The sequence below is a fragment of the Oncorhynchus nerka genome, linkage group LG18 (assembly GCF_034236695.1).
Source record: "Oncorhynchus nerka isolate Pitt River linkage group LG18, Oner_Uvic_2.0, whole genome shotgun sequence".
NCBI lineage: Eukaryota > Metazoa > Chordata > Actinopteri > Salmoniformes > Salmonidae > Oncorhynchus > Oncorhynchus nerka.
The window spans coordinates 74002763-74146941 of NC_088413.1; the positions used below are offsets into that span (position 1 = coordinate 74002763).

At 43.8% G+C, this 144179-nt stretch overlaps 2 protein-coding genes across 4 annotated transcripts; both read left to right on the top strand.

Moving 5' to 3' along the window:
- Positions 1-2405: 2405 nt before the first annotated feature.
- On the top strand, positions 2406-13200 carry nipal3 (NIPA like domain containing 3). Of its 2 annotated transcripts, none has more exons than XM_029688500.2 (11): positions 2406-2633; positions 3037-3105; positions 3236-3407; positions 3813-3872; positions 4357-4502; positions 4747-4843; positions 5145-5280; positions 7655-7743; positions 7835-7898; positions 10658-10761; positions 11122-13200. In XM_029688500.2, the coding sequence occupies exons 1-11, from the start codon at positions 2589-2591 to the stop codon at positions 11313-11315; spliced, it is 1176 nt and encodes a 391-aa protein (XP_029544360.1). In that variant the 5' UTR covers positions 2406-2588; the 3' UTR covers positions 11316-13200. The 2 variants fall into 2 exon arrangements, with proteins under 2 accessions (XP_029544360.1, XP_029544361.1); XM_029688501.2 differs by having other exon boundaries at positions 2407-2633; positions 10658-10752.
- Positions 13201-13670: 470 nt separating this feature from the next.
- On the top strand, positions 13671-121514 carry LOC115146435 (calcipressin-3). 2 transcript variants are annotated; one of them, XM_029688503.2, is made up of 5 exons: positions 13671-13828; positions 16533-16833; positions 89785-89958; positions 102573-102744; positions 117329-121514. In XM_029688503.2, exons 2-5 carry the CDS (start codon positions 16633-16635, stop codon positions 117490-117492), a joined length of 711 nt encoding a protein of 236 aa, XP_029544363.1. In that variant the 5' UTR covers positions 13671-13828; positions 16533-16632; the 3' UTR covers positions 117493-121514. The 2 variants fall into 2 exon arrangements, with proteins under 2 accessions (XP_029544363.1, XP_064860409.1); XM_065004337.1 differs by lacking the exons at positions 13671-13828; positions 16533-16833 and adding an exon at positions 50708-51506.
- The last annotated feature ends 22665 nt before the right edge of the window (positions 121515-144179 follow it).

Below are 144179 nucleotides of genomic sequence, written 5' to 3' on the forward strand. Positions count from 1 at the left end.
TCGAGAGACATTTTTAAGTAATCAAGGTGACAGACAGTGACACATTCAATACCGCCTTGCACACTTGCCTGCATCTAGCTGTTCTAAGGTGTAATCATTAAAACCAACAGTTGCAAATGAGAGTTTCTATTGGACAAATTCAGGTATGATCATCCCTGTTTCGTTCCGTTTGTTTCCGTTTGAGAATGAACACACCCCTGATCACACACAAACACAGTTCACTTTCATAGCAGCCACATACGAACAGCATGATACATTTTCTTATTGTATAATTCCTTCTGGCATCTATGCGCTCTCCTCCTTTTCCCTTCGCTTTCATCCATGTCAATGTGCCAATTTGAGTTTGTTATTCACTGTGTCTCATAGCATCATTGCCATGGGCTTTGTCAGTTATTGTCAACACTGGCTACATGTCCCCAATGATTGAGTGAGTCTATTGGCAATTTCCCGTCTGACTAAAAACTCTGCTCTCTATGCAAAGTGATAGTACACTTCCAACTGCAAATTGACAACGTATCACATCAATTCCCTCAGTTTGTGTGGTTGTGTCCCCATGTGAGGGAATATCCAAGAGGCAGAGTTGTTCTGGTTATTAGTATAAAAAAAAATGGTTTGCTTCAGGGCTGTAAGTATCACTTATACAAATCATATATATATATATATATATATATATAGTTTTATTTGTCTGCGTTTATAATGGAGTTCACCTACTCAAGGTAAGGAGGACACTTTCCATGATCAAAGTCTACAAAATTAAGCCCAGGAAAGGTACTCCCCCTACTGGACATATTGCATGTTTTTCCCAACAAACTAAATACAAAATATAGACTGCATGTAATCGATTTGCTTATTCACCACAAATAACAAATAGTAATGCATCCTCACAGACTCTCTGTCTGACATATTTAATCTTATCATAAATGTGACATAGCCTACTTAATCTTATCATACATGTGACATAGCCTACTTAATCTTATCATAAATGTGACATAGCCTACTTAATCTTATCATAAATGTGGCATAGCCTACTTAATCTTATCATAAATGTGACATAGCCTACTTAATCTTATCATAAATGTGACATAGCCTACTTAATCTTATCATAAATGTGACATAGCCTACTTAATCTTATCATAAATGTGACATAGCCTACTTAATCTTATCATAAATGTGACATAGCTAGCCTATTGTATCCATATCCATCATTCACCTTTGTTTTATTATTTATATTTGACCATGGCTTTTCTCCAGTCCCGTAGGCAAATCCTCGGAATGTAATTTCATTTAACAAATGAGTTAGTCATGATTCATCTAGAACAGGTGTACAGGCGTGATCCCCGTGTGTAAAATTGGTGGGCACAAATATTTTCATCCCGTCTTTCACAGGCACAATACACCCTCCCTCTGTTGACCTTGCCTAAAGCTACAATTGCAGGGAATGCGTATGGAACCAGTGACTGTGACGCAGTGCAGGGCCTGTCAAATGCCCGTAGGACTGTATGGCACAATAGCCAAGCTTGCGTTTCATTAATCAATGTCAAAAATGACTGAATGGCATCAGATTATGGTGATCTGTCTCCAGGGTGGCCCGGTTACCACCCAGTTTTAATAATAACACCATAGAAAGTACAACGCACAGGCCGATCCCAAATGTAACACATTGCTGTATCCTACCATTACACATGTCACAGGTATGTTGTGGTGGATAGACGAACAGTCATTGGAAGAAAACTTTATGAACCTCTGGTTTGCAAGCGTATAGCTTTAATGTAGTGGTTATTTATCCGAATTTGTTCTCCCATTATGATAAAATAAGTTTTTATTGAGGTAAAAAAAAAAAAATACTGTAAATAATAAACGCAAAAACCTAGAATTCTTCATACTGTAAATAATAAACGCACGTGTTGACCCCATACATAGGAAGTTACCTCCCTTTTCCTTGCCTATTTGAAGAAATGGCTCGTTGGCGCGGCCTACTGTACTGATGTGACAGTGCGACAGCTGAATGAAGAAATGGCTCGTTGGCGCGGCCTACTGTACTGATGTGACAGTGCGACAGCTGAATGGAGCATATAATGCTAAATAAACAACATTGGCAAGAAAACAACTCTTGTTAAATTCGTGGCAATAATTTCCATTAGCAACAGGCCTACACACCAAATAAATCACATTAATTGTTTTTTGTTGTTGTGAATTTGTCATCTTTATTTGCAAGATGAACAAACCATTTTGGCATGCAAATTCAATCTGCTAAATTACTGTCATAGTCCCCCATCACCGCGCAAGTCATCCAAAGGATGGTAGTTGGAAAGTTTCTCTCGCATTTCTATCACAGCATCCGTGTCCGTTTTTGGTCTTTCTTCCAGCGGCATTCAAATTAATCTCGCTGTGCGTCATGCGTAACAGCTGTGTGTAAAATAGAATCCGGAAATACAAGCATCCAAAGATGGCGTTCTTCTCGTAGAAGAGTCTTACTGGGAAATGAACTATTGCTATTGTTTATTGATTGAAGTTGCATTTTAACAGATACATGATGTCTCTGGAAATGTTCGCCTGCTGTTGATGAATAGACATTTCCCTCAACCAGAATGGCAGGGGTAGAATATACTGCAGTCGGCGGCGATTCCTATACGGTGAGAATATGATGCGTCGTGGCGAGTGTTACATCCTGTTATGAACCGCAAATAGCAGTTTAAAAAAAGAAATAGTCAAATGTAGCCAAAGAGCGATGCATTAAGATACATTTTGTCAAATGTTCAGTCTGTAACTTGAAACAGCTGGATGAGTATGTCCAACATGTTTATTAGATCAACTGCCTGTTTTATTAGTTACGTTAAGGCGTTTAAAGTTTTGTGCTTAGTCTTATTCATTCGTCATTTGAAGATATCACATTCCATTAATACACTCGTGTGTCCATGCAATAACAACATGTGGGTGTGGCCTACATGTCACCTGTGTCACTGCCCACATATTTGAAGTGTCTCTTGAAATATTTATGACCCCTAAGTGAATGGATTTGTTTGTTTGCATTTACAGGAAAACCTAATTGGAACCTTGCTGGCCATTTTTGGTAATTTGCTTGTCAGCATCTCTGTAAGCATTCAGGTAAGCTCAGGCAACTGCCAACCCTCATGTTGTATGTTTTGGATATAACAAGGAGTGGGTGTCCGAAGAGACACAATATTTGTACAACGGTGGTTCTATTTAATTGTCTTTATTTTCCTGAATTCTCCAGAAATACAGCCATGTAACATTAGCGGGGACCAAGGACCCCCGTGCCTTCTACCGAACCAAAACATGGTGGTGTGGCCTGGTACTTACCGTTCTAGGAGAAGCAGCCAACTTTGTCTCCTATGCCTTTGCACCTTTATCTCTAATAGCTCCATTGAATGCAGTGTCTGTCATAGGTAAGCAAATTCCACTTCACTCTCATTGCTCAGGAGCTTGGCCTATCATAGCCTGGGGTGTATTCACTAGATACCGAAGAGAAGCGAACGGATTGGGGAGCGACCTACCTGAATTTGTCCAATAGAAACTCTTGTTTTCATTGCAAAACTTTTCTCGTTTGGACAAAATGGTTTCCGATGCTAATGTTTTTTCTACGGTGCAAAACGTTTTGCCAACAGTGTCAATTTATGAATACAACCCTGAACTTGGAATTTAATGTTGACATGAAATAAAAGGAAATGTGTACCAGATTGAAGTTGTTTATAACTATATTATCGACATTTCGGAAAAGCAAACCATGCCTAAATGTCATGTGGCATTTTTTTAATCATGTTTAATGAACATTTGTTTTTTCTTCTTTTCAGCAAGTTCAATCTTAGGTTTCATTTTCCTGAGAGAGAAATGGAAGCCAAAGGAATTTTTAAGTAAGTTCAATGGGTATTTTACATTTTATGATTCAGTTTTGGAACTGACATTCTGCTTTAGGCAAATTGTATGGAAATTATGCTGAGACAATGCAAATACTGGTCCCACTGCACACGCTGCTATTTGCTATGGATTTTCTTTTCCTCATAAAATAACCTGAATAATAAAGTGTTTTGGGGAAATGGGTGAAAAGTCTCTGAATATTTGTTTGGATGGTTATTCAAAAACATTTTTTTTAAATGTAGTGTATATGCAGCCATTTACTTTTAGCATTTTAGAAATACAAAACCCATATTTGGAAAGTTTGTGTACCAAAAGCATTTCTATACAATGCATGTTAATGCTAACATGATGCTAACATGCTAACGTGAATGCTAACATGCTAACGTGAATGCTAACATGCTAACGTGAATGCTAACATGCTAACATGAATGCTAACATGCTAACATGAATGCTAACATGAATGCTTGTCTTTGACTCTAGAGCGATACGTTTTGTCTTTCCTTGGATGTATCTTGACGGTAGCCGGGACCTACCTCTTTGCCACGTTCGGACCCAACTATCACCAGAAACTTACTGCAGAGAACATAGTGAAACAGGTCGTAGGGTGGCCCTTCCTCTTGTATGTGGTAAGAAATTTGATTCTGTATAGGAGAATGGGGATTGAGGTATTTCATAAATACTCTTTTTAAGTCTACATACTTCACCTTTCTGTGCATAATTAGAATGTATCAGCATAACTTTTTTTTCTTCACCAGGTTGTTGTTTTCTGTGGCAACCCGATTTCCCCCGCCTCTATGTTAGTTATGATAAATGGGCTATTTATAAGAGCTGTAATATCTCCTGTTGTTGTTTGGGTTTTCTACGGGACAGTTCCTGGAGATTATTGCCTTCTGTCTTCTGCTGTACTTCTACAAGCAGCGCAACGCTAATCACCTTGTTGTCATTCTCCTGCTGGTGGCGCTGCTCGGTAAGTTGGACGACGGCAAAATGTTAATGTTCAATATTTAGCAACAACAAACTATTTTCTAGACATCAGCAACAGAGAACAGCAGATGTGTGTGTGTGTGTGTGTGTGTGAGAAGACCTCAACCCACTGATAGGTAGAGCTGTGATAAACAGTCCAATATTAGCTTGATAGGAATTGAACTCAGGTCTAAATAATAGAATTTCATGAAAGTTGCTCTTTACTGAAAATGTCTCTTTTTCACTAACGTTTCTGTTTTTAGAGGGCTTGTTAACCACCTTACTGCATGGTGCTTCTTCCCCAGGTTCTGTGACTGTGATCACAGTGAAAGCAGTGGCAGGCATGCTGGTCCTCAGCGTCCAGGGCACCATGCAGCTCAACTACCCCATCTTCTACGTCATGTTTGTCTGCATGGTTACCACTGTGGTCTTCCAGGCTACGTGAGTGCACAGGCAGTTAGCAATAGCTAACCCTTCATTCCATTTTGCAAAAAAAATACAAATATTTGAGCATATACAGTCCCAGTGGAATGAATGCGTCCAAACTTTTGACTGGTACTGTATGTGGTAAGGACTGTATGTGGTAAGTATTCCATTAGTAGCCTACAGGGTAACTACTAGAGGTCGACCAATTAATCGGAATGGGCGATTTAATTAGGGCCGATTTCAAGTTTTCATAACAATCGGAAATTGGTATTTTTGGACGCAGATTAAAAATATATATATATATATATTTTTTTTTCCACCTTTATTTAACTAGGCAAGTCAGTTAAGAACACATTCTTATTTTCAATGACGGCCTAGGAACAGTGGGTTAACTGCCTTGTTCAGGGGCAGAACGACAGATTTTTACTTTGTCAGCTCTGGGATTCAATCTTGCAACCTTACAGTTAACTAGTCCAACGCTCTAACCACCTGCCTCTCATTGCACTCCACGAGGAGCCTGCCTGTTACGCGAAATGCAGTAAGAAGCCAAGGTAAGTTGCTAGCTAGCATTAAACTTATCTTATAAAAAACAATCCATCAATCATAATCACTAGTTAACTACACATGGTTGATGATATTACTAGTTTATCTAGCGTGTCCTGTGCTGCATTTAATCGATGCGGTGCGCATTCGTGGAAAAAGGACTGTCGTTGCTCCAATGTGTACCTAACCATAAACATCAATGCCTTTCTTAAAATCAATACACAAGTATATATTTTTAAACCTGCATATTTAGTTAATATTGCCTGCTAACACTAATTTATTTTAACTAGGTAAATTGTGTCACTTCTCTTGCAACAGAGTCAGGGTATATGCAGCAGTTTGGGCCGCCTGGCTCGTTGCGAACTGTGTGAAGACTATTTCTTCCTAACAAAGACAGCCAACTTCGCCAAACGGGATGATTTAACAAAATCGCATTTGCGAAAAAAGCACAATCATTGGACGACTGTACCCAAACATAAACACCAATGCCTTTCTTAAAATCAATACACATAAGTATATATTTTTAAACCTGTATATTTTGCTAAAAGAAATTCAGGTTAGCAGGCAGGTGAAATTAGCAGCCAGGTGAAATTGTTTCACTTCTCTTGCGTTCATTGCATGCAGAGTCAGGGTATATGCAACAATTTGGGCCGCCTGGCTCGTTGCGAACTAATTTGAGTTTTACGTAATTATGACATAACATTGAAGGTTGTACAATGTAACAGGAATATTTAGACTTCGGGATGCCACCCGCTAGATAAAATACGGAACGGTTCCGTATTTCACTGAAATAATAAACGTTTTGTTTTCGAAATGATAGTTTCTGGATTCGACCATATTAATCTCTGTGTGTTGTTATGTTATAATTAAGTCTATGATTTGATATTTGATAGAGCAGTCTGACTGAGCAATGGTAGGCAGCAGCAGGCTCGTAAGCATTCATTCAAACAGCCCTTTCGTGCGTTTTTCCAGCAGCTCGTCGCTGTGCTTCAAGCATTGAGCTGTTTATGACTTCAAGCCTATCAACTCCCGAGATGAGGCTGGTGTAACCGATGTGAAATGGCTAGCTAGTTAGCGGGGTGCGCGTTAATAGCGTTTCAAACATCACTCGCTCTGAGACTTGGAGTAGTTATTCCCATTGCTCTGCAAGGGCCGCGGCTTTTGTGGAGCGATGTGTAAAGATGCTTCGAGGGTGGCTTGTCGATGTGTTCCTGGTTCGAGCCCAGGTAGGGGCAAGGAGAGGGATGGAAGCTATACTGTTACACTGGCAATACTAAAGTGCCTATAAGAACATCCAATAGTCAAAGGTATATGAAATACAAATGGTATAGAGAGAAATAGTCCTATAAATACTATATTAACTACAACATAAAACCTCTTACCTTGGAATATGGAAGTCTCATGTTAAAATGAATCACCAGCTTTCATATGTTCTCTGTTCTGAGCAAGGAACTTAAACGTTAGCTTTTTTACTTTTTACATGGCACATATTGCACTTTTACTTTCTTCTCCAACACTTTGTTTTTGCATTATATAAACCAAATTGAACACGTTTCTATTTATTTGAGGCTAAATAGATTTTTATTGATGTATTATATTAAGTTAAAATAAGTGTTCATTCAGTATTGTTGTAATTATAATTTTTTACAAATAAAAAACATTTAAATCGGCCGATTTTAATCGGCATCGGCTTTTTTTGGGGGGTCCTCCAATAATCTGTATCGGCGTTGAAAAATCATAATCGGTCGACCTCTAGTAACTACATGTGTTGTTTATATATAAGGTCTACTGCTATGTAAGACACTTGTATTGTGTTTGACTGACACCTCATTGTGAACCCTCTCAGGTTTCTCTCCCAGGCTACTCACCTGTACGACTCCTCCATGATAGCCTGTGTGAACTACATCCTATCCACATCCTTTGCGATTGTCGCAGGTAAGAGAGCTGCTGACATTGTCAATTTAATCTCTGTGGAATCACAGCTCAAGAAGGTGTGAACATCAGTCTTTTCTTTTCACATCTACAGGAGCCATATTTTACCTGGAGTTTAATCACGAAGACATTCTTCACATCTGCATGTTTTTGTTGGGGTGAGTAGGCGGTTCTATAATAGTCCACATGTGTCAGACTGGACATATGGTGATATGGCCCCAAAACTAGAGCTATCAGACAATTAAACAAATGAGATGTTTTTTTTCTATTAGTTAATGAATCTACAGATTAATCAGTTGTGTCATAAGTGCTATGTGATTGATAGTTTGAGTTTATTTTATTTTTACAGGGACAGTGCACATTAATCAACGTTTCAGTAAAAGTGCCGGTTTTAGCCAGCCGGCTAATTTTCAACCGCAGTCCCTGGGCAGGTTATTAAAAACAATTACAATATAGACAATAGCAACATAGGACAAGCAAGACATAGCATATAGACAGAGCAACATTGGACAAGCAAGATGTAGCATACAGACAGAGCAACATTGGACAAGCAAGACATAGCATACAGACAGAGCAACATTGAACAAGCAAGACATAGCATACAGACAGAGCAACATAGGACAAGCAAGACATAGCATACAGACAGAGCAACATTGAACAAGCAAGACATAGCATACAGACAGAGCAACAGAACAAAAAGCAGCAAAACAAAATTAATAAAAGCAACAAAGTGTTTCCACACCTCACAAGCTACAGACAACATGGAAAGCGGCAACACACAGCTAGGGACCATGTTCACAAATTTACATTTACATTTTACATTTAAGTCATTTAGCAGACGCTCTTATCCAGAGCGACTTACAAATTGGTGCATTCACCTTATGACATCCAGTGGAACAGCCACTTTACAATAGTGCATCTAAATCTTTTAGGGGGGGGGGGGTGAGAAGGATTACTTTATCCTATCCTAGGTATTCCTTAAAGAGGTGGGGTTTCAGGTGTCTCCGGAAGGTGGTGATTCACTCCGCTGTCCTGGCGTCGTGAGGGAGTTTGTTCCACCATTGGGGGGCCAGAGCAGCGAACAGTTTTGACTGGGCTGAGTGGGAACTGTACTTCCTCAGTGGTAGGGAGGCGAGCAGGCCAGAGGTGGATGAACGCAGTGCCCTTGTTTGGGTGTAGGGCCTGATCAGAGCCTGGAGGTACTGAGGTGCCGTTCCCCTCACAGCTCCGTAGGCAAGCACCATGGTCTTGTAACGGATGCGAGCTTCAACTGGAAGCCAGTGGAGAGAGCGGAGGAGCGGGGTGACGTGAGAGAACTTGGGAAGGTTGAACACCAGACGGGCTGCGGCGTTCTGGATGAGTTGTAGGGGTTTAATGGCACAGACAGGGAGCCCAGCCAACAGCGAGTTGCAGTAATCCAGACGGGAGATGACAAGTGCCTGGATTAGGACCTGCGCCGCTTCCTGTGTGAGGCAGGGTCGTACTCTGCGGATGTTGTAGAGCATGAACCTACAGGGCCACCGCCTTGATGTTAGTTGAGAACGACAGGGTGTTGTCCAGGATCACGCCAAGGTTCTTAGCGCTCTGGGAGGAGGACACAATGGAGTTGTCAACCGTGATGGCGAGATCATGGAACGGGCAGTCCTTCCCCGGGAGGAAGAGCAGCTCCGTCTTGCCGAGGTTCAGCTTGAGGTGGTGATCCGTCATCCACACTGATATGTCTGCCAGACATGCAGAGATGCGATTCGCCACCTGGTCATCAGAAGGGGGAAAGGAGAAGATTAATTGTGTGTCGTCTGCATAGCAATGATAGGAGAGACCATGTGAGGTTATGACAGAGCCAAGTGACTTGGTGTATAGCGAGAATAGGAGAGGGCCTAGAACAGAGCCCTGGGGGACACCAGTGGTGAGAGCACGTGGTGAGGAGACAGATTCTCGCCACGCCACCTGGTAGGAGCGACCTGTCAGGTAGGACGCTATCCAAGCGTGGGCCGCGCCGGAGATGCCCAACTCGGAGAGGGTGGAGAGGAGGATCTGATGGTTCACAGTATCGAAGGCAGCCGATAGGTCTAGAAGGATGAGAGCAGAGGAGAGAGAGTTAGCTTTAGCAGTGCGGAGCGCCTCCGTGATACAGAGAAGAGCAGTCTCAGTTGAATGACTAGTCTTGAAACCTGACTGATTTGGATCAAGAAGGTCATTCTGAGAGAGATAGCGGGAGAGCTGGCCAAGGACGGCACGTTCAAGAGTTTTGGAGAGAAAAGAAAGAAGGGATACTGGTCTGTAGTTGTTGACATCGGAGGGATCGAGTGTAGGTTTTTTCAGAAGGGGTGCAACTCTCGCTCTCTTGAAGACGGAAGGGACGTAGCCAGCGGTCAGGGATGGGTTGATGAGCGAGGTGAGGTAAGGGAGAAGGTCTCCGGAAATGGTCTGGAGAAGAGAGGAGGGGATAGGGTCAAGCGGGCAGGTTGTTGGGCGGCCGGCCGTCACAAGACGCGAGATTTCATCTGGAGAGAGAGGGGAGAAAGAGGTCAGAGCACAGGGTAGGGCAGTTTGGGAACCACTGTCAATCTGATTGACCTTTAGCCATGTCTTCAAGCATTTTGTGAAAGTGTGATATGTGGTGCAGTTATGTGTGTCTGATGGCATTGTATTCCAGACATGGGAAGCTCTCACAGAGAAAATGGATTTACTAAAGGTGCTTTTCCTTAAGGGAACTATACAGTCACCTCTCATGCAGACCTTTAAACTACTGAGTGGAGGGGGAGCCAGGCCATTTAGGATCTTGAATACAAGACATGCGTCGGTGTATTGCACAAGATTTTCCCAACTCAGGAGCTCATGCTTTCTGAGGATGTAACAGTGATGATGGCTATTGGGCTTCCTATCCATGTAATGTCTTATCTCTGTCCTTCATTAGATGTTTCTCTTGTTTCCTGGGAGTCTTCCTGATTACCAAGAACAGGAAAAGGCTAAAGGCCTTTGAACCCTATGTGACAATGGACATGTCGCAAGGTAATGAAGGTACAGTTCCCTTTGCTGTGACGCATGCCCCCCCTCCAATGTCCCCAATACGAATTCAATAGCTTGCTGACGTTGTACGGTAAATTCCTTGCATCTTCTGACTTTGATATCAAAACTCGCTTGACTGTCTTGCAACATTAACCAAAAAAAAGCTACCTGTGAATTATGATTGATTGCCACCATGGTGCTCTCCACGCGACACAGGAAATCTAACGGGAATTAAAGACAATAGGTCAATTGGTTTCTCTGCCCCATTGCCATGAATTCAAACTCACATTGAGTTAATGACATATGCCTTGTGTTACAGATTCACCTTGTGTTATGAATTCATGTCATTCTCACCCCTTTTCCTAAACACAGGTATTCCCACCATTCACGACAAGGGCTGGCGAGCAGTGCAGCCGGACTATAACGGTTCCTTTTCCTACGGTGCCCTGGTTAACAATGACAGCGTGGCGCCCGCCACTCTACCAGAGCTGGATCATGACCAGCTGGCAGTCACACCCAGTCCCACCGCCGCCCCCTATAGTTCGGCTGACCTGAAGAACGACTGAGGCACCTTTCAGACGTGCTTCAACCCCCACCCCACCCGTAGGCTGCGTCTCAATCCTCCACCCTTCTCCTGAAGTGGTGCACACGTCTGGAAAAGGGTTCAGAATAGGGATGTAACCATAGACTCAGTGTAGGATGATGTCATCATTACTATGTTACCCCCATCTGGCCATGTCTAACAATAAGGAAGTGTTTTGTGGGTTGTCAGAATCATGCTGTACAGCGGTGGTTCCCAAACTGTGGGGTACCCCCCCCCCCCAAAATAAACATTTATGATTGTTATTTTTTTTGGGGGGGGGGGGCACCCAGTCCAACTTTCAACTTACTCTTGAAAAGTTTTAGTAGTAGAATGCAGAAAGTGCAACTTCTAAATTGGGTAGTACATCATCAGTTCCTCTTGTCATGTCAGTCATTGCCTTCCTTAGTGAGCTATGTATAACCTGTCAGAAATGTCCCGATCAACTATCCCATGTTGGCTAACATTTTCTAGATAGGTTTTTTTAGCCCTTGGATTTTATGTTTGAGTCTTCCAGCATTGTTCCTCAATGCTGGAAGGGGGGTCTGGGTAGTTCCCAAAACTGGAAGGGGTGTCTGAGTGAAAGTTTGGGAACCCCTACTCTACAGTAATTCAACTGAGCTGTACACTCTTCTTTTAATGTCTTCCTATCCACGGACTGCAATGAGGGGCATTTCAACCATGTGACATTAGCTTTATTCCTGCAAATCATTCCAAGAAAGTTACTGAAGTATCCTGACGTTGTCACTGACCACGGACAAACATCGACCTGGATCCACGCAATCCACGCCCATAGACATGTCATACCTTTGGACATTAATGTGCCTTAGACTAAAGCACCCTGCCTGTTTCTCCCTGCTGCTGTGTGTTCGCCACATAAGATTGAGTGACTTATTCCATGTTAATGCATTTCTGCAGGATTTCTTTCAATAGACTTGCCAATGAATACTGTCTGCAGTTTTCCTTGTATGTTTTGCTTGAGCAGTTGAAGTCACCCTACAATTCTGCCTCTGACGAGTAAGACGGTGTACGACTGCTTAGTCCAAAAATGACCAAAATGCTTATAAACTGTTATTGTTTTAAGTTATTTTAGTTGCATTTGAATCATCAAGTTGTAGTTGGGACTATGGTCTTAAATGCACAATGATTGTGTGAATTTCATGTAAAACTGAAAGAAATGGTGATTTAAAAAAAAAAAGTACCATATTTATTGTGTTTGAAGCATAATGTGATAAAAGTTGGACGGCTTTATTCAAGTGGTCTTCTTGTGTTAGGAATGGATTTGACGCTCGGGCTTCGAATCTACATAGCGTCTGACTAGGAGTGCTGATCTAGGATCAGGTCCACCCTGTCCATGTAATCCTGGATCAGCACTCTTTAACTCTTGAGACGCTTTGTGGCTACGGGCTGTGCTCTGCTCACCACACTATCCATTTATAACAATGTCAATGAGTGTGATGCCACTTTTCTGCTCTTTAAAAAAAAAAAAAACATGTTTTTAAGTTGGGATCTACCTTTAGTTTAGCTGCGTTTATTATGTGGACTAAATGGGATTCTCAATGTCTTAAGTTATATAGATGTTATGACAATTTCCTTGTATCACTGTGCAAGCTAAACCAATATGAAGAAATGTCCAATGAGTGACTGAGCTGATTTAGAATAGACTACTGACGTCTCTGGTCAACACTTGTTGTTTGTCATTCTGCCAGTCTTTTCAGTGAATAGGAAATCCAGAGGTACTGACACGACCAATGAGCTCACAGTATACTATTGTTTTCTTCCTGTAACGAATGATTTGTAACCCTTAACCTCATTGCCACCACTGTTGCTGTATTATGAACTAGGTAAGCAAATAAATAATATACTACTGACGTTCATGCAAAAGATTCATGTATAGATATGACTATATGAAACATTAAATTGAGAGGATATCCAAATATAATTTAGGTGATGACAGAACGTCGTTTTTCCACTAGGGTGGATGAGCTGCAACAAGTCAATTTGGAATCTCGCACTCTGAGGTGAGCTGAAATTGAGGAAATATTAGTTTCAGACCTGTTATTTTCTTAGTCATGCAGTTTTTGTGGTATGTTAAATATCTCAAAAGATTTTACAACCCCATTGTCACTGTCGCAATATATCACCGAAGAGCTTCAGCATAGGGCTTCAGTAAAGTCCAGTGTGCGGTGTGTTTACTGCGTGCTTGCCACCAATCTTGAACACGAACATCCTCCCCTTGCTCAATTACCATTGGTAGAAAAGCGCATCAACTGGGTTATCATTGGTCTCACCTGGCAGTGACCGGTGCTGGTGTAGGCTGCATCAGATATTGTACAATAATCTAATGTAAAGAAACACTGCGTCAGAGAGATACATCAACAACTGTTACCAACTGTTTTTCTTCAGGCGACAGTGAATGTTGATATTTCCGGCTGGACTGTCTTGACCAGAAATCATATTGACATTCTGGAATATTTTTTTTCTTTCTCAATGATAGTGGTAAGTCGTTTCAAGAGACCACTATTCCCTCTGTTGTCACTATAAAAAAAAATCTAAATATATGCGCGATTTTGATTCGTTGACATGTCGCTGTGTGTCACTTTGACATTGATGGGGTTTCGCCCTTAGTGACAGCTCAGCCGGCGCTAAGCTTTTATCTGGCAGCTCTTATGTAACAAGTTTTGAAACAAATCGGTAGCTTTTAAAGAGAGGCAAGTAAATATTACGTTAGGCTACAATGTTACAGGCTTGCGTTGTTGACATGCTGTGCAGTTTTGGCTACATCATTTGCTGTAGTCTGTAGGCTATTCTGCGGGTTGGAAAGAAAAGTATGGCAGTTACGTTACCAGTCAGAAGTTTGGACACCTACTCATTCAAGGGTTTTTCTTTCTTTGTACTATTTTCTACATTGTAGAATAATAGTGAATACATCAAAACTATGAAATAACACATATGGAATCATGTTGTAAGCAAAAAAAAGTATTTTATATTTGAGATTCTTCAAAGTAGCCACCCTTTGCCTTGATGACAGCTTTGCACACTCTTGGCATTCTCTCAACCAGCACCTGAAATGCTTTTCCAACAGCCTTGAAGGAGTTCCCACATATGCTGAGCACTTGTTGGCTACTTTTCCATCACTCTGCTATCCAACTCATCCCAAACCATCTCAATTGGGTTGAGGTCGGTTGATTGTCGAAGCCAGGTCATCTGATGCAGCACTCCATCACTCTCCTTTTTTTTGGTTAGCCCTTACACAGCCTGGAGGTGTGTTGGGTCATTGTTCTGTTGAAAAACAAATGATAGTCCCACTAAGTGCAAACCAGATGGGATGGTGAATCGCAACAGAATGCTGTGGTAGCCATGCTGGTTAAGTATGCTTTACATTTTAAATAAATCACTGACAGTGTCACCAGCAAAGCACCATCACACCTCCTCCTCCATGCTTCATGGTGGGAACCACACATGCGGAGATCATCCATTCACCTACTCTGCATCTCACTAATACACAATTTGGACAGATTTTCACCGGTCTAATGTCCATTCCTCGTGTTTCTTGGCCCAAACAAGTCTCTTCTTCTTATTGGTGTCTTTTAGTAGTGGTTTCTTTGCAGCAATTTGACCACGAAGGCCTGATTCACGCAGTCTCCTCTGAACAGTTGATGTTGAGATGTGCCTGTTACTTCTCGGACTGCAATTTCTGAGGCTTATTCTCTGCAGCAGAGGTAACTCTGGGTCTTCCTTCCCTGTGGCAGTCCTCATGAGAGCCAGTTTCATCATAGCACTTGATGGTTTTTGCAACTGCACTTTAAGAAACTTTAAAAGTTCTTGACATTTTCTGGATTCAAGTCTTAAAGTATTGATGGACTGTCATTTCTCTTTTCTTATTTGAACTGTTCTTGCCATAATATGGACTTGGTCTTTTACCAAATAGGGCTATCTTCTGTATAACACCCCTACCTTGTCACAACACAACTAATTGGCTCAAACGCATTAAGAAGGAAAGAAATCCCACAGATTAACTTAGTACAACAGTGTACTACTGATAATTGAAATGCATTCCTGGTGACTACCTCATGAAGCTGGTTGAGAGAATGTCAAGAGTGTGCAAAGCTGTCATCAAGGCAACGGGTGGCTACTTTGAAGAATCTCAAATATAAAATATGTTTTGATTTGTTTAACACTTTTTTTGGTTAATACATGATTCCATATGTGTTATTTCATAGTTGTGATGTCTTCACTATTATTCTACAATGTAGAAAATAGTAAAAATAAAGAAAACCCCTTGAATGAGTAGGTGTGTCCAAACTTTTGACTGGTACTCTACATCATTGTATTTCAGCTTGACAGCGTACAGCATTCTTCTTCTATGATTATGAACGACATAGTAAGTTCTTACTACATAGTATTAATTTATAATTCAGGTTAGGTAGTGCTTCAATTATCCTTCTATTGGCCGCCAGATGTCACCCTATCCCACAACAGCGTTAGAAATTATCCTCAATTGATGTATTTGTTCAGGGCCCTGGTTCACCAATCTACTTGCCAAATTCGGCCAGCTGTTGATTTTATTCCCCCCCTTCATGTTTTCTGAACACTTGTATTTATGTTGGACATAAAATACTATGAAATTTAAATGAGGAAATCTGTTCCCAAGTATTCCCACGCATAAATAGGGAGACACCTCCTCCTCCTAGAGAGACACGTGATTGTATCCCAATGTGATCAAGGTTTGAAATTATTTTTTCGTTGTTGTCAAGTATTATATCTGGTTGGGATTCTTGCAGTCAATTTGCAGTGTACAAATGATTTATAACTATGTCTCCCCCCCCACTCGCTACCATCTGCTCAAGGAAAAATCTGCCCACTGCTGAATGTAATTGGGGACCTCTGGTGTAGGGTATAAATGCTTGTGTTGCGGTCTTATAATGGGAAACACCCATAGACTTATAAGGACAAATAGGAATATCTGCAGTGTTTTGGTTTGTTCAATATTCTCATCAATTTGTTGACTAGAACTGTCTGTCTGTCATAAGATTGTGAGACCATGCAAGGAGCAGGGAATTGCACCATCAATGTATACAATAGATATATTACTTGAGACAAGTAAATACTAAATTCTCTCTCTCTCTCTCTTTCCCTCTCTCTCTCTCTCTCTCTCTCTCTCTCTCTCTCTTTCTCTCTCTTTCTCTCTCCCCCCCTCCAGTCTTGTCCCTGCTAGAAGCCCCAGAAAAGTTCCACCCCCCCTAGCGGCTCACCTCTCCATCCTCTGTTCCCTGCCTCTGTGTCTTTGGACCTGGGTAGCCATGCTGCGGGAGGGGGCCAAGGCCTGGAGCAACGTCTCGGAGGCCTACAGCAGCGACCCTGAAGAGGAGGAGGAGGATGAGGACATGGTATGTGAGGAAGACGAGGACAGAGAGGAAGAGATGATGGACCTGAGTGAGCTGCCCACCGCCCTGTTCGCCTGCAGCGTCCACGAGGCCGTGTTCGAGGAGGACCGCCACCGGGTGAGACACTAGTGATGCTATCACTTCCTAGTTTGGTTTCACCACACCCTCTTGTTGGGAGCAATTCACTTTTTTAAAATCTGACTATCCATCAGAGGAGGCTGGTGGGAGGAGCTATAGGAGGACAGGTTCAATGTAATGGCTGGAATGGAATAAATGGAACTGTATCAAACACATCAAATATATAGACTCCGTTCCATTAATTCCATTCCAGCCATTACAATGAGCCCGTCCTCCTATAGCTCCTCCTACCAGCCGCTGCTATCCATGCACCTTACATTAGTTCTGGATTAAGTTCCAAAAATAGCATGATGTCATTATCAGCGAGAATTTGCACCTCACACAGCCTCAGCCTGGCCAAATTCAGTCATCTCTCCCACAGTGGCTGCCAATGGCCCAGGAAGCACACCTGCTGCCACAGGGTTCATTGGGGACATCAATGCCTGGAAACATCCCATGCTGGGGTCTGATATGATGACTCACACATCACACACTGTCCCTAGCTGAGCCACTTGCCATGTTACCTCACTCTCTCTGTTCCCTCTCTCGTTACCTCACTCTCTCTGTTCCCTCCCTATTTACCTCATTACCTCTGTTCCTCCCTAGTTACCTCACTCTCTCTGTTCCCTCTTTGTTCCCTCTCTAGTTCCCTCACTTTCTCTGTTCCCTCTCTAGTTACCTCACTCTCTCTGTTCCCTCTTTCGTTACCTCACTCTCTCTGTTCCCTCCCTATTTACCTCATTACCTCTGTTCCTCCCTAGTTACCTCACTCTCTCTGTTCCCTGTTTCGTTACCTCACTCTCTCTGTTCCCTCTTTCGTTACCTCACTCCCTCTGTTCCCTCCCTAGTTACCTCATTCTCTCTGTTCCCTCTCAAGTTACCTCACTCTCTCTGTTCCCTCTTTCGTTACCTCACTCCCTCTTTTCTCTCTCATTTTCTCTCTCTTTCCCTCCCTCTGTCTCTTCAGGCAAGTGATAAACAACACACAATCATGCAACTAAAATTGGCACCAAATGCCCCTTTAAATGAATCACTCTCCCTTTTAATGCCCCTTTAAATGAATCACTCTCACTTTGAATGCCCCTTTAAATTAATCACTCTCACTTTGAATCCCCCTTTAAATTAATCACTCTCACTTTTAATCCCCCTTTAAATGAATCACTCTCACTTTGAATGCCCCTTTAAATTAATCACTCTCCCTTTTAATCCCCCTTTAAATGAATCACTCTCCCTTTTAATGCCCCTTTAAATGAATCACTCTCCCTTTTAATGCCCCTTTAAATGAATCACTCTTTAATGCCCCTTTAAATGAATCACTCTCCCTTTTAATGCCCCTTTAAATGAATCACTCTCCCTTTTAATGCCCCTTTAAATGAATCACTCTCCCTTTTAATGCCCCTTTAAATGAATCACTCTCCCTTTTAATCCCCTTTAAATGAATCACTCTCCCTTTTAATGCCCCTTTAAATGAATCACTCTCCTTTGAATGCCCCTTTTTAATCACCCTTTGAAAAATGAATCACTCACTTTTAATCCCCCTTTAAATGAATCCCCTTTAAAAATGAATCACTCTCCCTTTTAATCCCCTTTAAATGAATCACTCTCCTTTAAAAATGAATCACTCTCCTTTTAATGCCCCTTTAAATGAATCACTCTTCCTTTAAATGCCCCTTTAAAAATGAATCACTCCCCTCCCCTTTTAATCCCCCTTTAAATGAATCACTCTCCCTTTTAATCCCCTTTAAATGAATCACTCTCCCTTTTAATGCCCCTTTAAATGAATCACTCTCCCTTTTAATCCCCCTTTAAATGAATCACTCTCCCTTTTAATGCCCCTTTAAATGAATCACTCTCCCTTTTAATGCCCCTTTAAATGAATCACTCTCACTTTGAATGAACCTTTAAATTAATCACTCTCACTTTGAATGCCCCTTTAAATTAATCACTCCACTTTGAATGACCCTTTAAATTAATCACTCCACTTTGTGAACTTGGTTGTTTGTACATCCTTCCCTCCCCATCATTTTATTCCTGACATTATATAGATTCCCAATTGCCTTTTTCAAGCTTTAATATTGCAGATAAAGGCACAATCTATCAATGTAATTTTCTGCATCAAAGTTCTTGACATACTGACCTTCATGTCTTAAAGTAATGATGGACTGTTGTTTCTCTTTGCTTATTTGAGCTGTTCTTGCGATAAGATGGACTTGGTATTTTACCAAATAGGGCTATCTTCTGTACACCAACCCTAACCTTGTCACAACACAACTGATTGGCTCAAATGCATTAAGAAGGAAAGAAATTCCACAAATGAACTTTTAACAAGGCACACCTGTTAATGGAAATGCATTCCAGGTGACTACCTCATGAAGCTGGTTGAGAGAATGCTAAGAGTGTGCAAAGCTGTCATCAAGGCAAAGGGTGGCTACTTTGAAGGATCTTAAATATTAAATATATTTTGATTTGTTTAACACTTTTTTGGTTACTACATGATTCCATATGTGTTATTTCCTAGTTTTGAGCCAATCAGTCTTCACTATTATTCTACACTGTAGAATATAGTAAAAATAAAGTCAAACCCTTGAATGAGTAGGTGTGTCCAAACTTTTGACTGGTACTCTATATCTTACTAGATTCAGGATATTTAAGCCTCTATACAGCCCAGGCTGTGTAGTGAAGGAGGGAACGCAAAACAAACAATACTTTTAAAATGTTCTGCCACTCTATTCCAATTTGGCTGTCACAGCATCCATTCCTCCAGCTGGCATGTTTCACATCCCACTCTCTCTCTATTCCCTTCGCTTTCACTCTCTCTGTTCCCTTTCTTGTTACCTCACTCTCTCTGTTCCCTCTCTCGTTCCCTCACTCTCTCTGTTCCCTTTCTCGTTACATACAAATTCAAATGTGCAACAGTTGTTCCATCCCCGACCCCAACTCAAGAGAAGACTTGATGTGTGAATGTGTTTAAGAAGGCATGCAAAATTGATTAACCAATATCTAGTCCCGTTGTGACCCATCTTCACAAGCACCTCTGTGCAGTCAGACCATTTGATTATTCTGTGCCGCCAGGGCCACAATAATATACCTCCTCTTTAATTGTCCGAGTGCGACTCCCTTCTTATGGGTTACTGCAGCCAGTGTTTGCCGGCACTGCCACTACCTGGGTGGGTGTACTCCACTGGAATTCCTACCGGCCAGGTACGAGGACGTCAAGGTTCTCATTAGCAGCTTTGAAAAATCCTTGTATATTATGTTCACCCTTCCGGGGGCTTTGGCTTTTAGACAAACCCTGCCAGGCAGGCTCAGAATCTTGAGGGGGCGGTTCTGATCTCATTTAAATTGCACAACAAATCTGATAACTATAATGTGGACTTTCCAAGATACAGTTTATGTCATCCTATCATCAGTAATAATGTCTCAGATGGCAACTGATCTGACATCATATTCTTTAAGTATGAACACATATTTTCAACTGGTTGGATTACCGAAATAGGGTTCTGGTCCCCACCCTTTTGATGTTTTCAGACTCTCTCTATGTTAACAAAGGACTTTCTAAGAGTCACTCTGTTGAGTAGAGAGAGAGGAAAGGAGGAAAGGTATTTATGGGGGTCATAAACCTCAACAGGCCAACGGCATGACAACATCATGGGAAAATCCAAAGAAATCAGCCAAGAACTCGGGAAAAAAATTGTAGACAAGTCAGTTTCATCCTCCAGAGCAAACACCTGATTTCCAAACGCCTGAAGGTACCACGTTCATCTGTACAAACAATAGTACGCAAGTATAAACACCATGGGACCACGCAGCCGTCATACCGCTCAGGAAGGAGACGCGTTTTGTCTTCTAAAGATGAACGTGCTTTGGTGCGAAAAGTGCAAATCAATCCCAGAACAACAGCAAAGGACTTTGTGAAGATGCTGGAGGAAACAGGTACAAAGGTATCTATATCCACAGTAAAATGAGTCCGTCCAAACCGTGAAGCACGGGGGTAGCAGCATCATGTTGTGGGGAGCTTTGCTGCAGGAGGGGCTGGTGCACTTCACAAAATAGATGGTTTCATGAGGATGGACAATTATGTGGATATATTGAAGCAACATCTCAAGACATCAGTCAGGAAGTTAAAGCTTGGTTGCAAATGGGTCTTCCAAATGGACAATGACCCCAAGCATACTTCCAAAGTTGTGACAAAATTGCTTAAGGACAACAAAGTCAAGGTATTGGCGTGGCCATCACAAAGCCCTGACCTCAATCCCATAGAACATTTGTGGGCAGAACTGAAAAAGTGTGTGCGAGCAAGGAGGCCTACAAACCTGACTCAGTTACACCAGCTCTGTCAGGAGGAATGGGCCAAAATTCACCCAACTTATTGTGGGAAGCTTATGGAAGGCTACCCGAAACGTTTGACTCAAGTTAAACAATTTGAAGGCAATGCTACCAAATACTAGTTGAGTGTATGTAAACTTCTGACCCACTGGGAATGTGATGAAAGAAATAAAAGCTGAAATAAATCATTCTCTCTACTATTATTCTGACATTTCACATTCTTAAAATAAACTGGTAATCCTAACTAACCTAAAACAGAGAATTTGCACTAGGATTAAATGTCAGGAATTGTGAAAAACTGAGTGTAATCAGTTGAGTGTAACCGGGTCTCTAATCCGGACGCTTATAAGAAATCCCGCTATTTCCTCAGACGAACCATCAAACAAGCAAAGCATCAATACAGAATTAAGATTGAATCCTACTACACAGGCTCTGATGCTCGCCAGTTGTGGCAGGGCTTGAAAGCTATGAAGGACTACAAAGGGAAGCCCAGACGCGAGCTGCCCAGCAACACGAGCCTAACAGACCAGCTAAATGCCTTTTATGCTCACTTCGAGGAAAGCAACACTGAAGCATGCACAAGAGCACCAGCTGTTCTGGATGACTGTGTGATACTGCTCTCGGTAACCGATGTGAGCAAGTCCTTTAAACAGGTCAACATTCACGAAGCCGTGGGGCCAGATGGATTACTAGGATGTGTACTCAAAGCATGCAAGGACCAACTGGAAAGTGTCTTCACTGACATTTTAAACCTCTCCCTGACTGAGTCTGTAATACTTACATGTTTCAAGCAGACACCATAGTCCCTGTGCCCTAGGAAGTGAAGGTAACCTGCCTAAATGATTACCGACCCGTAGCACTAACATCAGTAGCCATGATGTGCTTTGAAAGGCTGGTCATGGCTCACATCAACAGCATCCTCCAGGATACCCTAGACCCACTCCAATTCGCATACCGCCCCAACAGTTCCACAGATGACGCGATCTAAATCGCACTCCACACTGCCTTTTCCAACCTGGACAAAAGGAACACCTATGTGAGAATGCTGTTCATTGACTACAGCTCAGCGTTCAACACCATAGTGCCCACAAAGCTCATCACTAAGCTAAGGACCCTGGGACTAAACACCTACCTCGGCAACTGGATCCTGGACTTCCTGACGGGCCTCCCCCAGGTGGTAAGGGTAGGCAACAACATGTCTGCCACGCTGATCCTCAACACCGAGGCCCCTCAGGGGTGAGTCCCCTCCTGTACTCCCTGTTCACCCACGACTGTGTGGCCAAACACAACTCCAACACTATCATTAAGTTTACTGATGACACAACAGTGGTAGGCCTGATGAGACAGCATATAGGGAGTAGGTCAGTGAACTGGCAGTGGTGCCAGGACAACAACCTCTCCCTCAATGTGAGCAAGGCAAAGGAGCTGATCGTGGACTACAGGAAAAGGCGGGCCGAACAGGCCCCATTAACATCAGCGGGGCTGTAGTGGAGCGGGTCGAGAGTTTCAAGTCCCTTGGTGTCCACATCACCAACGAACAATCATGGTCCAAACACACCAAGACAGTCGTGAATAGGGCACGACAAAACCTATTCCCCCTCAGGAGACCGAAAAGATTTGGCATGGGTCCCCAGATCCTCAAAAAGTTCTACAGCTGCATAAACGCCTGGTATGGAAACTTCTCGGAATCTGACCGCAAGGGGCTACAGAGGGTAGTGCGTACGGCCCAGTACATCACTTGGGCCAAGCTTCCTGCCATCCAGGACCTATATAATAGGCGGTGTTGGAGGAAAACTCATAAAATTGTCAGAGATTCCAGTCACCCAAGTCATTGACTGTTTTCTTTGCTACCGCACGGCAAGCGGTACCGGAGCTCCAAGTGTAGGACCAAAAGGCTCCTTAACAGCTTCTACCCTCAAGCCATAAGACTGCTGAACATTACATTGACATCATCAGCATTTGTGGGTTCGATTACATTCTCAAAATGGACAGAAACACATAACTTTCTTCTGAAACTCTTCAGTCTATTCTTGTTTTGAGAAATTAAGGCTATTCCAAGTGAGAAATTGCCAAGAAAGATCTCGTACATCGCTCTGTACTACTCCCTCACAGAACAGCGCAAACTGGCTCTAACCAGAATATAAAGAGGAGTGGGAGGCCCCGGTGCACAACTGAGCAAGAGGACAAGTACTTTAGAGTGTCTAGTTTGAGAAACAGTCCTCAACTGGCAGTTTCATTGAATAGTACCAGCAAAACACCAGTCTCAACTTCAACTGTGAAGAGGCAACTCCGGACTGCTGGCCTTCTAGGCAGAGTTTCAAAGAAAAAGCCAAAATCTCAGACTGGCCAATAAAAAGAAAAGATTAAGATAGGCAAAGAACACAGACAATAGACAGAGGAACTCAGCCTAGATGGCCCAGCATTGTTGAGCCTGGTGTTTTGCGGGTACTATTTAATGAAGCTGCCAGTTGAGGACCAGTCTTTCATCCCGTCGTTATGGAGCAACGGCCTTGTGCTAATACTTCATTTTTGCTATCTGGTACTTACCTGAAAGGATTCAACATTATTTGGAAGTACCATTTGGTATCAGAATAGTAACTACCGGGACCTCCCGAGTGGCGCATCGGTCTAAGGCACTGCAGTGCTTGAGGCGTCACTACAGATCCGGGTTCGATCCAATGTCGTATCAGAATATGAGGGGTGTGTGAGGGAGTATTCAGTTAGTAACGAGAGAGAAGGAAGGGTGGCGGCGGAGTGGTTTAGGGAAAGGTCAGGATGGCTATTAAGACCGCCCGATTCAGAGACTTTCAGAGATGCTTTCAGTGCTGCTGGCAGGAGCAATACTTTTAGGCTACTTTCACTGTCTATGGTGATTCAGGAAGACCCCCTATCACAAAACAATAGCACAATGCTTTTTGTGGTGCAGACATGCAGCACTACCATGGAACAGAAGTGAAGCATCGGTAGTGCAGGGAAAAGTCCATTCTTAGTATCCCCGCAATATGTAAAGTGCTTTGAACACCAGGAAAATCCTAATCTAAAGTAATTATATGAAGTTTAAAGGGACACTTCGGGATTTTGGCAAGATTAACTCCCCAGAGACAGATGAACATGTGGATACCATTTTTATCTCTCTGTGTCCATTATAAAGGAAGTTAGAGGTAGTTTCACAAGCCAATGCTAACTAGCGTTAGTGCAATGACTGAAAGTCTACGGGTATCTGCTAGCATGCTCATTGCCAAAATCTTGAAGTATCCCTTTAACTATAATCAGAGAACATCATTACCATGATGGCATTGTATTGCCATTGTGCACTGTGGAATGTAAACATCAGCTCATTACATCAGTGTTGGGATCAGCTACTCACTACGTCAGGGTTGGGGTCAGCTCCTCACTAGGTCAGGGTTGGGGTCAGCTCACTATGTCAGGGTTGGAGTGAGCTACTCACTACATCAGTGTTGGGGTCAGCTACTCACTACATCAGGGTTGGGGTCAGCTCACTACGTCAGGGTTGGGGTCAGCTCCTCATTACGTCAGGGTTGGGGTCAGCTCATTACGTCAGGGTTGGGGTCAGCTCCTCATTACATCAGGGTTGGGGTCAGCTACTCATTACGTCAGGGTTGGGGTCAGCTACTCATTATGTCAGGGTTGGGGTCAACTACTCACTACAACAGGGTTGGGGTCAGCTACTCACTACATCAGGGTTGGGGTCAGCTACTCACTACGTCAGGGTTGGGGTCAGCTACTTACTACGTCAGGGTTGGGGTCAGCTACTCACTACATCAGGGTTGGGGTCAGCTACTCACTACGTCAGGGTTGGGGTCAGCTACTCACTACGTCAGGGTTGGGGTCAGCTACTCACTACGTCAGGGTTGGGGTCAGCTACTCACTACGTCAGGGTTGGGGTCAGCTATTCACTACGTCAGGGTTGGGGTCAGCTACTCACTACGTCAGGGTTGGGGTCAGCTACTCACTACGTCAGGGTTGGGGTCAGCTACTCACTACGTCAGGGTTGGGGTCAGCTACTCATTACGTCAGGGTTGGGGTCAGCTACTCATCATGTCAGGGTTGGGGTCAACTACTAACTACAACAGGGTTGGGGTCAGCTACTCACTACATCAGGGTTGGGGTCAGCTACTCACTACGTCAGGGTTGGGGTCAGCTACTTACTACGTCAGGGTTGGGGTCAGCTACTCACTACATCAGGGTTGGGGTCAGCTACTCACTACGTCAGGGTTGGGGTCAGCTACTCACTACGTCAGGGTTGGGGTCAGCTACTCACTACGTCAGGGTTGGGGTCAGCTATTCACTACGTCAGGGTTGGGGTCAGCTACTCACTACGTCAGGGTTGGGGTCAGCTACTCACTACGTCAGGGTTGGGGTCAGCTACTCACTACGTCAGGGTTGGGGTCAGCTACTCATTACGTCAGGGTTGGGGTCAGCTATTCACTACATCAAATCAAAATCAAATCACATTTATTTATATAGCCCTTCGTACATCAGCTGATATCTCAAAGTGCTGTACAGAAACCCAGCCTAAAACCCCAAACAGCAAGCAATGCAGGTGTAGAAGCACGGTGGCTAGAAAAAACTCCCTAGAAAGGCCAAAACCTAGGAAGAAACCTAGAGAGGAACCAGGCTATGTGGGGTGGCCAGTCCTCTTCTGGCTGTGCCAGGTGGAGATTATAACAGAACATGGCCAAGATGTTCAAATGTTCATAAATGACCAGCATGGTCCAATAATAATAAGGCAGAACAGTTGAAACTGGAGCAGCAGCACGGCCAGGTGGACTGGGGACAGCAAGTAGTCATCATGTCAGGTAGTCCTGAGGCATGGTCCTCACTACGTCAGGGTTGGGGTCAGCTCACTACGTAAGGGTTGGGGTCAGCTCACTACGTCAGGGTTGGGGTCAGCTACTCATTACGTCAGGGTTGGGGTCAACTACTCACTACGTCAGGGTTGGGGTCAGCTACTCACTACGTCAGGGTCAGCTCACTACATCAAGGTTGGGGTCAGCTACTCACTACGTCAGGGTTGGGGTCAGCTCACTTCATCAGGGTTGGGGTCAGCTCCTCATTACATCCGTGTTGGGATCAGCTCCTCATTACATCAGGGTTGGGGTCAGCTCCTCCTTATATCAGTGTTGGGATCAGCTCCTCATTCCGTCAGGCTTGAGGTCAGCTCCTCATTATATCAGTGTTGGGATCAGCTCCTCACTACGTTAGGGTTGGGGTCAGCTCACTAATTCAGGGTTGGGGTCAGCTCACTAATTCAGGGTTGGGGTCAGCTCCTCACTACGTCAGGGTTGGGGTCAGCTCCTCATTACATCAGGGTTGGGGTCAGCTCCTCCTTATATCAGTGTTGGGATCAGCTCCTCATTCCGTCAGGCTTGAGGTCAGCTCCTCATTATATCAGTGTTGGGATCAGCTCCTCATTACATCAGGGTTGGGGTCAGCTCCTCACTACGTCAGGGTTGGGGTCAGCTCCTCATTACATCCGTGTTGGGATCAGCTCCTCATTACATCAGGGTTGGGGTCAGCTCCTCCTTATATCAGTGTTGGGATCAGCTCCTCATTGTTGGGAGGTCAGCTCCTCATTATATCAGTGTTGGGATCAGCTCCTCACTACGTTAGGGTTGGGGTCAGCTCACTAATTCAGGGTTGGGGTCAGCTACATTCAGGGTTGGGGTCCGCTCCTCACTACGTTTGGGATCAGCTCCTCATTACATCAGGGTTGGGGTCAGCTCCTCCTTATATCAGTGTTGGGATCAGCTCCTCATTCCGTCAGGCTTGAGGTCAGCTCCTCATTATATCAGTGTTGGGATCAGCTCTCAGCTCCTCATTCCGCCAGGGTTGGGGTCAGCTCCTCATTACATCAGGGTTGGGGTCAGCTCCTCATTACATCAGGGTTGGGGTCAGCTCCTCATTACATCAGGGTTGGGGTCAGCTCCTCATTACATCAGGGTTGGGGTCAGCTCCTCATTACATCAGGGTTGGGGTCAGCTCCTCATTACATCAGGGTTGGGGTCAGCTCCTCATTACATCAGGGTTGGGGTCAGCTCCTCCTTATATCAGTGTTGGGATCAGCTCCTCATTCCGTCAGGCTTGAGGTCAGCTCCTCATTATATCAGTGTTGGGATCAGCTCCTCACTACGTCAGGGTTGGGGTCAGCTCCTCATTATATCAGTGTTGGGATCAGCTCCTCATTCCGCCAGGGTTGGGGTCAGCTCCTCATTACATCAGGGTTGGGGTCAGCTCCTCATTACATCAGGGTTGGGGTCAGCTCCTCATTACATCAGGGTTGGGGTCAGCTCCTCATTACATCAGGGTTGGGGTCAGCTCCTCATTACATCAGGGTTGGGGTCAGCTCCTCATTACATCAGGGTTGGGGTCAGCTCCTCATTACATCAGGGTTGGGGTCAGCTCCTCATTACATCAGGGTTGGGGTCAGCTCCTCATTACATCCGTGTTGGGAGGGTCAGGGTTGGGGTCAGCTCCTCATTATATCAGGGTTGGGGTCAGCTCCTCATTACATCCGTGTTGGGATCAGCTCCTCATTACATCAGGGTTGGGGTCAGCTCCTCCTTATATCAGTGTTGGGATCAGCTCCTCATTCCGTCAGGCTTGAGGTCAGCTCCTCATTATATCAGTGTTGGGATCAGCTCCTCATTCCGCCAGGGTTGGGGTCAGCTCCTCATTACATCAGGGTTGGGGTCAGCTCCTCATTACATCAGGGTTGGGGTCAGCTCCTCCTTATATCAGTGTTGGGATCAGCTCCTCATTCCGTCAGGCTTGAGGTCAGCTCCTCATTATATCAGTGTTGGGATCAGCTCCTCACTACATCAGGGTTGGGGTCAGCTCCTCATTACATCTAGGTTGGTGTCAACTCACTACGTCAGAGTTGGGGTCAGCTCCTCATTACATCAGGGTTGGGGTCAGCTACTCACTACGTCAGAGTTGGGGTCAGCTCCTCATTCCGCCAGGGTTGGGGTCAGCTCCTCATTACATCAGGGTTGGGGTCAGCTCACTACATCAGGGTTGGGGTCAGCTCCTCATTACGTCAGGGTTGGGGTCAGCTCACTACATCAGGGTTGGGGTCAGCTCCTCATTACATCAGGGTTGGGGTCAGCTCACTACATCAGGTTGGGGTCAGCTCACTACATCAGGTTTGGGGTCAGCTCCTCACTACGTCAGGGTTGGAGTCAGCTACTCACTACATCAGGGTTGGGGTCAGCTCACTACATCAGGTTGGGGTCAGCTCACTACATCAGGTTTGGGGTCAGCTCCTCACTACGTCAGGGTTGGAGTCAGCTACTCACTACGTCAGGGTTGGAGTCAGCTACTCACTACATCAGGGTTGGGGTCAGCTCGTCACTACGTCAGGGTTGGGGTCAGCTACTCACTACGTCAGGGTTGGGGTCAGCTACTCACTACGTCAGGGTTGGGGTCAGCTACTCACTACGTCAGGGTTGGGGTCAGCTACTCACTACGTCAGGGTTGGGGTCAGCTACTCACTACGTCAGGGTTGGGGTCAGCTACCTCACTACATCAGGGTTGGGGTCAGCTACTCACTACGTCAGGGTTGGGGTCAGCTACTCACTACGTCAGGGTTGGGGTCAGCTACTCACTACGTCAGGGTTGGGGTCAGCTCCTCACTACGTCAGGGTTGGGGTCAGCTACTCACTACGTCAGGGTTGGGGTCAGCTACTCACTACGTCAGGGTTGGGGTCAGCTACTCACTACGTCAGGGTTGGGGTCAGCTCCTCACTACGTCAGGGTTGGGGTCAGCTACTCACTACGTCAGGGTTGGGGTCAGCTACTCACTACGTCAGGGTTGGGGTCAGCTATTCACTACGTCAGGGTTGGGGTCAGCTCACTACATCAAATCAAAATCAAATCACATTTATTTATATAGCCCTTCGTACATCAGCTGATATTTTATTTTATTTATTTCACCTTTATTTAACCAGGTAGGCAAGTTGAGAACAAGTTCTCATTTACAATTGCGACCTGGCCAATATAAAGCAAAGCAGTTCGACAGATACAACGACACAGAGTTACACATGGAGTAAAACAAACATACAGTCAATAATACAGTATAAACAAGTCTATATACAATGTGAGCAAATGCGGTGAGAAGGGAGGTAAAGGCAAAAAAGGCCATGGTGGCAAAGTAAATACAATATAGCAAGTAAAACACTGGAATGGTAGTTTTGCAATGGAAAAATGTGCAAAGTAGAAATAAAAATAATGGGGTGCAAAGGAGCAAAATAAATAAATAAATTAAATACAGTTGGGAAAGAGGTAGTTGTTTGGGCTAAATTATAGGTGGGCTATGTACAGGTGCAGTAATCTGTGAGCTGCTCTGACAGTTGGTGCTTAAAGCTAGTGAGGGAGATAAGTGTTTCCAGTTTCAGAGATTTTTGTAGTTTGTTCCAGTCATTGGCAGCAGAGAACTGGAAGGAGAGGCGGCCAAAGAAAGAATTGGTTTTGGGGGTGACTAGAGAGATATACCTGCTGGAGCGTGTGCTACAGGTGGGAGATGCTATGGTGACCAGCGAGCTGAGATAAGGGGGGACTTTGCCTAGCAGGGTCTTGTAGATGACATGGAGCCAGTGGGTTTGGCGACGAGTATGAAGTGAGGGCCAGCCAACAAGAGCGTACAGGTCGCAATGGTGGGTAGTATATGGGGCTTTGGTGACAAAACGGATTGCACTGTGATAGACTGCATCCAATTTGTTGAGTAGGGTATTGGAGGCTATTTTGTAAATGACATCGCCAAAGTCGAGGATTGGTAGGATGGTCAGTTTTACAAGGGTATGTTTGGCAGCATGAGTGAAGGATGCTTTGTTGCGAAATAGGAAGCCAATTCTAGATTTAACTTTGGATTGGAGATGTTTGATATGGGTCTGGAAGGAGAGTTTACAGTCTAACCAGACACCTAAGTATTTGTAGTTGTCCACGTATTCTAAGTCAGAGCCGTCCAGAGTAGTGATGTTGGACAGGCGGGTAGGTGCAGGTAGCGATCGGTTGAAGAGCATGCATTTAGTTTTACTTGTATTTAAGAGCAATTGGAGGCCACGGAAGGAGAGTTGTATGGCATTGAAGCTTGCCTGGAGGGTTGTTAACACAGTGTCCAAAGAAGGGCCGGAAGTATACAGAATGGTGTCGTCTGCGTAGAGGTGGATCAGAGACTCACCAGCAGCAAGAGCGACCTCATTGATGTATACAGAGAAGAGAGTCGGTCCAAGAATTGAACCCTGTGGCACCCCCATAGAGACTGCCAGAGGTCCGGACAGCAGACCCTCCGATTTGACACACTGAACTCTATCAGAGAAGTAGTTGGTGAACCAGGCGAGGCAATCATTTGAGAAACCAAGGCTGTCGAGTCTGCCGATGAGGATGTGGTGATTGACAGAGTCGAAAGCCTTGGCCAGATCAATTAATACGGCTGCACAGTAATGTTTCTTATCGATGGCGGTTAAGATATCATTTAGGACCTTGAGCGTGGCTGAGGTGCACCCATGACCAGCTCTGAAACCAGATTGCATAGCAGAGAAGGTATGGTGAGATTCGAAATGGTCGGTAATCTGTTTGTTGACTTGGCTTTCGAAGACCTTAGAAAGGCATGGTAGGATAGATATAGGTCTGTAGCAGTTTGGGTCAAGAGTATCTCAAAGTGCTGTACAGAAACCCAGCCTAAAACCCCAAACTGCAAGCAATGCAGGTGTAGAAGCACGGTGGCTAGGAAAAACTCCCTAGAAAGGCCAAAACCTAGGAAGAAACCTAGAGAGGAACCAGGCTATGTGGGGTGGCCAGTCCTCTTCTGGCTGTGCCAGGTGGAGATTATAACAGAACATGGCCAAGATGTTCAAATGTTCATAAATGACTAGCATGGTCCAATAATAATAAGGCAGAACAGCTGAAACTGGAGCAGCAGATCGGCCAGGTGGACTGGGGACAGCAAGTAGTCATCATGTCAGGTAGTCCTGAGGCATGGTCCTCACTACGTCAGGGTTGGGGTCAGCTCACTACGTAAGGGTTGGGGTCAGCTCACTACGTCAGGGTTGGGGTCAGCTACTCATTACGTCAGGGTTGGGGTCAGCTACTCACTACGTCAGGGTCAGCTCACTACATCAAGGTTGGGGTCAGCTACTCACTACGTCAGGGTTGGGGTCAGCTACTCACTACGTCAGGGTCAGCTCACTACATCAGGGTTGGGATCAGCTCCTCACTACGTCAGGGTTGGGGTCAGCTCACTTCGTCAGGGTTGGGGTCAGCTCACTACGTCAGGGTTGGGGTCAGCTCCTCATTACGTTAGGGTTGGGGTCAGCTCACTACATCAGGGTTGGGGTCAGCTCAGTACGTCAGGGTTGGGGTCAGCACCTCATTACGTCAGGGTGTGGGTCAGCTCACTACATCAGGGTTGGGGTCAGCACACTACGTCAGGGTTGGGGTCAGCTCACTACGTCAGGGTTTGGGTCAGCTCACTACGTCAGGGTTGGGGTCAGCTACTCACTATGTCAGGGTTGGGGTCAGCTACTCACTATGTCAGGGTTGGGGTCAGCTCATTACGTCAGGGTTGGTGCCAGCTCACTGCGTCAGGGTTGGGGTCAGCTCCTCATTACGTCAGGGTTGGGGTCTATTCGAAGTAAAGTCAGTCAATTCAGGGAGTAAACTGAAATTCCAATACAATATTTGAAAAAGGTGATTTTATTTTCAATGTCTTCTCAATAAAACAAAAAGGATCAACTATTCATTTTAATTTGTAGAAAGAGGAGGAAGGGACATGCTACTAAGGTACACAATAGTACATTTTGGTAGACAGAAGGGGCTCTTTAGTAAAAGGGGTGAATTGGTCATCAAAAAGAAAGGAGGACCAAGGCACTCTTCATAAAATTAATTAAAATGCCTTTATTTGTATGGCATGTTCAATAGAAACAAAGTTTTAAAAATCTGACGCGTTTTGGTTGCATTGCCTTCGTCAGGGAGTACAAAGAAATAATACAATGTCCTCTTTTGAACAGCTTTTCCAATTAGCCCTAATTGGAAGAGGGAGTGGTTACAAAATTGATTGGACACACCTAGTAAGCAATAATATACACATTAAAAGGTGAAATACTGTAGCTATGTTATCATAGAAATACAACTCCAAGCTAGAAGTATCAGAAGACTTAGAAAGGTAGTTCTAACCTTAAATATGACTGGGAGAAGTGTCAAGAATAAGAAAGCAATATATTCCATAGTATACTAGAAAACAGCAAAACATGAACAACAGTCTAAACATAACTGAGGGCAATTGAGCAAAATGTCCACTAGATGACAGCAAATAGACCCATCACGACCTTACAGGAAGGGTGAGAAATCCATATCTTCATTTAAACCAGGGTATTTAGTGGTCTGTAGTTTGTATATCCAAAGACTTTCCCTTTGGTATAGCTGTTTCAGATGGTCCCCTTTTCTAATACAGGCTGGAATATGATCAATACCCATAGCTTGTAGGGAGGCAGGTTTGCCATGGTGTAAGGACTTGTAGTGCCTTGCCATGGGGTAGTCTTCATTGCCTAAGCTGTTCAAAAGAGGACATTGTATTATTTCTTTGTACTCCCTGACGAAGGCCATGCAGCCGAAATGCGTCGGATTTTAAAAACGTTGTTTCTATTGAACATGTCATACAAATAAAGACATTTTAATTAATTAAATGAAGAGTGCCTTGGTCCTCCTTTCTATTAATTTTTAAGTTGTTTTAATTTTTTGGAATTGACCCGAACCCTGCAATCTGTGCTATAGTAGGCCATAGTGATGTAGTGGTAAAAGGTAAAAGGTCAACTCTGACTGGCGGTCAATAGTGAAAAAAATAGTTAAAATGTCTTGGGGGAAAAAAGTGGGTGAACTTTGTTTACGTGCATTTACCCTCGACTGCACCACTGGTAGGCTACAGTGAAAGCACCCCATTGACTGTTTGAGAGCATCCATAACCACAGGAATTAGGGGTGCTGAGCGTGCTGCAACACCCCCCTGAAAAAGCAGAAAAAAATATATATATACAGTATATACATTTATTTCTATTTTTTTTATTTTTAAATATACACGTACAGTATATATATTTATTATTTTTATTTTTTTATTTTTTTTTTTATTCACAAAAGTAGTGCCTTTAATAGTGCTGCATTAACGGACCGGTATAGCATCTGTAGCGCGGGCAAGAATATTTTTTCAGCACCCCCATTGAAGATACAGTTTAAAAATATATAAATGTTTACAAAATCTACGCAGCACCCCCACCCCCAAACTACTTCCCGCAGCTATGTGAGCAGCAGAGCCATATAGAGCAGAGACTAGTGTCGTGGCCCGTGTGTTTGTTTGTATCGAGAACAGTGAGGTGACACCAGACAGAAGGATAGAGGGGATTGTGGAGAGAGAGAGCTACTGTGCTGCATGTGTTCAGTTGTTCTTCTATTTTTGGGACTCTGTCCCAGAGGAGGGGAACGTGCGCAGTTGGCTGAAGGTCATCTAGGGCTGGGCGATATAGACAAATATCATATCACAATATGTTTTTTTTTAAATTAGGTGGTATTTGAGAGTATTTTATGTTTTTGAATAATAAAGGTTATAAATGTGTTTTATGAGTAGTTCATGACCCTAGGGTGGCAACACATACATTATAAGTGATTTCAATGGGTCTTTTTCCATTCTGATTGTTTTATACTGTTCAATTCAACTTCAACCCACATTTTTTTTCATAATTTTCAAGAATATCTGCATTTCCTGCACTAATTTGAGATAATTTCCACACTGCCACGCAGGGCGGCACGATATGGGCAAACCTTATTTTTAACCAATATTGCAATTTCTATTTGACTTGTGATTTAGAGCAAAACACTTAGGTGAACTATTGAAATCATGGAAATAGAACGATTATTCTAATTCTACAGTTAGAACATAATAGTGGGCACTTTGAATACAGTGTTGTTTGACATGACAACAAATTAAAATGCCAGAGAGGAGTTATTGTGACAGGGTAGGAACCAACGTGTTGATAAGTGTTTCCTAGGGGACCTTATAATCTTTAGCTACAGTGAATGTGTTCTCTTAGCAACTTCATGTAGCTAACATATTCTTGGTTTGGGTATTCCTCTTTGATTTATTAGATACTTTTGCACAAACAAAATGTCAATGTACACTACCGGTCAAAGTTTTAGAACACCTACTAATTCAAGGGTTTTTCTTTATTTTTACTATTTTCTACATTGTAGAATAATAGTGAAGACATCAAAACTATGAAATAATACATATGGAATCATGTATTAACCAAAAAAGTGTTAAACAAATTAAAATATATGTTATATTTGAGATTCTTCAAAGAGCCACCCTTTGCCTTGATGACAGCTTTGCAAACTCTTGCCATTCTCTCAACCAGCTTCATGAGGTAGTCACCCTTTTCCTGAAATTTTCCATGGGAAGTTAAGCCTGGGAATTTGGGGAATTTTGCTTAAATTAATTTTAAAAAGTTAGCTTATAAAATTTAAGCTTTTTTGTGGAATACACATAAGCTAATTCTAGGTCTTATGTCATATTTTGGTTAAACTATCCCCAATTCAATGGAATTGCGACCCTCTGCATGCGCAGTGCATTCTTCCATCACATGTGCAGTGCACTCTTCCATCACATGTACAGCTGATTCTCAAGATCTTGCACACTAATGAGATGCTATTGAGCCCTCACTACTACACTCTCTGAGCCAAGGACTACATGCTTTCTGGTAAGTTTTGATTACAATACTGGCTGGGGTGAATATATTTTAAATTACATACATGATTTTATGTTAACTAGTAAATAGTAGCCTACAACAAAATGTGTATAAATAATTTTTACTTGTTAACAATTTCTGCTAGTTCTTTTTTGCTACCATGTAGGTTTTAGCTAGCTTGAGCCTGCTAACCAAGGAGTGTTAATTCACATGTTTCCAAACATGTTTCATTTTAAAACATTTATCTTACAAAGGATCTGTTTAATCTAACTGCTTAATTATTTATCTATGCATGGAATTGTATTAAATCAAAGTTTTTTTTTGACTCAATGGAGGAACGTAGTCAGAGAAATGCTCTTGCTCGAGATGTGTATGCAACTGGTCCACCTCTGATGCTCACAGACAATATGTATTGGAAGAGATTTCTGAATGTTCTTAGCCCAGCATACACCCCTCCAACCAGACATGCTTTATCTACTCATTTGCTGGATGCAGAGTTCAACAGAGTTCAAGTGAAGGTCAAGCAAGTCATAGAGAAAACAGACTGTATTGCAATCATCTTTGATGGGTGGTTGAAGTTTGTGGGCAAGGAATAATTAACTACATCATCTCCACCCCTCAAACAGTATTCTACAAGAGCACAGACACAAGGGATAACAGACACACCTGTCTCTACATTGCAGATGAGCAGAAAGCAGTCATCAATGACCTTGGACCACAGAAGGTATTTGCACTGGTGACAGACAATGCTGCGAACATGAAGGCTGCTTGGTCTAAAGTGGAGGAGTCCTACCCTCACATCACACCCATTGGCTTTGCTGCTCTTTCATTGAATCTGCTCCTCAATGACATCATGGCACTGAAAACAATGGATACACTCTACAAGAGAGCCAAGGAAATGGTTAGGTATGTGAAGGGTCCAAGTTATAGCAGCAATCTACCTCACCAAGCAAAGTGAGAAGAATAAGAGCACCACATTGAAGCTGCCCAGCAACACCCGTTGGGGTGGTGTTGTCATCATGTTTGACAGTCTCCTGGAGGGGAACGAGTCTCTCTAAGAAATGACCATATCACAGTCTGCCGATATGGACAGCCCCATCAAGAGGATCCTCCTGGATAATGTATTTTGGGAGAGAGTGGTAAGCAGCTTGAAACTCCTGAAACCTATAGCAGTAGCCATTGCATGGATTGAGGGAGACAATGCCTTCCTGTCTGCTGTTCAGACTCTGCTTGCAGATGTAAGAGAAGAAATCCGTACTGCCCTGCCCACTTCACTGTTGCTCCAAGCAGAAGAAACTGCAGTTCTGAAATAAATCAAAAAGCGTGAAAACTTCTGCCTGAAGCCCATACATACCACAGCATACATGCTGGACCCTAAGTATGCTGGCAAGAGCATCCTGTCTGGTGCAGAGATCAACAAGGCCTATGGTGTCATCACTACCATGTCTCGCCACCTTGGCCTGGACGAGGGCAAGGTTCTTGGCAGTCTGGTAAAGTACACTTCCATGCAAGGGCTTTGGGATGGAGATGCAATATGGCAGTCGTGCCAACATATCTCATCAGCCACCTGGTGGAAGGGACTTTGTGGATCTGAGGCTCTTTCCCCTGTTGCCTCCATCGTCCTCCGCATCAGAGCGCAACTGGTCCTTGTTTGGGAACACACACACCAAAGCAAACAACAGGCTGACCAATACAAGGGTTGAAAAATGTGTGGCCATCTGGACAAATTTTAAGCTTTTGAGCCTGACAACGAGCTATCCTCAACAAGGTTGGAAAGTGACAGTGAAAATGAGGCCTCAGAGTGTGATGTTCTAGAGGTGGACATTGAGGAAGTCCAAGGAGAAGATATGGAAGCCTGAGAGAGGAAGACAACCAAAGCTTTAGTTTCTAGACTATTATTTTCCAGATGTATGTTGAAAACGTTTTTGGGAGATGCGATGGATCATCGGGGATCTTTTGATATTCCCTTTCTTTTGTTGTTCAGTGAAATCATCCCATGTGAAGACTCAACTCACCGCCACAGGAATGGAAGACCCAGAGTTACCTCTGCTGCAGAGGATAAGTTCATTAGAGTTACCAGCCTCAGAAATTGCAGCCCAAATAAATTCTTCACAGAGTTCAAGTAACAGACACAGCTCAACATCAACTGTTCAGAGGAGACTGCGTGAATCAGGCCTTCATGGTTGAATTGCTGCATAGAAAACACTACTAAAGGACATCAATAATAAGAAGAGACTTTCTTGAGCCAAGGAACACGAGCAGCGGACATTCGGTCTGGAGTCCAAATTGGAGATTTTTGGTTCCAACCTCTGTGTCTTTGTGAGACTCGGTGTGGGTGAACGGATGATCTCCACATGTGTATTTCCCACCGTGAAGGAAAGAGGAGGAGGTGATATGGTGTGGGGGTGCTTTGCTGGTGACACTGTCTGTGATTTATTTAGAATTCTCCATCCCATGTGGTTTAGTGGGACTATCATTTGTTTTTCAACAGGACAATGATCCAACACACCTCCGGGCTGTTTAAGGGCTATTTTTTACCAAGAAGGAGAATGATGGATGGAGAGCTTCATCAGATGACCTGGCCTCCGCAATCCCCCAACCTCAACCAAATTGACATGGTTTGGGATGACTTGGACCATAGAGTGAAAGAAAAGCAGCCAACAAGTGCTCAGCATATGTGGGAACTCCTTCAAGACTGTTGGAAAAGCATTACAGGTGAAGCTGGTTGAGAGAATGCCAAGAGTGTGCAAAGCTGTCATCAAGGCAAAGGGTGGCTGTTTGAAGAATCTCAAATAAATTTTGATTTGTTTAACACTTTTTGGTTACTACATGATTCCATATGTGTTATATATTAAAGCATAGCAGCTAACTGCTATGCTTTATCTTGGTCAAGTCGCAGTTGTAAATGAGAACTTCTTCTCAACTGGCCCACCTGGTTAAATAAAGTTGAAATAAAAATAATAAAACATTTCATAGTTTTGATGTCTTCACTATTATTCTACAATGTAGAAAATAGTTTTTAAAAATACAGAAAAACCCTTGAATGATTAGATGTTCTAAAACTTTTGACCGGTAGTGTAGGTCTACACCATCACTGGTATTATCAGGCTCTTTGGCTAATTATGTTTGTGCTGATTCAGTACATTTATTAGTGAGCTAGCAATTAGCATTAGCAGCTAACAAGATTTATGCCCAAGTTGCTATAAAAATACAAACCAGCTGTTTGCAGATGTAACAAACAACAATCTAATAGTGTAATTATAGAACACTAGTGTATTTACAGATCATTAGGTAAGTATTGAGACTCCTTTACCTTTTCCACATTGTTACATTATAGCCTTATTCTAAAATGTATTAAATTAAACATTTTGCTCACCAATCTAAACACAATTCCCCATAATGACAAAGTGAAAACATGTTTTTAGATTTTTTTGCAAATGTATTAAATATTTTTTTAAACAGAAATACCATATTTACATAAGTATTCGGACTTTTACTATGAGACTCGAAGTTGAGCTCAGGTGCATCCTGTTTCCATTTGATTGGAGTCATCCTGTGGTAAATTCAATTAATTGGACATTTTGTGGAAAGGCACACACCTGTCTGTATAAGTTCCCACAGTTGACAGTTCTGTCAGAGCAAAAACCAAGCCATGAGGTCAAAAGAATTGTCTGTAGAGGTCCGAGACAGGATTGTGTTGAGGAACAGATCTGAGGAAGGGTACCGAAAATGTTCTGCATCATTGAAGGTCCCCAGGAAGATAGTGGCCTCCATCATTCTTAAATGGAAGAAGTTTGCAACCACCAAGACTCTTCCTAGAGCTTGCTGCACAAACTGAGCAAACGGGGGAGAAGGACCTTGGTCAAGGAGGTGGCCGAGAACCCGATTGTTTGGAGTTTGCCAAATTTGGCAAATGGCACCTAAAGAACTCTCAGACCATGAGGAACAAGATTATTTGGCCTGAATGCCAATTGTCACATCTGGAGGAAACCTGGCACAATCCCTACGGTGAAGCATGGTGGTGGCAGCATCATGTTGTGGGAATGTTTTTCAGCTCCAAAAACTAGTCACGATTGAGTGAAAGAGGAAGGGAGCAAAGTACAGAGAGATCATTGATGAAAACCTGCTCCAGAGCGCTCAGGATCTCAGACTGGGGCGAAGGTTCACCTTGCAACAGGACAACAACTCTAAGCACACAGCCAAGACAACGCAGGAATGGCTTCGGAAAAAGTCTCTGAATGTCCTTGAGTGGCCCAGAATACTTATTTAAATGTGATTTTTAAGGTTTTTTATATTGAACAAATTAGCAAAAACGTCTAAAAACCTGTTTTTGCTTTGTTATTATGGGGTAATGTGTGTCCATTTTTTTAAATTCATTTTAGAATAAAGCTGTAACGTAACAAAATGTGGAAAAAGTCAAGGGGTCTGAATACTTTCTGAATGCACTGTATATTAAGAAGCAAAGTGAAAACTGCATCGTTGTCATTAACATGTTGCATGTGCTGCATTGATCATGCAGACTGAACGCAAGTGTCTCGTGGTCAAGGAACAACAAATGTGCTACTTGAGTGTCAGGGGGTGGGGCTAAATCTTTGGAAAGCGGCATGGAGAGAGAGTGAGACAGAGATGACTCAAGTAGCAAAGTAAACTATAAAAATGGACGTTAGTCATGGCATATCACATTTAAAAAACCAAACGTTCAAATACCATTATAGGAGGTAAAGTAAAATCCTAAACCGGTCCGTACATCAATACAGGTATATCGTAAAATACAGTATACCGCCCAGCCCTAAGGTTACCCATGATGCAGCGCAGATTGCATCCATCTTCCATCCCTCCTGCGGTCTTCTGTAAGCCTTTGGTGAGGTGAGCCTGCCTCTGGGTCAAGTCCATGGTTATGTAATGGCTAATCTCTTTGGTGAGGTGAGCCTGCCTCAGTCAAGCCCATGGTTATGTAATGGGTAATCTCTTTGGTGAGGTGAGCCTGCCTCAGTCAAGTTCATGGTTATATAATGGGTAATCTCTTTTGTGAGGTGAGCCTGCCTCTGGGTCAAGTCCATGGTTATGTAATGGGTAATCTCTTTGGTGAGGTGAGCCTGCCTCTGGGTCAAGTCCATGGTTATGTAATGGGTAATCTCTTTGGTGAGGTGAGCCTGCCTCAGTTTCAAGTCCATGGTTATGTAATGGTTAATCTCTTTGGTGAGGTGAGCCTGCCTGTGGGTCAAGTCCATGGTTATGTAATGGGTAATCTCTTTGGTGAGGTGAGCCTGCCTCTGGGTCAAGTCCATGGTTATGTAATGGGTAATCTCTTTGGTGAGGTGAGCCTGCCTCTGTTTCAAGTCCATGGTTATGTAATGGGTAATCTCTTTGGTGAGGTGAGCCTGCCTGTGGGTCAAGTCCATGGTTATGTAATGGGTAATCTCTTTGGTGAGGTGAGCCTGCCTCTGGGTCAAGTCCATGGTTATGTAATGGGTAATCTCTTTGGTGAGGTGAGCCTGCCTCTGTTTCAAGTCCATGGTTATGTAATGGGTAATCTCTTTGGTGAGGTGAGCCTGCCTCTGGGTCAAGTCCATGGTTATGTAATGGGTAATCTCTTTGGTGAGGTGAGCCTGCCTCAGTCAAGCCCATGGTTATGTAATGGGTAATCTCTTTGGTGAGGTGAGCCTGCCTCAGTCAAGCCCATGGTTATGTAATGGGTAATCTCTTTGGTGAGGTGAGCCTGCCTCAGTCAAGCACATGGTTATGTAATGGCTAATATCTAATCTCGACATCCAGAAGCAAATCTTCTGCAGGTCTGTCAGGAGACACTAGGTGATGGCTGACACTACACTGCTATCAAAATGAAGTATATAGCAACCCAAGTGCTTTTCCCCCATCAGACCTTTTCAATTTAAGCACCGTAATGATTATTGATGTCACAAATGAAATATCATGGATTGCCTTGATCGATAATAATCATCATAATCTAGTAATAAATCAGGGAGGCCAGATGACATCGTTCCTATTATCTAGTGTTATAATATGTTGTAGTTAGTTACATTACTGTACGCCATTCAGTTAAAACAGGCAACATTCTATGTTTGTTGTACTGTGCTATTTTTGGCATTTGTGATCTGCAGCAGATGAATGTACTTCAATATGTAGGGCAAAGGAGGATGTCTAGTCAGTTGTAAAGGAGGATACCTAGTCAGTTGTAAAGGAGGATGCCTAGTCAGTTGTAAAGGGGAGATGCCTAGTCAGTTGTAAAGGAGGATACCTAGTCAGTTGTAAAGGAGGATGTCTAGTCAGTTGTAAAGGGGGATACCTAGTCAGTTGTAAAGGAGGATGCCTAGTCAGTTGTAAAGGAGGATGCCTAGTCAGTTGTAAAGGGGGATACCTAGTCAGTTGTAAAGGAGGATGCCTAGTCAGTTGTAAAGGAGGATGTCTAGTCAGTTGTAAAGGGGGATACCTAGTCAGTTGTAAAGGAGGATGCCTAGTCAGTTGTAAAGGAGGATACCTAGTCAGTTGTAAATGAGGATGCCTAGTCAGTTTTAAAGGAGGATGCCTAGTCAGTTTTAAAGGGGGATACCTAGTCAGTTTTAAAGGGGGATACCTAGTCAGTTGTAAAGGAGGATGCCTAGTCAGTTGTAAAGGAGGATGTCTAGTCAGTTGTAAAGGAGGATACCTAGTCAGTTGTAAAGGAGGATACCTAGTCAGTTGTAAAGGGGGATACCTAGTCAGTTGTAAAGGAGGATGCCTAGTCAGTTGTAAAGGAGGATACCTAGTCAGTTGTAAAGGAGGATGCCTAGTCAGTTGTAAAGGGGGATACCTAGTCAGTTGTAAAGGAGGATGCCTAGTCAGTTGTAAAGGGGGATACCTAGTCAGTTGTAAAGGGGGATACCTAGTCAGTTGTAAAGGGGGATACCTAGTCAGTTGTAAAGGGGGATACCTAGTCAGTTGTAAAGGAGGATGCCTAGTCAGTTGTAAAGGAGGATGCCTAGTCAGTTGTAAAGGAGGATGCCTAGTCAGTTGTAAAGGAGGATGCCTAGTCAGTTGTAAAGGAGGATACCTAGTCAGTTGTAAAGGAGGATGCCTAGTCAGTTGTAAAGGAGGATACCTAGTCAGTTGTAAAGGAGGATACCTAGTCAGTTGTAAAGGAGGATGCCTAGTCAGTTGTAAAGGAGGATACCTAGTCAGTTGTAAAGGAGGATACCTAGTCAGTTGTAAAGGAGGATACCTAGTCAGTTGTAAAGGAGGATACCTAGTCAGTTGTAAAGGGGGATACCTAGTCAGTTGTAAAGGAGGATGCCTAGTCAGTTGTAAAGGAGGATGCCTAGTCAGTTTTAAAGGGGGATGCCTAGTCAGTTGTAAAGGGGGATGCCTAGTCAGTTGTAAAGGAGGATGCCTAGTCAGTTGTAAAGGGGGATACCTAGTCAGTTGTAAAGGGGGATACCTAGTCAGTTGTAAAGGAGGATACCTAGTCAGTTGTAAAGGGGGATACCTAGTCAGTTGTAAAGGAGGATACCTAGTCAGTTGTAAAGGAGGATACCTAGTCAGTTGTAAAGGAGGATGCCTAGTCAGTTGTAAAGGGGGATACCTAGTCAGTTGTAAAGGGGGATACCTAGTCAGTTGTAAAGGAGGATGCCTAGTCAGTTGTAAAGGAGGATACCTAGTCAGTTGTAAAGGGGGATACCTAGTCAGTTGTAAAGGGGGATGCCTAGTCAGTTGTAAAGGAGGATGCCTAGTCAGTTGTAAAGGGGATACCTAGTCAGTTGTAAAGGAGGATACCTAGTCAGTTGTAAAGGGGGATACCTAGTCAGTTGTAAAGGGGATACCTAGTCAGTTGTAAAGGAGGATACCTAGTCAGTTGTAAAGGAGGATGCCTAGTCAGTTGTAAAGGGGGATACCTAGTCAGTTGTAAAGGGGATACCTAGTCAGTTGTAAAGGAGGATACCTAGTCAGTTGTAAAGGAGGATACCTAGTCAGTTGTAAAGGAGGATACCTAGTCAGTTGTAAAGGAGGATACCTAGTCAGTTGTAAAGGAGGATACCTAGTCAGTTGTAAAGGAGGATACCTAGTCAGTTGTAAAGGGGGATACCTAGTCAGTTTTAAAGGAGGATGCCTAGTCAGTTGTAAAGGAGGATGCCTAGTCAGTTTTAAAGGGGATGCCTAGTCAGTTGTAAAGGGGGATACCTAGTCAGTTGTAAAGGAGGATGCCTAGTCAGTTGTAAAGGAGGATACCTAGTCAGTTGTAAAGGGGATACCTAGTCAGTTGTAAAGGAGGATACCTAGTCAGTTGTAAAGGAGGATACCTAGTCAGTTGTAAAGGAGGATACCTAGTCAGTTGTAAAGGAGGATACCTAGTCAGTTGTAAAGGAGGATGCCTAGTCAGTTGTAAAGGGGGATACCTAGTCAGTTGTAGAGGAGGATACCTAGTCAGTTGTAAAGGAGGATACCTAGTCAGTTGTAAAGGGGGATACCTAGTCAGTTGTAAAGGGGGATGCCTAGTCAGTTGTAAAGGAGGATGCCTAGTCAGTTGTAAAGGGGGATACCTAGTCAGTTGTAAAGGAGGATACCTAGTCAGTTGTAAAGGGGGATACCTAGTCAGTTGTAAAGGGGGATACCTAGTCAGCTGTAAAGGGGGATACCTAGTCAGTTGTAAAGGAGGATGCCTAGTCAGTTGTAAAGGGGGATACCTAGTCAGTTGTAAAGGGGGATACCTAGTCAGTTGTAAAGGAGGATGCCTAGTCAGTTGTAAAGGAGGATGCCTAGTCAGTTGTAAAGGAGAATGCCTAGTCAGTTGTAAAGAAGGATGCCTAGTCAGTTGCACAACTGAATGCAATCAACCTAAATGTGTCTTCCACATTTAACCCAAGCCCTCTGAATCAGAGAGGTGTGGCCTTAATTGACATCATCGGAACCCTGGGAGCAGTTGTGGTTGGGGGTTAACTGATTTGCTCAAGGGCAGAACAGCAGAATTGTCCACCGTTCTGGCTCAGGGATTCGAACCAGCAACCTTTCGGTTACTGGCCCAACGCTCTTAACCGCTAGGCTACCTGCTGAATGGTGTGTATCTCGGCTGAGCATGAGTAATGAAAAGAATCAACACAGGGTGCATCTTCAGTGTCAATAGCTTGTAGTTTACTTGCATCGTAAATTTGTCTGGCAGTGGTTAGAAGTATTGTGTTGGGAAGTCTGCCATGGTTTGACCTCCAAAGTGTTGTGCAGGTTGTTGTTATTGAAGAAGGAGCGTGTGACATTTAAAGTACACTTCTCTTGTGCCCTTTGGAGAAAGGATATATCGACAACAGGCTTATGCTTTTGAGGGTGCTTGCAATTTGTCAGGTGGGAGTCTTGCTTGAGGATAACAAGTCAATGTATTACTCTCTCTCTTTCCATCTCTTTTTCTACACATATCACGGTCTGTATCCCCCCCTCTTGTCCTTACTTGCTCTCCATCTCTTAAAAAATATATATATTTTATGTACTTTTACCCAATTGGTAGTTACAGTCTTGTCCCATCGCTGCAACTCCCCTATGGACTCGGGGGAGAGCCGTGCGTCCTCCGAAACACAACCCCGCCAAACCGCATTGCTTCTTGATACACTGCTCGCTTAACCCGGAAGTCAGCCGCACCAACGTGTCGGAGGAAATACTGTACAGCATGGAGACCGGCCCGTCACAAGGAGTCGCTAGAGCGCGGCGGTACAAGGAAATCCCGGCCGGCCAAACCCTCCCCTAATCCGGACGACGCTGGGCCAATTGTGCGCCGCCTCATGGGTCTCCCAGTCACAGCCGGCTGTGACACAGCCTAGGATCGAACCCGGATCTGTAGTGATGCCTCAAGCAACGCGCCACTCGGGAGGCTCTCCATCTCTTTTTCATCCGTTCTCTTGCTCGCCCTCTATTTCGTCCTAGTCATTTCTAACTCTCTCGCATGTTTTCTTTAAAGGTACAGTCTATTTTTATTCCCATGGCTTGTTATCTAGATATTGTATCTCTTAATGGCATTGTTAAAAACAGCGAGAGAGAGAGAGAGAGAGAGAGATGAAGAAATTGGAACACTTTCTATCCTTGAGCAAAGTTCCATCCCTTCATTCAGTCTGTGATTTCCGTAAACAACAATAACGCTCCTTCTCTCTCTGTTTCTTTGCCTGATGAAAATGGCACACTTAATCTCGGAACACTGTGCTGTCTTCAATTCTGTGTGGTCTTCAACGCTGTGCTGTCTTCAACGCTGTGCTGTCTTCAACGCTGTGCTGACTTCAACGCTGTGCTGACTTCAAAGCTGTGCTGACTTCAAAGCTGTGCTGACGTCAATGCTGTGCTGTCTTTCTCTACACATGCATTTGAGCTGTGTTGTGTTGCTGTGTTGTGACAAGGTAGGTGTGGTATACAGATGATTGCCCTATTATTAAAAGACCAAGTCTATATTATGGCAAGAACAGCTTAAATGAGCAAAGAGAAACGACAGTCCAATCACTACTTTAAGACATGAAGGTCAGTCAATCCGGAAAATTTCAAGAACTTATAAAGTCTCTTCAAGTGCAGTCGGACAACCCATTAAGTGCTATGATAGAGCTGGCTCTCATGAGGACCGCCACAGGAAACGAAGACCCAGAGTTACCTCTGCTGCAGAGGATAAGTTAATTAGAGTTACCAGCCTCAGAAATTGCAGCCCAAATAAATGCTTCACAGAGTTCAAGTAACAGACATCAACATTAACTGTTCTGACTGTGTGAATCACGCCTTCATGGTCGAATTGCTGCAAAGAAACCACTATTAAAGTACACCAATAAGAAGAAGAGACTTGTTTGGGCCAAAGACAATGGACATTAGACTGGTGGAAATCTGTCCTTTGGTCTGAGGAGTCCAAATTTGAGATTTGTGGTTCCAACTGCCATGTCTTTGTGAGACGCAGAGTAGGTGAACGGATGATCTCCGCATTTGTGGTTCCCACCGTGAAGCATGGTGTCACGACTTCCGCCGAAGTCAGTCCTTCTCCTTGTTCAGGCGGTGTTCGGCGGTCGACACTACCGGCCTTCTAGCCATCGCCGATCCATGTTTCATTTTCCATTTGTTTTGTCTCTGTTTTACAAACCTGGTTTCAATTCCCCAATTACATGTTCATTATTTAACCCTCTGTTTTCCCCATGGTTTTTGTGCATGTTTGTTTTATGTATTTCAGTCCTATTGTGTGGGCTTGCTATTACTACATGTATTTGGTAATTTTGAGTTAAGTTACTTTTATTACTCATCTCTGCTGTCCTGTGCCTGACTCCTCTGCACCAGCTACACCCAGACCTGTTACACATGGAGGAGAAGGTGTGATGGTGTGGGGGTGCATTGCTGATGACAAGGTCTGTGATTTATTTAGAATTCAAGGCACACTTAACCAGCACGGCTACCACTGCATTCTGCAGCGATACTCCATCCCATCTGATTTGCGCTTAGCGGGACTATCATTTGTTTTTCAACAGGACAATTGCACAACAGGACAATTGCACAACACCTCAGTCTGTGCAAGAGTTATTTGACCAGTAAGGAAAGTGATGGAGTGATGCATCAGATGACCTGGCCTCCACAATCCCCCGACCTCAACTGAATTGAGATGGTTTGAGATGAGTTGGACCGCAGAGTGAAGGAAAAGCACCCAACAAGTGCTCAGAATATGTGGGAACTCTTTCAAGACTGTTGGAAAAGCATTAGAAGTGAAGTGTACGAAGCTGTCATCAAGGCAAAGGGTGGCTACTTTGAAGAATCTCAAATCTAAAATATATTTTGATTCGTTTAATACTTTTTGGGGTTACTTCATGATTCCAAATGTGTTATTTCATAGTTTTGATGTCTTCACTATTATTCTACAATGTAGAAAATAGTAAAAGCTAAGAAAAACCCTTGGATAAGTAGGTCCAAACTTTTGACCGGTTGATAAGAGAATTATGTTCTCCAGGTACATCACCCAATTTAATTATATTATTTAGTCTGCAAACCAGAATGTGTAAGATCCTGGTCGAATGAAACAGACGGAGGCCCAGCTAAATAGTCAAAAAGGTTTATTCACAGAACGTTCTACCGTCAAGAATACAAAACAATTCATTTTATACTGTCTTCACACAGCCACACGCACACACATACAAACAGACGCACACACATGTCCTGCTACCCTGCCGCCAGAGCTTTGTGACCTTGTTCTTGACACGTACTCCCTGTTCTCTCCCAATCTCCAGTCAGGTCGGCACCAAGCTCAGACAGTCTGTGTTTAAAATACCATAAAGACATATTGTTTTACCCTAATTCTGACTAGGACTACACATTTATTGATTATGATTTTATACATTCTAATCAATTCCATACAATTATATGTTTCAGGGCGGAATATTCTAATCATTCAATTAACAGACAATTCTCACCTATCACCGGTACATTACAATAAAACAATATTATACTATTGATTAAATATGCTCCTCATTCAACATAATAACTGGTATCAACGAGAAGAACAGAGTCCTATTGTACCATAACCAAAATCTTTCCAACGACACGTACGCTAGTGCATTTTAAAGTATTTTCCTTGGTCTCTTCCTATCATTTGGTCAGAGTCTTTCTGGGCTCTGCTCTCGTCCAGGTCTCTTCCTGGTCAGAGTCTTTCTGGGCTCTGCTCTCGTCCAGGTCTCGTCCAGGTCAGAGTCTTTCTGGGCTGTGCTCTCGTCTAGGTCTCTTCTGGGTCAGTCTTTCTGGGCTGTGCTCTCGTCTAGGTCTCTTCCTGGTCAGAGTCTTTCTGGGCTGTGCTCTCGTCCAGGTCTCTTCCTGGTCAGAGTCTTTCTGGGCTGTGCTCTCGTCCAGGTCTCTTCCTGGTCAGAGTGTTTCTGGGCTGTGCTCTCGTCCAGGTCTCTTCTGGGTCAGAGTCTTTCTGGGCTGTGCTCTCGTCCAGGTCTCTTCCTGGTCAGAGTCTTTCTGGGCTGTGCTCTCGTCTAGGTCTCTTCCTGGTCAGAGTCTTTCTGGGCTGTGCTCTCGTCTAGGTCTCTTCTGGGTCAGAGTCTTTCTGGGCTCTGCTCTCGTCTAGGTCTCTTCCTGGTCAGAGTCTTTCTGGGCTGTGCTCTCGTCTAGGTCTCTTCCTGGTCAGAGTCTTTCTGGGCTCTGCTCTCGTCTAGGTCTCTTCCTGGTCAGAGTCTTTCTGGGCTGTGCTCTCGTCTAGGTCTCTTCTGGGTCAGAGTCTTTCTGGGCTGTGCTCTCGTCTAGGTCTCTTCTGGGTCAGAGTCTTTCTGGGCTCTGCTCTCGTCTAGGTCTCTTCCTGGTCAGAGTCTTTCTGGGCTGTGCTCTCGTCTAGGTCTCTTCCTGGTCAGAGTCTTTCTGGGCTCTGCTCTCGTCTAGGTCTCTTCCTGGTCAGAGTCTTTCTGGGCTGTGCTCTCGTCTAGGTCTCTGCCTAGTCAGAGTCTTTCTGGGCTGTGCTCTCGTCTAGGTCTCTTCCTGGTCAGAGTCTTTCTGGGCTGTGCTCTCGTCTAGGTCTCTTCCTGGTCAGAGTCTTTCTGGGCTGTGCTCTCGTCTAGGTCTCTTCCTGGTCAGAGTCTTTCTGGGCTGTGCTCTCGTCCAGGTCTCTTCCTGGTCAGAGTCTTTCTGGGCTGTGCTCTCGTCTAGGTCTCTTCCTGGTCAGAGTCTTTCTGGGCTGTGCTCTCGTCTAGGTCTCTTCCTGGTCAGAGTCTTTCTGGGCTGTGCTCTCGTCTAGGTCTCTTCCTGGTCAGAGTCTTTCTGGGCTGTGCTCTCGTCTAGGTCTCTTCCTGGTCAGAGTCTTTCTGGGCTGTGCTCTCGTCTAGGTCTCTTCCTGGTCAGAGTCTTTCTGGGCTGTGCTCTCGTCTAGGTCTCTTCCTGGTCAGAGTCTTTCTGGGCTGTGCTCTCGTCCAGGTCTCCTCCTGCACTGCGTTATCAATCTCTATACCTGCTGTCCTCCACCTGGCTTCTCTTGTTCTCGCTCTCTCTTTCTCATTTTTGCCTTCTCCCCCTTCTGTCTCTTTCTCCCCCCCCCACACCCTCTCTCTCTCTCTCTCTTCTCTCTCTCCATCATTCTCTTCTCCTTCGCTCTGTGTTCTTTCTCTCTGTCACTCTTCTCTCTCTCTACTCTCTCTGTCACTCTCTTCTCTCTCTTTCACTCTCGTTCCTCATTCTCTCTCTGTCTCTTCTCTATTGCTCTGTGTTTTTTCTCTCACTCCTCTCTTCATAATTGTTCTCTCATTTCCTTTCCCTCGCTCCCCACACTCTCTCCTCTCTCTCGGTTTTCCCTGGCTCCATTCGCCTGTACATGGCCGATTTGCTTTATAAATAGCTTGGCCTAGATTACGGCAGCTGCAGTGGCGCCAGGGGGTGGCTGGGCATGGGCCGAGTGAGGTGGTGGGGCACTGGCAGCCTCCATCGCTGGGAAGGAGCAGGAATAGTGTGTGTGTGGAGGGGGGGTGTATGTGTGTGTGTGACTATGTTTGTGTATGCATATGTGTGTGAGTGTATTGTGTGTGTGTGTTTTGATGCTGCTACTGCCTGCATGCCTGCTGTGTACACATGCACGATGCCCAGGGCTTATACTGACTCCTATTCCCTCCCCCCTAGAGCCCTTGCCCCTTGCAGCTCGACAACCAAAACGACACATGACTGTTATGTCTCGTGTCAGATGTGGAGAGGTTTGTTTTCTGGTGTGTATCCTGAATGTTTGACGGTGTTGTTGCGTGTCATTGTGGGTTAGTGGGTCTCCCCTCTGCATGTGCAGGCTCAAACCAGATCAAATCGATGGTCTACTACCCTGGTTTCATGTTCCCACACACAACCATGACTTTGGGATTGCAAATGTGCATTATGTTTTACATAAAGTGGATTTTTGTGATGGTACAGTCAATTTAGCAACAGTTCTTTAATATCTGTGTACTTCTGTGGTCTGAAATAACATGTTATGAGTCAATCATATAGTAATGTCCCCATTTTAGATTCCCTATCAATTATTTTTTATTTTTACCTTTATTTAACTAGGCAAGTCAGTTAAGAACATGTTCTTATTTTCAACGACAGCCTAGGAACAGTGGGTTAACTGCCTTGTTCAGGGGCAGAACGACAGATTTTTACCTTGTCGGTTCGGGGATTCGATCTTCTAACCTTTCGTTACCAGTCCAACACTCTAACCACTAGGCTACCTGCCATCAATCAGGGATCTGGTGAGGGGGAAGGAAGTTTGAATATCCAGGACACCCAGAATATTCACATTCACAGATTTGCAAGGAGCATATATACCTCTGAAAGATCACATGATTAAAGGGGGTAGATGATGGGTTTTTATTCCAATTAAATTGTAAGATGGGTTTTGAAAATGCTGACTAACTGAGAGAATTTGAAATGAGGAAGAAAACTCTAGAGGAGTGCACAGAAAATGCCTCTTAGTCTATTCACACCCTAACAGAGACCCCCCATTGCCTCAGGCCTGTCAGAACCAGATTGAGCCACCCTATAGTTACAGAGCATCATATCTGGCTCATGTGGTTGTCTATCTGACTGTCTGTCTCTCTGGACAATGTACCCTGTGATGAATGACATGACACACAGACAGAAATAGCCCGCTGCTTCGTCCAGCCTATTGCCTACTCATCGTGGCTTATTGTCTTAGCTAGTGAATGATGAAACTGAGAGCTTGTGCCAGAGTTGATGAGTGTGAGGTTATGCAATGCTGAAGCCTGTTGGAAGTTTGGACCAATCGGATAAGGCTGAACTAGTAAGGGAGATATGACAACTGTGTTTACTGTAGATACTACACTACAGGCTGCTTCTGCAATGTCCACTACGTTATACAGTAAATTAGCAGGTTATACTGGATTTGTCTGGATTGTTTTTACTTATTGAAGTAACTCTGATATTTCAATAACAGAATAGTCCTACATGGAAAAGTATTTAAATGGAACAGACTCAAACTTACTAGCATAGAGTAAAACATTAGATGGTGCATTCCGTTTCTGAAGAAAGAAAGAAAGCTGCATTTATGAAACCAATAGTGAAACAATAGTGAAATTATATTCCAGGATATTTTTTTGTGGACTTCATTATAGGCAGTTCTGATTATTGTTACTGGGTTAGAAGTAGGCCTAGAATACATAATTTCAGAGCTATTGTCGCAGTTATGTTCATGGGCTAAATGAGAAGAAAAAATAAATAACAGAACCGAAGTGTAGCTCTACAAGCTGCAGTGCTCCGACTAACAGCATCGCAAATTAACAAACGAGGCTGATAATGACGTCAATGTTGTGCCCGAACGCGCGCTGGTTGGTGCACTCGCGAATGTTTCTGACCGCCGCTCTGTGTTGGAGCGGGGAGAGCGAGTTTTCTACTGCAGCATCACTCACTTCAAATAGCGCACCCAAACTGTGAGGATACCACCTCATCCGAAGCGAACCCATTGGAGTTACAATCACCTGCGAGGCTGCGACTGCGCTTTCTCTGAAGCAGACAACGACCGAACGAAATAATTTATTTTATTTATCTTTTCTCTCAGCTACGAAAGGGAATGCCATCAATAAATATGAAACTGGAGATGGTGACCATCATCGCCTGCGAGGTAGACACAGAGGTGTTTACGTCCGACAAGCTGCAGGTAGGCCTATGACGTTACAGTTTCATAAAACCGCACGTTGAATATTTCAGAATTTTTGTCTGTTTGTGAAAAAACTTTGAATATTTCTTCATTTTTTGTCTGTTCATACTCAAAGACCCGTTGTTTCTGCATGTCCCAAAGTGCCTGTCTTGCTTACGTTCACCCTTGCGTTTTTTTTTTATCAATGAAACCTCAGCTCATCAAAATGCACGCCCTGAATGCGCATGGATGCCCTCGGTGCCATTGATTGGCGTGTGTGGGTTTGCTGAAGTGCGGACGAGAGGGGGAGATGGGGGGCAGACTTTTGTTTTTACTGTATGCGCTATAGACTACATCTCGCTGTCGCATCACTGATCCATTTTAGTAGGCCTATGCAAGTTACATTCTTAAAAGCAGGGGGTTTATAGGAGGGGGGTTGTTGAATTGAACATGTGGAAGAGCACAGAACAGAAGCGAGGAGCAGTTTACACGCAGTGTCAGAGTCTGACCTCCCTTTCAGCATTGCCGGTGTGCCAGATACATAAGAGCGCATGCATCGAATACAACAGTCATGGAGGCAGATGGTACTGAGATGCCTAAAGCCTTGACATTAGAAAGTGCCAGTGTTTACTTTAAATGCCACACAGATGGCGGTCAAAGCCATGGCTTACCCACTGAACCCTTTCAGATTCCTTAGCCACGTGTTTCCTATCCACAGACTGTCATTGTGGATTGAGGCCATTTGCCATCCATTGTAGCCTGTTGTACAGCACAGAGCCCAGCACATACCGTACCAGAACAATAAGTTATTAAGATTCCTTTATCCTACGTCTTTCCTTAGTACAGTTAATCAGTCTGAACAGAGATCCTATACTATGAGTCAAAGTACAAGGTAATGCTGCCATGTTCTCAGAAAACATCAACATTGTGCACATGTCTGCACACCAGGGGTCAGAAAACCAAAATTATTTTCCAATAATTTAATTCTGAACAGAAGCATTTTATTTTTTCCATTCAGTTCCACTGTTGCGACCAGCAACATAAAGTTCCAAACTGGTTGGAATCCCACAAAAGTAATGGCTAATATCATTCATTTCTTTCCCTTTTTAAACCTCTGAAATATATATATATATATATATATGTCCTATACCTGACTCTTATGCAGGTCATGTTCTTCACATTACCGTCTCTGGTAAAAATAAACACACGATATCAAATCAAATCTAAGTTTATTTGTCACATGCACAAGATACAGAAGGTGTAACCGCTACAGTGAAATGGTTTCTTGCATAACAGCAATATCAAAAACCAGAAAGTGTCCAGATGAAAATATTTCATAATTATGAGATGACGTATACAGTACCTGCCACACTGGTCTAAATTGATGGGTCATGTGAAGGAAATGCTATAACCAAGCCCAGATAGATCTAGATAAGTGGTTGGATCACTACTGTCCAGACATGTACACATTTTCATGAAATACAATAGATGGCTGTAATCACCCCCAGACACACCTGGCTAATTTGACGGGTCACATACAGTGCATTTTGGAAAGTTTTCAGACCTCTTCAGACCTTTTTCCACATTTTGTTACGTTGCAGCATTATTCTAAAATTGTCTACACACAATCTACACACAATAGCCCTTAATGACAAAGCAAAAACAGGTTTTTAGAACATTTTGCAAATGTATTAAAAACAAAAAACTTAAATATCACATTTACATAAATATTCAGACCCTTTACTCAGTACTTTGTTGAAGCACCTTTGGCAGCGATTACAGCCTCGAGTCTTGGGGAGTTTCTCACATTCTTCTCTGTAGATCCTCTCAAGCTCTGTCAGGTTGAATGGAGAGCATCGCTGCACAGCTATTTTTAGGTCTCTCCAGAGATGTTAGATCGGGTTCAAGTCCAGGCTCTGGCTGGGCCACTCAAGGACATTTGGAGACATGTCAGAAGAGGACTGGCCACCCCTCAGAGCCTGTTTCCTCTCTAGGTTTCCTCCTAGGTTCCTGCCTTTGTAGGGAGTTTTTCCTAGCCACAGTGCTTCTACACCTTCATTGCTTGCTGTTTGGGGTTTTAGGCTGGGTTTCTGTATAGCACTTTAAGACATCGGCTGATGTAATAAGGGCTTTATAAATACATTTGATTGATTGATTGATGTCCCGAAGCCACTCCTGCATTGTCTTGGCTGTGTAATTAGGGTCATTGTCCTGTTGGAAGGTGAACCTTCGATCCATTCTGAGGTCCTATGTGCTCTGGAGCAGGTTTTCATCAAGGATCTCTCTGTACTTTGCTCTGTTCATCTTTCCTTCGATCTTGACTAGTCTCCCAGTCCCTGCCACTGAAAAACATCCCCACAGCATGATGCTGCCACCACCATGCTTCATCGTAGGGATGGTGCTAGGTTTCCTCCAGACGAGACACTTGACATTCAGGCCAAAGAGTTCAATCTTGGTTTCATCAGACCAGAAAATCTTGTTTCTGATGGTCTAAGAATCTTTAGGTGCGTTTTGGCAAACTCCAAGCGGGCTGTCATGCGCCTTTTACTGAGGAGTGACTTCTTTCTGGCCACTCTAACATAAAGGCCTGGTGGAGTGCTGCAGAGATGGTTGTCCTTCTGGAAGGTTCTCCCCATCTCCACAGAGGAACTCTGGAGCTCTGTCAGAGTGACCATCGGGTACTTGGTCACCTCCCTGACCAAGGCTCTTCTCCCTCGATTGCAAAGTTTGGCTGGGCGGCCATCTCTAGGAAGAGTCTTGGTGATTCCAAACTTATTCAATTGAATTTACCACAGTTGGACTCCAATGAAGTTATAGAAACATCTCAAGTATGATCAATGGAAACAGGATGCACCTGAGCTCGATTTCCAGTCTCATAGCAAAGGGTCTGAATAATAATGTAAATGAGGTATTTCTGTTTTACATTTTTTATACATTTGCTAAAGTGGGGTACTATGTGTAGATTGATAAAGATTTGTATTTATTTAATCACTTTTCGAATAAGGCTGTAATGTAAGAAAATGCGGAAAAAGAGAAGGGGTCTGAATCCTTTCTTAATGCACTGTTGTCATCTGGCAAAGTGGAGTCTTTTGTTTAGCTCGCTAAACAATGAACCAGCATAATCCCAAATCATACCACTACCAATACAAACATTGTCATAGGTTTAGGATGAATGTGCAATACATTTCTGAGTGACAGAGTGAGGGCTTTGCATAGGCACGTTGTTGTGTGTGTTTTTTTTGTTGTTTTTTTGTTTTTTCTGTTCCCTGGATTGGTTCCAATCCCTGCCACACACGCACGCACGCACGCACGCACGCACGCACGCACGCACGCGCGCAGAGAGAGAAAGAGTATAGACAAGCACCCAAAGGTATTTGACCTAAGGGGAAAGGTAAGGTAAACAGAACAGACAGGCTCATACCACCTTGTCTTGATAAACAGCAGCTCATCTCCAAGTCCACGTTCTCCCCTGCAGCACCTGAGCTCTGCATATAACTCTTTACCACAGACTCCCAAAACCCTACTAGCACATCTTGCCTGAGGATGAGCGTAAAACCATGCAACGCAGACGTCCCACTTCTTGGCAGAGTAGCCTATGTTTATGCTTGCCTTGTTTGTTGTGCATGTTATGCAAGTGCACATTTTTTATGTCATCGGAAAAACCACAACCCCTCATCCTACTACCCCGATCGGTCTAATCTGTACTGAGACTGATCTGAGTGCAGCCTTCAAAAACATCTGTGGGGGGAGAGAGAGAAAGGGGAGCGAATGGGCTGACTTTGGGGGAGGATGGCAGATAGATCTGAACTAATCCTGGTTTCTGGCACGTCCTGGGGACAAGAGGACATTAGGTGAGGGGGGGGGGGGAGATTAGTGGGGAAAGAACGGGGTTAGGGAAGGCTCTGATTGAGCTCATCTCTCCCAGGCAGCTTGCCGTTGGTTCATCTCATCTGTTCCCTGTGTGTCTCTATTTACTGTTCCTAGGCCGTCATTGAAAATAAGAATTTGTTCTTAACTGACTTGCCTAGTTAAATGAAGGTAAAATAAAAATTACCGTTTTTTTTCAATTGCTAACAAGCATCGGTCAATACTGAAGCCACTTTTTCAAAACTCTCCACACAGTCTGCATTACCAACAAACCACTTCACACAGTCTGCATTACCAACAAAACACTTCACCGCATTACTGCATTACCAACAAACCACTTCACACAGTCTGCATTATCAACAAAACACTTCACACAGTCTGCATTATCAACAAAACTCTTCACACAGTCTGCATTACCAACAAAACACTTCACCGCATTACTGCATTACCAACAAAACACTTCACACAGTCTGCATTACCAACAAAACACTTCACACAGTCTGCATTATCAACAAAACTCTTCACACAGTCTGCATTATCAACAAAACTCTTCACACAGTCTGCATTATCAACAAAACACTTCACAGTCTGAATTACCAACCTGCATCTTGGACAAACAGTTAATCTCACCTCTAAAACTCACTCAAACCACCAAAACATGTCATACATGTCTCAAAATTACCTTGTTCAACCATAACATTGGCAACAATTCTCATTCAGAAAGCATGCATAACACACTGACCTAAAAACACTAACAATAGGGAGCATTACATAAATGATAAATGTTTTTCTTTGAGGTTTGAATGCTTTTCACATAAATCAGTATTTCATTGTTGAAAAAGAATAACACCTTTTCACTTTATTGACTTGTACTGAAGTATATGTAACAAGAATGAATCAGAAATGCAGCAGTTTGCTTCAATAGCCTTGATTTTTTTATATCACTTTGCAGATAGTAATTTACATGTGAAAAATAAAAAGTTGAAACAAAAAACGAATTCTTAAAATTCCAGGGCTGCAATAATAATAAAATAAAACCATCAACATGTATAGTATAATCACTCACACTGTACAGTACTGTGAGGGTTCTAGTTCTCATCAACATGTATAGTATAATCACTCACACTGTACAGTACTGTGAGGGTTATAGTTCTCATCAACATGTATAGTATAATCACTCACACTGTACAGTACTGTGAGGGTTATAGTGCTCATCAACATGTATAGTATAATCACTCACACTGTACAGTACTGTGAGGGTTATAGTTCTCATCAACATGTATAGTATAATCACTCACACTGTACAGTACTGTGAGGGTTATAGTTCTCATCAACATGTATAGTATAATCACTCATACTGTACAGTACTGTGAGGGTTCTAGTTCTCATCAACATGTATAGTATAATCACTCACACTGTACAGTACTGTGAGGGTTCTAGTTCTCATCAACATGTATAGTATAATCACTCACACTGTACAGTACTGTGAGGGTTCTAGTTCTCATCAACATGTATAGTATAATCACTCACACTGTACAGTACTGTGAGGGTTATAGTTCTCATCAACATGTATAGTATTATCACTCACACTGTACAGTACTGTGAGGGTTCTAGTTCTCATCAACATGTATAGTATAATCGCTCATACTGTACAGTACTGTGAGGGTTCTAGTTCTCATCAACATGTATAGTATAATCACTCACACTGTACAGTACTGTGAGGGTTATAGTTCTCATCAACATGTATAGTATAATCACTCATACTGTACAGTACTGTGAGGGTTCTAGTTCTCATCAACATGTATAGTATAATCACTCACACTGTACAGTACTGTGAGGGTTCTAGTTCTCATCAACATGTATAGTATAATCACTCATACTGTACAGTACTGTGAGGGTTCTAGTTCTCATCAACATGTATAGTATAATCACTCACACTGTACAGTACTGTGAGGGTTATAGTTCTCATCAACATGTATAGTATATCACTCACACTGTACAGTACTGTGAGGGTTCTAGTTCTCATCAACATGTATAGTATATCACTCACACTGTACAGTACTGTGAGGGTTCTAGTTCTCATCAACATGTATAGTATAATCACTCACACTGTACAGTACTGTGAGGGTTATAGTTCTCATCAACATGTATAGTATAATCACTCATACTGTACAGTACTGTGAGGGTTATAGTTCTCATCAACATGTATAGTATAATCACTCACACTGTACAGTACTGTGAGGGTTATAGTTCTTATCAACATGTATAGTATAATCACTCACACTGTACAGTACTGTGAGGGTTCTAGTTCTCATCAACATGTATAGTATAATCACTCACACTGTACAGTACTGTGAGGGTTATAGTTCTCATCAACATGTATAGTATAATCACTCGTACTGTACAGTACTGTGAGGGTTCTAGTTCTCATCAACATGTATAGTATTATCACTCGTACTGTACAGTACTGTGAGGGTTCTAGTTCTCATCAACATGTATAGTATAATCACTCACACTGTACAGTACTGTGAGGGTTATAGTTCTCATCAACATGTATAGTATAATCACTCACACTGTACAGTACTGTGAGGGTTCTAGTTCTCATCAACATGTATAGTATAATCACTCACACTGTACAGTACTGTGAGGGTTATAGTTCTCATCAACATGTATAGTATAATCACTCACACTGTACAGTACTGTGAGGGTTATAGTTCTCATCAACTTGTATAGTATAATCACTCACACTGTACAGTACTGTGAGGGTTATAGTTCTCATCAACATGTATAGTATTATCACTCATACTGTACAGTACTGTGAGGGTTATAGTTCTCATCAACATGTATAGTATTATCACTCATACTGTACAGTACTGTGAGGGTTCTAGTTCTCATCAACATGTATAGTATAATCACTCACACTGTACAGTACTGTGAGGGTTATAGTTCTCATCAACATGTATAGTATAATCACTCATACTGTACAGTACTGTGAGGGTTCTAGTTCTCATCAACATGTATAGTATTATCACTCGTACTGTGAGGGTTCTAGTTCACATCAACATGTATAGTATAATCACTCACACTGTACTGTACTGTGAGGTTTCTAGTTCTCATCAACATGTATAGTATAATCACTCATACTGTACAGTACTGTGAGGGTTCTAGTTCTCATCAACATGTATAGTATAATCACTCATACTGTACAGTACTGTGAGGGTTCTAGTTCTCATCAACATGTATAGTATAATCACTCATACTGTACAGTACTGTGAGGGTTCTAGTTCTCATCAACATGTATAGTATATCACTCATACTGTACAGTACTGTGAGGGTTCTAGTTCTCATCAACATGTATAGTATAATCACTCACACTGTACAGTACTGTGAGGGTTCTAGTTCTCATCAACATGTATAATATAATCACTCATACTGTACAGTACTGTGAGGGTTCTAGTTCTCATCAACATGTATAATATAATCACTCATACTGTACAGTACTGTGAGGGTTCTATATACAGTACTGTACTGTGAGGGTGGATATATAATGATTAAATATTCTGCTGAGATGTTCGATATGTTTCAGTCTGGTTACTGCAGAAATGCACAACTTTTGCCATCATTCTGTTTTGAATGTGTTAACAGTTTTGGAAACCGTGTGTTAGCATTTGAAAACATGCTTCAAATATATAGTTTTGCAGGTGGTGGAGTATGAATGAGAAAAGAGTTCATGGATTTTGGAGAATGTGATCATTGAATGCATTTTGTGTGAAAACAATGAAAAATGATTCACAGTTTGGTCCACATACACTTCTGCAAAGCAGAGCAGTGCGACACAAACAACAACACAGAGTTACACATGGAAGAAAACAAGCGTACAGTCAATAACACACTAGAAAAAAATAAGTAATTACAATTTAGCAAATTAACACTGGTGTGATAGATGTGCAGATGATGATGTATATTGATGTATGATGATATTCTTGTGCAAAAGAGCAGAAAAGTAAATAAAAACAATATGGGGATGAGGTAGGTAGATTGGATGGGCTATTGACAGATGGGCTGTGTACAGCTGCAGCGATCGGTTAGCTGCTCAGATAGCTGATGTTTAAAGTTAGTGAGGGAGATATAAGTCTCCAGCTTCAGAGATTTTTGCAATTCGTTCCAATCATTGGCAGCAGAGAACTTGAAGGAACGGCTGCCAAAGGAGGTGTTAGCTTTGGGGATGACCAGTGAGATATACCTGCTGGAGCGTGTGCTACGGGTGGGTGTTGTTATCGTGACCAGTGAGCTGAGATAAGGCGGAGCTTTATCTAGCAAAGATTTATAGATGACCTGGAGCCAGTGGGTCTTTGAGAAACAACTTTCCCATTTACATTTCTATGAACAAACATTTGTGAGCTTGTTGAGGTGGTAGGAATTGAGGGGAAATGTGCGATGCTATTGTTGGTTATAGTGATACAGTGTCTGCTTGTGAAGGATACTCTGTCCATCTTGTGGTGGTTCATGGCCAACCTGCAACTGATACGGGTACTGTTCTGATTCTGCCATATTGAGGAATTGCCACCAACAATATCATACTTGACCTCTGTCTCGCTCATGTGCAGGGTGTTACTATGCATTCCTCTACTAACACCCTGTATCGGCATTGGTAGAGGAACCTTAGTAACCCAAACCTTGCTGCCTGTTTGGATAGGATCAGACTTGGGCAGGGAAGTGAGATACCTGGTCAATTGCACAACTGAAAGCATTCAATCAAAATGTGTTTTCCGCATTTAACCCAGCCCCTCTGAATCAGAGCAGTGCGGGGCTGCCTTAATCAACGTCCACATCGTCGGGGCCCAGGGAGCAGTTGTTGTTGGGGGTTAACTGCCTTGCTCAAGGGCAGAACGGCAGCTTTTCCCACCTTGCCAGCTTGGGGATTCAAACCAGCAACCTTTTTGGTTACTCACCCAACGCTGTTAACCGCTAGGCTACCACCACCAACTACCATACTATGTTTTTTCAGATAGCCTCTGGTTTTTGCGTCTCATATGAGTTATGTTATACTCACAGACATCATTCAAACAGTTTCAGAAACTTCAGAGTGTTTTCTATCCAAATCTACTAATGATATGCATATATTAGCAACTGGGCCTGAGTAGCAGGTAGTTTACTCTGGGCATCTTATTCATCCAAGCTACTCAATACTGCCCCCAGCCATAACAAGTCAAGTTGATTGCTGGCCTAGTCCTTAGCAGTTGCTATAGGACCGGAGATAGCTGATGCTAACAGGGTTAGTTTAAGTGGATGGCTGGCAGTTGCAATAGGACCTGAGATAGCTGATGCTAACAGGGTTAGTTTAAGTCGATTGCTGGCCTAGACCTTAGCAGTTGCTATAGTACCGGAGATAGCTGATGTGTTAATCTGTGTGGTGGTGTGTTATTACCTGGAGAATATAGAGCAGCATCAGCAGATTAACATGCGTAAGGAATTAAATAGATGAACAGGCTCTCTAATTGGTACACGTCAAACATACAGTATACACGCACATACATGCAAACACACATGCGCATGAACATACACATTACACACACACACACCACAGAGAAAAAATACACACATGCATATGACTATCACACACACACCAATACATTCTGTTTTACTACTAAGATGTATAAATATATATATGTGTGTATATATATATATATATAGATATAGATATATAACTTCCCCTTAGTGTAAGGGACCAGGTAAGTCGATAAATGCATTAGGTGTGTGAAGTTCACTGATGGATTGTAAACTGGGCACGTTTAAGCATTAGAGGACAACCAAACGTGAGGGCTGTTTAAGACATGACCTCTTCCTAAAACACTGGAACCCAGTGGTGGAACAAACTCCCTCACGACGCCAGGACAGCGGAGTCAATCACCACCTTCCGGAGACACCTGAAACCCCACCTCTTTAAGGAATACCTAGGATAGGATAAAGTAATCCTTCTCACCCCCCCCCCTTAAAAGATTTAGATGCACTATTGTAAAGTGGCTGTTCCACTGGATGTCATAAGGTGAATGCACCAATTTGTAAGTCGCTCTGGATAAGAGCGTCTGCTAAATGACTTAAATGTAAATGTAACCCATTATTAGGAAACTACAGATAGGAGAGAAACAACATATTCTGTGAGCTACACACTAGATACTAGACATCCTATACACACACACACACACACACACTCTCTCAGTGACTCAGCAAGATGGAATAAGGTAGCTGTTGTTAATTCCATCTCTGATAATGTTGTGTCAGCAAACCTCCATCCATCCAAACTAAATCCCAGGACTGTAGAACCCTACTTTCTTTCCATCAGCAGTTGAGGCCTGCTGGTCTGTTCCCAAGCCTACCATCATAACAATGGCAGTTGTCTGTGTCACCTCTGACTGTCGTCCTGGAAACTCAGCATAGAGCTTTGAGAAGTCACACCTGTTTTGATGCCTGGCCAGCTCACTTCGACTCCTGTATGGTCTATGTTTTTGCTGAGATCTGTGTTTTGGTCTCTTGACTATTTATCAAGCATATACTAATGGTACAGTATAGAGCTGGGTGATATGACCAAAATATCATCTGATATCTTTCAAATTTGGAGCGGTATTTTTATGGTTTTTAATAATAAAAGTTATAAATGTGTTTTATGAGTAGTTCATGGCCCTAGGGTGGCAACACATACATTATAAGTGATTTCAATGGGGCTTTCTCCATTATGGTTGTTTTATATTGTTCAATTCAACTATAATTAATTCTTTATTTGGTGATGTGAATATATTTAATGTAGTTTTATTTAAAAATGATAACTTTATTAATGTTTCACTATTTTTATGAAATTCACTGAGGAGAATGGTCCTCCCCTTGCTAATTTCTCCGCCTTAACAATAGGAGTTGTTGTCCCAAAGGCGGGAAGGCAGGCAACACGCTTTGGTTCAACCTCTCACATCACATGTAGCTAGCTAACATATTCATTTTACCTTTACTTATCTAGGCATGTCAGTTAAGAAATTCTTATTTTCAATGACAGCCTAGGAACAGTGGGTTAACTGCCTTGTTCAGGGGCAGAATGACAGATTTGTACCTTGTCAGCTCAGGGATTCGATCTTGCAACCTTTCGGTTACTAGTCCACCGCTCTAACAACTAGGCTACCTGCCACCCCATTCATGCTTCACCTATTGCTCTCTGATTTAGACGACACAGTTGCACAAACAAAATGCGTATCTAGGCAAGAAAGTGTTTGTGACTCCGTGGTCAAGCAACAGCTCTCTCTTTGAGTGACAGGGGGTAGGGCCTGGTGTGGAACTCGACATGCAGCAGAAGGGAGAAAAACGACTCAAGTAGAAAATGGAGAAACTAAAAAAAACTGACATTACACGCGCCAAGTGAAGTACCGTTATAGAAGGTAAAGTAAAAACCCAAACCGGTCAGTGCATCCATACCGGTAGTAAAATACGGTATACCGCCCAGCCCTAGTACAGTACATCAGCTAAAATGAAATGTGTCAAAACGTCATGTTTGAGATTATGAAATTACATTTGATTGAAAACATGGAACATTTGGATTGCTGTTTGGCTTGCAAGGTCATCATATCATATAAAACAACCTGCAGTGATAAAAGTCTATACATATTTCAAACAATCAGCAAATAACCTGCAAGGTTGCACTCAGCAAGCCGTCACAGAGGGCAGCACTTGCTCGATGATATAACCACTCCAAAACAGCTGTGTAGATGTTTACATAGTAGAGATTTAGACAAACAGCGTGTGTCAGACGGACCGGTAAAGGAGAGGGGGAAGAGTGGCGGACGATGCGGACGGCTGTACTATGTTCTGTCCAGGTGGGAAACCAGATCTGGCCCTGGCAGGTGGACCAGGCCGGGGAGCATGGGGCTCAGGTTTTTACTTCTCCCAGTCTGGGGACATGTCGAATTGGGCCACGGTCGGCTCACATTCTCCCAAAACCATAGAGAGGCTCTGGGTCTCGGGTGTCACGTTGGAAAGGTTAGAACTATGTCCGCTGGAGTGACGTAGAATAATGACTCTGGCTTCTATCATTGCCGGGGTGTCGGGTTACGGGAGCCAGGGTGACAGGGTTGTGAGACGATAAGGTGAAGTCTAAAGGAAAAACCTTCAGCTATAAGCAAATGGAATGTGGGTGTCACGTTCTGACCTTTATTTCCTTTGTTTTGTCATTATTTAGCCTGGTCAGGGCGTGAGTTGGGGTGGGCAGTCTATGTTTGTTTTTATATGATTTGGGGATTTCTATGTTTCGGCCTAGTATGGTTCTCAATCAGAGGCAGGTGTCATTAGTTGTCTCTGATTGAGAATCATACTTAGGTAGCCTGGGTTTCACTGTGTGTTTGTGGGTGTTTGTTTCCGTGTCTATGTTTTTCACCACACGGTACTGTTTTGGGTTTCGTTCATTCCACGTTTATTGTTTTTGTATTCAGTTGTTCATGTGTACAATTTCTTATTAAAAGAACCATGGACACTTACCACGCCGCATATTGGTCCTCCGATCCTTTTCGCCTCTCCTCTTCGGAAGAAGAGGAGGAAATCCCTTACACTGGGGCAAAGCTTTTTATTCATTGATGTGGACGTCAATTCAACATCTATTCCATGTTAGTTCAACGTAATTTCATTGAAATGATGTGAAAACAACGTTGCATCAAACAGTGTGTTTAGGGATGACTTGATGAAATTGCTTCTTCCAATTATTGATAAAGAAACTGTTAAGAAACTGACTGTTAGAGCTGTTCAGTCTCCATGCATTGATGAGGAATTTAAAAATGGTTGAAAGAGATTGGGCAAAAGGAGTGGCTAATAAGTCCTGTTGCACATCTGACTGGCTGACTTACTGCAAATTGAGAAATTAAATAAAAAATAAATATTAATAAACTATATTATGAAGCCAATATCATTGATACAAAGAATGATGGAAAAACAATTTGGAGTACTTTAAATGAAATTATTGGCAGAAAGACATTCAACTCCATCATTCATCGAATCAGATGGCTTAGTCATCGCCTTTAATTGTTAACATGTATTTTAATGATTACTTCATTTTAATGATTACTTCAAAGGGGAAAACTTAGGCAGGAAATGCCAACAAGGAACAGTGAGCCATCATACTCATGCATAAAAAATAAATATTAATGAAAGAAAATCATTTTAAGTTAGAATTTTGTAAAACCTCCTGACATTGACAACTTAGATGGAAAGCTACTGAGGATGGTAGCTGACTCTATAGCCACTCCTGTCTGTCATATCTTTAATCTGAGCCTAGAGGAAAGTGTTTGTCCTCAGGCCTGGAGGGAAGCCAAAGTCATTCTGCCACCCAAGCAAACTGTTGGAAAAAATAGTGTTTGACCAAATACAATGGTATTTCTCTGTAAGCAAATTAACAAAATACTTTCAGCATGCTTATAGAGAAGGGCACTCTCTAAATTGATAATATATCTAATAGAACTCAGAGGGTTTTCTTTAATGGAAGCTTCTTTAATGTCAAACATGTAAAGTGTGGTGTACCGCAGGGCAGCTCTCTAGGCCCTCTACTCTTTTCTAATTTTACCATTAAACAAAGAATGTGTGTCCATGTATGCTGATGATTCAACCATATATGCATCAGCAACCACAGCTAATGAATTCACTGAAACCCTTAACAAAGAGTTGCAGTCAGTTTTGGAATGGGTGGCCAGTAATAATAGACAAAGGAATTCCACTATCGTGTATACAGCTGATAACTATGCTCATGGAAATGTGAATACTTTGCAAATGAATGGCCGCTCATTCGAAAGAATTGCAATGTACCTATTGCTGTCTCTCTGTTGAAAACACTCGATCCATCTACGGGGAGTAATTCAACACAACGTCTCTGGTTGTGTAAGTCTCTAGTTGTCCACCAGAGGTCACCATGTCCTTTGTAGCTGCAGAATGGTTCTTTCAGAGTACCACCCGGTGGTTCTCGGTCGAGTTTTACTAGACTAAAGTACTTAAACAGCTTCAGACTGAATGTTACTGTGTAGTCTTTTTTCTTCTTCTTCTTCTTCTTCGAGAGAGTTTGAGTTTCTAACCATTTCGTACCTTTCAGCTCATGCTGTCTCATTTAAATTCCAACCATTTCAACGTGCAACCACGCTCCACGTTTTTCTGGTCCCGTAGATTGTAACCATTCGTGACGTCCGGTTCAACACCGTCCGCCTGCTTGGTCTAGTGTAAATTTCATTAGGAGGGGTTTTATGCACTCTGGCAAAAGGGGGCGTTCCATGACGCCGACATAATGTCTTGCGTGGGTGTGGTCACTGACTGGGTAGTACTTTTATATGAAAACCAATTCTCATTTAGAAGGCTAACATCACATGTCATCTTCTCACAAATAGTTTCATATTTAATCTTATAAGCTCCACAACATTTGGATGTAAACCTGACAACTGGGAAGTATACACATTCAGAGATACAGTTATGTTGTTACACCGTCCTTAATGAGATCCCAAAACAACAACTGATCTGACACAGTTGTTCTTCAAGTACCCACGGACCATTCCAACTGATTGGATTACAGAAATATTCTTTCATTATTCAACCTTTTGATGTTACTGTACTGCAAAGTCTCTCTCTGTGGTAACAAAGGGATTTTTAACTTCCATTTCTGCAGAGTGGGAGAGAGGGTTGTAGGTATTTACGACCGTCATAAAACTGTGGTGAGAGAGAGGGGGGGAATCTGGCGCCTATGATCCTCACCCAAGAGGGCAAATCATGACACCATATAACCAACTCCTTGGCATTAGGCGTATTTGTGACTCTGATTTATCATTTGATGTACATGCCAAAGATTTATGTGAGTGATTCAAAACAAGAGGGTATAAAGAAGAATTATTGGGCAATTATCTTAATAGAGTAAGACAAACTGAGCAGAATGCATTATTGCAACCACGTCAAAGGAATCCCTCTCCTCCCTCAGAAACGTAGGTGTCCACATACAGTCCCATTTCAAGGTCGATCAAGGAAGTGGTTAATAGGCATTGGCACATATTACACAAATGTCCCCAGCTTTGGTAATGCATTAGTAGGTTCTAAATAGGCAGAACATTTAGGTAAGGACATCATAATGTATTGGAATTGTGTGTCTATCTTTATTTGTTGGTCATGTTTCCCCTACAGCGCCCTCTGCTGGGATCTCTTGATTGGGTCAATACTAACTGGGAATGTAAAATGATGCCCAACCTGTGAGATCTTGTTGTTTTGACATTGATTGTCATCGCCTTTCACGCTGAAGAAGGGCTCATACCCCCAAAATGTTTGTGCGGCAATAAAAATATGTCAATTTAAGTTTATTTACAGGAGGGCTGTCCTAATTCTGTTCTTTGGATTATATATATGAGGATCCAGCACCCGATTTGAAGTTTATATAAGGTGGAGACGAGGACGTTGTTTATCTTTTCATGTGTGTATGTACTGACATGTATAGCTGAAGTCGGAAGTTTACATACACTTAGGTTTGAGTCATTAAAACTTGTTTTTCAACCGATCCACAAATTTCATTTTAACAAACTATAGTTTTGGCAAGTTGGTTAAGACATCTACTGTGTGTATGACACAAGTAATTTTTCCACCAATTGTTTACAGACAGATAATTCACTGCATCACAATTCCAGTGGGTCAGAAGTTTACATACACTAAGTTGACTGTGCCTTTAAACAGCTTGGAAAATTCCAAAAATTGATGTCATGGCTTTAGAAGCTTCTGATGGGCTAATTGACATAATTTGAGTCAATTGGAGGTGTACCTGTGGATGTATTTCAAGGCCTACCTTCAAACTCAGTGCCTCTTTGCTTGATATCATGAGAAAATCAAAACAAATGAGCCAAGACCTCAGAAAAAAAATTGGAGACCTCCACAAGTCTGGTTCATCCTTGGGAGCAATTTCCAAACACCTGACGGTGCCACGTTCATCTGTACAAACAATAGTATGCAAGTATAAACACCATGGGACCACGCAGCGTCATACCGCTCAGGAAGGAGACGCTTTCTGTCTCCTAGAGATGAGCGTACTTTGGTGCGAAAAGTGCAAGTCAATCCCAGAACAACAGCAAAGGACCTAGTGAAGATGCTGGAGGAAACAGGTACAAAAGTATCTATATCCACAGTAGAACGAGTCCTATATCGACATAACCTGAAAGGCTGCTAAGCAAGGAAGAAGCCACTGCTCCAAAACCGCCATAACAATGCCAGAGTACGGTTTGCAACTGCACATGGGGACAAAGATGGTACTTTTTGGAGAAATGTCACCTGGTCTGATGAAACAAAAATTTGGCCATAATGACCATCATTATGTTTGGAGGAAAAAGGGGAAGGCTTGCACGCCGAAGAACACCATCCCAGCCATGAAGCACGGGGGTGGCAGCATCATGTTGTGGGGGTACTTTGCTGCAGGAGGGACATCTCAAGACGCTCGTCAGGAAATTAAGCTTGGTCGCAAATGGGTCTTACAAATGGACAATGACCCCAAGCATACTTCTAAAGTAGTGGCAAAATGGCTTAAGGACAATAAAGTCAAGGTATTGGAGTGGTCATCACAAAGCCCTGACCTCAATCCTATAGAAAATTTGTGGGCACAACTGAAAAAGTGTGTGCGAGCAAGGAGGGCTGCAAACCTGACTCAGTTGCACCAGCTCTGTCAGGAGGAATGGGCCGAAATTAACCCAATTTATTGTGGGAAGCTTGTGGAAGGCTAGCCAAAACATTTGATCCAAGTTAAACAATTTAAAGGCAATGCTACCAAATACTAGTTGAGTATATGTAAACTTCTGATCCACTGGGAATGTGATGAAAGAAATAACAGCTGAAATAAATCATTCTCTCTACTATTATTCTGACATTTAACATTCTTAATTTAAGTGGTGATCCTAACTGAACTAAGACAGGGAATTTTACTAGGATTTAATGTCAGGAATTGTGAAAAACTGAGTTTAAATGTATTTGGCTAAGGTGTTTGTGAACTTCCAACTTCAGCTGTATATCCATCCTACCCTGCCTATCTAAAATCTTCAAAAGCCAAGTTAACAAACAGATCCCCGACCATTTTGAACCCCACCGTACCTTCTCCACTATACAATCTGGTTACCAAGCTGGTCATGGGTGCACCTCAGCCACACTCAAAGTCCTAAATTATATCATAACCGCCATCATTTAAAAAACAGTACTGTGCAGCCGTCTTCATCGACCTGGCCAAGGCTTTCGACTCTGTCAATCACCGCATTCTTATCGGCAGACTCAATAGTTTTGGTTTCTAAAATGACTGCCTCGCCTGGTTCACCAACTGCTTCTCAGATAGAGTTCAGTGTGTCAAATCGGAGGGCCTGTTGTCCGGACCTCTGGCAGTCTCTACGGGGGTGCCACAGGGTTCAATTCTCGGGCCGACTCTTTTCTCTGTATATATCAGTGATGTCGCTCTTGCTGCTGGTGATTCTCTGATCCACCTCTACGCAGACGACACCATTCTGTATACATTTGGCCCTTAGTTGGACACTTGTGTTATTAACAAACTTCCAAACGAGCTTCAAAGCCGTACAACACTCCTTCCGTGGCCTCTAAATGCCGAACTAAATGCTCTTCAACCGATTGTTGCATCTCTAATTGCATATCATAATCTGCACATCTATCACTCCAGTGTTAATGCTAAATTGTAATTATTTCGCCTCTATGGCCTATTTATTGCCTTACCTCCTTAATCTTCTACATTTGCACACACTGTACATAGATTTTTCTATTGTGTTATTGACTGTACGTTTGTTATGTGTAACTCTGTGTTGTTGTTTTTGTCGCACTGCTTTGCTTTATCTTGGCCAGGTCGCAGTTGTAAATGGGAACTTGTTCTCAGCTGGCCTACCTGGTTAAATAAAGGTGAAATACATTTATTTTTAATTACTATATGCAACGATATAGAATAGTATCAAGGCTATTGAAGCAAATTGCTGCATTTCTGATTCATTCTTGTTGCATATACTTTAGTACAAGTCAATAAAGTGAAAAGGTGTTATTCTTTTTCTATAATGAAATACTGATTTATGTGAAAAATCATTCAAACCTCAAAGAAAAATGTTTATCATTTATGTAATTCCATATGTATATTGGTGTTTGATTCAACATTTTGAACATTGAGATATTAAATAAATGATAGAGAAGAAGCATAGAATATCTATAGAAAGACAGATAGCTGTGGAATGTGTTGGGGGGACGGGAGCAGAGCACTGTGTTGATACAGGGGAGACAGATGGACATCTGTGGATTAGGTGAAGGAGGGGTTGAGGTCAGGAGGTGAGGACAGCGATGTGTTGATACAGGGGAGACAGATGGACATCTGTGGATTAGGTGAAGGAGGGGTTGAGGTCAGGAGGTGAGGACAGCGATGCGTTGATACAGGGGAGACAGATGGACATCTGTGGATTAGGTGAAGGAGGGGTTGAGGTCAGGAGGTGAGGACAGCGATGTGTTGATACAGGGGAGACAGATGGACATCTGTGGATTAGGTGAAGGAGGGGTTGAGGTCAGGAGGTGAGGACAGGTCACCTGAAGGGAGTAGTAAGGGTTTGGGATCTTGTTACTCTTTTCCTGTTAAACCATACATGTAAGGATTGGAGAGAGGGAGTGTCTTAAGTAGGATCTATATAACTGTGATGGAGAGAAATGTTGGGTTGTCTGAATACAGCTGTACAGAACCTTTGGGAAGAATTACACTTAGTTAAATCTTCTCTAGGGTCAGTGGGTTATTTACTCTGAAAAATAAGAACCTAACACCTCAAAGGGTAAAGTTCATTTATGTAATGCTCCCTGCTGTTAGTGTTTTTTGGGTCAGTGTGTTATGAGTGACAATGTATGCTTTCTGAGTGAGAATTGTTGCCAGTGTTATGGTCGAACAAGCTTAGTTAAACACAAGTTGTCACGATTTACTAGGAGTGGTGGGTGGAATCAGGCGCAGAGAGCAGGGTTCAGTAGATTGTCAATTTATTCTCCGGTGCACAAAAACGGTCACGCCAACACACAGGGCGCATACAATTGACCAGCCCAAACACAGGACCAAAATAGTCCGGAGAATAACCACACGAAAACCACCATACAACAGAGTAACCAAAAACAATCCCGCACAAAACAAGGGCGGGACAACCTACTATATATAAGGACGCTAATTAAACTAAAATACACACAGGTGAAACTAATAAGACAAAATCAACAGACAAACGAAAAAGGGATCGGTAGTGACTAGTAGGACGGTGACGACGACCGCCGAGCACCACCCGAACAGACAGGGGAGCCAACTTCGGCGGAAGTCGTGACACAAGTATTAAGGGTTTTGGTGGTTTTAGATTCTGGGTTCTGACTTCTCAAACTTGAAACATTGTTATACTAGAGACATGATACATCAGAAGGAATACTATAGTATCTGAGGGGTGATAGAACCTGGTTTTTACATCAGAAGTTAATGGTTATCTGTAGGAGCCAGATGGCTTTGGAATGTGCTGACAAGAGGGGAGGCAGTTATATGATTGCTATAAGTGATACGGGTGGAAGAGCTTTGGATTAGGCATCAAGGGGGTTGAGGTCAGGTCACCTTAAGGGAGGAGGACCGGTTTATTACCCCATCACGTTGTCTTCCTGTCGAACCATAAAAGATGTAAGGGTTGGAGAGAAGGAGGAGTGCATCTAAATTGGAGTATATTTACTTGTGTTGGTGGATACATGTCTTGGCTGAGCTTTAATAGTGTCTGTTGAGTTTTTGACTCTGAGAATAAGAACCTAAGAGTGGTTTGAGTGAGATTTAGAGGTGAGATTAACTGTTTGTCCAAGATACATGTGAAGTGTTTTGTTGGTAATGCAGACTGTGAAGTGTTTTGTTGGTAATGCAGACTGTGAAGTGTTTTGTTGGTAATGCAGACTGTGAAGTGTTTTGTTGGTAATGCAGACTGTGAAGTGGTTTGTTGGTAATGCAGACTGTGAAGTGTTTTGTTGGTAATGCAGACTGTGAAGTGTTTTGTTGGTAATGCAGACTGTGAAGTGTTTTGTTGGTAATGCAGACTGTGAAGTGGTTTGTTGGTAATGCAGACTGTGTGAAGTGTTTTGTTGGTAATGCAGACTGTGTGAAATGTTTTGAAAAAGTGGCTTCAGTATTGACCGATGCGTGTTAGCAATTTTTAAAAACATGGTAATGAATAATTTGGTATTGGAGATGAATGAGGTGGCAACCCTTGGTAATGGAAGGAGCAGTTTGTTTTTAACCCATAGATTGTGTGTGTGTGTGTGTGTGTGTGTGTGTGTGTGTGTGTGTGTGTGTGTGTGTGTGTGTGTGTGCGCGTGCATGCATGCGTGTGTGCGCGTGTGTTCTGTGTTGTGAAACCCAAGCGGACGTGGGGATAACTAATTCATGGGCACACACACAAAAACACACACCTATACACCCACCTATACATTCACAAACACACACCTATACAGTACATTGTGTGTGTGTGTGTTTGTGAATGTATATGTGTGTATACAGTATGTCTGTTAATGTAGAGGTGTGTCAAATTAAATCAAACTTTATCGGTCACATACACATGGTTAGCAGATGTTAATGCGAGTGTAGCGAAGTGTGTGTGTGTGTGTGTGTACATGAGAAATGGGATAACATGGTGGAACATTGTGGTCCGGTGACCCACTTGTAGAAGATTAAATGAAGCTCTACAGATGAGATCCAGTCGTATACTGTAGTACTACTACTACTACCCAACCAATGTCGTAGGGTTCCTCAAGCCTTTTATCTTAAGTACAGTATGTAGTAATACATTGTTAACTGTGGAAAGCCTGAGTAAACTGTTCCCAGATCTGTTTGTGCTCTTGGTCCCAGATCCGTTTGCACTCTTGCCAATATACACTCAGTGGCCATTTTAGTGAACCCCATTCGCTAAAATGGTTCGCTCCTACAGACAGTGAGTCACGTGGCCGTAGCTTGCTTTATAAAGCAGGCAGACAGGCATCGAGGCATTCAGTTACTGTTCGATTGAACGTTAGAATGGGCAAAACTAGTGATCTAAGCGACTTTGAGCGTGGTATGATCCTCAGTGCCAGGCACGACAGTTCCAGTATCGCAGAAACAGCCGGCCTCCTGGGCTTTTCACGTACGACAGTGTCTAAGGGTTTACAGAGAATGGTGCGACAAACAAAAAACATCCAGTCAGCTGCAGTCCTGTGGGCAAAAACAGCTTGAAGGAGAAGGAGAATGGCACGAATCGTGCCAGCTAATAGGCGGGCCACAAACAGGCAAATAACGGAGCTTATGAACAAAACTACTCAGTAATCTCCGTAAAGACCGGGGGTCAAGCTGATGAACCAAACTACTCTGTAATCTCCTCCGTAAAGACCGGGGGTCAGCCTGATGAACCAAACTACTCTGTAATCTCCTCCGTAAAGACCGGGGGTCAGCCTGATGAACCAAACTACTCTGTAATCTCCTCCGTAAAGACCGGGGGTCAGCCTGATGAACCAAACTACTCAGTAGTCTCCTCCTTATAGCCTAACTCTCACACACTCACATAAACACACACATTTCAACAAAACAAATATATATATATTTTTTTTGTGTGATTACTGATCAATTCAAATGTACATTTCATTTTCTGTTTTAACAAAGCTTTTTATTTGGGTACTTATGTCTTGTAAATAATTTGTTTGTTTGCTGTGGTTTTTATATCAGCTCTTGTGCTTTCAACCTGCACACCGTTTTTATATCAGCTCTTGTGCTTTCAACCACACCTGCACACCGTTTTTATATCAGCTCTTGTGCTTTCAACCACACCTGCACACCGTTTTTATATCAGCTCTTGTGCTTTCAACCACACCTGCACACCGTTTTTATATCAGCTCTTGTGCTTTCAACCACACCAGCTCTTGTGCTGCACACCTGCACACCGTTTTTATATCAGCTCTTGTGCTTTCAACCACACCTGCACACCGTTTTTATATCAGCTCTTGTGCTTTCAACCACACCTGCACACCGTTTTTATATCAGCTCTTGTGCTTTCAACCACACCTGCACACCGTTTTTATATCAGCTCTTGTGCTTTCAACCACACCTGCACACCGCTTTTTATATCAGCTCTTGTGCTTTCAACCACACCTGCACACCGTTTTTATATCAGCTCTTGTGCTTTCAACCACACCTGCACACCGTTTTTATATCAGCTCTTGTGCTTTCAACCACACCTGCACACCGTTTTTATATCAGCTCTTGTGCTTTCAACCACACCTGCACACCGTTTTATATCAGCTCTTGTGCTTTCAACCACACCTGCACACCGTTTTTATATCAGCTCTTGTGCTTTCAACCACACCTGCACACACGTTTTTATATCAGCTCTTGTGCTTTCAACCACACCTGTGCTTTCAACCACACCAGCTCTTGCAACACACCTGTTTTTATATCAGCTCTTGTGCTTTCAACCACACCTGCACACCGTTTTTATATCAGCTCTTGTGCTTTCAACCACACCTGCACACCGTTTTTATATCAGCTCTTGTGCTTTCAACCACACCTGCACACCGTTTTTATATCAGCTCTTGTGCTTTCAACCACACCTGCACACCGTTTTTATATCAGCTCTTGTGCTTTCAACCACACCTGCACACCGTTTTTATTTATACATTTTTATCTGTATTGTTGTCTATCACTTGTTATCTTTGGTGTACATTTTTTTTAAAGGATTTGGCGTAAGTAGCATGAGTCCATGGCCCTATCCTGCCTGGTGTCAACGGTACAGACTGGTGGCAGTGGTGTAATGGTTTGGGGATTATTTTCCTTGCACACGTTCGGTCCCTTGATACCAATTGAGCAATGTTTCCGAGCCCCGAGGCTGTTCTGGAGGCAAAGGGGAGTCCTACCCAGTACTAGATGGGTGTACCTAATAAACTGGCCACTGAGTGTCTCACTTCTGTTATAAAAAGTATGCAAATACAAGGCACCAAACACACAGGGTTGGTTAACTCCTGAGGTCCCTTGTGTCTCTACCACCAAACACACAGGGTTGGTTAACTCCTGAGGTCCCTTGTGTCTCTACCAACCGAGGTAAACCAGCCCATAGTTTTAACGTCCCCATGTTTGGAATCATTTACTAACCACATGACATCTTGAGTCCCTGGTGCCAATAGGGTCGTTTAAAATGAGGAATGAATTCAGTGAGGTTTGCGAGTGTTTTGGTTGATTTTAATAATGTATTTGTGTTGTTGAAATGTAGTTTATATGTGCTGTAGGTTGTTTTTGTTGCTTTTTTATTTCATTCATTTGATTTGAGCATTTTTTGTTGTCAGGGCACCATTCAGAATGAGTCTCAATTGGGCGCCTGTGAATAAATAAAAGTTAAAACAAAGAAATAACAAATACATTGCTGTATGCTGTCATTGTCAAGACAAACATTTTTAGCATGAAAATGATGGAAAGGGAGTTGGCATGATGGCACAAACAGACTGGCACTCAAACATAAATGTAAATGTAAGTAATTTTGCCTTATTACAATCATAGGCAGTATTATTCAGAGAGACTTCAAATCATAGACAAGCAGAGCGTAAGTCTGGTATCTAATATCTATGACAAAGACAGTTCCATTTTGACAGTCAGGACAGCAGGCCACAGAGCAGCTGTGGTGCCTGTACATATAACTTAATTTCTCCTCTGGGCTCTGGTGTAACCTGAGAATCTGTTCTCTCGTAAATAAGGGGTCATGTCCGCGTAAATAAGGGGTCATGTCCGCATGTGGGCACGGGCAGAATAATGTGACAGTTAACGCGCCTAAAACCCGATGGGAGCTGGCGGAGGACCACGGGGCTTTCAAGGAAGATCGACCGGACATTTTAAACCAAGATGTAGAATATATATACACACACACACGCGCGCACACACACACACACACACACACACACACACACACACTATCCACAGTAAGAGAGAAGCATGAAGACCTGGTGGACAGCGGGAGAAGCATGAAGACCTGGTGGACAGAGGGAGAAGCATGAAGACCTGGTGGACAGAGGGAGAAGCATGAAGACCTGGTGGACTGGGAGAAGCATGAAGACCTGGTGGACAGAGGGAGAAGCATGAAGACCTGGTGGACAGAGGGAGAAGCATGAAGACCTGGTGGACAGAGGGAGAAGCATGAAGACCTGGTGGACTGAGGGAGAAGCATGAAGACCTGGTGGACTGAGGGAGAAGCATGAAGACCTGGTGGACTGAGGGAGAAGCATGAAGACCTGGTGGACTGAGGGAGAAGCATGAAGACCTGGTGGACTGAGGGAGAAGCATGAAGACCTGGTGGACTGAGGGAGAAGCATGAAGACCTGGTGGACAGAGGGAGAAGCATGAAGACCTGGTGGACAGAGGGAGAAGCATGAAGACCTGGTGGACAGAGGGAGAAGCATGAAGACCTGGTGGACAGAGGGAGAAGCATGAAGACCTGGTGGACAGAGGGAGAAGCATGAAGAACTGGTGGACAGAGGGAGAAGCATGAAGACCTGGTGGACAGAGGGAGAAGCATGAAGACCTGGTGGACAGAGGGAGAAGCATGATGACCTGGTGGACAGAGGGAGAAGCATGAAGACCTGGTGGACAGAGGGAGAAGCATGAAGACCTGGTGGACAGAGGGAGAAGCATGATGACCTGGTGGACAGAGGGAGAAGTATGATGACCTGGTGGACAGAGGGAGAAGTATGATGACCTGGTGGACTGAGGGAGAAGCATGAAGACCTGGTGGACAGAGGGAGAAGCATGAAGACCTGGTGGACTGAGAATGAGCACGAGGAAAACAGAACAAGGTGTTCTCTAAAGCTTTTCATCAGTCGGCCCCTGTGGGCCCTGTTCATCTAACTTCATGGGGGAAGGTCTGTGCAAAATAACTGGGGGACATTTTATGTCACTGAAGCAGTAACAGGACAGAATGAATGTTCAAAGTCTGGTTTGATCATATGAATTTACTGTAGATAAGTCAGTAGGTAAATAGGCTTGGCTTGTGTGAGCCGGAAGAGCTCATAGGAGCAGGAGCCTGTTTCTGCAGCGTGAGGCAGCTTGATGTACAAGTACCCACCCTGGACAACAGGAAGCTAGTAAACTCATCAAAAAAAGAAATGTCCTCTCACTGTCAACTGCGTTTATTTTCAGAAAACTTAACATGTGTAAATATTTGTTTGAATATAACAAAATTCAACAACTGAGACATAAACTGAACAAGTTCCAAAGACGTGACTAACAGAAATGGAATAATGTGTCAAAACCAAAAGTTACAGTCAGTATCTGGTGTGGCCACCAGCTGCATTAAGTAATGCAGTGCATTGCCTCCTCATGGACTGCACCAGATTTGCCAGTTCTTGCTGTGAGATGTTACCCCACTCTTTCACCAAGGCACCTGCAAGTTCCCGGACATTGGAAAATAGTTGGGAAGAGATTTTCGATGTACCCATTTCATGGCACATGGTTTATGAATTGATACGCAAAACAACGCCGGATTCAAAACTTCACATTTTTCAATATAAATGACTATACAAAATTATTGCAACTAATATAATGTTATATATATGGGGGATACAATCTTCCCAGCTCTGCAGATTCTGCTGTGAGTAGGCAGAGTCATTAGATCATTTATTTTGGTATTGTCCATATGTAGCTCGTTTTTGGTCACAGGTCCAGGAATGGCTGAAGAATTGCAACATTTGCCTAGAACTAACAATACAGATAGCAATACTGGGTGATTTGAAAAGCCATAGTCAATCAATCAATAATATAATAATTGTTTTAGCAAAAATGTTTATTTTTAATTTACAATCTGTAGAAGCTATGAGAATAGAAAGGTTCAAGTCGTTTGTGAAGCATCACAGCACAGTTGACAAATATATGGCAAGTAGAAATCCAAAATGGATGATGTTGAGAGACAGATGGGAGGGGTTGAATGGAGCTGAAGGGTGGGACTAATAACAAGATAAACAATGTAAAACATACGGGATCTGTAGAATGTATATAGGTTCGGAACTTTTGTGAAATAGCATAGTTATAAATAGAAATCAAACTGGATGGACATCAGAAATAGAGGAAGGACTAAGAACAAACAAGAGAGAACTATTGTAAAGTAGACTGTGTCTGTAGAGTGTGTATAAGATGTATGGATTGAAGGTAGAAGCAGAAGTGTTTATTAGTTTACTCCAATTGGGGGATCGGTGGAAGGGTTTGCGGGGAATAATAATAAAGGTATATTCTTTAAAAAAGCATGTATGTCTATATAGGTATGTGTATGTATATATGTATGCATGCGTGTATGGATATATATATTTACCCCAAAAATATGGGGGATTGGAAATGATGCAGACAATTACATTGGAAGCAACATTCATGAGGGAGGAGGATGTCTTCCCTGTAACGCACAGCATTGAGATTGTCTGTAATGACAACAACTCAGTCCGATGATGCTGTGACACACCGCCCCAGACCACGATGGACCCTCCACCTCCAAATCGATCCCGCTCCAGAGTACAGGCATCGGTGTAACGCTCATTCCTTCAACGATAAACGCGAAGGACGGTCAACTGTCCGTCCTGTCTCCCTGTAGCGCTGTCTTAGGCATCTCACGGTACGGACATTGCAATTTATTGCCCTGGCCACATCTGCAGTCCTCATGCCTCCTTGCAGCATGCCTAAGGCACGTTCACACAGATGAGCAGGGACCCTGGGCATCTTTCTTTTGGTGTTTTTCAGAATCAGTAGAAAGGCCTCTTTAGTGTCCTAAGATTTCAGAACTGTGACCTTAATTATTATTTTTTTTTTTACCTTTATTTAACTAGGCAAGTCAGTTAAGAACAAATTCTTATTTTCAATGATGGCCTAGGAACAGTGGGTTAACAGGGGCAGAACGACAGATTTGTACCTTGTCAGCTCGGGGATTTGAACTTGCAACCTTCCGGTTACTAGTCCAACGCTCTAACCACTAGGCTACCCTGCCGCCCCATGTGTAAGCTGGTAGTGTCTTAACGACCGTTCCACAGATGCATGTTCATTAATTGTTTATGGTTCATTGAACAAAAATGGGAAACAGTGTTTTAATCCTTTATAATGAATATCTGTGGTTATTTGGATTTTTACTAATTATCTTTGAAAGACAGGGTCCTGAGAAAGGGCTGTTTCTTTTTTTGCTGAGTTTATATCATAGTTCCTTACCCCCAATCTTTCTCCTTAATGATGAGTGCCAATCAGGGCCTTACCCCCAATCTATCTCCTTAATGCTGAGTGCCAAGCAGGGCCTTACCCCCAATCTATCTCCTTAATGCGGAGTGCCAAGCAGGGCCTTACCCCCAATCTATCTCCTTAATGCTGAGTGCCAAGCAGGGCCTTACCCCCAATCTATCTCCTTAATGCTGAGTGCCAAGCAGGGCCTTACCCCCAATCTATCTCCTTAATGCTGAGTGCCAAGCAGGGCCTTACCCCCAATCTATCTCCTTAATGCTGAGTGCCAAGCAGGGCCTTACCCCCAATCTCTCTCCTTAATGCTGAGTGTCAAGCAGGGCCTTACCCCCAATCTATCTCCTTAATGCTGAGTGCCAAGCAGGGCCTTACCCCCAATCTATCTCCTTAATGCTGAGTATCAAGCAGGGCCTTACCCCCAATCTCTCTCCTTAATGCTGAGTATCAAGCAGGACCTTACCCCCAATCTCTCCCCTTAATGCGGAGTGCCAAGAAAAGACCCATCTGGTCTAATTTTTTGTGTCTTTGGCCAAGCCTGAAACAGACAAAAGGCTCTGTTTCAATAGCCAATAGCTATACTAGAATATAGCACTTAGTATGAGGCAACCCACTGGGCATCCATTCTAAGTACATTGGAAAGTAGCCAAAGTCTAGCTCCTTAAGACAAAAGGTGTCCATTACCACATTACCCATGCTCCTCCACATTACCCATGCTCCTCCACTATCTCTATGCCACCTATATGTACAACTCCAGGTGAATTGGACTGGCCAATGAGCTGGTCAAAAGGAGCCAAGAGAGAGAGAGAGACAGAGATGAGTGACACAATCCCCCTGAGGCAGTGGTCATCTTTCAGCAGATTGCCCTGTGGGTAATGTGGTGGTCATTTTCCTGTTGGAAAAGCTGTCATGGCCATAACAACATCAAGACAACACAGATAGCAAGACAGGAAGTGATTATTCCCGAAAGGAAATCAACCGAAAAACAGTTGATCAAGCTAAAGACATCGATGGTTTGTGAATATATTGCGAAGGTACTGTTTGTTGTTCAGCTACTTTGGTCTTGGAGCAACACAAGGGATGAGTTAGAGATCGAATTACAATGAGCTGTCTCTGTGTTGTTACAGTGTGGATGAGAAGGAACACACACCAGACACGCACGTCTCTCACACACACAAACCGACAGCAACACACACGCAAATGTATCTGTCTGTTGTGTTATGTAAACGTAGCATGACGTTTGCTTAGTTTAGCATCGGGCTCAGTGACGATTAGCAGGGCTGCTGGCCCATACTTAAACACACACACACACACTCTGCTGATGCACTCAAACCAGGGTCATACAACAACAGTTTGGCTGTACTTCTATAAGCAGAAACAACGTCTCCCTGTTATTGCAAAGTGCTATACACTGTAACAGGGCTGTTTTCCCTTCTGCTTAGAATGTAGAAAAAAACAACACTAGGTAGTCATCTGGATGAAACCTCAGACATTTCATATTTGCAAAGTCCAAAGAGTTAAGTGAATAACATAATGGTGACTAAAAGTTTTCTGATGACATAAGCATCAGTGGAAATGTACTGATAGTGGTGATTTCAGCATAACATTGGTACGACCCTGATCCAACCCTGGTTGACTAGCCAAACACTCATATCCGTCTAGTCAGCGGGTAATCAGTGCTCCCATGAAGGCAGAGCTTTAGTTAACAGGGCTTTAGTTAACAGAGCTTTAGTTAACAGAGCTTTAGTTAACAGGGCTTTAGTTAACAGGGCTTTAGTTAACAGGGCTTTAGTTAACAGGGCTTTAGTTAACAGGGCTTTAGTTAAGGTCAAACCCATCGAGGCAGGGCTTTAGTTAACAGGGCTTTAGTTAAGGTCAAACCCATTGAGACAGGGCTTTAGTTAAGGTCAAACCCATTGAGGCAGGGCTTTAGTTAAGGTCAAACCCATTGAGGCAGGGCTTTAGTTAACAGGGCTTTAGTTAAGGTCAAACCCATTGAGACAGGGCTTTAGTTAAGGTCAAACCCATTGAGGCAGGGCTTTAGTTAACAGGGCTTTAGTTAAGGTCAAACCCATTGAGACAGGGCTTTAGTTAAGGTCAAACCCATTGAGGCAGGGCTTTAGTTAACAGGGCTTTAGTTAAGGTCAAACCCATTGAGACAGGGCTTTAGTTAAGGTCAAACCCATTGAGGCAGGGCTTTAGTTAACAGGGCTTTAGTTAAGGTCAAACCCATTGAGGCAGGACTTTAGTTAAGGACAAAGGCCTTCCCGCCTTTGGGAACAACACCCATTGTTAGGGCAGAGGTGTGCATCTCTTCATTATATACAGATCTCTGGTGTAAATGGGGAGGTGCACACATCACAGAACACCAAAAATACAACATGAGAACAAGCAGAAAAACTGTCATAAGAAAACAAAAAATAACTAAACCGTGATTATTTCGATGCAGGCATTTGAAAAACATACATTTGCTTTAGTTAGGACAAACCCATCAAGGCAGGGCTTTAGATAGGGCACTTGCAGCGCCAGGGTAGTGGGTTCGATTCCCATGGGGGACCAGTATGAAAAAATGAAAAAACAATGTCTCTCTGGATGAGAGCATCTGCTAAATGACTAAAATGTCAATGTAAAATATAGTTAACAGGGCTTTAGTTAGGACAAACCCATCAAGGCAGGGCTTTAGTTAACAGGGCTTTAGTTAATAGGATATATCACTAACCTCACCTACCATGCAATAGTGAACAAACTGCAACATTTTACAATATTTACATTGACAATATCAGCCATCTACTGTTTGCCTTTGCCTTTGTCCCTATTCTCAAATTAGCCCTGAATCAAACGTGTGTCCAATTGTAGGAAAGGGTGGTACTTGGTAGGAAAGGGTAGCTTTGAATGAGTCTAGATTAGAATATCACGGCTGTAAAAGAAACGGATGCATCTCATAATGAACGATAGGAGTGTTTGTTTGGTGTGGAAACAAGATAGCACAACGCTTTCACCCCCATACTAACTGGTAGGATTGCAGAGCACAGAGGTGAGTGTTAGCGCTCAGGCTAACATCTAGTTTACTTTCTGATTCTGCCCGTTGGTAGAGTGACCATCACCTTCACCACAGACAGACTGAGTGAGGTCTGAGGTTGGCAACGATGGGAACTACTGACCACAGACTAGTCTGGGCAACTCCACCAGACGCTATTATGAGCATTTACCTCAGAGTAGGTAGTTATTCCTCACGTGCTAATGCTAAAGACTATAACAAACCAATAACAAAAAACACACGCACTTAAACTTTAGCCTAGCCTTCAGCGCTAGAAACTTGCAAAACAACTCACATTTACCTCCCTCATAGAGGCTTATGCTAATGCAGATAAAACTAAAACACACGTTAGATATCCTAGCCGCAATAAGCCTTAGTATTCACTGCAACAACAAACAACAAAACCTGTCCAAACAGTTAAACAACTCATGTCCAAATGACTGTGAGTCTACATACCTGCAACTGAGGCAGTCTGACAGTGGTTGTGTTATCGATATGGGAGTGGGAATGGTATCGACGGATGAGATGTAATGCCCCTGGGGACTCGCTCCGTTCCACAGAGATAGAAATCAGGGTATAGCGTGGGGAGCGTTAATCCTATAGAATCCTATAGAATACAAATGGGGCTGGATATATTGGCATACTACAGCTGAAGTCGGAAGTTTACATACACCTTAGCCAAACACATTTAAACATTCCCTGTCTTAGGTCAGTTAGGATCACCACTTTATTTTAAGAATGTGAAATGTCAGAATGATAGTAGAGGGAATGATTTATTTCAGCTTTTATTTCTTTCAGCACATTCCCAGTGGGTCAGAGGTTTACATACACTCAATAAGTATTTGGTAGTATTGCCTTTAAATTGTTTAACTTGAGTCGAATGTTTCAGGCAGCCTTCCACAAGCTTCCCACAATAAGTTGGGTGAATTTTGGACCATTCCTCCTGACAGAGCTGGCAAAGTCAAGGTATTGGAGTGGCCATCACAAAGCCCTGAGTCAGGTTTGTTGGCCTCCTTGCTGACACACACTTTTTCAGTTCTACCCACAAATGTTATACGGGATTGAGGTCAGGGCTTTGTGATGGCCACTCCAATACCTTGACTTTGTTGTCTTTAAGCCATTTTGCCACAACTTTGGAACTATGCTTGGGGTCATTGTCCATTTGGAAAACCCATTTGCGACCAAGCTTGAACTTTCTGACTGATGTCTTGAGATGTTACTTCAATATATCCACGTAATTTTCCTGCCTCATGATGCCATCTATTTTGTGAAGTGCACCAGCCCTCCTGCAGCAAAGCACCCCCACAACATGATGCTGCCACCACCATGCTTCATGGTTGGGATGGTGTTCTTCGGCTTGCAAGCCTTCCCCCTTTTTCCTCCAAACATAACGATGGTCATTATGGCCAAACAGTTCTATTTTTGTTTCATCAGACCAGGTGACATTTCTCCCAAAAGTTTTTTTTTAAATTCCCCATGTGCAGTTACAAACCGTAGTCTGTCTTTTTTTTATGGTGGTTTTGGCTTCTTCCTTGCTGAGTGGCCTTTCAGGTTATGTCGATATAGGACTCGTTTTACTGTAGATATAGATACTTTTGTACCTGTTTCCTCCAGCATCTTCACAAGGTCCTTTGCTGTTGTTCTGGGATTGACTTGCACTTTTCGCACCAATGTACGTTCATCTCTAGGAGACAGAACGTGTCTCCTTCCTGAGTAGTATGACGGCTGCGTGGTCCCATGGTGTTATACTTGCGTACTATGAGGGTTCTAGTTCTCATCAACATGTATAGTATAATCACTCATACTGTACAGTACTGTGAGGGTTCTAGTTCTCATCAACATGTATAGTATAATCACTCATACTGTACAGTACTGTGAGGGTTCTAGTTCTCATCAACATGTATAGTATAATCACTCATACTGTACAGTACTGTGAGGGTTCTAGTTCTCATCAACATGTATAGTATAATCACGCATACTGTACAGTACTGTGAGGGTTCTAGTTCTCATCAACATGTATAGTATAATCACTCATATTGTACAGTACTGTGAGGGTTCTAGTTCTCCCTCTCTTTTGCATTTGGCCACAAGTTCTCATCAACATTACATCTTATGTCTTCTCTGGTGATGCATCTTGGGAAGGATCTTCTGGAATGTCTAATCCAACCCTGTCAGTCTTCAGGAGAAGTGTCTCTACACCCTGCCAGTCTTCAGGAGAAGTGTCTCCACACCTTGGCAGTCTTCAGGAGAAGTGTATCCACACCCCACATTCATGGCATCCAGTAAGGACATCTGGTCATGTGGATGGTGGTCATAAACCTTCCACCTCCACGCAGAGAGAAACTTCTATGGGGTTTAGGAAGGGGGAGTATGGAGGCAGGAATAGGACTGATATCCGGGGATGTGCAGCAAACCAGTCTGTGACTGCAGCAGAGTGGTGGAATGCCACATGATCCCACACAACAACGAAGGTAGGGGAGTTTCTTGCCCCTCTCCTCCACTGACACAAGTCGATTATGCAGGTCATCCAGAAAATAAATGAGCCTCTCTGTATTGAAGGGGCCAATGAGTAGTTTGTGTAACAGCAAACCATCATTGGACAGTGCTGCACACATTGTGATGTTAGTCCCTCTCTGGCCTGGGACATCCACGGTTGCTCTCTGTCCAATCACATTTCTTCCCCTGTGGCATTTTTTCCCCAGTTTGAATCTCCATTACTCTCTAAAATACAGTAGATCCACAGTTTCACAATACTTTACATTATGCATAGCTGTGTATGTACCCTGTTTGGTTATTGAACAGGCGTCTTACCTGGACATATTGATACCCGAGTTCTTTCACACGTTCACCGTTTCTCTGAAAGGGTACAGTTTACAACTGCTTCATCCTTATTTAATGTTTCTTTGGGACTCTGGCAATTGTCGTTGTGCTGACCGTATTCACATTCCCAAAAGTGATATCGTCTGCCAGCACTCTGTCCCGAATTTCCTGCAGTTTTATTGCATTGTTGCCAATTACCATGTCAACAATGGCAATTTCCTGCAGTTTTATTGCATTGTTGCCAATTACCATGTCAACAATGGCAATTTCCTGCAGTTTTATTGCATTGTTGCCAATTACCATGTCAACAATGGCAATTTCCTGCGCGTCTGATAATATTCTGCCTTTCTCTCCTGCGGGAGGCAACCTTTGGATCCTACTGAAAAACACAAAACAATATATTTCAAAATGTCAGTACATGTAAAAATGTGAACATACTGTTATTGTACTGTAATATGTATTAACACTTATCAATGATCACTGACGGATGCACATCTCACCTGTTGTTTTGCTAGAAAATTCGTACTATTGATGCAACTGTTGAACGCTGCAGATTTGGTTGCAATCGAGAGAGCATGGTTTACAACATGGTCGATAATTGTGGCCCTTATCTCATCAGAGACCACCGCTCTTGGTCTTCATCTCCTTTGTCCTCCCCACATTCTCCCTCTCGCTCCCTGACACTCTTCTTCCCCCACCAACCTGTCTTCCTTGATCCCATGTTTCTAAACGAAATCATCCTGAAGCCGTCCTCTTTTGTCTGTTTGGTAACAAGACTAAAAACAGGACACTTGGGTAGGCTTTCAGATGAAATTGCAATCAGCTGTGTTTGGAATGATTAAATATTCTGCTGAGATGTTCGATATCATATGTTTCAGTCTGGTTACTGCAGAAATGCACGACTTTTGTCATCATTCTGTTTTGAATGTGTTAAGTTTTGGAAACAGTGTGTTAGCATTTGAAAACGTGCTGCAAATATATAGTTTAGCAGGTGGTGGAGTATGAATGAGAAAAGAGTTCATGGATTTTGGAGAATGTGGTCGTTGAATGCATTTTGTGTGAAAACAATGAAACATGTTTAATAGTTTGGTCCACATACACTTGTTTCGCTGACCGTGTGAAGAGTTTTGACAATGTATGTTAGCAATTGAAAAAAATGTAAATTATTGTGGGGTATTTCAAAGTACAAGCTTATCACTCTGGGAGTTTGATGGCATGCAGCCTAGGTCCATTCCTGATTAGATTAGGGCATGTTTCAGGTCCATTCCTGAATAGATTAGGGCATGTTTCAGGTCCATTAATTAAGGATTAGATTAGGGCATGTTTCAGGTCCATTAATTAAGGATTAGATTAGGGCATGTTTCAGGTCCATTAAGAATTAGATTAGGGCATGTTTCAGGTCCATTAAGAATTAGATTAGGGCATGTTTCAGGTCCATTAATTAAGGATTAGATTAGGGCATGTTTCGTTACATTTACATTACATTTAAGTCATTAGATTAGGGCATGTTTCAGGTCCATTAATTAAGGATTAGATTGGGGCATGTTTCAGGTCCATTAATTAAGGATTAGATTAGGGCATGTTTCAGGTCCATTAAGAATTAGATTAGGGCATGTTTCAGGTCCATTAAGGATTAGATTAGGGCATGTTTCAGGTCCATTAATTAAGGATTAGATTAGGGCATGTTTCAGGTCCATTAATTAAGGATTAGATTAGGGCATGTTTCAGGTCCATTAAGGAATTAGATTAGGGCATGTGTCAGGTCCATTAATGATTAGATTGGGGCATGTTTCAGGTCCATTAATGATTAGAGTAGGGCATGTTTCAGATGGGTCACTGAGCTCATGGATAATTCACAGTTTGAATAGAGGCTTAAGAGGACTCTACAATACAATACAATGCAACACAATACAACAGACTTTAACATAATGTCAACAAGTTGTTTTTAAAGTTTCAGAAATATTTTTTTTTCTAATCAGGTCAATGTTTTGGTCATTTTATTCATATTTCTGAAGTAGTCTTGAAGACAGGATTGTCTGGAACATAGCAGACAGAAACATTGGGGAAAGGGGGAAACCTAGTCGGTTGTACAACTGAAATGTGTCTTTGAATCAGAGAGATGCAGGGTGCTTCCATAATCGACATCCGCGTCTTCGGCGCCCGGGGAACAGTGGGTTAACTGCCTTGCTCAGGGCTAGAATGACAGGTTTTTACCATGTCAGCTCGTGGATTTGATCCTTTTGGTTTCTGTCCCAACACACTAACCACTAGGCTAGGCTAAATTGAAGCCTGTCATAGCATGAGTTGAAGTTACCATGATGTAATCATTATGTCATTATAGTTTAACTGTGACTGGATGAAATCACTCACTGTACTGTAGCGGAGGATACCGTACATCTACACTGAGGTTCTTCAACATCCTGTTGTTTACTATGACATCAACTTTTTAATCACACTGTTTCACCGGTCTGTCGTGCTTACCGAACACCGAGACCGAACACCGAGACCCAGACCAAACACACCTATGTTTACCTTACTGTGTGTGAAGCACCCACCACTTTTGCCTGTTTTTCACACTACGCACTACACACTACGCACTACACACTACTCACTTCACACTACTCACTTCACACTACTCACTTCACACTACACACTACAGACTACGCACTAAGCTCTACACACTACACCCTACACACCTGATCTTAAAGGTGAGCCTGTCTTGTCTTCTCCTTGTGCACAACAACACATAACCAGATTACACAACATCACCAGATTACACATCACCAGATTACACAACATCACCAGATTACACAACATCACATCACCAGATTACACTACAACACATCACCAGATTACACAACATCACATCACCAGATTACACATCACCAGATTACACAACAACACATTACCAGATTACACAACAATGTTAGTCAACCCATGTCTTGGCGTGCACGAGAGGAGATTATCCATCTGAGAAATGTAATTACTCTCCTTACCAGGTTGGATGGGGAGCGTTGCTGCACAGCTATTTTCAGGTCTCTCCAGAGATGTTCAATCGGGTTCAAGTCCGGGCCATTCAAGGACATGAGACAAGGAGACTTGTCCCGAAGCCACTCCTGCCACTCTTGTCTTGGCTGTGTGCTTTGGGTTGTTGTCCTGTTGGAAGGTGAACTTTCGTCCCAGTCGGAGTTCCTTAGCGCTCTGGAGCAGGTTTTCATCAAGGATCGCTCTGTACTTTTCTCCGTTCATCTTTGCCTCGATCCTGACTAGTCTCCCAGACCCTGCCGCTGAAAAACATCCCACAGCATGATTCTGCCACCACCATGCTTCACCGTAGGGATGGGGTCAGGTTTCCTCCAGACGTGGCGCTTGGCCTCCCTGACCAAGGCCCTTCTCCCCCAGTTGTTCAGTTTGGCCAGACGGCCAGCTCTAGGAAGAGTCTTGGTGGTTCCAAACCAGGGGGACCTTCAATGCTGCAGAAATGTTTTGGTACCCTTCCCCAGACCTGTGCCTAGACACAATCCTGTCTCAGAGCTCTACGGACAATTCCTTTGATCTCATGGCGTTTTTGCTCTGACATGCACTGTCAGCCGTAGGACCTTATATAGACAGGTGTGTTTTTCCAAATCATGTCCAATCAATTGAATTTACCACAGGTGGACTCCAATCAAGTTGTAGAAACATCTCAAGGATGATCAGTGGAAACAGGATGCACCTGAGCTCAATGTTGAGTCTCACAGCAAAGGGTCTGAATACCTATGTAAATAAGGTATTTCAGTTTTACGTTTTTGATAAATTTACAAAAATGTCTAAAAACCTGTTTTTTTTGTGATAATTTTTTATTTAGTTTAACCTTTATTTAAATAGGCAAGTCAGTTAAGAACAAATTATTGTTTACAATGATGGCCTACCCCGGCCAAACCCAAACCCGGACGACGCTGGGCCAATTGTGCGACGCCCTATGGGACTCCCAATCACGGCCAGTTGTGATACAGCCTGGAGTCGAACCAGAGTTTGTAATGACGCCTCTAGCAATGCCTTAGACCGCTGCTCCACTCGGGAGCCCGAGTGTGGGGTACTGTGGGGTATTGTGTGTAGATTGATGAGGATTTTTTTTATTTAATCCATTTTAGAACAAGGCTGTGATGTAACAAAATGTGGAAAAAGTCAAGGGATCTGAATACTTCCCGAATGCACTGTAAATAGACCCTAAAGCTCTGTTTGTTGGACGATACTATTGGAACGAGGTGAATTACATGATATGATCTTGTTATCATCTTGTACCAATAGTAAAGTCCGACACATACGCCTACAGTACACATACCAATATTATTTGTGTTTCATTTTGAGGACTAATTCTTATTTTGTGTCATAGTATATTAAGCTTCATTCATTCAATTGTGTCATTTTAGTAAAAACTACAGTATGTATGTGATTGAGAGCCTTTCTGTTCAGCCGAATTCTATCACAGTTGCTCTAGCCCAAAATGGCACAGCCAAGCCGACCAGCAGGCAGTCGGCGCCATTTAAACGTTGCCTAGTTTCATGGCCACTTGTCTTCCCTCTCTCTGGAACAGGTTTGATGAGCGAGAAAGAATAGTCTCCTTGATGGCTCCTTGAAAATCCACTAACCGTAGCATATGCCCCTAGAGTGCCACCACAACAGAGGATGGGAGTAACAAGAAGAGGATCTATGACATGGGACACCCCTATGTCCCCTATTGCTCAAATGACAGGATCGTATCCTGTTTCAAATGGCTGAATGATTCACCTAACTGTTCCGCTACTCCCATCTCTCCCACTGTATTTCTGCTCCCTTTGACGAATGAATAGAATAGATACATTATTGTCCCTTTTGTGAGAAACAGAAATGTGGGCCAGACACGTAGCAGTGCCCTTGGGCTATGCTGCCTTACAAACAATGCCCAACAGGATGTGGCATGCTACACATAGCTCCTTGAAAGTCATGTTTCTTGAAAAATTGATTACTAACATGCAAAACATGTTGGGACTGTATCATAAGTAAATACCAACATATCGAACAAGGAACATCAATCTAATGTCATAGTTAGACATTTCCAAGCACAAACCTGTGATAGAGCTAGAAACATGAATTGGCGTTTTAGTTAATAGCTATGTAAACAGGAAGTTAGTGGTGCTAAAACTACAGCATTCAGTAGAACTACATAATCAACATCTTGTAACAACACAATGCTGTTTTTTGAATGGATTTTTCCTTTAACGGAGACATTTCAGGACGGGTGCAGGGTCATCTGTAGTCTAAAATGGCCGTCCTCTCTTTCTTTCCTTCTCTCCCAGGAGAGGTTCGAGGCCCTGTTCAGGATCTATGACGAGCAGACGTCCTTCCAGATGTTCAAGAGCTTCAGGCGAGTCCGCATCAGTTTCAGCACTCCGGAGGCGGCCGCCCGCGCTCGCATCGAGCTCCATGAGACTGAGTTCAACGGCAAGCAGCTCAAGCTCTACTTTGCCCAGGTGAGTGAGCTCTTCCTGGAGAAAGGTTTGGGCCGGAACTGGGGCCTTTTGGGAGATATGGGAGTCATTACAGTCCAGGTTATACCTGCCTTTTTAGAGTGTTTTCTTCCAGTTAGTCTGTTTTCTTTAATTTGGTGCATAATGAGCACGGCCCCAGGTATTACAGAGGCTAAACTCAGAGCAGTATACTGAATCCTAGGGCATCCACTGTACTCTCCAAGGGTGTGAAACTGGCCCCAACAACACTGGCCCCAACAACACTGGCCTCAACATGATTTTTGAAAGACTACCTCATCTCTGTACCCCACACATTCAATTATCTGTAAGGTCCCTCAGTCGAGCAATGAATTTCAAACACAGATTCAACCACACAGACCAGGGATGTTTTCCAATGCCTCGCAAAGAAGGGCGGCTATTAGTATTTAAAAAGCAGACACTGAATATCCCTTTGAGCATGGTGAAGTTATTAATTACACTTTGGGTGGTGCATCAATACACCAAGTCACTACAAAGATACAGGCATCCTTACTAACTCAGTTGCCGGAGAGGAAGGAAACTTCTCAGGGATTTCATCATGAGGCCAATGGTGACTTTAAAACAGTTACAGAGGTTAATAAATCTGATAGGAGGAAACTGAGGATGGATCAACAACATTGTAGTTACTCCACAATACATACCTTATTGACAGATTGAAAAGAAGGAAGCCTGTACAGAATAAAATATTCCAAAACATGCATCCTTCACTAAAGTGAACCTGCAAAAAAATGTGGCAAAGTAATTCACCCTTTGTCCTGTATAGAGTGTTACACTATATATGCACAAGTATGTGGACACCCCTTCAAATTAGTGGACTCAGCTATTTCAGCCACACCCCTTAATGACAACTCTATAAAATTGAGCACACAGACATGCAATCTCCATAGACAAACATTGGCAGTAGAATGGCCTCACTGAAGAGCTCAGTAACATTTTGGGGAAGTCCCTTTCCTGTTTCAGCATGACATTTTGGGGAAGTCCCTTTCCTGTTTCAGCATGACAATGCCCCGTGCACAAAGCAAGGTCCATAGAGAAATTGTTTGTCAAGCTTGGTGTGGAAGAACTTGACTGGCCTGCACAGAGCCCTGACCTCAACCCCATCGAACACCTTTGGGATGATTGGAACGCCGACTGCGAGCCAGGCCTAATCACCCAACATCAGTGCCCGAACTCACTACTGCTCTTGTGGCTGAATGGAAGCAAGTCCCCACAGCAATGTTCCAACATCTAGTGGAAAGCCTTCCCAGAAGAGTGTAGGCTGTTTTAGCAGGAAAGGGGGGACCAACTCCATATTAAAGCCCATATTTTTGGAATGAGATGTTCGAGGAGCAGGTGTCCACATACTTTTGGTCATGTAGTGTATGTTTGGGGCAAGTCCAATACAACACGTTACTGAGTACCATTCTCCATCTTTTCAAGCATAGTGGTGGTTGGATATGCTTGTAATCGACTGGGGAGTTTTTCGGGATAAAAAAATAAATGGAATGGAGCTAAGCACAGGCAACATTCTAGAAGAATGAATTCACCTTTCAGCAGGACAATAACCTTAAAGACAAGGCCAAATCTATGCTGGAGTCGCTTACCAAGAAGACAGTGAATGTTCCTGACTGGCCGAGTTACAGTTTTGACTTAATAAATCTACTTGAAAATCTATGGCAAGACCTGAAAATAATTGTCTAGCAATGACCAACAATCAATTTGACAGAGATTGAAGAATTTTGAAAATAATAATATGCAAATGATGAACAATCCAGGTGTGCAAAGCTCTTGGAGACTTACCAAGAAAGACTCACAGCTGTAACTGCTGCCAAAGGTGCTTCTACAAAAGTATTGACTACTGTATTTAATTTTCAATACATTTGCTAAAATTTCTTACAAAATGTTTTCACTATGTCATTATGGAGTATTGTGTGTAGATGGGTGAATCTGTTATGAATTCAGGCTGTAACACAACAAAATGTGGAATAAGTCAAGGGTTTTAAAACTTTCCGAAGGCACTTGTGGCGCAGGTTGAATCAAAGCACTCGGGAGGAGCATATTTGTGTGCAGACTTTTATCCTTTCTTTATTTCTCTACTGTACTCTCCCCATCGAGAATGTAGTGGTATTTCTCTACTGTACTCTCCCCATCGAGAATGTAGTGGTATTTCTCTACTGTACTCTCCCCATCGAGAATGTAGTGGTATTTCTCTACTGTACTCTCCCCATCGAGAATGTAGTGGTATTTCTCTACTGTACTCTCCCCATTGAGAATGTAGTGGTATTTCTCTACTGTACTCTCCCCATTGAGAATGTAGTGGTATTTCTCTACTGTACTCTCCCCATTGAGAATGTAGTGGTATTTCTCTACTGTACTCTCCCCATTGAGAATGTAGTGGTATTTCTCTACTGTACTCTCCCCATTGAGAATGTAGTGGTATTTCTCTACTGTACTCTCCCCATTGAGAATGTAGTTGTATTTCTCTACTGTACTCTCCCCATTGAGAATGTAGTGGTATTTCTCTACTGTACTCTCCCCATTGAGAATGTAGTGTGTGTGTGTGTGTGTGTGTGTGTGTGTGTGTGTGTGTGTGTGTGTGTGTGTGCGTGCGTGCGTGTGTTCTGTGTATTTATGCATGCCCGTCTGTGTGTGTACTCAGCATGTGTTTGTTCTGAGTGTGTGTTCTGAGGTGTGGGTTCCATAAGGGACGAACCGAGGTGTGTGTGTGTGTGTCTTATATTAGATATAATCCAGTACATTGTGTTCAGTCCAGGGAGCCAACAGGAAGATTATTTATATATTATACTGATCCAGTCCTCTCAGACCTACATGAAGTGGTAAGAGTGGTAAGAGTCTGTAGGGGTAAGAGTCTATAGGGGTAAGAGTCTGTAGGGGTAAGAGTCTATAGGGATAAGAGTCTGTAGGGGTAAGAGTCTATAGGGGTAAGAGTCTATAGTGGTAAGAGTCTATAGTGGTAAGAGTCTGTAGGGATAAGAGCCTATAGTGGAAAGAGTCTGTAGGGGTAAGAGTCTATAGGGGTAAGAGCCTATAGGGGTAAGAGCCTATAGGGGTAAGAGCCTATAGTGGTAAGAGTCTATAGGGATAAGAGTCTGTAGGGGTAAGAGTCTATAGTGGTAAGAGTCTGTAGGGGTAAGAGTCTATAGGGGTAAGAGTCTATAGGGGTAAGAGTCTATAGGGGTAAGAGTCTGTAGGGGTAAGAGTCTGTAGGGGTAAGAGTCTATAGGGGTAAGAGTCTGTAGGAGTAAGAGTCTATAGGGATAAGAGTCTGTAGGGGTAAGAGTCTATAGGGGTAAGAGTCTGTAGGGGTAAGAGTCTGTAGGGGTAAGAGTCTATGGTGGTAAGAGTCTATAGTGGTAAGAGTCTATAGTGGTAAGAGTCTGTAGGGATAAGAGCCTATAGTGGAAAGAGTCTGTAGGGGTAAGAGTCTATAGGGGTAAGAGCCTATAGGGGTAAGAGCCTATAGGGGTAAGAGCCTATAGGGGTAAGAGCCTATAGTGGTAAGAGTCTATAGGGATAAGAGTCTGTAGGGGTAAGAGTCTGTAGGGGTAAGAGTCTGTAGGGGTAAGAGTCTGTAGGGGTAAGAGTCTATAGGGGTAAGAGTCTATAGGGATAAGAGTCTATAGGGGTAAGAGTCTATAGGGATAAGAGTCTATAGGGATAAGAGTCTATAGGGGTAAGAGCCTATAGGGATACGAGTCTGTAGGGTAAGAGTCTATAGTGGTAAGATTCTGTAGGGTAAGAGTCTATAGGGATAAGAGTCTATAGGGATAAGAGTCTATAGTGGTAAGAGTCTGTAGGGGTAAGAGTCTGTAGGGGTAAGAGTCTATAGGGGTAAGAGTCTATAGGGGTAAGAGTCGATAGGGGTAAGAGTCGATAGGGGTAAGAGTCTGTAGGGGTAAGAGTCTGTAGGGGTAAGAGTCTATTGGGATAAGAGTCTGTAGGGGTAAGAGTCTATAGGGGTAAGAGTCTATAGGGATAAGAGCCTATAGTGGAAAGAGTCTATAGGGATAAGAGTCTATAGGGATAAGAGTCTATAGGGGTAAGAGCCTATAGGGATAAGAGTCTGTAGGGTAAGAGTCTATAGTGGTAAGAGTCTATAGGGATAAGAGTCTATAGGGATAAGAGTCTATAGTGGTAAGAGTCTGTAGGGGTAAGAGTCTGTAGGGGTAAGAGTCTATAGGGGTAAGAGTCTATAGGGGTAAGAGTCGATAGGGGTAAGAGTCTGTAGGGGTAAGAGTCTGTAGGGGTAAGAGTCTATAGGGATAAGAGTCTGTAGGGGTAAGAGTCTATAGGGGTAAGAGTCTATAGGGATAAGAGCCTATAGTGGAAAGAGTCTGTAGGGTAAGAGTCTATAGGGGTAAGAGTCTATAGTGGTAAGAGTCTATAGGGATAAGAGTCTATAGGGGTAAGAGTCTATAGGGGTAAGAGTCTATAGGGGTAAGAGCCTATAGGGGTAAGAGTCTATAGGGGTAAGAGTCTATAGGGATAAGAGCATATAGGGATAAGAGTCTATAGGGATAAGAGTCTATAGGGGTAAGAGCCTATAGGGATAAGAGTCTGTAGGGTAAGAGTCTATAGTGGTAAGATTCTGTAGGGTAAGAGTCTATAGTGGTAAGAGTCTATAGGGATAAGAGTCTATAGGGATAAGAGTCTATAGTGGTAAGAGTCTGTAGGGGTAAGAGCCTATAGGGGTAAGAGTCTATAGTGGTAAGAGTCTGTAGGGGTAAGAGCCTATAGGGGTAAGAGCCTATAGGGGTAAGAGCCTATAGGGGTAAGAGCCTATAGTGGTAAGGGTCTGTAGGGATAAGAGTCTGTAGGGGTAAGAGTCTGTAGGGGTAAGAGTCTGTAGGGGTAAGAGTCTGTAGGGGTAAGAGTCTATAGGGGTAAGAGTCTATAGGGATAAGAGTCTATAGGGGTAAGAGTCTATAGGGATAATAGTCTATAGGGATAAGAGTCTATAGGGGTAAGAGCCTATAGGGATAAGAGTCTGTAGGGTAAGAGCCTATAGGGATAAGAGTCTGTAGGGTAAGAGTCTATAGTGGTAAGATTCTGTAGGGTAAGAGTCTATAGGGATAAGAGTCTATAGGGATAAGAGTCTATAGTGGTAAGAGTCTGTAGGGGTAAGAGTCTGTAGGGGTAAGAGTCTATAGGGGTAAGAGTCTATAGGGGTAAGAGTCGATAGGGGTAAGAGTCTGTAGGGGTAAGAGTCTGTAGGGGTAAGAGTCTGTAGGGGTAAGAGTCTATAGGGATAAGAGTCTGTAGGGGTAAGAGTCTATAGGGGTAAGAGTCTATAGGGATAAGAGTCTATAGGGATAAGAGCCTATAGTGGAAAGAGTCTGTAGGGTAAGAGTCTATAGGGGTAAGAGTCTATAGTGGTAAGAGTCTATAGGGATAAGAGTCTATAGGGGTAAGAGTCTATAGGGGTAAGAGTCTATAGTGGTAAGAGTCTATAGGGGTAAGAGTCTATAGGGGTAAGAGTCTATAGGGATAAGAGCCTATAGGGATAAGAGTCTATAGGGATAATAGTCTATAGGGATAAGAGTCTATAGGGGTAAGAGCCTATAGGGATAAGAGTCTGTAGGGTAAGAGTCTATAGTGGTAAGATGCTGTAGAGTAAGATTCTATAGTGGTAAGAGTCTATAGGGATAAGAGTCTATAGTGGTAAGAGTCTGTAGGGGTAAGAGCCTATAGGGGTAAGAGTCTATAGTGGTAAGAGTCTGTAGGGGTAAGAGCCTATAGGGGTAAGAGTCTATAGTGGTAAGAGTCTATAGTGGTAAGAGTCTATAGTGGTAAGAGTCTATAGTGGTAAGAGTCTGTAGGGGTAAGAGTCTGTAGCGGTAAGAGTCTATAGTGGTAAGAGTCTATAGGGATAAGAGTCTATAGGGATAAGAGTCTATAGGGGTAAGAGTCTATAGGGGTAAGAGTCTATAGGGGTAAGAGCCTATAGGGGTAAGAGCCTATAGGGATAAGAGTCTATAGGGGTAAGAGCCTATAGGGGTAAGAGCCTATAGGGGTAAGAGCCTATAGGGATAAGAGTCTATAGGGGTAAGAGTCTATAGGGGTAAGAGTCTATAGGGGTAAGAGTCTATAGGGGTAAGAGTCTATAGTGGTAAGAGTCTAGGGATAAGAGTCTATAGGGGTAAGAGTCTATAGGGGTAAGAGTCTATAGGGGTAAGAGCCTATAGGGATAAGAGTCTATAGGGATAAGAGTCTGTAGGGTAAGAGTCTATAGTGGTAAGAGTCTGTAGGGTAAGAGTCTATAGTGGTAAGAGTCTATAGGGATAAGAGTCTATAGTGGTAAGAGTCTATAGTGGTAAGAGTCTATAGGAGTAAGAGTCTATAGGGGTAAGAGTCTATAGGGGTAAGAGTCTATAGGGGTAAAGGTCTATAGGGATAAGAGTCTATAGGGATAAGAGTCTATAGGGATAAGAGTCTATAGGGATACGAGTCTATAGGGATACGAGTCTATGGGGATAAGAGTCTATGGGGATAAGATTCTATAGGGATAAGAGTCTATAGGGATAAGAGTCTATAGGGATACGAGTCTATAGGGATACGAGTCTATAGGGATACGAGTCTATAGGGGTAAGAGTCTATAGGGGTAAAGGTCTATAGGGATAAGAGTCTATAGGGGTAAGAGTCTGTAGTGGTAAGAGTCTATAGGGATAAGAGTCTATAGTGGTAAGAGTCTATAGTGGTAAGAGTCTATAGGGATAAGAGTCTATAGGGGTAAGAGTCTGTAGGGGTAAGAGTCTATAGGGGTAAGAGTCTATAGGGATAAGAGTCTATAGGGGTAAGAGTCTATAGGGATACGAGTCTATAGGGATAAGAGTCTATGGGGATAAGATTCTATAGGGATAATAGTCTATAGGGGTAAGAGCCTATAGGGATAAGAGTCTGTAGGGTAAGAGTCTATAGTGGTAAGAGTCTATAGGGATAAGAGTCTATAGTGGTAAGAGTCTGTAGGGGTAAGAGTCTATAGTGGTAAGAGTCTATAGTGGTAAGAGTCTGTAGGGGTAAGAGTCTATAGTGGTAAGAGTCTATAGTGGTAAGAGTCTATAGTGGTAAGCGTCTATATAGTGGTAAGAGTCTGTAGGGGTAAGAGTCTATAGGGGTAAGAGTCTGTAGGTGTAAGAGTCTATAGGGGTAAGAGTCTATAGGGATAAGAGTCTATAGGGGTAAGAGTCTATAGGGGTAAGAGTCTATAGGGGTAAGAGTCTATAGGGGTAAGAGTCTATAGGGGTAAGAGTCTATAGGGGTAAGAGCCTATAGGGATAAGAGCCTATAGGGGTAAGAGTCTATAGTGGTAAGAGTCTATAGGGATAAGAGTCTATAGGGGTAAGAGTCTATAGGGGTAAGAGTCTATAGGGGTAAGAGTCTATAGGGATAAGAGCCTATAGGGGATAAGAGCCTATAGGGGTAACAGTCTATAGTGGTAAGAGTCTATAGTGGTAAGAGTCTATAGTGGTAAGAGTCTGTAGGGTAAGAGTCTATAGTGGTAAGAGTCTATAGGGATAAGAGTCTATAGGGATAAGAGTCTATAGTGGTAAGAGTCTGTAGGGGTAAGAGTCTGTAGGGGTAAGAGTCTATAGGGGTAAGAGTCTATAGGGGTAAGAGTCTATAGGGGTAAGAGTCTATAGGGATAAGAGTCTATAGGGATAAGATTCTATAGGGATAAGAGTCTATAGGGGTAAGAGCCTATAGGGATAAGAGTCTGTAGGGTAAGAGTCTATAGTGGTAAGAGTCTATAGGGATAAGAGTCTATAGTGGTAAGAGTCTATAGGGATAAGAGTCTATAGTGGTAAGAGTCTATAGTGGTAAGAGTCTGTAGGGATAAGAGTCTATAGTGGAAAGAGTCTATAGTGGTAGAGTCTATAGTGGTAAGAGTCTATAGGGGTAAGAGTCTATAGGGGTAAGAGTCTATAGTGGGTAAGAGTCTATAGGGATAAGAGTCTATAGGGGTAAGAGTCTATAGGGATAGGTCTATAGGGGTAAGAGTCTATAGGGGTAAGAGTCTATAGGGGTAAGAGTCTATAGGGATAAGAGTCTATAGGGGTAGAGTCTAAGAGTCTATAGGGGTAAGAGTCTATAGGGGTAAGAGTCTATAGGGGTAAGAGTCTATAGGGATAAGAGTCTATAGGGGTAAGAGTCTATAGGGGTAAGAGCCTATAGGGATAAGAGCCTATAGGGGTAAGAGTCTATAGTGGTAAGAGTCTATAGGGATAAGAGTCTATAGGGGTAAGAGTCTATAGGAATAAGAGTCTATAGTGGTAAGAGTCTGTAGGGTAAGAGTCTGTAGGGTAAGAGTCTATAGTGGTAAGAGTCTATAGGGATAAGAGTCTATAGGGATAAGAGTCTATAGTGGTAAGAGTCTGTAGGGGTAAGAGTCTGTAGGGGTAAGAGTCTATAGGGGTAAGAGTCTATAGGGGTAAGAGTCTGTAGGGTAAGAGTCTATAGTGGTAAGAGTCTGTAGGGTAAGAGTCTATAGTGGTAAGAGTCTGTAGGGTAAGAGTCTATAGTGGTAAGAGTCTATAGGGATAAGAGTCTATAGTGGTAAGAGTCTATAGGGATAAGAGTCTATAGGGGTAAGAGTCTATAGGGGTAAGAGTCTATAGGGGTAAGAGTCTATAGGGGTAAGAGTCTATAGGGGTAAGAGTCTATAGGGGTAAGAGTCTATAGGGGTAAGAGTCTATAGGGGTAAGAGTCTATAGGGATAAGAGTCTATAGGGGTAAGAGTCTATAGGGGTAAGAGTCTATAGGGGTAAGAGTCTATAGGGATAAGAGTCTATAGGGATAAGAGTCTATAGGGGTAAGAGTCTATAGGAATAAGAGTCTATAGTGGTAAGAGTCTGTAGGGTAAGAGTCTATAGTGGTAAGAGTCTATAGGGATAAGAGTCTATAGTGGTAAGAGTCTATAGGGATAAGAGTCTATAGGGGTAAGAGTCTATAGGGGTAAGAGTCTATAGGGGTAAGAGTCTATAGGGGTAAGAGTCTATAGGGGGGTAAGAGTCTATAGGGGTAAGAGTCTATAGTGAAGTCTAAGGTCTGTAAGAGTCTATAGGGATAAGAGTCTATAGGGGTAAGAGTCTATAGGGGTAAGAGTCTATAGGGGTAAGAGTCTATAGGGGTAAGAGTCTATAGGGATAAGAGTCTATAGGGGTAAGAGTCTATAGGGGTAAGAGTCTATAGGAATAAGAGTCTGTAGGGTAAGAGTCTATAGTGGTAAGAGTCTGTAGGGTAAGAGTCTATAGTGGTAAGAGTCTATAGGGATAAGAGTCTATAGTGGTAAGAGTCTATAGGGATAAGAGTCTATAGGGGAGAGTGTAAGAGTCTATAGGGGTAAGAGTCTATAGGGATAAGAGTCTATAGGGGTAAGAGTCTATAGGGGTAAGAGTCTATAGGGGTAAGAGTCTATAGGGGTAAGAGTCTATAGGGGTAAGAGTCTATAGTGGTAAGAGTCTATAGGGATAAGAGTCTATAGGGGTAAGAGTCTATAGGGGTAAGAGCCTATAGGGATAAGAGTCTATAGGGATAAGAGTCTGTAGGGTAAGAGTCTATAGTGGTAAGAGTCTGTAGGGTAAGAGTCTATAGTGGTAAGAGTCTATAGGGATAAGAGTCTATAGTGGTAAGAGTCTATAGGAGTAAGAGTCTATAAAGATAAGAGTCTATAGGGGTAAGAGTCTATAGGGGTAAGAGTCTATAGGGGTAAGAGTCTATAGGGGTAAGAGTCTATAGGGGTAAAGGTCTATAGGGGTAAAGGTCTATAGGGATAAGAGTCTATAGGGATAAGAGTCTATAGGGATACGAGTCTATAGGGATACGAGTCTATAGGGATAAGAGTCTATGGGGATAAGATTCTATAGGGATAAGAGTCTATAGGGATAAGAGTCTATAGGGATACGAGTCTATAGGGATACGAGTCTATAGGGGTAAGAGTCTATAGGGGTAAAGGTCTATAGGGATAAGAGTCTATAGGGGTAAGAGTCTGTAGTGGTAAGAGTCTATAGGGATAAGAGTCTATAGGGATAAGAGTCTATAGTGGTAAGAGTCTATAGTGGTAAGAGTCTGTAGGGGTAAGAGTCTATAGGGGTAAGAGTCTATAGGGGTAAAGGTCTATAGGGATAAGAGTCTATAGGGGTAAGAGTCTATAGGGATACGAGTCTATAGGGATAAGAGTCTATAGGGGTAAGAGCCTATAGGAATAAGAGTCTGTAGGGTAAGAGTCTATAGTGGTAAGAGTCTGTAGGGTAAGAGTCTATAGTGGTAAGAGTCTATAGGGATAAGAGTCTATAGTGGTAAGAGTCTATAGTGGTAAGAGTCTGTAGGGATAAGAGCCTATAGTGGAAAGAGTCTGTAGGGGTAAGAGTCTATAGGGGTAAGAGCCTATAGGGGTAAGAGCCTATAGGGGTAAGAGCCTATAGTGGTAAGAGTCTATAGGGATAAGAGTCTATAGGGGTAAGAGTCTATAGGGGTAAGAGTCTATAGGGGTAAGAGCCTATAGGGGTAAGAGCCTATAGGGGTAAGAGCCTATAGGGATAAGAGTCTATAGGGGTAAGAGTCTATAGGGGTAAGAGTCTATAGGGGTAAGAGTCTATAGGGATAAGAGTCTATAGGGATAAGAGTCTATAGGGGTAAGAGCCTATAGGGATAAGAGCCTATAGGGGTAAGAGTCTATAGTGGTAAGAGTCTATAGGGATAAGAGTCTATAGGGGTAAGAGTCTATAGGGATAAGAGTCTATAGTGGTAAGAGTCTATAGGGATAAGAGTCTATAGGGGTAAGAGTCTATAGGGGTAAGAGTCTATAGGGGTAAGAGTCTATAGGGGTAAGAGTCTATAGTGGTAAGAGTCTATAGGGGTAAGAGTCTATAGGGATAAGAGTCTATAGTGGTAAGAGTCTATAGGAGTAAGAGTCTATAAAGATAAGAGTCTATAGGGGTAAGAGTCTATAGGGGTAAGAGTCTATAGGGGTAAGAGTCTATAGGGATAAAGGTCTATAGGGATAAGAGTCTATAGGGATAAGAGTCTATAGGGATACGAGTCTATAGGGATAAGAGTCTATGGGGATAAGATTCTATAGGGATAAGAGTCTATAGGGATAAGAGTCTATAGGGATACGAGTCTATAGGGATACGAGTCTATAGGGATACGAGTCTATAGGGGTAAGAGTCTATAGGGGTAAAGGTCTATAGGGATAAGAGTCTATAGGGGTAAGAGTCTGTAGTGGTAAGAGTCTATAGGGATAAGAGTCTATAGGGATAAGAGTCTATAGTGGTAAGAGTCTATAGTGGTAAGAGTCTATAGGGATAAGAGTCTATAGTGGTAAGAGTCTGTAGGGGTAAGAGTCTATAGGGATAAGAGTCTATAGGGATAAGAGTCTATAGGGGTAAGAGTCTATAGGGATACGAGTCTATAGGGATAAGAGTCTATGGGGATAAGATTCTATAGGGATAAGAGTCTATAGGGATAAGAGTCTATAGGGATACGAGTCTATAGGGATACGAGTCTATAGGGGTAAGAGTCTATAGGGGTAAAGGTCTATAGGGATAAGAGTCTATAGGGGTAAGAGTCTGTAGTGGTAAGAGTCTATAGGGATAAGAGTCTATAGTGGTAAGAGTCTATAGGGATAAGAGTCTATAGTGGTAAGAGTCTGTAGGGGTAAGAGTCTATAGGGGTAATTGTCTATAGGGATAAGAGTCTATAGGGGTAAGAGTCTATAGGGGTAAGAGTCTATAGGGATAAGAGCCTATAGGGATAAGAGTCTATAGGGATAATAGTCTATAGGGGTAAGAGCCTATAGGGATAAGAGTCTGTAGGGTAAGAGTCTATAGTGGTAAGAGTCTATAGGGATAAGAGTCTATAGTGGTAAGAGTCTGTAGGGGTAAGAGTCTATAGTGGTAAGAGTCTATAGTGGTAAGAGTCTGTAGGGGTAAGAGTCTATAGTGGTAAGAGTCTATAGTGGTAAGAGTCTATAGTGGTAAGCGTCTATATAGTGGTAAGAGTCTGTAGGGGTAAGAGTCTATAGGGGTAAGAGTCTATAGGGGTAAGAGTCTATAGGGGTAAAGGTCTATAGGGATAAAGGTCTATAGGGATAAGAGTCTATAGGGATAAGAGTCTATAGGGATACGAGTCTATAGGGGTAAGAGTCTATAGGGGTAAAGGTCTATAGGGATAAGAGTCTATAGGGGTAAGAGTCTGTAGTGGTAAGAGTCTATAGGGATAAGAGTCTATAGGGGTAAGAGTCTATAGGGGTAATAGTCAATAGGGGTAAGAGTCTATAGGGGTAAGAGTCTATAGGGATAAGAGTCTATAGGGATAATAGTCTATAGGGGTAAGAGTCTATAGGGGTAAGAGTCTATAGGGATAAGAGTCTATAGGGATAAGAGTCTATAGGGGTAAGAGTTAGAGGTCGTTTGGGAATGGAGACAGTAAAAAAAACAGGCAGGGACTACCTAGACTTGTTTAATTTTCAGTTGCTAAACGTTGTCAACATTTTCCATTCCAAATGAACATGACCCAGATTTTATCACTGACATCCATTCTGACATGTCCCACTCTCCTCTCTTCTTCACTTCATATAGATTCAGAATTCTGGGGAGGATATAGACAAGTCGTACCTGGCTCCTCCTGCGCCCGTCAAACAGTTCCTCATCTCTCCCCCTGCCTCGCCACCCGTGGGCTGGAGCCAGAGCGAAGACGCAACGCCTGTTATCAACTATGACCTGCTGTGCGCGGTGGCCAAGCTGGGCCCAGGTCAGTACATACATATACACACACACACATGCATGCATACATACATAGATACATACATAAATATTGAGTCTACACACCCTACAAACTCATATAGCATGTATCTACTGGCACTGTTATCTGAACTGAGCTCATCAGCTCCATGTGCTGTGCTATTGTGAGAATCCTAGGATGACAGTAAGATACCAGAAAGTGCACCAAGTAGCGTAAACACATTGTGCAGTATCAGTATGCTGGACGGTTATCTAAGTATGAATGTGTATCAGAAAAAGAGATTAATCCTTACAATATTTACAATTTAGTAATTTAGTCGATGCTCTTATCCATGGGCGATTTACAGGAGCAATTAGGGTTAAGTGCCTTGCTCAAGGGCATATCGACAGATTTTTTCACCTCGTCGGCTCGGAGATTCAGACCAACGACCTTTCGGTTACTGGCCCAACACTCATGAGCGCTATTCTGTTTCTTGAATTGCTCTCTTATGGCACACAAACTTCCTAATGGCATACTCTGAGACTGTCTATCTGGCTGAGTTAAGGGCTAGCATTGACCATACTCTGTGATTGCCTGTCTGGCTGAGTTAAGGGCTAGTGATGGCCATACTCTCTGACTGTCTGGCTGGATGAGTTAAGGGCTAGCATTGACCATACTCTGTGATTGCCTGTCTGGCTGAGTTAAGGGCTAGTGATGGCCATACTCTCTGACTGTCTGGCTGGATGAGTTAAGGGCTAGCGTTGGACATACTCTGTGATTGTCTGTCGGGCTGAGTTAAGGGCTAGAATTGGCCATACTCAGGGACTGTCTGTCTGGCTGAATTAAGGGCTAGCGTGTGTCATACTCTGAGCCCGTCTGTCTGGCTGAGTTAAGGGCTAGAATTGGCCATACTCAGGGACTGTCTGTCTGGCTGAATTAAGGGCTAGCGTGTGTCATACTCTGAGCCCGTCTGTCTGGCTGAGTTAAGGGCTAGCATTGGCCAAACTCTGTGACTGTCTGTCTGGCTGAGTTAAGGGCTAGCATTGGCCATACTCAGGGACTGTCTGTCGGGCTGAGTTAAGGGCTAGCATTGGCCATACTCAGGGACTGTCTGTCGGGCTGAGTTAAGGGCTAGCATTGGCCATACTCAGGGACTGTCTGTCGGGCTGAGTTAAGGGCTAGCGTTGGCCATACTCAGGGACTGTCTGTCGGGCTGAGTTAAGGGCTAGCGTTGGCCATACTCTGTCCCTGTCTCTCTTGCTAGGTAAAGGGCTAGCGTTGGCCATACTCTGTCCCTGTCTCTCTTGCTAGGTAAAGGGCTAGCGTTGGCCATACTCTGTCCCTGTCTCTCTTGCTAGGTAAAGGGCTAGCGTTGGCCATACTCTGTCCCTGTCTCTCTTGCTAGGTAAAGGGCTAGCGTTGGCATTCAGGAGGTGACCTTTTAGAAATGCCAGCCATATCAAACAGGGAGTGTTCTTTCTACTGGAGACAGGGCAGTAGTGTCACATGGTTCAAGAGGTCACCGAGTTCTCAGAATGCTTCACTGTGTCATCTGGAGTCTTGTCTGTGCGGCCCAATACTGTGTCCTTTCTACTGAAGTGTGCACTCGTACACAACTCCCCAACAAATGTAAAAGCATTGAGCTAGAAGGCAGTTTCCACCATGTTTCTTACTGCAGCCATTTCCTTCCTCGTCTCCTCCCATTTGAACTTCTCCTCCAATGGGTTTTGAGATGAGGAGAGAGGAGAATGGATGCAAGGAGTATGCTTTTGAGATCCCTATGAAGGAATGTGAACAAGTGCACACTTCGGAAGAATATACAGATTATTATTGTATTTGTTTACGATGGTATAGACCCTGGTTATCTATGGAAAGGAATCCCCTCTCACCAGTAATATATGAACTTAACGGCAGACAGACGCTCTAGTTAGTTACTCCTTTATATGATTTAGTAAGTTCAGGAGGCAAAGAGATTGTCTTGGCCACTCCCAGCCTGGGTTTTTGTCTGTGGTTGTCTGGAAATCCAGACATCTGAATATTGCAGCACTTTGAGTGCCTCTATCTGGTCTACCTACAAACCTGAATGGCTGTCAAAGAAGATGTCATTGAGCATTGCTTTGACTTGGCTTCATATTTTATGCACCTCCCCCAGCCCCTCAGCATAATGCATTACAGGAAAGAATAATGATTCCTACATTACATGATTTACCATGTTGCAGTGAAGACCCACCATCACAGTGCCGTTACTATGGTAACACCAGAAGGCATCAGGAAATAGGCCTTGGCTATTGCTGGGGCTTCTTTAGCCTGCCTCTAAATCATATTAGTGCTCTGCTGCAGTGTGGCCCGTTGGCTCTCTCTGCTGGCCGCCTGTGGTAGTGACCTTCCCAAAACAAAACGGGGCCTTTTTCTGTCAGACGGCAGTGTGGGAAACCTCTTCTCATGTTTCCCTTGGCCCTGTCTGGTCTCCATGGCAACTGTGATGCAATCTGCATATGCATTTGTGTTGCTTAACCCTGGGATTCTCTGGATCCCACAGCACCGACTACATCAAATCTTATCTGTGATACCTCAATTTTATGTACTGATACTGGCTGTATTTTTTAGGAATCGTATAACATTTAATCCATGCCATAACAGTAATTTAACAGGACATTACTGTTATGGCATGGATAAAATGTGTGTGTGTATGTATGTATATATATATATATATATATATATATTATATTGTAATGACCTGACTAGATCATAAAGGAACAATTGTCCAGACTGAGGCTTGAGTTTACGAATTGACGGTTTATTAACCCAATTTACACAGAATACTGTTTTGCCGTATCCCACGCCAAATAAATGAAAGATACCCCATAAACCAACCGTGACCTTCTCTTGTGAACGCCAGACGTAAGAGAGAGAACAATAGCTAAACCTGGTTTTAACTTCCAATGCTCCATCCCCCTGCCCAACCCCCCTCCACGCCACTCCGCCAACCACCAGGATGCCCGGCATCAGAACATTCCAGGCATTCCCGTGATTGGCAGATAGCAGGTTGATTGGCATGTCGGACCCTGCGAACACTGGTAAGTACAACACAACCCACTATTAGCCTAACACATAACACACAGCTGTCTGTGCGGGTCCCTACAAAGCACCCCCACCACAAAGTCCCTCGTCTCTGAAGCGACCCAGAGGTCTCCTTTGCCTGCGTGGCCGTGATGGTCGCAGAGTGTCCAGATGTGAAACAGGGGGCTCCATCCGTGGCAGGGGGCTGCCCCTCTGGGACCCAGGGGATGAAGGAAGGGATATGGGGGACAAGGAAGCAGGAAAGGGGAATACAGTCTGTGGCTCCGGGGAACCACGCGGTGACACAGGGAGGGAGACAGGGGAAGTGGGCTGTCTGGAGCCTTGTCTGCGGCACCTAGGGGTGGGTGCCTGGAGAATGTCATTGCCAGAGAGGGGAATTGTGGGGGTCCCTGGGGTTTGGGAATGGAGCTCACCTGTTTGTATGGAGCTCACCTGTCCCGGTGCAGTGCTACCTTTCTCCCACTGGGAGGAAGCTGCACCCGGTAAACAACCTCCCATACCCTCTCCAGGACGCTGCAGGGCCCCACCCAGTGACTGTCCAACTTGGGGCATCTGCCTTTCTTTCTCAGGGGGCTGTAGACCCAGACCAGCTCCCCAGCCACAAAGTGCCTTCCCCGGGTGTGCATGGCATAGTTCCTCTTCTGCCTCACACCTGCATTCACCAGCTGCTCTCTGGTGAAGGTGTGGGCTGTCTCCAGGCGGTCCTGGAGTCTCCAGGCATACTCCGGCCCAGGGGGAACATGAGGGCTATCCAGGGGCTGACCAAACGCCATCTCCGCAGGGGTGCGAATCTCTCTCCCCAGCATGAGGAGGGCAGGCATGCAGGAGGTGGAGTCTTGGACAGCGGAGCGGCATACTATGAGGACCATAGACAGGTGTCTCAGTCACGCTGGTGTTTGGCAGAGACGATGGCCAGCTGCTGTCCAAGCGTTTTGTTGAAGCGCTCCACAAGGCCATCACTTTGAGGATGGAGAGTAGTAGTGTGGTCTTGTGCATACCCAGCCTCTCACACATGGTGGCGAACACACGGGACTCAAAGTTTCTGCCTTGGTCGCTGTGGATGGACTCTGCAGCTCCAAACCTGCTGAACATCCCCGCTGTCAGGGCGTCGACAATGGTCTCTGACTCCTGTGGTGTGGAACGGCCCAACTACATCCACTCCCACCCTCTCCATGGGAGCTCCCACTGGGAACTGTTGGAGATGAGCATGAGAGCTGCCTGGGGGGGCATTTCTCGCTGTGCAGTGGTCACAGCGGCGGCAAAAGTCCTCCACATCCCTCTTGTGCTGCCCCCAGTAAAAGCCCTGACGGAGGCGGTGTTTTTGTGACCCCAAAGTGTCCAGTCCCCACCCCCCCATGAGTACTCTGGAGCATAGCCTCCCGCAGTGTTTTTGGGACCACCACCTGCCACCTCTCCTCTCCCGTAGCTGACTCCTTCCATGCCCACTGTAGCACGCCATCAGCCAGCCGCAGTCTCTCAAACTTTGACCACAACCCTTTGGTCGCGAGTGAGAACGCTGTCACCTCTTCCCATGGTGGCCTCACCTGCGCCTCTACCCACTGTAGCCCTGGCTGTAGGTCTGTGTCCCGTCCCTGCCCCCATTCAGCCACGTCGACGGTCTGCAGCTCACAGCAGACAGGCCCGCTCGCCCGACACACTGTGGCACAGATCCCCTCCTCTGCACACAGCTCTCTCCCGTCCCTCTCTCCTCCCACAGTGGCGGCAGCCGTCTGCAGTACAGGGCCGATGGGACATGGCGTCGGCGTTGGAGCTGCGTGCCCCTGCCCTGTGCACCACTGTGAAGTCATATGGCTGAAGCTCCTCCAACCAGCGAGCCACCTGCCCCTCTGGCTCTCTGAACAACATGAGCCACTGGAGAGCAGAGTGGTCAGTCCTTATAGTAAAGGGCAGGCCACCCAGGTAGTACTTGAAGTGTTTGATGGAAGCCACAACAGCCAAGAGCTCCCGGTGGGTGACACGGTAGCGGCGCTCGTGTTTGTTTTGCTGAAGTACGCCACCACTCTCTCCCCCTCTGGCCCCACCTGGGCCAGCACCCCACCCATGCCCACATTGCTCGCATCTGTGTCCAGGATAAACGGCAAGGTGAGGTCAGGGGGAGCGAGCACGGGGCCTCGATCAATGCACGTTTGAGGGTGTTGAAGGCCTCATCACACTCCACGGTCCAAGTGAAGGCCTTCGGCAACAGGCGGTTCAGGGGAACAGCTACGCTTGAGCAGCCCCTTACAAACCTCCTGTAGTACGAGGCCAGGCCCAGGAAGCTCGTCAGCTGACGCTGGTCGGTGGGGGTGGGCCAGTCTCGGACAGCCCCCACCTTGTCCTCCATGGTGCTGATCTCCTCCTTCCCCACTCTGTGGCCTAAGAAGGACACCTCTCTCCTCATGAAGTGGCACTTCTCGGGTGGAGGTTCATGAAGTGACACTTCTCGGGTGGAGCTTCATGAAGTGACACTTCTCGGGTGGAGCTTCAGACCTGCGGCAGCCACCCGCTCCAGCACACGACGAAGCGCCACCAGGGCTGATTGGAAGGAGCTGCCATGGGCCAGGATGTCATCGAGGTATACACTGCTGTCGGGGGATGCCATCCAGCACCCTGTCCATCAAACGCTCTAAGGTAGCTGGAGTGTTGCACAGGACCTTGAACTGCCTGTGTCCTCTGTTAGTGGAGAATGCCGTTTTGGCTCTGGCCTCTGGGGAGAGGGGCACCTGCCAGTAGCCACTGCGGAGGTCTAGTGAGGAGAAGCAGGCGGACCCCCTAACCAGGTCCAGCGACTCATCGATACGTGGTATGTGGTATGAGTCCTTCCTGGTTACCTCATTCAGCCGCCTGTAGTCCTCACAGAACCTCAGCTTGCCTCCCCTTCTTAGTAACCATGACGACTGGCGCCGCCCAGGGGCTGTCTGAGGGATCAATGAAGTCTCCCCGCTGCATCTCCCACACAGCCGTGTCTGCCGCCTCCTGGCGTGCCAGCGGGATACGGCGGGGACGCATCTTGATGGGTCGAGCATCACCTGTGTCGATCTCATGCTGCACCAGATGAGTCTGACCCACCTCCTCCTCACTCAGCGCAAAGCTGTCTCTGAATTCAAACAGCAAATGCCACAACCGTTCCTGCTGCTTGGGGTCAAGACCAACACAGTTCCTCCCCCATATCTCCCTCACTGCAGACAGTGTCCTCTCCTCTCCCATCTGGGGTAGCTGGGCTGGGGGAGTGTGGCGAGGGCTCACGGAGAGATGTGTCGTGGAGGTAGCTGGGGGAATGTAATACACTGATGTGGGGGAGGGGGGGCAGCCATGAGTCTCTGCTGCTCTAACTGTTGGAGTAAAGGGTTTGTCGGGGGGAGCCATGGTGACTGCCCGGCCCTCCCTGGAAGCTCAGTGTGCCCCCATTTATGTCTAACTGGCAGCCTGTGCTCCTAAGAAAGTCCAACCCCAGGATACAAGGGTCCTGCACAGCCGCCACCCACACAGGATGACTCACAGACCTGCCCCCTACTGTCAGAGTCATTATTCCCTTTCCTTTCATGGTGCCAGCTCACCTGTGACTGTGCGGAGCTGCACAGTTGTGTGCCCACACTGAGTCCAACCTGGCACAATATCCGGTCTCACCCAGTGTCCACCAGGGCAGAGCAGGGCACCCCCTCCACAGTGACAGGGACATGACAAAAGTCCAACACAGGTCCGGCCCACCACAACAACAGGCTCCATCCGCTTGCCCTCGTCTGCTTCTGGGGGAAGTGGAGCCTTGCTTCCCCGTCTGTGCCGGTGGGCTCCTCCTGAAGAAGATGGTGGTTGGGAAAGAAAGCCAGGGGTCCGCACTATTCGGTCTATGAGCTGTTTCCCTGAGCTCTGGGGAACATGGGGCAATCCTGGCTGGCTACAACCCCAGCAGACCCTGGGATCAGGGCGTGTGTTTCGTGCCGCCTGTAGCAACACAGCACGGATGAGTTCTGTCATTTCAGCCACCCATGCAGGCTTTTCCGGCTCTGGACTGCCCCACAGCCCGCACAGAGGGTCTGTCTCCCTGCACCCCCACCAAAGCCCCAGCTGAAGCCCCAGCCCATACCAGCTCCCTCTCCAAAGTCATCTCTGAGGCTATCTGCAATGACTCAGGATGAGCCAGCTGGATCTGTATGCGCAGCTCCGTATGAGAGAGCGCCTGTATGAACTGGCATGTGAGCTTATGCCCGCCGAGACAGGCTCTCAATATCATTAACTAGCACCCGTAGAGGCTCTCAATGTCATTAACTAGCACCCGTAGAGGCTCTCAATGTCATTAACTAGCACCCGTAGAGGCTCTCAATGTCATTAACTAGTACCCGTAGAGGCTCTCAATGTCACTAGCTAGTACCCGTAGAGGCTCTCAATGTCATTAGCTAGTACCCGTAGAGGCTCTCAATGTCATTAACTAGCACCCGTAGAGGCTCTCAATGTCATTAACTAGCACCTGTAGAGGCTCTCAATGTCATTAACTAGCACCCGTAGAGGCTCTCCAGGCTGCCTGCGTCTATTACTCCGTTCGGAGCGCAGCAGCCCGGGCTGTACACACTGTCCATAGCGCCTCCTCAGTGCTCCCACTAAAGCCCCATAATCATGTCTGTCCTCAGGGCTAATCAATATGAAACAGGCCAGAGCTTCATCCGTGAGGCATAAAGCCAACTGCAGTGCCCTTTCTTCATTCGACCACCATCTAAATTGAGCTAACAGTTCAAAATGAGCATGAAAAGCTTCCCAATCCGCCTTACCGGAATACTTCAGGGTCTTAACAGATACGGACGCAGCCGGGAACTGGGCGCCGCCATGTTTGTTTACATCCTGAGCCCCAGATTCCTTGTCCCGCCGCGTCGACATCACCCCTTCGGTCCGCCCACCAGAATCCGCGCGAAGCATATTCGACGAAGGACTCGTGCCCTCTTCAGCGGCCATCACTCTAACGTCCCCCCTCAAGAGGCCTCTGGGCTCTGACGCCATGGCGATCTCCTCAGCCAGATCCTCCGACGTCCATGCACACGCACCTCCTTGGCCATAATCGTCCCCTACCTCCACCTTCACTTTCGGATTCTCTCGAAGCATTTTCAACCCCCGTTCTCACCTACGGAAGCTAGCCAAAGAAATCAGCTACGTAGCTGGCTAACTTTTAACCACGTTTTTACTTTTGACACCAGTGTAATGAAACAGCAGGCAGCAGGTCTCGAACCCTCGACCTTCGAGCCCGAGGTCCGGTGCGCTATCGACTGTGCCGCAAAAGCACGCTCGTGCGGCAGAGTCGATTTCCGCTATTATAAGCCCAGGGTCGTTACACTATACACACTACTGTTCAAAAGTTTGAGGTCACTTAGAAATGTCCTTGTTTTTTAAAGAAAAGCAAATTTTTTGTCCATTAAAATAACATCAAATTGATCAGAAATACAAAGAAGACATTGTTAATGTTGTAAATGACTATTGTAGCTGGAAACATCTGATTTTTTTATGGAACATCTACATAGGCGTACAGAGGCCCATTATCAGCAACCATCACTCCTGTGTTCCAATCGCACGTTGTGTTAGCTAATCCAAGTTTATCATTTTAAAAGGCTAATTAATCATTAGAAAACCCTTTTGCAATGATTTTAGCACAGCTGAACACTGTTGGGCTAATTAAAGAAGCAATAAAACTGGCCTTCTTTAGACTACTTGATTATCTGGAGCATCAGCATTTGTAGGTTCGATTACAGGCTCAAAATGGCCATAAACAAAGTACTTTCTTCTGAAACTTGTCAGTCTATTCTTGTTCAGAGAAATGAAGGCTATTCCATGTGAGAAATTGCCAGAAACTGAAGATCTCGTACAAAACTGTGTAATACTCCCTCACAGAACAGTGCAATTTGGCTCTAACCAGAATAGAAAGAGGAGTGGGAGTCCCCGGGGCACAACTGAGCAAGAGGACAAGTACATTGGAGTGTCCTCAACTGGCAGCTTTATTAAATAGTACCCGCAAAACACCAGTCTCAACGTCAACAGTGGATGCTCTGGGATGCTATGTAGATCTGTATGCCTATCTAAATATTCCATAAAAAATATGATGTTTCCAGCTACAATGGTCATTTACAACATTAACAATGTCTACACTGTATTTCTGATCAATTTTATGTTATTTAATGGACAAAAAATGTGCTTTTCTTTCAAAAACAAGGACATTTCTAAGTGACCTCAAACTTTTGAATGGTAATATATATATATACAGTTGTTTGTTGGGAAGAGCCCATAAGTAAGCATTTCCCTGTTCATCTACACCTGTTGTTTATGAAGCATGTAACAAATAAAAGAGAGAATGAGATAATTATTTATTTCAGCTTTTATTTCTTTCATCACATTCCCAGTGGGTCAGACGTTTACATACATTCAATTAGTATTTGGTAATATTGCCTTTAAATTGTTTAACTTGGGTCAAACGTTTCGGGTAGCCTTCCACAAACTTCCCACAATAATTTGGGTTCATTTTTGCCCATTCCTCCTGACAAAGCTGGTGTAACTGAGTCAGGTTTGTAGGCCTCCTTGCTCGCACACACTTTTTCAGTTCTGCTCACAAATCTTCTATAGGATTGAGGTCAGGGCTTTGTGATGGCCACGCCAATACCTTGACTTTGTTGTCCTTAAGCCATTTTGCTACAACATTCTCCATTTGGAAGACCTATTTGCAACCAATATTTAACTTCCTGACTGATGTCTTGAGATGTTGCTTCAATATATCCACGTAATTTTCCTTCCTCATGAAGCCATCTGTTTTGTGAAATGCACCAGTCCCTCCTGCAGCAAAGGACCCCCACAACATGATGCTGCCAGCCCCGTGCTTCACGGTTGGGATGGTGTTCTTCGGCTTGCAAGCATCCCCCTTTTTCCTCCAAACATAACGATGGTCATTATGGCCAAACAGTTCTATTTTTGTTTCATCAGACCAGGTGACATTTCTCCAAAAAGTACCATCTTTGTCCCCATGTGCAGTTGCAAACCGTACTCTGGCATTGTTATGGCGGTTTTGGAGCAGTGGCTTCTTCCTTGCTTAGCAGCCTTTCAGGTTATGTCGATATAGGACTCGTTTTACTGTGGATATAGATACTTTTGTACCTGTTTCCTCCAGCATCCTCACTAGGTCCTTTGCTGTTGTTCTGGGATTGACTTGCACTTTTCGCACCAAAGTACGCTCATCTCTAGGAGACAGAAAGCGTCTCCTTCCTGAGCGGTATGACGCTGCGTGGTCCCATGGTGTTTATACTTGCATACTATTGTTTGTACAGTGATGCAGTGAATTATAAGTGAAATAATCTCTCTGTGAAAAACTGTTGGAAAAATGAGTTGTGTCATGCACAAAGTGTAGATAGATGTCCTAATCGACTTGCCAAAACTATAGTTTGTTAAACCTCTCTGGGATATGTGGGACGTTAGCCTCCCAACTGGCCAAAAGGCAGTGAAAATGCAGAGCGCCAAATTCAAATAAATTACTATAAAAATCAAACCTTCATGAAATCTCACATGTAAGATACCAAATTAAAGCTACACTTGTTGGGAATCCAGCCAACATGTCAGATTTCAAAAAGGCTTTTCGGCGAAAGCAAACGATGCTATTATCTGAGGATAGCACCTGAGACAAAGAGAGAAAAACATATTTCAACCCTGCAGGCGCGACACAAAACGCAGAAATAAAAATATAATTAATGCCTTACCTTTGACGAGCTTCTTTTGTTGGCACTCCAATATGTCCCATAAACATCACAAATGGTCCTTTTGTTCGATTAATTCCGTTGATATATATCCAAAATGTCCATTTATTTGGCACGTTTGATCCAGAAAGACACCGGTTCCAACCTGCGCAACGTGACTTACAAAATATATCAAAAGTTACCTGTAAACTTTGCCAAAACATTTCAAACTACTTTTGTCATACAACTTTAGGTATTTTGTAACGTAAATAATCAATAAAATTGAAGATGGGATTATCTGTGTTCAATACAGGAGGAAAACAAACTGTAGCTAGCTTTCTGGTCACGCGCCTCTATCTAACAGTACACTACAAGTGACCCTCGTTCTGAACAGGGCTACTTCTTCATTACACAAAGGAAAAACCTTAACCAATTTCTAAAGACTGATGACATCCATTGGAAGCGATAGGAACTGCAAGAAGGTCCCTTAGAAATCCGGATTCCCAATGAAAACCCATTGAAAAGAGAGTGACCTAAAAAAAACAAATCTGAATGGTTTGTCCTCGGGGTTTCGCCTGCTAAATAAGTTATGTTATACTCACAGTCATGATTCAAACAGTTTTAGAATCTGAGTGTTTTCTATCTAAATCTACTAATAATATGCATATCTTATCTTCTGGGGATGAGTAGCAGGCAGTTGAATTTGGGCATGCTTTTCATCCGGATGTGAAAATACTGCCTCCTGTCACCAAGAGGTTTTAACAAGACATATCTGGAGTGGTTGAAAAACACGTTTTAATGACTCCAACCTATGTGTATGTAAACTTCTGACTTCAACTCTATATATCTATATATATGTGTGTATTCTGTCTCCTCCCCTATTGTAGTAGTTGGGCACACGATAGCAACAAGAGCCAGTGTGATCCTATCCTAGCCTGCAGTACATTTCATTAGGCTGCAGCCAGCCAGCCAGTGTTATTCCAGCTGATAACGTCAGCCATCGCAGGGGAGGTTCCCTCTTTCAACAAGTGCTAGGCTAACACTCAGTTCATAGTTCTAGAGGAGCCATGTTATACAAGCATTTCGCTACACCTGCAATAACATCTGCTAAATATGTGTATGCAACCATTCAAACGTGATTTCATTTGATTTTCTGATCCTGCGGCTTAGCGGTTAGCGTTGTTTTTTTTATGACTGTTGGGCTTATTTACAGGCTCCTCTACCTCTGGTACCATAAGCTTGGATCTGTACTGCAGTCTGTTCAATCTGCTTCAATTGTAGATCAGACTTTCATTGGCCATGGAATGATGATGTAGGGCTGTTGATGGATGTGTGGCATTCTAAAGGCAAATCAAGTCTGGTGTATTAAAGTCTTTGTCGGTTTTTCTTTCTCTCTTCTCTTTCTCAACCCCTTTACCCCTTTTCTCTCTCTCTTTCTCACACTCTCTTCTCTTTCTCAACCCCTTTACCCCTTTTCTCTCTCTCTTTCTCAACCCCTTTCTACCCCTTTTCTCTCTTCTCTTTCTCAACCCCTTTCTACCCCTTTTCTCTCTCTCTTTCTCAACCCCTTTCCCCTTTTCTCTCTCTCTTTCTCACGCTCTCTTCTCTTTCTCAACCCCTTTCTACCCCTATTCTCTCTCTCTTTATCAACCCCTTTCTACCCCTTTTCTCTCTTCTCTTTCTCAACCCCTTTCTACCCCTTTTCTCTCTCTCTTTCTCACACTCTTCTCTTTATCAACCCATTTCTACCCCTATTCTCTCTCTCTTTCTCAACCCCTTTCTACCCCTTTTCTCTCCTCTTTCTCAACCCCTTTCTACCCCTTTTCTCTTTCTCAACCCCTTTCTACCCCTTTTCTCTCTCTCTTTCTCAACCCCTTTACCCCTTTTCTCTCTCTCTTTCTCACACTCTCTTCTCTTTCTCAACCCCTTTCTACCCCTTTTCTCTCTTCTCTTTCTCAACCCCTTTCTACCCATTTTCTCTCTTCTCTTTCTCAACCCCTTTCTACCCCTTTTCTCTCTCTCTTTCTCACACTCTTCTCTTTCTCAACCCCTTTCTACCCCTTTTCTCTCTTCTCTTTCTCAACCCCTTTCTACCCCTTTTCTCTCTTCTCTTTCTCAACCCCTTTCTACCCCTTTTCTCTCTCTCTTTCTCACACTTCTCTTTCTCAACCCCTTTCTACCCATTTTCTCTCTCTCTTTCTCAACCCCTTTCTACCCCTTTTCTCTCTCTCTTTCTCAACCCCTTTACCCCTTTTCTCTCTTCTCTTTCTCAACCCCTTTCTACCCCTTTTCTCTCTTCTCTTTCTCAACCCCTTTCCCCTTTTCTCTCTTCTCTTTCTCAACCCCTTTCCCCTTTTCTCTCTCTCTTTCTCACGCTCTCTTCTCTTTCTCAACCCCTTTCCCCTTTTCTCTCTTCTCTTTCTCAACCCCTTTCTACCCGTTTTCTCTCTCTCTTTCTCACACTTCTCTTTCTCAACCCCTTTCTACCCCTTTTCTCTCTTCTCTTTCTCAACCCCTTTCTACCCCTTTTCTCTCTTCTCTTTCTCAACCCCTTTCTACCCCTTTTCTCTCTCTCTTTCTCACACTCTTCTCTTTCTCAACCCCTTTCTACCCCTTTTCTCTCTTCTCTTTCTCAACCCCTTTCTACCCATTTTCTCTCTTCTCTTTCTCAACCCCTTTCTACCCCTTTTCTCTCTCTCTTTCTCACACTCTTCTCTTTCTCAACCCCTTTCTACCCCTTTTCTCTCTTCTCTTTCTCAACCCCTTTCTACCCCTTTTCTCTCTTCTCTTTCTCAACCCCTTTCTACCCCTTTTCTCTCTCTCTTTCTCACACTCTTCTCTTTCTCAACCCCTTTCTACCCATTTTCTCTCTCTCTTTCTCAACCCCTTTCTACCCCTTTTCTCTCTCTCTTTCTCAACCCCTTTACCCCTTTTCTCTCTTCTCTTTCTCAACCCCTTTCTACCCCTTTTCTCTCTTCTCTTTCTCAACCCCTTTCCCCTTTTCTCTCTTCTCTTTCTCAACCCCTTTCCCCTTTTCTCTCTCTCTTTCTCACGCTCTCTTCTCTTTCTCAACCCCTTTCCCTTTTTCTCTCTTCTCTTTCTCAACCCCTTTCTACCCGTTTTCTCTCTCTCTTTCTCACACTTCTCTTTCTCAACCCCTTTCTACCCCTTTTCTCTCTTCTCTTTCTCAACCCCTTTCTACCCCTTTTCTCTTTCTCTTTCTCAACCCCTTTCTACCCCTTTTCTCTCTCTCTTTCTCACACTCTTCTCTTTCTCAACCCCTTTCTACCCCTTTTCTCTCTCTCTTTCTCACACTCTTCTCTTTCTCAACCCCTTTCTACCCCTTTTCTCTCTCTCTTTCTCACACTCTTCTCTTTCTCAACCCCTTTACCCCTTTTCACTCTTCTCTTTCTCAACCCCTTTACCCCTTTTCACTCTTCTCTTTCTCAACCCCTTTACCCCTTTTCACTCTTCTCTTTCTCAACCCCTTTACCCCTTTTCTCTCTCTCTTTCTCAACCCCTTTACCCCTTTTCTCTCTTCTCTTTCTCAACCCCTTTCTACCCCTTTTCTCTCTCTCTTTCTCACGCTCTCTTCTCTTTCTCAACCCCTTTTCTCTCTTCTCTTTCTCAACCCCTTTCTACCCCTTTTCTCTCTTCTCTTTCTCACACTCTTCTCTTTCTCAACCCCTTTCTACCCCTTTTCTCTCTTCTCTTTCTCAACCCCTTTCTACCCCTTTTCTCTCTTCTCTTTCTCAACCCCTTTACCCCTTTTCTCTCTCTCTTTCTCTATCCTTCGCTGTCTCTCTCATTCCATCCCTGCCTACCCTCTCCTTCTTTAGGGGAGAAGTATGAACTGCATGCGGGCACTGAGTCAACCCCCAGCGTTGTGGTGCATGTGTGCGACAGCGATGCAGAGGATGACAACGACGAAGCGCGGCCCAAGCAGAAACAGCAGATCGTCCAAACCCGGCGCCCCGACGGCCCGTCGCAAGTCCTGAACTAGGACGCCCGTTACGGACCCCACTCCTACGACCCCAACACACACACGCACCAAGCCCTGTCTTCTCTGTCTCAGGAGTCGCACAGCAAGACAACGCCCCTCATTTCAGTTCAACCCAAAACACACAAACAGCAGACAGTTGGTGGTGTTTGTGGAGGGAGCATGGCTATTGGATGGGATGAGGCGGCCTGGCCTGTATGGATGATGGAGGATGGATGAGATTTACACACACTCATCACACTCAAAGGAAAGGGAGGGAGGGGTGAGGGTGCCTAACTCTTGACCCCTGACCTAGGATCAGCCAGGGGCAGTAATGTAACAACTTGTCCTCCTAAAGCAGGCCCCCTGTCATAGATTATACACTCAGCTCTCATCTGTTGTAGTTATTCTGTAGTAGTACTTATTTCCTTCCTGCTTACTGTGACTGGTTAGTTGTGTCACGCAGTGGTCTTTCGGGGACATGCTATACCTCTAATGAGGTTTTGAGTTTTTCACACTTTTTTTTTATATACATTTGTTCTTCTGATTGTTTGTCTGTTCTTCTTCTGCTAATTATGATATCAGCTGATTGGTTGTTTCTGCTAACACAGAATGAGGATTGGTTGTCTGGTATTCCTCTTCTTGTCTTCATGTATATATAAGAACATACTCCTACAGAGACTCAAACACTAAACTGTTATTTTAAGCAAAGGAACCTATGAAGGTCACACTAATTAGCAACAAGTGGCCATGTGGTAACATCAAAGTTGTGGTGGTGTTTGCATTTTATTTCATTTTTGGGGAGGGGTCTGCTTATGTCCTTTTAATCAGAGAGGTGTCTATTGAAGTGTTGCTGAAGTAGGTGTGCATTCTTCTTAACATGTATTTGATACCACAAATAATTGTTTTTTTGCATGCTTACTAACATAGTCGGGAGCTGAGGCATTTTATACTGGTCAAGATGACAGGGAAATGGAATGAAGCTTTTGACGACACGCATATCTCTAGTTTTATAGTGTCAGGTGAGAGGGGAGAGGCTGGCTGGCTGGGTGAGTAAAAAGACAGAGTGAATGAGACCTTTACAGTGTGAGTAAAAGCCTAAGAGTTGGGCTTTAGGATACAAGTAAAGGCTAAGAGTTGGGCTTTAGGATACAAGTAAAGCCTAAGAGTTGGGCTTTAGGATACAAGTAAAGCCTACGAGTTGGGCTTTAGTGTAGAAGTAAAAGCTACAAGTTGGGCTTTAGGATAGAAGTAAAGCCTAAGAGCTGGGCTTTAGAGTAGAAGTAAAGCCTAAGAGTTGGGCTTTAGGATACAAGTAAAGCCTACGAGTTGGGCTTTAGTGTAGAAGTAAAAGCTACAAGTTGGGCTTTAGGATAGAAGTAAAGCCTAAGAGTTGGGCTTTAGAGTAGAAGTAAAGCCTAAGAGTTGGGCTTTAGAGTAGAAGTAAAAGCTAAGAGTTGAGCTTTAGAGTTGAAGTAAAGGCTAAGAGATGGGCTTTAGAGTTGAAGTAAAAGCTAAGAGTTGAGCTTTAGAGTTGAAGTAAAGGCTAAGAGTTGGGCTTTAGAGTAGAAGTAAAAACTAAGAGTTGAGCTTTAGAGTTGAAGTAAAGGCTAAGAGTTGGGCTTTAGAGTAGAAGTAAAAGCTACGAGTTGGGCTCTAGAGTAGAAGCAAAAACTAAGAGTTGAGCTTTAGAGTAGAAGTAAAGGCTAAGACTAATCTCCGACAGGAGTGTTGACATTTTCAGAGGGCCTTTATTTTTATTCCATCTTTCCGGTAATGTTTTGGGGTCTTTTTATGATATCAACACAGCTTTCTTCTTCTCAGACCTATATGGCTTGTTTTACACTGAAAATCTCTCAATCTCTCAATCTCTGGAGCTATACTAAAGGAATGTCCTGATTTTCCTCTGTCAGCTCTTAAAATGTAAGACTGCTTCCTAGTTCTTGCTGTAAATAGCTCAATAGTCATTAGGTGGAAATAGTCCATTAGGTTTTAATGATTGACATTAAGCGTTGGTGAGTAATTGAAAAAGTTTCATTTGCCACCCAGCCTCTGGAGATATCAACCAAAGCCTTCATCTCACCTTGCAGTCACAGCACAAACCTTTGGAAACTCAAGAAACTCAAGAGAAAGTTTTTTTTTTTTAAGTTATTAAAAATGAGTTTTATTGTCACATGAAATGTGTTTTACAGGGTCAGCCATAGTAGTACAGCGCCCCTAGAGCAAATTACTCTAATTTGGAATACTGCTGCATTAACAGTTGTTACTTTGCTCACAGCAAGTTCTTTCCAACTCTCAAATCAAATTAATAATTAATTAATTTACTGTGCTTTTAGTCATTCATTTGAATCCTATCCTAAATATCTCAGGAGTAAATTTAAGAGTAACTTTTACCAGAATGATAGATGTTTCTCCTGACCATGCACTTTGAATAACAACAAGCATGTCAACTATAATGTAATGTGTCTGTTATTGGTCTGTCTGCATGCGAGCACTTTATTGTCAGTCTTTTTTCTTCTCACTGTAAAGGCAGTCTTTTTTCTTCTCACTGTAAAGGCAGTCTCTTTTTTTCTCACTGTAAAGGCAGTCTTTTTTTCTTCTCACTGTAAAGGCAGTCTTTTTTCTTCTCACTGTAAAGGAAGTCTTTTTTCTTCTCACTGTAAAGGCAGTCTTTTTTCTTCTCACTGTAAAGGCAGTCTTTTTTCTTCTCACTGTAAAGGCAGTCTTTTTTTCTTCTCGCTGTAGAGGCAGTCTTTTTTCCTTCTCACTGTAAAGGCAGTCTTTTTTCTTCTCACTGTAAAGGCAGTCTTTTTTCTTCTCACTGTAAAGGCGGGTCTTTTTTCTTCTCACTGTAGAGGCAGTCTCTTTTTTTCTCACTGTAAAGGCAGTCTTTTTTTCTTCTCACTGTAAAGGCAGTCTTTTTTCTTCTCGCTGTAACGGCAGTCTTTTTTCTTCTCGCTGTAAAGGCAGTCTTTTTTTCTTCTCACTGTAAAGGCAGTCTTTTTTCTTCTCACTGTAAAGGCAGTCTTTTTTTCTTCTCACTGTAGAGGCAGTCTTTTTTCTTCTCATTGTAGAGGCAGTCTTGCTAGAGATAATGTTCTGTATTTCTTTTGTTATTTTTTTAATCTTCTGTTTTTCAAGATGAACACCTGGGTAGCCTTCTCACTAGCAGAGCAGCGTGAGTTTAACACTCAACATCTCTTGCTACTGGGGTTTTGAAGGCTCGGAGGCCTTTGGATATATGTGCAGGAGTGTACTACTGAATAGGTGTGGTAGGAAGAACAGGAAAATGTGTCTTTTGAGATGATGGTTGGTTGCAACCACAGAACAAATGTGTGTTTTTGTTAGTGTTTGTCCCTGGAACATAATTTAAAGTGCAAGCTTTGTCCTTTCAGAGGTGACTTCTAAAAACCAAGCAGCCAGCGAGTGTTGAAACACAATGCAATGGCACAGAATCTTTCTAGTTGTGCTGACTGATGATAATATTGCTGATTGATGACTAAGATAATGATTATGTTGACGAGGCTGATCTGATGTTTTCTACTGACTGCTGTCTCTGAAACTGGGAGCATTTTGGGTCACAGGCGAAATGAGAAACATTTATAGTGATTTTGTTGCCGACACCAGTTCCAGTATGCAGCTAAAAAAAATGTTGGCTTCTAATTTTATGTTGATGTAAAGATAAAAAAATAAATAAAAAGTTCTGAAATGCTCGATCAAATCAATTCTTATTGTGTCGTGTTAAAAATGGACTCAATCTTGTTTTTTTTGGAACGCCTACAAAACAAAACGGTCAATACTGTCCGTTACTGTTGTATACTGTTCTGTTGAAATCTGAATATTATGTCTAGTACTGTAGTTATCCAGAACACGAAGTAGCAATCAAGCAATAATTTATAGTTATATACAGGTATCTGTATTTTATGTTGTGTACTAATTTCCAGAGTTTGTTGTCTCTGACTGTTACAACAGTACTTGCTTATATTTGTGTGGTATGATGGTCATTCGTTTCACGTGAGAAATACATAAAGAACTATTCTTAAAGACGTTTGTAGTTTGTGTTTTTTAAGCTCCGGCATAGTCCGTTTTTCCTTTTGCCCTGAATGTACTGTATCTTCAAATATACGACATATGCTACGTTACAGTTGAAGCCGGAAGTTTACATAAACTTAGGTTGGAGTCCTTAAAACTCGTTTTTCAACCACTCCACAAATTTCTTGTTAACAAACTATAGTTTTGGCAAGTTGATTAGGACATCTACTTTGTGCATGACGCAAGTAATTTTTCCAACAATTGTTTACAAACAGATTATCCTTTTTGGGATAGGGGGCAGCATTTTCACTTTTGGATGAATAGCGTGCCCAGAGTGAACTTCCCCCTACTCTGTCCCAGATGCTAATATATGCATATTATTATTAGTATTGGATAGAAAACACTCTGAAGTTTCTAAAACTGTTTGAATGATGTCTGTGTATAACAGAACTCATATGGCAGGCAAAAACCTGAGAAAAATCCAACCAGGAAGTGGGAAATCTGAGGTTTGTAGTTTTTCAAAGCTTGGCCTACCGAATACACAGTGTCTATGGGGTCAAGTTGCACTTCCTAAGGCTTCCACTAGATGTCAACCGTCTTCAGAATCTTGTTTCAAACTTCTGCTATAAAGGAGGGGGGAATGGGAGCTGAATGAGTCATGGGTCTGGCAGAGTGTCTCAGGCTCGTGACGCGCGGTCCCGACAGAGTTAGCTCTCGTTCCAGTGCTTTTCTAATATATGGAAACTATCACTGGAAACATGATACTGTACTGTACTGTAAGAGATACTTAGTTCTGTATGTAGGGGCTGAACTAGCAATCAAAATAGCCATATAGTGGTGTGATATCTCAATGGCAACAATGGAAAAATGAATGCTGACATATATTAAAGAATATGACATAACCAATCTCTGCAAAGTAGCATGGTGTTCATTTTCAATGATTAATTGTTAATGAATGTCAAGTTATTAATCAGTAATAAATCAACAATCCAAAGTCAATGCATCCCTCACTGACTGTTTGTATTGGAGTGAGATCAGCACAAAAGGGATGCCATTTTGAAAGATGCATTCATTCTTCTCCTGCATCTGTGTGAAATCTCATTTAGATCTTTAGAAGTGGCTTATCTAATAATCCTTATGTTAAACAAAAAAAAATCCGTAGGGGAACTTTTCAAGCCAACAGGCAAACAGAGTTTAGACTATTGGGAGCAGGCAGAAGAACAATTCCTGTCAAATTGAATGACTCAGTTACACTTTCTCACAAAAGAGGTAAAGTAGTAACTAGGTTTGGAGTTCTAGAGGGCCACCACCTAGCCTCGCACAGGTAAATATACCCGGTCAAAAATACTGTTTGAAATCATTTAAAATACTTAATCTGTACTTAAATTGAGTTTGCCTGGCTCAATGGACCAATAGAATAATCTCAAACGGCAAACCCCGCCCATCTGGCACTCCAGGAAGACGAGAGCAAACACTCAATGTATTTGAAAGATTTCTAATACTATTTGAACCCAGGTGTGCAGGTAACATGAGGCTAACAGCTAGGAGAAAGAACCATTGCTGCCTGTCATGGGATCTGGTCAGAAGACAGGAAAGAAGAGGAGTGAAAAGAGAATTCCTCACAGAGAGAGAAAGCATATTTCCAATTCAGCGAGACACTTGTTGAGGCTGTTTGTCTTGGTAATAGAATATCCCCCTTGGGGTGAGGGTAGTGGCTTTCTGAAAGAGAAAAGTTATCCCATTACATATATGTTCCGTTATAGACCAATCCAATGGCCTGTGTATACAATATATTGTACATTAGGAGGGTATATTACATAAAATGAAATGGGAAATACCGTATAGCTAGAGGGACATAAAATACAGTATTTAATTAGGGATCTTTTATTTGGGGACCTTTTAGTTGGGCACCTTTTAGTTGGGGACCTTTTAGTTGGGGACCTTTTAGTTGGGGACCTTTTAGTTGGGGACCTTTTAGTTACTGACATTTTAGTTACTGACATTTTATTTACGGACATTTTAGTTACTGACCTTTTAGTTACTGACCTTTTAGTTACAGACCTTTTAGTTGGGGACCTTGTAGTTGGGGACCTTTTAGTTGGGGACCTTTAGTTGGGGACCTTTTAGTTGGGGACCTTGTAGTTGGGGACCTTGTAGTTGGGGACCTTTTTAGTTGGGGACCTTTTTGGGGACCTTTTAGTTGGGGACCTTTTAGTTGGGGACCTTTTAGTTGGGGACCTTGTAGTTGGGGACCTTTTTAGTTGGGGACCTTTTTAGTTGGGGACCTTTTAGTTGGGGACCTTTTTAGTTGGGGACCTTGTAGTTGGGGACCTTTTTAGTTGGGGACCTTGTTGTTGGGGACCTTTTTAGTTGGGGACCTTGTAGTTGGGGACCTTGTAGTTGGGGATCTTGTAGTTGGGGACCTTTTTAGTTGGGGACCTTGTAGTTGGGGACCTTTTTAGTTGGGGACCTTTTTAGTTGGGGACCTTTTTAGTTGGGGACCTTGTAGTTGGGGACCTTTTTAGTTGGGGACCTTGTAGTTGGGGACCTTTTAGTTGGGGACATTTTAGTTACGGACCTTTTAGTTGGGGACCTTTTAGTTGGGGACTTTTTAGTGACGGACAATTAATTTATAGACCTTTAGTTATGGACATTTTAGTTGGGGATCAGGGTTCAGGTCAGCGGCGTCATCTGGTTCTGGGCTTCCCCCTGTGGAAAGCGGGCCTCATTGGAGCAGAGATGTAGGGGAGAGATTACTAGCACGTTCACCCGCCTCTTGCTCAAAGTCTGCTACCACCCAGAGGATGCCCACAGCCAGGGTAAGCAGAGTGACCCTTCTTGTAGGAGTAAAAGGAGTAACATCTTCTTCTGTTACATCTTCTTCTTCTGGCTCTGCTACTTGCTTACAGTTGGAGGCGTGGTACCAGGTGTCTCCCTAAGCACATTAGCGCTGTTTGGGTGGTGAGGACAATCTGAAGTGGTCCCTTCCACCTGGGTTTTAAAGGTTCTTTACCTCCTTGGTGCCTCCTGACCACTACCCAATCTCAAGGCTGGAGATCGGGATGGGGATGGTCATCAAGGGGAGTTTGGGCAGCAGAGACCTATGAGTGAACAGCTGGAATACAGTTGGTCAGAGCTATACGGTACTTCATCATAGCGTCATCTAACAGATAAAGAACTGGGACTGCAGCTGGTGGTGAAGCGGGGGTCCTCAAGGGATGGGCCATCAGTACCTCATGTGGACTGAGGCCAGTTTTACAGACTGAGGTGAAATATATTGAAAACATGGCTATGGGTAGCACATCCACCCAGGTAAGTCCCGTTTGAAAACATGGCTATGGGTAGCACATCCACCCAGGTAAGTCTCGTTTGAAAACATGGCTATGGGTAGCACATCCACCCAGGTAAGTCCCGTTTGAAAACATGGCTATGGATAGCACATCCACCCAGGTAAGTCCCGTTTGAAAACATGGCTATGGGTAGCACATCCACCCAGGTAAGTCCTGTTTGAAAACATGGCTATGGGTAGCACATCCACCCAGGTATGTCCTGTTTGAAAACATGGCTATGGATAGCACATCCACCCAGGTAAGTCCTGTTTGAAAACATGGCTATGGGTAGCACATCCACCCAGGTAAGTCCTGTTTGAAAACATGGCTATGGGTAGCACATCCACCCAGGTAAGTCCTGTTTGAAAACATGGCTATGGGTAGCACATCCACCCAGGTAAGTCCTGTTTGAAAACATGGCTATGGGTAGCACATCCACCCAGGTATGTCCTGTTTGAAAACATGGCTATGGATAGCACATCCACCCAGGTAAGTCCTGTTTGAAAACATGGCTATGGGTAGCACATCCACCCAGGTAAGTCCTGTTTGAAAACATGGCTATGGGTAGCACATCCACCCAGGTAAGTCCCGTTTGAAAACATGGCTATGGGGTAAGTCAAAACATCCACCCAGGTAAGTCCCGTTTGAAAACATGGCTATGGGTAGCACATCTATGGGTAGCACCCACAGGTAAGTCCCGTTTGAAAACATGGCTATGGGTAGCACATCCACCCAGGTAAGTCCTGTTTGAAAACATGGCTATGGGTAGCACATCCACCCAGGTAAGTCCTGTTTGAAAACATGGCTATGGGTAGCACATCCACCCAGGTAAGTCCTGTTTGAAAATAAGTCCTGGAAAATATGGCTATGGGTAGCACATCCACCCAGGTAAGTCCTGTTTGAAAATATGGCTATGGGTAGCACATCCACCCAGGTAAGTCCTGTTTGAAAACATGGCTATGGGTAGCACATCCACCCAGGTAAGTCCTGTTTGAAAATATGGCTATGGGTAGCACATCCACCCAGGTAAGTCCTGTTTGAAAATATGGCTATGGGTAGCACATCCACCCAGGTAAGTCCTGTTTGAAAACATTTTTTTTTGTCCGTTTTATTTTTCAGAACACCATTGTAGCGTTCTATAATTCCAGAACTTTCCAGGTGAAACAGTACATGCAAATGTCTCTTAACTTGCATCACGTCACACAATTATTTTATTATCTTCCAGGTGAAATGTGTCCCCCTATCTTTATCATAACTTTGTGTTACGCCCAATCATGAAACAATATCACATAACAGGCATTTAGCCACAGTCTTTGTTTGTTTCCTTATTAGATGTGGGGAAGTGTGCAATCCATTTGGAGTAGTTTTAAATCACTACCAACAAATACTGGTTCTTCTTTTTCACACTGCATTTACATAGTTACAGCATAGCTTCCATCCTTACATGGACTGTAATGGTTTTGCTCTTCCAAAGTTGGGGCACACACACACGATACACACACACACATACACACGCGCGCGATACACACGCGCGCGATACTCACACACAGCCACACCCTCTGTGTGGGATGCCATTGAGAAATCCTGGGTATTTGAGACAGGTAGGCAGACTGGAGTGGAGGTATGGCTAGCTAGTCAGTTACCCTGAGATTGGAGGTGTGTCGTTTTCATTAACGCCTAGGGCCAGGCAAGCAGACCTGAAAAACTAGCTGCTCTGGATTACACTTCCCAGCATTACCAGCCTACACAGAGAAGTAACAGAAACCATCTGACATTCTGTTTTTTTTTTATTCCTCCCCTGTGTGTATAGCGTGTAGTTTGTGGTTTCTGCGTCTCGTGGGATCTTGTGATTTCTTCTTTTCGACCGCCATTGTATCCCACTCCCCCCCCCCCCCCCCCGCATCTCCTTCCCCAGCTACAACGATCTCTGAGTGGACTATGCCCCCCCTCGGCTGAGGGAGTGGGTGCCAGGCGCTGCTTTTGATGCTCCTGGAAGAATGGTCTGGGACAGAACTTGACAGACAACGAAGACAGTTAGTTGAGCAATCTGAAAAGAGGAAAAGTTGTGACAAAGGGAACTGTCTCTCACTTTATTTCCCATATACTATATCTCTACCAGTGTCTGCTGTATCTGTGAGTGAGTTGGTCACAATACTGGCTCTCAGACAAGCTAATCTGGGAGTGGGATAGAACCGAGTAGCCGAGAGGGGGGGGGATCCCAGACGACTTGACGACCGCCAGGCAGCAGGTGAGTCTCAGGTGCAACACCAAAGCCGGTCTATCTTTCTTTAAGAGAGCACTAATTACTTTTTAAATATTTTTTTACCATTAACAATTATTTCCATAGCCTTGAATTTATGAAATGTGTTAATTGTCTTATATATGAAGACTGATTCCTCTCTGTACTGTTCTAAAAGTAGATCCTTGACCTGTCATTCAACTTTCCAGCAGCTCAAGAAAATGTAATCTGTGGATGCTCTTCAACTCACACTTCCCTTATGTATAAGTGGCCTATTAATCGATAAACAGTGTTAGACAGTACTAGATGAATGTCTTGTTTGTGGCACAGTTCATCGTTGGCAGTCTCCTTTATGTGAAATACTGTAAATGTATTTTTGTCCCGACTGTCTTTTGAAAGGCTGCTAACAATGCATTCTGAACTGAATGAAGTCATAGCACAGGGACACCCTTTTCACAACACAAACGAAGACTCAAGTGTTGTTTGTTGTTGTTGTACAGTTTCAGAGTATATGTATCACATATAACAATAGTCAATTGTGTATCTATACTGCCAGAAATCCCTGTTGATACATCTAATACATTTTACCATTACAAATATTAATATATTACGTAATGACATTTTGGATTTGGATTCAATACATTCTCGTAACTTCTAAAAGGAGTGGTCTCTTTGCCTCTTCGGAAAGGCTTGTGTGCCCGGGGACTATATGGGGCCCTTTCAAGGACCCAGACACTGGGGTCTGAAAAGTGGGCTATTGGTGAACGGTGAATTGCTTTGGAAACAATTAATCAAACCTGCAGTGGAAAACTAGGAGTCAACAAATGTTTCTGTAGTTTTAGCATGTGCCGAAGAGCCCGACCATCGTTGATGTTGTAGCTGCGTGACATTATATGAAGAGCGTCTAGCTGCACCTGTGCCATATTACAGCCTCAGAGCTCACTGTCTTTGATTGACTTGTTCAATATTGACTCAGACCTGCATTTGATTAAGGGTTAGGTTGCTCAGCTCATTGTACTGTGTAGAGAATGTCTAACCAGTTAACAATGCTAGGCTTTTCTGTTGTTGCGGAAACTAAATTGTCTGTTGGGAGTAAATTGTATGAAAAGAACAATACAACCATATTTGTTTGCTGAGGGAAATGGAGGGGATATTAGCTTTGTGGAACAGCATACACTACAAACATGTGGCTTGAGGGGTCAGAGAGGGGTCGGACAAGGGTCAGAGAGGGTTAGAGAGGGGTCAGAGAGAGGTAAGAAAGGGGTTAGAAGGGGGTCAGAAAGAGGTAAGAAAGGGGTTAGAGAGGGGTCAGAGAGGGTTAGATGGAGAAAGAGGAAGAACAGCAAATAGAACAAAAGGTACAGTTGAAGTCAGAGTTTATAGTCAGCTTTATGTTCAGTAGACTATTGGTTGTTGAATAAATGCAGATGATTGGTAGGGCATTGTTGTACCGGCCTATTTCCTTTCCTAAGCTAATTGTGTAATGTACTACTGAAACAGAAAATGTTTCAATTTTGATGTCATATGTTCGCTTATTGAACTCCAAACGTCTACAACGTCCATGACTCATCTATACAACATGTGATCGTTAGTTATTAATGGCTGTCACCTCAGTAAATAGCCAAGCTGATAAATATGTAATTAGTAATCGCCCTGCTTCGCCCATGATTTAATGTTGAGTCACCAACAGAGACATAGTTTTGTAATACTTGCTGCAGACTAAAGCTGACAGATCAAGAATGGTGGAAATTGGAATTGGAAGCATTAGTTGAGGTCCATTATTCTCTATTTTGACTGTCTGAAAATAAGACTAATTGACTATTGCCTGAGATTTGGTTTCAAACAGTTGACAGTCAACTGCTCGGTTGAAACCTTGAACAAACAATGTGTCAATGGAGGGAACCCCCTTTTGAGCTCTTCATAGTCTTAGTACAAAGCACATCCTCATCCGCTTTGATTATACCAACTAACTGTCTTCGAACACATGAGCTAATTCCAGCTGTGCATCCAAAACACTGAGAAAGGTCACATCTCTGTCTCCACCATCAGCTGGGTTTCATGTGAAAGCCATGCGTGGGGGTCGTAAACCCCATCTCACCTAGCTTCCTGATTGACCAACTCAAAAGTGGATCTCATCCAATAGGAAGTGGCCCTGGAAGTGGAATCCAGCTGGCTGACCTGTGAATGAACCTGGCAGTAGGTGTAGCCTGGCAGTGGGTGTTGGCTGGCAAAATGTACCCGGAAGCCAGCTTTTTAAATCTTGTTGTGATGGTTTTAGTTAGTGTGTTGGTTGGTAAGGCAGGTCCAGGATCAGATCAGTATAGGTAGCTTGCTTATTAGGACATGGCATGTGCTATCACAAAGGTAGTGAGGATAGTGGTGGGCATTGGACTCTGTTAACCTGAGAGGTTGTAAATAAACTCAGATATTGGCTGAGACACCACTACTGACTTGATTCTGTCATAACCATGGGCAACACAGAAAATGGCTGATTTAAAAGACTACAAACTACAAATGACTTAGTTTTCGGAGCAAGGAGAACAATGCTTTGGTATTGTTTATCTGGCTGCTATTAATGCTAACCGCTGACCACTAAATTACCATGAGATGACAACAATACAGAGAACGGTTGACCAAGGAGGTTCCGCACTGATCCTTAGACTAACTTTTCTATTATGTTATTGAGTTTTTGTTTGAACAAGGGTGTATTACCAAGAACTAAAGATCTTGAGACGGAGTAGGATCTGGCGTCATAGAATCGTTGTTCTTCCTTTCTTACCAACTGTAAATATCTATGTAGTATCTATCTAACATGATAACGCGATAATATTAATTTCTGATCGTTTTACAGTCAAAGTCTCCATAGTGACTCACTTTATACAGACTTCAGATCTGTGTGTTAAATCTAACATGATCTCCCTAGCTAGAGAACAGACTGCATGGAGGCCATGGTCTGAAAAAATGGGGGCAACACTCGACTGGCTTGTGTTTTAGGATATGTGCTGTGTACTTCTCCCTCAGGATTAGTGCCTATCTAAACTCAGCCAAAAAAAAGAATCCCTTTTTCAGGACCCTGTCTTTCAAAGATCATTCGTAAAAATCAAAATAACTTCACAGATCTTCATTGTAAAGGGTTTAAACACTTAATGAACATGCACCTGTGGAACGGTCGTTAAGACACTAACAGCTTATAGACAGTAGGCAATTAAGGTCACAGTTATGAAAACGTAGGACACTAAAGAGGCCTTTCTATTGACTCTGAAAAACAACAAAAGAAAGAGGCTCATGGTCCCTGCTCATCTGTGTGAATGTGTCTTAGGTATGCTGCAAGGAGGCATGAGGACTGCATGAGGGCAATAAATTGCAATGTCCATACTGTGAGACGCCTAAGACAGAGCTACAGGGAGACAAGACGGACAGCTGATCGTCCTCGCAGTGGCAGACCACGTGTAACAACACCTGCACAGGATCGGTACATCCGAACATCACACCTGCGGGACAGGTACAGGATGGCAACAACAACTGCCCGAGTTACACCAGAAACGAACAATCCCTCCATCAGTGCTCAGACTGTCCGCAATAGGCTGAGAGAGGCTGGACTGAGGGCTTGTAGGCCTGTTGTAAAGGCAGGCTCTCACCAGACATCATCGGCAACAACGTCGCCTATGGGCACAAACCCACCATCGCTGGACCAGACAGGACTGGCAAAAAGTACTCTTCACTGACGATTTGCTGTTGTGTCTCACCAGGGGTGATGGTCAGATTCGCGTTTATCTTCGAAGGAATGAGCGTTACGCCGAGACCTGTACTCTGGAGCGAGATCAATTTGGAGGTGGAGGGTCCATCATGGTCTGGGGCGGGATCGAGGTGGAGGGTCCGTCATGGTCTGGGGCGGGATCGAGGTGGAGGGTCCGTCATGGTCTGGGGCGGGATCGGTGGAGGGTCCGTCATGGTCTGGGGCGGGATCGAGGTGGAGGGTCCGTCATGGTCTGGGGCGGGATCGGTGGAGGGTCCGTCATGGTCTGGGGCGGGATCGAGGTGGAGGGTCCGTCATGGTCTGGGGCGGGATCGAGGTGGAGGGTCCGTCATGGTCTGGGGCGGGATCGAGGTGGAGGGTCCGTCATGGTCTGGGGCGGGATCGAGGTGGAGGGTCCGTCATGGTCTGGGGCGGGATCGAGGTGGAGGGTCCGTCATGGTCTGGGGCGGGATCGAGGTGGAGGGTCCGTCATGGTCTGGGGCGGGATCGAGGTGGAGGGTCCATCATGGTCTGGGGCGGGATCGAGGTGGAGGGTCCGTCATGGTCTGGGGCGGGATCGAGGTGGAGCGTCCGTCATGGTCTGGGGGCGGGATCGAGGTGGAGGGTCCATCATGGTCTGGGGTGGGATCGAGGTGGAGGGTCCGTCATGGTCTGGGGCGGGATCGAGGTGGAGGGTCCATCATGGTCTGGGGCGGGATCGAGGTGGAGGGTCCATCATGGTCTGGGGCGGGATCGAGGTGGAGCGTCCGTCATGGTCTGGGGTGGGATCGAGGTGGAGGGTCCGTCGTGGTCTGGGGCGGGATCGAGGTGGAGCGTCCGTCATGGTCTGGGGTGGGATCGAGGTGGAGGGTCCGTCGTGGTCTGGGGCGGGATCGAGGTGGAGCGTCCGTCATGGTCTGGGGCGGGATCGATTTGGAGGTGGAGGGTCCGTCATGGTCTGGGGCGGTGTGTCACAGCATCATCGGACTGAGCTTGTTGTCATTGTAGGCAATCTCAATGCTGTGCATTACAGGGAAGACATCCTCCTCCCTCATGTGGTACCCTTCCTGCAGGCGCATCCTGACATGACCCTTCAGCATGACAATGCCACCAGCCAAGCTGCTTGTTCTGTGTGTGATGTCCTGCAAGACAGGAATGTCAGTGTTCTGCCATGGCCAGCGAAGAGCCCGGATCTCAATCCCATTGAGCACATCTGGGACCTGTTGGATCGGAGGGTGAGGGCTAGGGCCATTCCCCACAGAAATGTCCGGGAACTTGCAGGTGCCTTGGTGGAAGAGTGGGGTAACATCTCACAGCAAGAACTGGCAAGTCTGGTGCAGTCCATGAGGAGGAGATGCACTGCAGTACTTAATGCAGCTAGTGGCCACACCAGATACTGACTGATACTTTTGATTTTGACCCCCCCTTTGTTCAGGGACACATTATTCCATTTCTGTTAGTCACATATCTGTGGAACTTGTTCAGTTTATGTCTCAGTTGTTGAATCTTGTTATGTTCATACAAATATTTACACATGCTAAGTTTGCTGAAAATAAACGCAGTTGACAGTGAAAGGAGGTTTCTTTTTTTGCTGAGTTTATAATACTGCAAATTTAATAAAATATCTAACCGATGCCACCTTTACTTTTCTCAACAATAAAACCCGAACATGTGAATGTTGTACTAGTAGAGCATGTCTTCAGGCTTCCACTAAAGAGATACACAACTTCCTCTCGGATTATGGATGAACTATGCCCCTTTCAGCCTCCACAAGAGGTTCAAAATATCTTGATTAGGTCACGCCTCTTAGAAAAAAGGGTTCCAAAAGGGTTCTCCTATTGGGATAGCTGAAGAAACCCTTCAGGTTCTAGATAGCACCTTTTTTGATAGGTGCTGAACTAAGGTTACCGTTTTAATTCCTCCCCTCACTTTAAAAAAAGTAAGCTGTTAAACATTTCATAATATTTTTATGGCCTTAGGTAGTGATTGACTTTTTCAACCAATGGATGGCTTATTATAACTGGCCAAATGATTGGATGCTGAATTTATATACTGTACTTTATTGGCTGTTACTATTTTGGGAGGGAGTTACTATGAGGTTGTTGTACTGATAACTGTGGAGTAGAGACACAGTGTCTGCATGTACATTGACTTCCAACATGTTGATCACTTTGGACAGAAGTTTGGATTTATGGAAAACAGATGTGGGGCCTCCCGGGTTCTGCCCTGCTCAGTGCCTTGCATTAGGAGAGGAGCTAGCTATCTACGCCCCCAGCGTGGAAAATATTCTTGCTGTTATGAAATTGTGTTTTGCATGTTTTGTGGTGGTGAAGCCATTTGAATGTAATCAGCTAGGAATGGGGCTGACTTTTTTCTCTCTCTGAGTGTGTGTGTGTGTGTGTGTGTGTGTGTGTGTGCGTGCGTGCGTGCGTGCGTGCGTGCGTGCGTGCGTGCGTGCGTGCGTGCGTCAAATCAATCAAATTGTATTGGTCACATACACATATTTAGCAGATGTTATTATGGGTGTAGAGAAATGCTTGTGTTCCAAGCTCCAAAAGTTCAGTAGTATCTAACAGTGCAGTAGTATCTAACAATTCATAACAATACACACAAATCTATGAGTAAAATAATGGAATTACGGTCATAAAAGGAAATCAGTCAATTTAAATAATTTCATTAGGCCCTAACATATGGATTTCACATACCTGGGAATACAGATACACGTCTATTGGTCACAGATACCTTAAGAAATAGGTAGGGGTGTGGATCAGAAAACCAGTCAGTATCCAGTGTGACCACCATTTGCCTCGTGCAGCACAACACACCTCCTTTGCATAGAGTTGATCAGGCTGTTGATTGGGGCCTGTGGAATTCTGTCCCACTCCTCTTCAATGGCTGTGCAAGGTTGCTGGATATTGGCGGGAAATGGAACGCGCTGTCGTACACGTTGATACAGAGCATCCCAAACATGCTCAATGGTCTGGTTAGTTTACAGACCATGGAAGAACTGGGACATATTCAGACATATTCAGCTTCCAGGAATTGTGTGTAGTAGATCCTTAATGGCATGGAGCTGTGCATTATCATGCTGAAACATGAGTTGATGGCGGCGCATGAATGGCATGTCAATGGCGTCAGGATCTCAAATCAAATCAAATCAAATCTCGTCAAGGTATCTCTGTGCATTCAAATTGCCATAGCTAAAATGCCATTGTGTTTGTTATGCCTGCCCATACCATGACCCCACCGCCACCACGGGGCACTCTGTTCACAATGTTGACATCAGCAAACCACCATACCATGACCCCACCGCCACCACGGGGCACTCTGTTCACAATGTTGACATAGGCAAACCACCATACCATGACCCCACCGCCACCACGGGGCACTCTGTTCACAATGTTGACATCGGCAAACCGCTCTCCCACACAACGCCATACATGCTGTCTGCCATCTGCCTGGTACAGTTGAAATCTGTGAAGAGCACACTTCTCCAGCGTGCCAGTGGCCTTTGAAGGTGAGCATTTGCCCACTGAAGTTGGTTACGATGCCGAACTGCAGTCAGTTTAAGACCCTGGTGTGGACAACAAGCAGGCAGATGAACTTCCCCTGAGACGGTTTCTGACTGTATGTGCTGAAATTCTTCAGTTGTGTAAACCCACAGTTACATCAGATATCTGGGTGGCTGGTCTCAGACCATGCCGCAGGTGAAGAAGCCGGACGTGGAGTGGTCTGCGGTTGTGAAGCCGGTTGGTACTGCCAAATTCTCTAAAACGACGTTGGAGGCAGCTTATGGTATAGAAATGAACACTAAATTATCTGGCAACAGCTCTGGTGGACATTCCTGTAGCCAGCATGCCAAGTTCAGGGCAGGGTACTGGGCAGAGGCCAGTTAGTGGTGACTATTTAACAGTCTGATGGCCTTGAGATAGAAGTTGTTTTTCAGTCTCTCAGTCCTAGCTTTGATGCACCTGTACTGACCTCGTCTTCTGGATGATAGCGGGGTGAACAGGCCGTGACTCGGGTGGCTGAGGTCCTTGATGGTCTTCCTGTGATGTCAGTAGATGTAGATGTCCTGGAGGGCAGGCAGTGTGCCCCTGATGATGCGTTTGGCTGACCGCACCAATTATGCATCTCTAGAAGTTTGTGAGCATCTTAAGGACCATGCCACATTTATTCAGCCTCCTGGGGTTGAAGAGGCACTGCTGCACCTTCTTCACCACACTTTCTGTGTGGGTGGACCATTTCAGATTGTCAGCGATGTGCACGCTGATGAACTTGAAGCTTTTCACCTTCTCCACTGCAGCCCTGTCGATGTGGGTGGGGACGTGCTCCGTCTGCCGTCTCCTGAAGATCACGATCAAGCTCCTTCGTTTTGTTGACGTTAAAGGAGAGGTTATTTTCCTGGCATTACTCCACCAGGGCCCTCACTTCCTCCTTGTAGGCTGTTTCGTCGTTGTGCAGGTGAGGGCCCCTGGCGGAATGGTGCCAGGAAGATAACCTCTCCCTTAACGTGTGTGCAAGCTTCCGTGTATGTGTGTGCGGGAGAGTGTGCGGGTGTAGTACTGGCTGCATGTAATGGTACAAAGGCTGCTCTTCCGTGTTCCAGGGTTTTCAGCTTTTTATAGCCGATGCAAATGTTGTTATCGTTTGAAGCACCCCGTTCAGATTGAATTATATTGTATTGAACTCTTAGTAGCCGCCACACAATAACCCAGAAGCCAGGTTACTGGATGAAGCTGTTACACAAAACACACTTACTGTTTGATTCGTTCATTTTTAAGGTCACGTTTAAGAAGTGTTAGCTTAACTTAGGGCGTTGTAATTTCATTTCAAGTCATTTTTAGTTGTGGTATTTATTTAGCTGGCAAGCATTTTTGGAGCATGTTGAAAATATACAAAAACTTCAAAAAAAAAGTAAGCTATCCCTTTGAGCACTAGGAGTAAGTCAGTGATCTACTAATATTCTAAGAAAGGGGGAGATACTAAAACTATTAGCATTAGCCGTAACGCCAGTGAGAATACTAACTGTTTATTTTCAATAGACCGCGCAGTGCATTCTGGGTCGAGGAGAGCACTCCTTTAAGGAGTCAATTGGGCGCTAGCTCAACCACCCTACTTAAGCATGAGATGTTTACTATTAACTTGTTCTCCCTAATATTGTACACAGTGCCTTCTGAAACTATTCACACCCCTTGACTTTTTCCACATTTTGTTATGTTACAGACTGAATTTTAAATTGATTAAATTTACATTTAGCCTACACACCCCATAATGCCAAAATACACAATAATGTCCAAGTGGAATTATGTTTTTCAAAATATTTACAAATTAATTAAAAATGAAAAGCTTAAATGTCTTGAGTCAATGAGTATTTAACCCCTTTGTTATGGCAGCCTAAATAAGTTGAGGAGTAAAAATGTGCCTAACAAATCACATAAAAGGTTGCATGGACTCACTATTTGTGCAATAATAGTGTTTAACATATTTTTTTAATGGCTACCTCACCTCTGTACCCCATATATACAGCAGACATTACATATCCCTTTGAGCATGGTGAAGTTATTAATTACACTTTGGATGGTGCATCAATACACCAAGTCACTACAAAGACACAGGCATCCTTACTAACTCAGTTGCCGAAGAGGAAGGAAACTTCTCAGGGATTTCATCATGAGGCCAATGGTGACTTTAAAACATTTACAGAGTTTAATGGCTGTGATAGGAGAAAACAACTGAGGATGGATCAACAACATTGTAGTTACTCCACAATACTAACCTAATACTAACCTAATTGACAGAGTGAAAAGAAAGAATCCTGTACAGAATACAAATGTTCCAAAACATGCATCCTGTTTGCAACAAGGCACTAAAGTAATACCTAAAAAAAATGTGGCAAAGCAATTCACTTTTTGTCCTGAATACAAAGTGTTATGTTTGGGCCAAATCCAACACAACACATTACCATTACCAATGTCCATATTTTCAAACATAGTGGTGGCTGCATCATGTTATGGGTATGCATGTAATTGTTAAGGACTGAGGAGCTTCTCAGGATATAAAATAAACTAAATGGAGCTAAGCAAAGGCAAAATTGTAGAGTAAATCCTGGTTCAGTCTGATTTCCACCAGACACTGAGATTAATTCAACTTTCAGCAGTACAATAACCTAAAACACAAGGCCAAATCTACACTGGAGTTGCTTACCAAGAAGACAGTGAATGTTCTCGAGTGCCAAGTTACACTTTGTCATTATGGGGTATTGCGTGTAGATGGTTGAGAAAATAAAAATATTTGATCCATTTTGAATTCAGACTGTTACACAACAAAATGTGCAATAAGTCAAGGGGTATGAATACTTTCTGACGGCATTTTAGCTTTGAAATCAACACGGTCGTGAAGAAGGTACGACAACACCTCTTCCCCCTCGGGAGGCTGAAAAGATTTGGCATTGGCCCCCAGATCCTCAAAAAGTTCTACAGCTGCACCATTGAGAGCATCTTGACTGGCTGCATCACCGCTTAGTATGGCAACTGCTTGGCATCTGACCGGATGGCGCTACAGAGGGTGGTACGAACTGCACAGTACATCACTGGGGCTGAGCTCCCTGCCATCTAGGACTTCTATTCCAGGCTGTGTCAGAGGAAGTCCAGGTAAATTATCATAGACCCCAGCCACCCAGCCATAGACTGTTCTCTCTGCTACCGCATGGCAAGCGGTACCGGAGCGCCAAAACTGGGACCAGAAGGCTCCTGAACAGCATCTACCCCCAAGCCATAAGACTGCTGATCAGTTAATCAAATGGCTACTCTGAGTATCTATTTTGCACTGACTCTATGCACTGACTCTATGCACTGACTCTATGCACTGACTCTATGCACTGACTCTATGCACTGACTCTATGCACTGACACTATTCTGACTCTTTAGGGCGAGCACCTCAAACTACGCAACAGTTTCTAATTTAGGGCGAGTAAAGGGAAGGTTTGTGAAGGGAAGGTTCCGTACCGAAATAGATAGTGCTGACTGTGCCATCTACATTGTTCTGTAAACTGTACAATCAACATTGTTGAACAAGGAGAGACACAACGTCTCACATCGTTATTGTCTTGGTCCTATTAATAGTTCATGCTCAGGCGTTACAGGGAAGACATCCTCCTCCCTCATGTGGTACCCTTCCTGCAGGCTCATGCTGACATGACCCTCCAGCATGACAATGCCACCAGCCATACTGCTCGTTCTGTGTATGATTTCCTGCAAGACAGGAATGTCAGTGTTCTGTCATGGCCAGCGAAGAGCCTGGATCTCAATCCCATTGAGCACGTCTGGGACCTGTTGGATCGGAGGGTGGGGGATGGGGCTAGGACCATTCCCCCCAGAAATGTCGAAATGGCTTCCCACGGTAGGCCAACTTCCCAAGGTAGAGCAACTTCCCAAGGTAGAGCAACTTCCCAAGGTAGAGCAACTTCCCAAGGTAGAGCAACTGCCCAAGGTAGGCCAGCTCCCCAAGGTAGGCCATCTGCCCAAGGTAGGCCAACTGCCCAAGGTAGGCCAACTTCCTAAGGTAGAGTAACTTCCCAAGGTAGGCCAACTGCCCAAGGTAGGCCTACTTCCCAAGGTAGAGTAACTTCCCAAGGTAGGCCAACTGCCCAAGGTAGGCCAACTTCCCAAGGTAGAGTAACTTCCCATGGTAGGCCATCTGCCCAAGGTAGGCCAACTGCCCAAGGTAGGCCAACTTCCCGAGGTAGGGTAACTTCCCATGGTAGGCCAATAGCCCAATGTAGGCCAACATCCCAAGGTAGGCCAACTTTATTCCTGTGGCTCGCCCATTTTGTTGGTGAGGATATGGCAGGCATGACTCAGGTGGCTCTTGGACTCATAAATGATTCATGACTCATACTCTGACTCATGTCAATTGAATGACTCTGACTCAAGTCAAGTTTCATATCATTCCTATGACTGAATAGCCTCCATGCTAAGATTTCAAAATACCTGTTCAGCAGGTACATCGTTAATATGACAGACTTTCTCGCAGGGAGACGCCAAGCACCAAGTTCATTAGCAATCATCTTACAATAACCTAGGTAATAAAATGAACATATAGCCACTTTGTAGGACATGTTTTTACCTTTTTAATGGGCCAAACTGTAGTCCTACTACCAATGATTCTTATTTCCAAGGTCTATACAGCAAATGCTCTAGCAAATATACAGCAACGACCACCAAAAATAAGCACAACAGAAACGTGAAAACACCATCCAACCTGGAACTGAGTGAGTAATGTTTAGTCTGAAGCTAAACTCAGCAACAACAAACAACGTCCCTTTTTCAGGACCCTGTCTTTCAAAGATAATTAGTAAAAATCAAAATAACTTCACAGATCTTCATTGTAAACGGTTTTAACACTGTTTTCCATGCTTGTTCAATGAACCACAAACAATTAATGACCATGCACCTGTGGAATGGTCGTTAAGACACTAACAGCTTATAGACCGTCGGCAATTAAGGTCACAGTTATGAAAACGTAGGACACTAAAGAGGCCTTTCTATTGACTCTGAAAAACACCAAAAGAAAGAGGCTCATGGTCCCTGCTCATCTGTGTGAATGTGCCTTAGGCATGCTGCAAGGAGGCATGAGGACTGCAGATGTGGCCAGGGCAATAAATTGCAATGTCCATACTGTGAGATGCCTAAGACAGCGCTACAGGGAGACAGGACGGACAGCTGATCGTCCTCGTAGTGGCAGACCACGTGTAACAACACCTGCACAGGATCGGTACATCCGAACATCACACCTGCGGGACAGGTACAGGATGGCAACAACAACTGCCCGAGTTACACCAGAAACGAACAATCCCTCCATCAGTGCTCAGACTGTCCGCAATAGGCTGAGAGAGGCTGGACTGAGGGCTTGTAGGCCTGTTGTAAGGCAGGCCCTCACCAGACATCATCGGCAACAACGTCGCCTATGGGCACAAACCCACCGTCGCTGGACCAGACAGGACTGGCAAAAAATGCTATTCACTGACGAGTTGCGGTTTTGTCTCACCAGGGGTGATGGTCAGATTCACGTTTTTCGTCGAAGGAATGAGCGTTACGCCGAGGCCTGTACTGTGGAGCGAGATCAATTTGGAGGTGCAGGGTCTGTCATGGTCTGGGGCGGGATCGAGGTGGAGGGTCTGTCATGGTCTGAGGTGGTGTGTCACAGCATCATCAGACTGAGCTTGTTGTCATTGCAGGCAATCTCAACGCTGTGCGTTAAAGGGAAGACATCCTCCTCCCTCATGTGATACCCTTCCTGCAGGCTCATCCTGACTTGACCCTCCAGCATGACAATGCCACCAGCCAAACTGCTCGTTCTGTGCATGATGTCCTGCAAGACAGGAACGTCAGTGTTCTGCCATGGCCAGCGAAGAGCCCGAATCTCAATCCCATTGAGCACGTCTGGGACCTATTGGATCGGAGGGTGAGGGCTAGGGCCATTCCCCACAGAAATGTCCGGGAACTTGCAGGTGCCTTGGTGGAATTCTGGGGTAACATCCCACAGCAAGTCTGGTGCAGTCCATGAGGAGGAGATGCACTGCAGTACTTAATGCAGCTGGTGGCCACACCAGATACTGACTGATACTTTTGATTTTTGCTGAGTTTACTTTTAAAGCCAAGAAGAAAAATAAATTACAATGACATATTATACTTTATAAGGACTGAATGCTAAGTTAAGGCTACCAAGCTTGCTATTGGACAGAACAGATCCGGCTGCAACTTCAATTAGCACTGAGGTGTGAAGTGAGAGACGTCAAAGCCATTGAGCCCAACTATGGCAGGAGAGTTTCTTCCCTCTGTGTAGAGGTCATTACAATACAGTACCCCTTGGATTCATCTCTATTTTGAACTGATATGCAGCCAGGACACTTCAATTGTAAATGACCTCATTATGAAACAATATTGTTGCTTTGATCACATCAGAAGATATCCTCCTTGCAATCTCCAAAAACACAACAGCCACAGGACAACTTTGTTTGGATGTCGTAAAGGACCCGTCGCCGAAACTGAAGAAATATAGCTAGCTAACGACTTCCTTTTCTACGTGGAAAAAAACAGTAGACAGAGACTTGCTAGCTACGTTAGCTAGCTAGCTGGGATTTTCTATAAGGAATCTGCCTCCTGAAAAAAGCTTCTCCCAAGTGGGTGTGACACCTACTCCCGTTGCCTGCTGGACTGCTGCTTGGATTCCACCTTGTGATCCATTCACTGTCTGCCATGGCCTGTCTCCCCCTGTCTGGTACAGGAAACCCAGCCACACCCCCACCTCTCCCCCGAGCTTTCGCTCGCCTCCAGCACATACACACTGTTGGGACGAGTGACTCTGAACTTACAATGGCTAGCCCCAAGTCGTTATATTTCTTTCTTGTGCTTTATGCTATTTGCCTCATGACTCCTGCGTGTTGACTATGAACTTGCTTGTTTACCCGACCGTGGGACAGACTATGTTTGTTCCCACACTCGGGACTCTGACTCTCTATTGGTTACACGGACTCTTGGCCTCCCATCCTATTCTAACCACCTCTCACTGGCTTTGTATTCATGTTACTTTATGAAATTGCTGTACAATATGATCTCGTTGCCATTGTGCATCAAGCACATTTAAATGTCATAGAAATAGAAATGTCATAGAAAATCAACACTGCAGAGCTCTCCCTGTCCTCTGCCGTGCCCTGATTGTATTACTGCTGATACAAGCTCTAATCCAGCTCTAATCCAGATGTGTTGGTCATTACTGAGATGTGGTAAGAAAGAGTGTTTTGAACACTGATAACATTTCTGGTTATAATGATTTTCGGCAAGACAGATCTTCCAACGGTGGTGGAGTGGCAATCAAGGAACATCTTCAGTGCTCCGTTGTCTCCACCAAGTCTGTCCCCAAACAATTTGATTTGCTGGTTTTAAGCATTAAACAAATATATCGTTGTTGACTGTTGCTTGGTGTTATCGTCCTACATCAGCACTGGCCTGTACCTACCTGCCCTAAACTCTCTCCTGGCCCCTTACACTAAGTCTGAATTTGTCCTGCTAAGTGACCTAAACTGGGACATGCTTAAACCACCTGACCAAGTCCTAAAGCAATGGGACTCCATACATTTTTATCAGAGTATTACCAATCCCACAAGGTATGACTCCAAACCCCCAGAAAAGGCTACTCTCCTTGATGTTATCCTGACAAATAATCCTGATAGGTATCAGTCTGGTGTTTTCTGTAATGACCTTAGTGATCACTGTTTTACAGCCTGTGTTCGTAATGGCTGCTCAGTGAAACAACCTGTCCTGATTTGTCATAGATGCTTGCTAAAATAACTTTAATGAGCAAGCCTTCCTTCATGACCTGGCCTCTGTAAATTGGTATAGAATCAGCTTGATCCCCTCTGTCGAAGATGCCTGGACCTTCTTTTTTGACATTTTCAGTGAAATTGTTAACAAACACACCCCCATAAAGAAAACGAGAATTAAAAACAGGTTCAGCCCCTGGTTCAACCGTGATCTGGCAAAGTTACTCCACCTCAAGAATTTCATTTGGCGAAAGGCTCGGCACACGCATACTCAGGCTGACCGGCTCTAGTTCAGGTAAAATAGAAATAAGTGCTCTCAGGCTATCCAGAAGGCCAAAGTTAGTTACTTTAAGGAGTTCTCTCTTTGTGGGTCTAACCCAAAGAAGTTTTGGAAAATGGTTGAAAAGCTGAAGAATAAACTCTCTTCTTCACACTTGCCCATGTTACTTAATGTTAATGATGTGGTTGTTACTGACAAGGAGCACATGCGGAAGTCTTCAATCATCACTTCATTATGTCAGGATTTCTATTTGACTCAGCAATGCCTCCTTGCCCGTCCAACATTTCCTCACCCCCCACTCCTTCTCATGCGACTAGCCCTATTTGTCCCCTGCCCTGTTACAAAGTTTCTCCCTGCAAGCGGTCACTGAGTTTCAGGTGTTTGGAAGACAACCACGGTGTGTCCTTTATTTATGATTCTAAGCAATGTTGTGCTTCTATTTTTATTGACTTGGCCATAGCTTTTGATACGGTAGACCATTTCATTCTTGTGTGCCGGCTAAGGAGTATTAGTGTCTCTGAGGGGTCTTTGGCCTGGTTTTGCTAACCACATCTCTCAAAGAGTGCAGTGTATAAAATCCGAATATCTGCTGTGTCAGCCTCTGCCTGTCACCAAGGGAGTACACCAAGTCTCGATCCTAGGACCCACAATCTTCTCAATTTACCTCAACAACATAGCTCAGGCAGTAGGAAGATCTCTCATCCATTTATATGCAGATGATAGTCTTATACTCAGCTGGCCCCTCCCAGGATAGTGCCCAACAAGCTTTCTCTGCCCTTAACCTTGTTCTGAACACTTCCAAAACAAAGCTCATGTGGTTTGGTAAGAAGAATGCCCCTCTCCACACAGGTGTGATTACTACCTCTGAGGGTTTAGAGCTTGAGGTAGTCACCTCATACAAGTACTTGGGAGTGTGGCTGGAGGATACACTGTCCTTCTCTCAGCACATATCAAAGCTGCAAGCTAAGGTTAAATCAAATCAAATGTATTTATATAGCCCTTCTTACATCAGCTGATATATCAAAGTGCTGTACAGAAACCCAGCCTAAAACCCCAAACAGCAAGCAACGCAGGTGTAGAAGCACGGTGGCTAGGAAAAACTCCCTAGAAAGGCCAGAACCTAGGAAGAATCCTATAGAGGAACCAGGCTATGAGGGGTGGCCAGTCCTCTTCTGGCTGAGCCGGATGGAGATTATAACAGAACATGGCCAAGATGTTCAAATGTTCATAAATGACCAGCATGGTCAAATAATAGTAATCACAGTGAACAGGTAAGGTTTCCATAGCCGCAGGCAGAACAGTTGAAACTGGAGCAGCAGCACGGCCAGGTGGACAACAAGGAGTCATCATGCCAGGTAGTCCTGAGGCATGGTCCTAGGGCTCAGGTCCTCCGAGAGAGTGAAAGAAAGAGAGAATTTAAGAGAGCATACTTAAATTCACACAGGACTTCCGGCGCCGACAGAGATGGCCGCCTCGCTTCGCGTTCCTAGGAAACTATGCAGTTTTTTGTTTTTTTACGTGTTATTTCTTACATTAGTACCCCAGGTCATCTTAGGTTTCATTACATACAGTCGAGAAGAACTACTGAATATAAGATCAGCGTCAACTCACCATCAGTACGACCAAGAATATGTTTTCCGCGACGCGGATCCTGTGTTCTGCCTTACAAACAGGACAACGGAATGGATCGCATGCAGCGACCCAAGGAAACGACTCCGAAAAAGAGGGAAACATAGCGGTCTTCTGGTCAGACTCCGAAAAAGGGCACATCG

Excerpts from the sequence above, each read along its gene's own strand:
- LOC115146435 (XM_029688503.2), top strand. The coding sequence starts at position 16,633 with ATGCTGCGGGAGGGGGCCAAGGCCTGGAGCAACGTCTCGGAGGCCTAC. Across the intron at positions 16,834-89,784 it reads TCGAGGAGGACCGCCACCGG|GAGAGGTTCGAGGCCCTGTT; the intron begins GTGAGACACTAG and ends CTTCTCTCCCAG. Across the intron at positions 102,745-117,328 it reads GGTGGCCAAGCTGGGCCCAG|GGGAGAAGTATGAACTGCAT; the intron begins GTCAGTACATAC and ends CTCCTTCTTTAG.
- nipal3 (XM_029688500.2), top strand. The coding sequence starts at position 2,589 with ATGGCAGGGGTAGAATATACTGCAGTCGGCGGCGATTCCTATACG. Across the intron at positions 2,634-3,036 it reads TCGGCGGCGATTCCTATACG|GAAAACCTAATTGGAACCTT; the intron begins GTGAGAATATGA and ends TTGCATTTACAG. Across the intron at positions 5,281-7,654 it reads ACTGTGGTCTTCCAGGCTAC|GTTTCTCTCCCAGGCTACTC; the intron begins GTGAGTGCACAG and ends GAACCCTCTCAG.